General features: G+C 36.2%; 2 protein-coding genes and 2 long non-coding RNA genes across 8 annotated transcripts; all 4 read right to left on the bottom strand.

Moving 5' to 3' along the window:
* Positions 1 to 68,510: 68,510 nt before the first annotated feature.
* Positions 68,511 to 71,216, bottom strand: LOC130956855 (probably inactive leucine-rich repeat receptor-like protein kinase IMK2). The gene is made up of 2 exons (XM_057883813.1): positions 69,242 to 71,216; positions 68,511 to 69,124 (listed from the first exon to the last, which is right to left on the bottom strand). The coding sequence occupies exons 1-2, from the start codon at positions 71,214 to 71,216 to the stop codon at positions 68,511 to 68,513; spliced, it is 2,589 nt and encodes an 862-aa protein (XP_057739796.1).
* Positions 71,217 to 90,367: 19,151 nt separating this feature from the next.
* LOC130954259 (PRA1 family protein B3-like) lies at positions 90,368 to 91,088 on the bottom strand. Its single transcript, XM_057880996.1, has one exon. The coding sequence runs from the start codon at positions 91,086 to 91,088 to the stop codon at positions 90,471 to 90,473; it is 618 nt and encodes a 205-aa protein (XP_057736979.1). The 3' UTR covers positions 90,368 to 90,470.
* A 4,270-nt stretch (positions 91,089 to 95,358) lies between these two features.
* LOC130954116 (uncharacterized) lies at positions 95,359 to 100,305 on the bottom strand. 4 transcript variants are annotated; one of them, XR_009076187.1, is made up of 19 exons: positions 100,269 to 100,305; positions 99,927 to 100,182; positions 99,330 to 99,818; positions 99,053 to 99,257; positions 98,700 to 98,914; positions 98,555 to 98,623; positions 98,405 to 98,473; positions 98,266 to 98,335; positions 98,091 to 98,177; positions 97,796 to 97,861; positions 97,593 to 97,710; positions 97,396 to 97,461; positions 96,816 to 97,305; positions 96,670 to 96,729; positions 96,310 to 96,438; positions 96,085 to 96,219; positions 95,825 to 95,937; positions 95,661 to 95,754; positions 95,359 to 95,575 (listed from the first exon to the last, which is right to left on the bottom strand). It is a non-coding gene; the product is annotated as an uncharacterized LOC130954116 (long non-coding RNA). The 4 variants fall into 4 exon arrangements; XR_009076189.1 differs by having other exon boundaries at positions 96,643 to 96,729; positions 99,330 to 100,182; XR_009076186.1 differs by having other exon boundaries at positions 99,330 to 100,182.
* A 6,502-nt stretch (positions 100,306 to 106,807) lies between these two features.
* Positions 106,808 to 111,675, bottom strand: LOC130954115 (uncharacterized). Of its 2 annotated transcripts, none has more exons than XR_009076184.1 (3): positions 111,438 to 111,675; positions 110,997 to 111,350; positions 106,808 to 110,905 (listed from the first exon to the last, which is right to left on the bottom strand). It is a non-coding gene; the product is annotated as an uncharacterized LOC130954115 (long non-coding RNA). The 2 variants fall into 2 exon arrangements; XR_009076185.1 differs by having other exon boundaries at positions 106,808 to 110,882.
* Between the last annotated feature and the right edge of the window lie 32,504 nt (positions 111,676 to 144,179).

The following is a 144,179-nucleotide window of genomic DNA, read 5'->3' as shown; positions in this document are numbered from 1 at the left end:
AGGTGGACCCATTCTTTAATTTCCTTGTTCTTTATTTTCTTGTTTTTCGAATTTTCATGCTTATGTTTATCTATGTTTGTGTCTTATGATCATTAGTGTCTTAGTGTCTATGCCTTAAAGTTATGAATGTCCTATGAATCCATCACCTTTCTTAAATAAAAAAATGTTCTTAATTGAAAAAAGAGAAGAATTGCATGAATTCTGAATTTTATAACAGATTAATTATTTTGATGTGGTGGCAATACTTTTGATTTCTAAATGTATGCTTGAACAGTGCATATGTCTTTTGAATTTGTTGTTCATGAATGTTAGCTCTTGAAAGAATGATGAAAAAGGAGACATGTTACTGAGGATCTGAAAAATCATAAAAATGATTCTTGAAGCAAGAAAAAGCAGTGAATACAAAAAAAAGAGAGAAAAGAGAAAACAAAAAAAAAATTGAAGTTGTGATCCAAGGCAAAAAGAGTGTGCTTAAGAACCCTGGACAGCTCTAATTGGGGACTCTAGCAAAGCTGAGTCGCAATCTGAAAAGGTTCACCCAATTATGTGTCTGTGGCATGTATGTATCTGGTGGTAATACTGGAAGACAGAGTGCTTTGGGCCACGGCCAAGACTCATAAAGAAGCTGTGTTCAAGAATCATCATACTTAACTAGGAGAATCAATAATACTATCTGGATTCTGAGTTCCTATAGAAGCCAATCATTCTGAATTTCAAAGGATAGAGTGAGATGCCAAAACTATTCAGAGGCGAAAAGCTAAAAGCCCTGCTCATCTAATTGATACTGATATTCATAGATGTTTTTGGAATTCATTGCATATTTTCTTCTTTTTATCTTATTTGATTTTTAGTTGCTTGGGGACAAGCAACAATTTAAGTTTGGTGTTGTGATGAGCGGATAATTTATATGCTTTTTGGCATTGTTTTTAGTATGTTTTTAGTTTGTTTTAGTTAGTTTTTATTATATTTTTATTAGTTTTTAGTTAAAATTCACTTTTCTGGACTTTACTATGAGTTTGTGTGTTTTTCTGTGATTTCAGGTATTTTCTGGCTGAAATTGAGGGACCTGAGCAAAAATCTGATTCAGAGGCTGAAAAGGACTGTAGATGCTGTTGGATTATGACCTCCCTGCACTCGAAGTAGATTTTATGGAGCTATAGAAGCCCAATTGCCGCGCTCTTAATTGTGTTGGAAAGTAGACATCCTGGGCTTTCCAGCAATGTATAATAGTCCATACTTTGCCCGAGATTTGATGGCCCAAACCGGCGTTCCAAATCAGCTCAAAACTGCCCGGCGTTAAACGCCGGAACTGGCACAAAAATGGGAGTTAAACGCCCAAACTGGCACGAAAGCTGGCGTTTAACTCCGAGAAAAGTCTCTACACATAGAAGCTTCAATGCTCAGCCCAAACACACACCAAGTGGGTCCGGAAGTGGATATTTATGTCATTTACTCATTTCTGTAAACCCTAGGCTACTAGTTCTCTACATATAGGACCTTTTTCTATTGTATTATCATCTGGGTAGCTATCTTTGAGTAGTCTTATGCTATCTTAGATCATTGGGAGGCTTGCCATTCGGCCATGCCTAGACCTTGTTCTTATGTATTTTCAACGGTGGAGTTTCTACACACCATAGATTAAGGTGTGGAGATCTGCTGTACCTCGAGTATTAATGCAATTACTATTGTTCTTCTATTCAATTCAGCTTATTTTTTATTCTAAGATATCACTTGTTCCTCAACTTGATTAATGTGATGATCCGTGACACTCATCATCATTCTCACCTATGAACGCGTGCCTGACAACCACCTCCGTTCTACCTTAGATTGAGTGGATATCTCTTGGATCCCTTAATCGGAATCTTCGTGGTATAAGCTAGAATTGATGGCGGCATTCAAGAGAATCCGGAAGGTCTAAACCTTGTCTGTGGTATTCTGAGTAGGATTCAATGATTGAATGACTGTGACGAGCTTCAAACTCCTGAAGACTGGGCGTTAGTGACAGACGCAAAAGAATCACTGGATTCTATTCCAACCTGATTGAGAACCAACAGATGATTAGCCGTACCGTGACAGGGCGCGTTGAACATTTTCACTGAGAGGACGTGACTGTAGCCACTGACAACGATGATGCCCAACATACAGCTTGCCATGGAAAGGAGTAAGAAGGATTGGATGAAGACAGTAGGAAAGCAGAGAGACGGAGGGGACAAAGCATCTCCATATGCTTATCTGAAATTCTCACCAATGAATTACATAAGTATCTCTATCTTTATTTTATGCTTTATTCATATATCATCCATAACCATTTGAATCTGCCTGACTGAGATTTACAAGATGATCATAGCTTGCTTCATACCAACAATCTCCGTGGGATCGACCCTTACTCGCGTAAGGTTTATTACTTGGACGACCTAGTGCACTTGTTGGTTAGTTGTGCGAAGTTGTGATAAAGAGTTGAGATTGCAATTGAGCATACCATGTTGATGGCGCCATTGATGATCACAATTTCGTGCACCAGATACCTTGCCACCAATGCGACGCTTCACCGGTGAGCATATAGGTAGCAAACTCGACACGCTGTCCTTCAGGTACCACTTGTGCTTGCAGTGCTCGCTCTATAGCCTGAAACCATCTATCAGCCTCAGTTGGGCTAGCAGTTCCATTGAACTTAGGTGGATTAACCTTCAAAAAGTTTGCCAGTGTCATCGGGCCCTGAACTCCACCTCCATCATTACCATGGTTGTTCATCTGTTGACCAAGAGCCTCTGCAGTGGCTTGCATAGCTGCAGCCATATTCTCCAACGCCGTCATAAAGTTCACCGGGTCATTAGGGTTAGTTTCCGGCGCACGAGCATGAGTACGACCCCTTCCACAGCCTCTACCGCGTCCACGAGGCACCATCTGGTCCCTATACACACCAAACAATCGATATTAAGTTGATCAGTCTCAATATAGGAAGTCTAGTGCTTCAAAGTCCCAAATGCATGCTCATGAACGTTTATGCCAATTATATCAAGCAGATATACTAGTAGCACATAACACACATACAGAGAATGCACATGAGCATAGTCAGTCCGTCCCTCAGGCTCTACAGGAATGAACTGCTCTGATACCATAATGTAACACCTTACCATACAGAGTCTTATGCTTATGTCATAATTCAGAGATGGCAAGGTATTACGACCTCTAAAATAAAAAAATTTAGTAAGTATAGTAGTATGAATGATTGATTATAACTAGGAGCCTTTGTAGAAAAAGGGTAAACAAAAATCGCAACTCGAAAGCGCAACACTCCGATCGATAACGTAACGAACAAGGATAACCAACGCGAGATTATATATATACAAAGGAGTGTCAAAAACAGGAATATCGAGACTCAAAATACGACTGCGAAGATAACCGGTTCGAGCATAACAATATATACATATGATAAAATAAGGAAACCCAAAGGGACACAAATACAGAAACCTATTCTCTAAAATCTCCTATAGGAGGAGTCATCACAGTTTGTATTATTTAATGGAGATAAAAGTATCTAAGCAAAACATATAAACCAAAACATAGTCTCGAGAACAAAGGATCTTCACAAATCTAGAAGTCTCCAGCATGCCTCAGCGGGAAACCTCACGTCCTGCATCTGAAAACCAAAAAATCTGCATGGGTGAGAACCAGAGGTCCCCAGCATGGTAACAGCTTCCACATATATAATACATAATGATTGAGGAAAGTCGAAGGCAATCCTAGAACTTCCTCCAGATAATTCAAAGCTTATAAACAAGCTAAACTATAAAGGGCATCTGACTAAAGATTCTTCAGTCTAACTAATACTTCCCTTTCCAATTGCTTCAGACCTCCCAACCACCAGCAGGAGTATAATATAGCAAACATAGTTATTTCAAACAAGAGATATACAAATAGGTACAGATAAGGCATTTAGACAACTAGCAAGTAATATACAGTCAAATAATCAGTCTCAAACAATTCACATAATATGCATATGATGAATGCCTGTCCCTAATAGCTGATGATATCATCTGTCGGTTATAGAGCCAACCCGACAAGTCCTGGTAGCTAACCATTGGACTGTCCCTCTGTCGAGCATCCCCAACTCGAGTTATACTCATCATAATCATGATCTATATCCATCATCTTCACTGGTGAATATTTACGGGGGCGAGCTCATCCGGGCTTTCACAGTGCCCGGCCACCCTTACGACATAGGATCAAAAGAGCTTCGAGTCTCAACCTGGAGCACGTGGTGGCTAGCCACTGCTTCCTTCCAGGGAAACTCTCATCTCCAACAGTGGAAGTGCAACATTCACAATTCATTCAACAGCATATATGTATTTATACATAGCCATAATCATGGCTCCGCTGTAACACGGCAATAATCTAGCCATCCGGCTCACGGTTAAATCCATAACCAGCCAATTCATCAAAAATTACGGCCCTTCGGCCCATGGCTTAACAAGCACTTCCACCGCCATCCTCCGCATCTCGCATAATCATCTTTGATCCTTATTGATCATTCATTTTTCCCTTGCTTCACTCGTAAGTTACCACATTCACTAGCTCCTTTTCTCATAGCTAGGCATATCATAATGATTTAAGACATAAGTGGTGAGATCAGAGGTTTAGAAGTATGAAATTTGGCTTTTAAAACTCAAAAATCAACTTTGGGATGAAAACAGGGTCCCGCGTACACGCACTCCACGCGCACGCGTGGATGGTCACAAAACTCATCGACGCGTATGCGTCATGCACGCTAACACGTGGATTGAAAAATACCCAAGCAACGCGCACGCGTCAGCCACGTATACGCGTGGGTGCTCTCGTGCCCCAGGTACAAAACTGGCACAGTTCAGGCACAACTCTCTGGAAAATGGCTGGGCATTGGGTGCAGCACATCGGCGCGCCCGCGCACACCACGCGCACGTGTGGATGGCGTTTTTTGAAAGAACGGCGCGTACGCGCCAAGTGCGCCTACGCGTGAGGGGTCATTCTGCTAAAAATTTTCTAAGTTAAAAGCTGCAGAATTCACAGATTCAACCCCCAATCTTCCAACGGACATAACTTTCTCATTTTAAATCGTTTTTCACTCGTTCTTCGAACGACATGGACATCCCGTATCCAATTTCATTTCTAAATAGATTTGGCACAAAACAGAGATCCGTAGTCCAAGTTATGTCCCATAAAAATATGCCCAAAAACCATATTTTCATACAAAACCACAAGTGCCATTTTCAAAACAGGTCATTTTCAACTCTTTTCAAAATCAATCAAAACATGCCAATTTCATCCCTTTTCTTTGAAATCAATCAAAATATATCAAATTCAATATCAAGCCTCCTCAACTCACACATTGACACTTTACCACAATTCACCAAAGTCACTATCCCATCATTTTAACCCACTTCACCCAAGTGGCTCAAACTCAAACACATTGACACATCATATACTCTTCCTCATGCCAATTTCCAACAACACCAATTCCAATAAATCATCATTGTACACAATCAATATCATACTCACCATCAACATGGTTTCATGCACAATTCAACCATAATCAATCATCAAGCATATATCACAACATGCATACTTCTCATACATCATACCATTAAGGCATCAATAATCATCATCATATATATGACCACCTCATATATATCAACCATTCAACAACATCAACAATTCAATGCCTATTTTAGGGCCTCTAGCCTAAGTATTTCCTACCACATTACATATTAGATACGAGAAACCGAAACCATACCTTAGCCGATTTCCCAAGCTCAACCAGAGCACTTCCAAACCACTTTTTCTCAAGCTCTCAAGGCCTCAACACCTCCAAGAATAGATTTTTTACCACCAAATCTCTTTTCAAGCTTTTCAATATCACTAATCAAGCTCCAAGATTCACACATACACAATCTAAGCCACAATCATCATACCCATACACAATATCTCAATACCCAAACATCATAGAACAATAAATTACACTAGGATTGAGAATCTTACCACACCCAAGGTCCAAGGAAACAAGATTAACCTTCTCCTTCAAGGGAATTGGGTCCTATAATATCAAAGAGCCCAAAATCTCAATATTTTTGCTCATAAAACTTGAAAACAAGGCTAGAAATTCGAAGAGAAAAACGTGGCTTACCTCAAGATTGATTATATGGGTTTTGTATAGCTCTCTGCGGTGAACGCGTGACTACAAATGGTGCGGCAATCGGAGCTCTAGATCAAAAGTTATGGTGGTTTGAAGATCAACCAAGGGAGAGAACTTGAGAGAGTGTTCTTCCCCCCTCCCTCTCAATTTTCAGCGTGTGTGAGTGTATAGTGAGGAGAGAGAGTGCTGAAAACTAGGGTTTTAGTTTAGTTTAGTTGGGCCAAGGGCCCACTCTGGGTCCGGTTGGTCCGGTTTGGCCCGTTCGGTCCAATCTTGGTCCGAATTCTATAAAATTGGTACCGAAATTCTCGTCTCAATCTCCTCTATCACATTTAGCCACAAAAATCACATTTTGGGCTTTCTAGAATAAATTCTCATTTATGGGTTAATTAACCGTTAATTAACCGGGTCTTACAATTGTATCCATGGTACCTCTTTGAAAATTATTTTTCAATAAGAAAGAGCTAAGTTTTTCATACCAAACTCTAGGAGTTTGTCTCAAATCATAAAGCACTTTTGAAAGTTTAAAAATATGGTTTAAAAATTTTTGTTTGCAAACTCGGGAGGTTGTGCCACGTATACTTCTTTATCTATAATAGCATTTAAGAAGGCACACTTGACATCCATTTGAAAAAGTTTGAACCTTTTGTGTGCATCATAAGCAAGCAACAATCTTATTGCTTCTATTTTTGCAACCAGAGCAAATCACTTATCGATGTCAATTTTCTCTTTTTGATCATATTCTTGTGTCACTAGTCTTGCTTTGTTTTTTGTAATGCTACTATCGTCACCTAATTTGTTCTGAAAGATCCATTTGGTTCTCATCACCCTTTGCCCATTTGAACTTAGCACCAATTGCCAAACTTCATTTTTCTCAAATTGGATGAGCTCTTCTTCCATAGTTTTGAGTCATGATGGATCTTCAAGGAATTTTTTTTTATATTTTGAGGTTCAATTTGAGATATAAAGGCAAGGTCATTTTGTTCTATCCTCTTTCTACTTGAAGATCTTATGGTGATTCCTTGTGATGGATCTCCGATTATAAATTTTTATGGATATTTTTTCAAGAACTTCTATTCTCTGAGTTTAGGTGATGCGAGAGCAGATCCGATCTAATTTGATTCAAGATTGTTGAGATTTATAGAGTTTTCTACTACAGTAGGAGACAAAACAGATTTGTCTCCTACAATTTGGTCTACAAAATCATAATCAAGGGCTTCTTGTAAGGATGATGATTTGTCTTGAACTTGGGTTCTACTACAGATTGTTCAATTTGTCTTGTATGGTCTCTTTAATGATCTTATATTCTTTAAGGTATACTCTATAAGCCCTGCTATTTGTTGATGAGTAGCCTACAAATGTATATTCATATGATTTTAGATCAATTTTTTTTAAATTGTCTTTTGTGTTCAAAATAAAATATTTACATCAAAAAACATAAAAGTATTTGAGATTTGGAAGAGTTCCTTTCCATAGCTCATAGGAAATTTTCTTTAAAAATTTTTGAATGATGGTTTTATTCAAAATATAGTACGCTGTGTTCACAGCTTTAGCCCATAGGAATTTGGATACATCACTTTCACAAAGCATGACTCGAGCAATTTCTTGTAGGCTTCTATTTCTTCTTTCAATAACTCTATTTTGTTGAGGTATTATAGGACAAGAGAAATTATGTGATATACCAAATTCATCACAAAAAGCTTCAAAATCTTAGTATTTAAATTCTTTTTTGTGATAACTTCTTATAGAAATAATTTTCAATTTTTTTTATTTTGAATATTCTTGCCTAAAATAGTGAAAGCTGAAAAAGCAACATTCTTATGAGTAAGGAATAGAATCCAACCGAATCAAGTATAATCATCAACCACAACTAAGCCATAGTACTTACCTCCTAGATTTTGAATTCTAGTAGGACCAAACAGATCAACATGTAGCACTTCCAATGGTCTTTTAGTTAAAACATCTTCCTTAGGTTTAAAAGAGATTTTAGTTTGTTTACCCATTTGATAAGTATCACAAGTGATATCTTTGTCGAATTGTATTTTAGGAAGACATTTAACTAAGTCCTTTTTGACTAGTTTAGAAATTTGAAACATACTAGCATGTCCTAACCTTTTGTGCCATAACCACTTTTCGGAATCCATGGATCTAAATAAAATATGCCACATTTTATTCTTTAAGTTCCTTAAAAATAAGACCATACACCTTATTATATTTTTTGGCAACAAACAAATGATCACCATATTTTTCATCAACAACTAAGCATTCTAACCTTTTAAAAATAACCCAATATCCCAAATTACAAAGTTGACTAATGTTTAGAAAGTTGTGCTTCAAACCATCAACTAAGAATACATTATAAATGAATATTTTTTACTAACTTTACCTACGACTATGATTTTTCCTTTTCTATCATTACCAAAAGTCACAAAACCTCTATCATACTTATTAAGTTTGACGAAAAAAGTAGACTTTTTGATCATGTGTCTTAAACATCTACTATCCAAGTACTAGATGTCTTTTTTCTTCTTAGATGCAAGACAAATTTGCACAACACTTTAGGTGTCCTTAGATATCCAAATCGATTTGGATCCTTTGAAGTTAAACCATCTTGGTTGCCCAAGAGAATCGAAATCTTTAACAATCTTGTACATTTTATTTCTTATTTTTCTTTCAAAATTGAAGCATTGATGAGATGAATGTTTATGTTTCTTGCATGTTTGATAATGATTCTTTTTTGCTGATTTTTTAAAATAATATGAGACTTGAAATCTTTCATTTTTGAAAGTTGAGACTTCATTTTAACACTTGATTTCACAAAAACAGTTTCATGTTTATCAAAAATATCCCAATCTAGATTTTTCGAACAATTATCTTTGACTAATTAGTAAGATGTCTAAGTTACTGGAACTTTAAGCAAATTTAGCTATATCTTGATTTAGACCTCTAATAACTTTGTGCAACCTTTCATTTTCCTCAATTCTGTCCATTAAGAAATAACCGAGTGATTTTCTTTATGTTTTTTATTTTCAGATTTAAGCCATTTATTTTCTTTCACTTAATCAACTGTATTTTTGGTTTCACTCAATTTTTTTAAGGTATCCATTTTCAGTTTTTAAAGAATCATTTTCAGCCTCACGTTCATGGCATTTTTTCAAAAATTTTTTAACATGACCAGTTAAATCATCAATCATTTGAAGTTCATCATTAGTTAGTGTTGAGTTTAGAGAACTAAACTATGATTAAGATGATGACTAAATATTATTGGGTTATTTATTTGTATAATTTTATTGTGTTTGTGTGCAAAAAATTAATTAATTCCTATTGGCCCAAGAAGCATGAAAAACAAGCCCACACTAATACTCCAAATCTTGATCCAAGATGGAAAACGGCTAAACTAAAGAAAAGGAAACAAGCCACATGTTATGAGTAGAAAAGCGAATTAATTACGGCCCAAGGAATAAATGTTTAAAGTCCATAACAAATTCAGCCTTGAACAAAATTGATTGAAAATAAGTGGCTAAAGAAAGAAAAACAAAAAGGGACCAAATAAAAGAAACCAAGCCCAAGAGGTATAGTAGCCCAAGAACTAAGTGTAATGAATTAAAGAAAACCAAGAGGCCACAAGCTCCATACGATGATCACAAAAAGCATTCACTTTCTCTCATGCATTGGTAACTAAAACTTGGAATTCAATTTGATTTAATTTCATTGAAAGCTTTCATCGAAAGCTTTTCTCTTCTCTCTCCTCTTTCTCTTGCTTCAGTCAAATCAATCTTTCAAAGAAGAAGAAAGAAGAAAAATGGAAGGCACATATGAAAGGTCTATGAAGAAAGACAAAAAGATTTTTGCTAAGAAAAAAAAAAGGCTTTGGTCCAGAAGCAAATCTATCCTGGTAAAAGCACAACAAAAAGTTTATTTTCTCTTTTATGCTACAAAGAAGAAGAAAGCTTCAAAATCTCAAGTATGGAAGAAGCAAAAATAGAAAACGTGAAGCCATCTTGGGTCAGAAGCTCATCAACGATCAGAATAAAAACTTGGAACCAAAGTAAGAACGCACGGCTCAGATTCAATATTATTGAAGAAAAAGGTTGAAAGAGAAGATTGAAGGTATAGGTTGCATGTTTGATTCGGTCACTGCTTTTACCCTCTCTCTCCTCTGTCACGTCGCTGTTGCATGTTTGGGACTTCCTTATGTTGTTTTTCCTTTTGTTTCTCTCTTTCATTTTTTCATGGATTTGATAACTATTTGCTAGCTCTAACATCTTAGTTCGACAATCATTTTATGGGCATAGGAGCATTTGCATGATGATATTCTTTCTTAATCTGTGGCAATTCTTCTGTTATTCAAGTTAAACTATACATACCAAACTAATTTCATCAACTAAGATAATAATAATCAAACTTCAGCAACTATAATAATCAAACAAATTCAGCAACCAAATTCAGCAAGCAAAATCTAATGAAATTCACCAAACAATGCACATATTTTAGAAAGAAACTTACATTAGTCCATTGTGGCATGTCTTTAGATGGTTCTCACAATTTCATCCATTTCATTACAAACAAACCACAATCATGCATGTTTGATTATTTGGGTACATCCATATATTCAATTGTTGGAGTTGAGGGAGTTTAAACATATCCAAGATCCGCAATTGCTATTATGTTGTCAAGATAACTTGCCTAAAAAAAAGTCATGAAATTGCAAACTTATATGATAATCCAATATGAAGACTTAAATAAAAGTTGTTATAACAAAACAAACTTACAATATATTGATCTATTTTTTTCCGTTCAGCAGTCTTAGATGTGAACAAGTGGTCGAGAGCATAAAACTTATTATTACAAATATCTAATGCATATAACCACCAATGACGGTTATAGCAAAAAGGTAAGAAAACAAGTTTTGTTTCTCGCATCCTAATTTTGTCAAAATTTGGGATCCTAGACACACATTCTATATCAATTGATGTATAACTCTTTCTATCCTGCCCATCTTTATAAAAACTCAACAATTGTAATTAGAATCAAATTGATCATAAATTAGAATAGAACAAAATATGTCAAATAAAAAAAAACAAGAATAGATACATAGTAAAATTTCTTACCACCGGGTCTAAATTTATGCAATATATATCATTCTTGAATCTTGTTTGTTGTAACTCATTAAGCATGCATGAATAATAGTTGACCACCTTAATACAAGCAAAGCAAAAAATTAGTAGCCAAATAGTCAAATTCAAGAATAAAATAAATACTTTATACTAAACAAAATATTTTGTTTTACTAACCCAATTATCTATTTCATTTGGTGGCTTTATTGTTTGCGCATTAGTCTTTTTAAGGAAGACCCTGCGCTGGCCACTAAATGTTGTCACAATTTTTTCTCCATCTTTCTGTTCATCCATCACCCTGTCGTATAATTTCTTAGTCATATTAGAATCCAACACTAATTCCTCAATAATTGGTTCTGACACCTCTATTGGCATATCTGTTATTTGATTTAGAGATGGTGTCTTTGAATCCAACACTTGTTAGATTGGAACATCAATAAATTCATATTTTATGATTATTTTTTGCTTGAAAAGAGTGGATGTTTTATCAACTTATCTTGAATTTATTCTTTGAAATTGCATGTTTTTGTGAATCTCTTTCTAATTGTGCTTAATTGTGAAAACATGCTTTTTATGCTTAAAATTGACAATTTTAATTCACTTTTCTTCCATTCGATGCCTTGATATGTTTATTTGAGTGATTTAAGATTTTGAAGGTAAGAATGGCTTGAAAAAATTAGAGAAAAAGCATGCAAAAGTGGAGAAATAATGAAGAAATGAAGTTTTAAAAATCTGCTAGTTGTGCGTACGCATGTCTCATTCGTACGTATCTTTTAGAAAATTGCCTAAAGCATTTGAAGTATGAAACAAAGAAGGATTAACCAAGTAGTGTAGAAGTAGTGTTAGAATAGGTTTTTATCATGTTTTAGGGTAGATTTTTAGAGATAAAAATTTCAACTTCTCTCTAGAATTTTAGGATTTTAGCTTAGTTTTTTCTTTAATTTTAAGTTTTGATCTTATTATAGTTTAGTTTTCTTTATACTTGTTTGTTCTAGTATCTTAATTTTTCTAATTTCTCTTGTTAGTTTCTCTATTTTTCTATTTATTAGTGTATGAATAATTATTAAATTTTAATTTTTCTTTAATACAATTTGATGTTTTCATATTTATTGATGCTTGTTTGATTTGTTGCTATTGCTTTCTTGCATTAGTTAGTCATAGATTTATTATTTCATGCAATTTATGATTTTTTTTATGCGCACAAAGTGTTTGATAAATTGCTTCTTTTAGTTTTATAGTAGAATTTTGCATTCTTGGCTTGGGTTGGTAACTTGGGTGACCTTGAGTTACTAATGTCTAAGTTAATTGATAATTTAAAGATTTTAATTAATCTTATTTCCATTGATGCTAATCTTTTTCTAATTCAATCAGTAAGTTGATTAGGACTTTGGAATTGGGATTAATTAAGCCCGGTTGACTTTTCTCACCAATTAGAGGTTGATGAATTGGGTTAGTTCTTTTGTAATTATCATGTTGTGGTTAGTGATAAAGATAGTGATCAACCATCAACCCATGCCAAGACTTTTCGTAGTTAATTTCTTTAATTGTCTTAGTTTAATTGCCTTGATATTTAGTTATTGTTTGCTCATTTAGTTTTTTTTTTCTATTTACATTTCTTGTTTATTGCTATCAAACTCCGAATTTTTTATAGCCAATGGTATGCATACCCGATTGCAATTCTGTAGGAGAACGACTCGGGATTTAAAGCTTCCGGTTATTTGATTTGAATTATGACAATATTTTCTAAACTTTGATAGGACTATTTGCCGGTTTAGGATTATGCTTGCCGGTATTTGGCTCTCATCAAACATCAATTGAATTCAAGGTCATAGTTGTTGGAGGTGTTGGAGAAAATTCAACTCCAAGGTCGAAGTTAGTTACTGATGGTGAGCATGTTTTCTTTTCATTCCTGCTGTGGATAATGCAAAAAAAAAAATCAAGGATGTAATCAAACTGAAAACATATTTGCTATTTATATTTCATCAAGATTTAAATTGTACTATGGGAAGGATAATCAAATTCAATAGTCATGTATAATCAAACTCAGTAAACATGTATAATCAAACCCAATAGTCAAATATAGCACTAAACTTGAGTATGATCAAACTCATTAAACAAATTACTATTATTTGCTACTTCAAACACAAAGAATGTCAATAAACAAAGCATGTATTATTACCAAACTAACTTAGTTTTTATTGGAATTTGTGTTTGCTTCTTGCTTCTTTTATCTCTTTGATTTTATAGCTCTTTTTTGTCCTTGTTAGGATTGTCTACTACTTTTCTCTTTCCACTTTGCTTACAGCCTCTTTCACAACCTTTTTCTTTGGTCGAACTGGCCGTTAGGCACAGTTTGCTCATTCTTTGACGTAACCAGCCCCTATAATATGTGCATAATTAGTGAAATTCATTTATTATAGATAAAAAATAAAATTTTAGAAAATTAACAATGTAAGTACCAATGGACTTTTTCTTTCTAATGTTAATTAGTCAGAAATGAGATCCTTTGTCCATTAGAAAAGCTAAGGCGATTGTAGTTCTTTCTCAAAATCAAAGGTCCATATTTTTACTTATATAAGTATAAAATTTGAATTCAATTAATTAAACTTAGATTATAATCAAACATACTTTAGATAATAATCAAACACAAAATTAGTTTAAATAAAAAAATATCTGAAGCACATATATGCACCATTCAAACTTGACACCACTCCTTGTTTGAAGTTAACTCCATCAATAAGGTCATCAACTATGCGTCTAACCCAATTGTACTTCATTGGATTATCAACATCAATTACAAATGAGAAAATTTTATCCCGAGTCATTATTGTATTTATTGGCAACAAAAATGTTACCAATACATACAACAAGAATGCTCTTCTAAAACTGGAACTTCCTCTTGGATATTTCAATTGATTTGTCTCAAAGAGTTTAGAGTTTTTTACCTAAATTCTGAAAGTATGGGATCATGTTTTTTAGTTACCTTTTTAAATACGTCACCTATTTTGAAGAAAATAATGAGAGAAACATGATTATAATCAAATACGCTACAATAAAACCTGAGGATAATCATACTTAACATAGCACGATATTTTTAAGATCAATCACTTCAATATATAAAAAGTTCAGTAAACAAATCATCAGTAATGCAAGATTTAGATTCAATATATAGTTATACTCTTATTCCAATCAAGTGATATTAAAAAAATTTTACAGTCAATCCTAATTAATAAAACCAAAAGATCTTAAAGAAATTTTAATTATTACTATATGAACACAATCCCAAAGCAGCTGCAACTGATTCCCAAGTAATATCTACTTTTTCTATTGGAGTGAAAAGATGAAACTTGGAGGGATTATATTGCAAGGGCCAAAATTAAATCATGATTTAAATTTTCCTTGGAAATACCCAAGAGGGATTCAAAATCTATTGCTCGGATCTGGTTGCGGTGCGCATCTCGTGTCAACATAACACTACATTAATAAAAATGAACTTTGTTAACATAGAAAACAAGATAGTCAAAATATATATGCCAAATAAAAAATAAAAAAACTAAAGACATGATACCTTTCTCCACTCTTTCTCCTTCAAAATTTTTTTGGATACATTTTTTTCTTTAATGTCCCTATTTTCTGGTTCTCTTTCTACTCGTTTTGGTGCAGTCTTCTTTCAAATTTTTTGAAACTAGCAAATTAAACAACCAAAATCCAATCAAATTTAAAAAAGTAAAAAAAAAAAAGTTAAAACTCAATAATCAAATATCAGATATGCTATAATTAAATATACTGTAATTTCATGTTTTAAAATTTGAACATAATCAAACAGACTCCAAATCATATAACAAAAATTCAATTATAATCAAACATGTTGTAGATATCAACTATGTTATAATATCATGTTTTAAAAATTGAGCATAATCAAATTCATTCAATATAATAATCAAACATATTCCAACTCATATAACAAAAATCCAATTATAATCAATTAATAGTCTACTAATAATCAACAACTCTTCAATATTTTCTTTTATTGACTATTGAAAAGAAAAAATGCATATAACTGGCCTCCTATATTATCAGATTCCCAATAAATCAAGCTACTCAATAAAATTATAAACAAAACAACTATACTATCAATCAATTGTTAAAATTAGCATACTAAGACTTCAGTTCAAAACTCTAACCTAAAAAATTTTAGTATAAATTTTTTTGAGAGTACAAAATATGCACAACACAAATTGATTTATAGAAGCTCAAAATGAAGAAATAAAATGTAGTCAAAAATGCAGTCGAAGAAGCTGATAGAAGCTTAAAACGAACACGAAAAATATCGTTGAAGAAGATGATAGAAGTATAAGGAATAGAAACTTACCTTGTAGAATCAAATAAGAAAAACGCAGTTAAAGAAGTTCGCACTTGAGACAGAGGGCGCTGCGCCTGAGACAGAGAACACAACGCCTAAAACAGAGGAAGGAGAATCGCAACCGCGCCTGAAAGAAAGCGAAGGAGAATCGTGCTGCTGGAGAGAGGGGGAAGGAGAATCCTACTACTGGATAAAGAGGAAAGGAGAATCGCGCTTGAGAGTGAGAATAAAGATGGAGTTGCGTGAGAGAGTGAGAGTGAGAGTGAGGGAAGGAGAAAAAGGAAGGGTGGTTTCAGCGCGTGTAAAGAGTGAGAGTGAGGTTGAGAGTGGGGCTTTGATTTTTAATTTTTGAATTTTGTACTGTATACATATACAAATACGATAGCTAAAAATAATGGCTAAAAATGGTGTACATATAATATAGCTGATCTTATATATATTCACATATTTTTTAAAGTGCTTTATAATCTTCCAAAATATTTTAGGATTTTCCAAAACTTTATAGAACAATCTAAAACTTTTTAGATTCTTTTTAAATTCTATAAAATCACTATCAAAATTAACATTCTCAAAATTTACCAGACATTATGCACCTACAGCCAATCAAGCATCTAGTGGTACTTGGTAGGACTATAAAAGGACTTACTTTATAAAGCAATGGGAAAGATGTAATTTGCTTTCTTCCACATATCATTTAGGGATCAATACAGTCACTATATGGCTAAGATTTTAACCAAATCAAACTTAGAGAGTAATTCTATGTATATATCTTCATTAGTCATTACTATTATATTATATCCAAGTAAGAAGTAGCTAACATCTCAAATTATCACCATTGTAAATATGGAAGAAATTGCAGCAAGTGTCATAAACTCATAATCACCACTCTACAATAACTATATATTATATAAACTCTTCAGAATTCAGATAGTGTTTGATTCATCATTTTCCACAACAATTTTGGAGCGTGTATCGATTATAATTCATGTGATAAAATTTAAAGCTGAAATAATGTAATAACTTATAATTAGTAGTAAATTTTGAACCATTTCTTTAACAATGAATAAATTATGTGAAACATTAGTTTAAATTTACATAGCCCTTTCTAATAAATCGATCATTGTCAAAGAGAGACTTAATGACCTAATGTGCTTGTTTTGTAGCATTATTGTTAGAGTAATGTTAGGTAAATATAAGTGCATGTTATGATGAAGAGATAAATATTTATTTTTATAGATAATTAAATATTTTTTTAAAAAACATGTCATTTTATTTTTATTAATTTTTTAAGATAGATTATATACATTATTTTTCATTCTCTTCACATAAATACATCTTTTTCATAGAATTATTCTTTAATATCAGTCAAATTTTTAAAAATATTTTTTTTATTTTAAATTATAAATCTTAAATCATAAAATTTTAACTAAATTCTAAATTCTAAATTCTAAATTATAAATCTAAAACGTTAAAATTGGCTAATCCTGTAACAATCCTTGAAAACAAGGTTTCTTTGGTAGTGGACTCTGCTACGTGGCATCTACCCAGGTCTTCTATTCTTTCAATCAACGCGTGTTTTATCATATCACTCATTAACAATTGATTGATGGTATATCATATCATATATCATATATCATATCATATCATGTATTCATGTATCATATGATCATATCATATCATATATATCATACATCATCATATATCATCATGTATATCCATATATAAAGGATGTACAACTACATAAAGGCATACTATTCTCACCAGTATGTGATATATTGAGTAGGTTATTATCCGAGTCTTCAAGCCAGATTAAATGTATTTCCTTTATGAGTCGGTTTGTATTGGGACTAACAAATCCTCTGACATCATCATCGTAGTGTTGGTGTTGTCTTTTCAAATTTGAAATCAGATAATCTAATTATTATATAAATGCATTCTTTGTTAAAACTATATCGGTCATATAATTTTATTGAGACTTATATAAATGCATTATGTAATTTAATGTAATTGTGATGATATCTATCTTATGACAACAACTATAACTATTAAATTATATTAAAAGTGTGTCCGTACCATAATCATGATCAGAGGTAGCTATAAGATATGCTCAGCTGTGTGCATATACCCTCATATCCAACTATCTTTCCAACCCTTCATTTCTAAGGCCACTGTTCATATTCTAGGTCGAGCTGTTCGACCCGGGATGTTCGACAGACAAAACGACCGACCTCTTTAGGTCAGGACAACCCGATCTCTCCTCAAAGAGCTCGGCCAAGTTACAGGAAAGCCCAAACGAAGGGCCCAAATAGAGGAAGGCGGTTCCCTTAAAGATGACCTCACTTAAAGATAAGATAAAGATAAGATAAGATAACTAACTTATCTTATCCGCAGGAGGCCACATCTCACCATTATAAATACACTGGAGCACCCAGGTATAACTCATACTCTGATTCTACTCAATACCTGCTTAATACCCTTGCTAACTTAAGCATCGGAGTCTCTTGCAGGTACCCCCCACCCTCCGGGGACGAAGGATCAGCACCACCACCAAGTCCAACAAGTCGGACACACCAGCTCCGGCCGCTACACACCTGCCGGACACGGCGGCTCCGACCAGCACAGAAGATCTCATCCGAGATCGACCTACAGTTTCAGGTAACCCTAGGAACATTGGCGCCGTTGCCGGGGAACCTGGAAGTCATCCCATTAACATGGCAGATGACCATGACAACGACCACGATTCAGGTTTGGAAGACAGAACGCCGCATAAAAACGCGGACACAATACTCAAAGATACTCCAGAAACATACGGAGACAAAAATTCATCAAATCCAGGAGTAATAGAAGCACTTCAAAATCGATTGGAGCAACTTGAGAAAGAAGCCCAACATCGACGTGAAAAAGAAGAAGATCTACGCTGGGAGATAAGGCGGCGCCGAGAATTAGAAGATAAGCTTATAAAACTCGAAGTTGATCTCAAAACTAAAGCTACTCGACCATCCACAGAGGATAGCTCTCAGAAAGATCAAGATCCATTCACCAGAGAAATTATGAAGACCAAAATTTCAAAAGATTTCAAGCTTCCGGATATGACTCTATATGACGGCACCTCGGACTCCAACCATCATCTCAGCAACTTCAGAAGTAGAATGTACCTCACTGATGCCTCAGATGCAGTTCGCTGCAAAGCCTTTCCAACAACTCTCACCAAGACAGCCATTAAATGGTTCGACAACCTACCTCCAAAATCCATCTCGAGTTTCGACGACTTGGCCAAGAAGTTTCTGGCCCGATTCTCCATACAAAAGGACAAAGCCAAACACGCACCTAGTCTACTAGGGATCAAGCAAGGAGATAGGGAGAGCCTTCGCAACTACATGGAAAGAATTCAACAAAACATGCATGGACATACAAAGTCTACCAACAGAAGCTACCATTATGGGCCTCATAAATGGCATACGAGAAGGACCATTTAGCCAATCTATATCAAAGAGATACCCGACATCCTTAGACGAAGTACAAGAACGGGCACAGAAATACATCAACATGGAGGAAAATTCTCGACTTGGCAAAGCCTCAAGGTTCGGTTCTGCCTACCGAGATAAAGAATCCAAGAAAAAGGAGGATCGCTCCGGAGAGAAAATAAAAAATATCATAACTATACTCCTCTTAGGGTATTCTTGGTAGATGTTTACAAAGAAGTCTGCCATACAGAGAAAATCCCTCCAGCTCGGCCACTTAAAGGCAAAAGAGGAGGAGGAAATCGGAATGAATACTGTGAATATCACCGACTTCGAGGGCATTCCACCAACGAATGCTTCGACTTGAAAAATATCATAGAAAAACTAGTAAGAGAAGGAAAACTAGATCGGTTTTTGGCTAATCGGGATGACGAACCAAGAAAAAGAAGAAGGGATGAGGATGTTGGACGAAAGGAGATGATCATTGGTGGAAACATGTAATTGAGCATCAAACCCTCACCAGATGTATTTGCACTCTATTCGCTCAAGTGTTTAGGGTTGATTCACTCAATTCTCTCCTAATCATGCTTTCTAAGATTTGTTTTTCTTTTAACAATCGACATATATTTCATGCATGCATACAAGTATCATGAGGTCTTTTCTTTAGGTTGTAATGGGGCTAGGGTCAAGGTAGGATGCATATTTGGTTAAGTGAGTTTGAAATTTGAATCTTTGATAAGTTTAAACTTCCCACCTAACCTATGACATCCTATACAATTAAATTCCAACCTAACTACCCATTTTTCACTCTTTCACATACTCATGTATTCCTTTTTAATTTCACAACACCTATGCATTGATTTTATTGGACTATACTTTGATTTGGGGGCATTTTGTCCCCTTTTTATTCCTTTCTTTTTTTTTCTTCTTTTTCTTTCTTTTTCTATATATTTTTTTCTTTTTCATATTATTTTTTTTCTTTTTCTTTTGTTTTTCTCATTTTTTTTCTATATACAAGAATCTCAATGCATAAGGTTTTACATTTGATCAATACATGAGTATGTACCCAATTCCCAATATTTTCAACAACAATTCAAAATTACCCTTTTATTCACCCAATGTCCCAAGGTTCGCACACTTGAATGATACTCACACACTCTAGCCTAAGCTAATCAAAGATCCAAATAAGGACATTTATTGTTTTTCACTTTAAGGCTTGTAATGTGCTAAAATTAAGAACAAGTGGGTTAATCGTAGGCTCAAATTGGCTAACAAAGAAATATAAAAGGGTTGGCTATTTGGATAAGTGAGCTAATGAAATGATGGCCTCAATCATATAAATGCATGTATACACAAAATAATGGACATAAAGAATCAAACAAATCAAAGATTACATTCATAGAAAGAGAATAATGCACACAAGAAGGAAAATAAGTGGTTATAGGATGTAACCACACCATTAGGCTCAAATCTCACTTGCTTGTGTTCTTAGCTCAAAAACATGATCCACAATATATATATATTTCAAACAAGTTCTATGAAAAGTTTTCACTCAAATCAATTAAGGTGCCCTATAGATAGAAATCTTGAAAATTTTCATTATTTTGACTAAGCTTATTGTGTATACATATGCAAAAATTAAGAGAATGCAAGTAAAAATCCTAAAATCCTAGAATGAAATGCAAAAGTGTTGGGATTAGAAACTTGTCACCCAAAATCGTCGAACGGTCGGACGACCTCCCCACACTTAAAAGTTTGCACCGTCCTCGGTGCATTCAAAGAAGAGCAGAGTGGATGGGTTGCTACAATTGATGAGCTCCTCAAATGGTAGTGCGGATGACTTGTTTGTTGCCCCATTTAAAGGTATTCATTTCTCCCTTCTTGGTGGCCAACCTAAAAGGGGAGGAAAGAAGAATGACAATTAGGCCTACAACAAAGATATCAAAACAAGTATAACGTAGGCCTGGGGTAATGCCAAATAAGAGTAAGGTTCTCACTACATGTTAGCTACGCATGTAGGTGAGAAAACAATATTAGCTAATGGCATATTAACTAATACTTTATGCAAGAGTAAAATCGAAGCATGAAGAGCATATGACACATCAAGTTCACATAAGAAGAAGTGGGTCATGAAAGACAATATGAGGTCATATCAATGCACAAAGACATAAGAGTCATACAAGATGAAGCATTGATTTAAAAGTTTCATCACCCAACAATATCAAACAAGTCAAGAAGCACCAAAATAATGCAAGAATTTCTCAACAATTGAGTGTAAGAATCCAACACCATTATTGAAACGACACTTAGAAAAAAAAAACTGAAAACATGCTATAGAAACAAAATGAAAATGGAAAGAGTAGAAGTATGCGAATGCAGTGAACAAAAGAAAATGGAAGATGAGAAAAAAAACTTTTTTTTCTTTTTTTACCGACGCGTGCGCGTCATGCACGTTTATGCGTCGATGGGTATATTGGTCGAAGGACGCGTACGCGCCAGGTGCACGCACGCGTGCGTCGAGTTAGGCCGGAGGCATAGTGTCGGCCCAAGTCTGGCACAACTCTCGGGTAAAAGTACCGAGGGTGCAGATTGTGCAATCGATGCGTGCGCACACAGTGTGCGTGCGCGTGCATTGCGAATTTAAGATGATGTGCGCGTACGCGCCAAGTGCGCGCACGCGTGCACAGACTTGTGCCTTAGGCCCAATGTTCGCACAGTGCAGGCCTGACTCTCGGGTTTTTGGCTGGGGTCGAATTTTTTTGCATCCACGCGTACGCGTACAGTGCGCGTGCGCGTGGATGGTCGAAAAATGCTCCGGTGCGCGCGCGCGTCAAGTGCGCGCATGCGTGGATGGTGTTCTGTTTCAAAATTTTTTTTTTTTTAAGTTCTTGCACCAATCCAAGCCCTTTCAATACCAAAACACCCTAAAACCTTATGTATCATATTATACTTCTAACTAAACTTAACAAACCAATAAAAACATGAAATTAAACTAATTCTACCAATATTTACAAAGAAAAAAAATGAAAAAAATGTTACCATGGTGGGGTGTCTCCCACCTAGCACTTTTATTTATTGTCCTTAAGTTGGACTTATGGGGAGCTCCTCTCAAGGTGGCTTATGCTTGAATTCATCTTGGAACTCCCACCAATGCTTGGTTCTCCATTGTGCCCCAAGATTCTTCATGGATTGAACCAAGTCTTGATGGAGTTCTTCACAAGTTTGGGACTCCCAAAGTTGATCCTCTTCTTGTGATCCGGGATCCCACAATTTATTTTCACACCCGTCTTGAAGTTAACCATCATTATTGGTCCATCCGGGTGGTGAACAAGATGAATTCTCTATGAAGTGCCCAACAAACCTCCTATACCCATCTATTTGAGTACTACTCCAACCTTTATATCTCATGTTTGATGCATCTACCATAATGAGCCTTGATTTGCAACGCCCACCACAAAACCTTTTCCGCTTACGCTTCATCCCACAAACTTCTCTAAGTTGGCCATCCGTTTCAAGCAAACCATATTCAAGTGGGATAATAAAGCTAATAGAAATGAATTTCACCCACTCAAATGAAGGTGTAAATGGTAACCTAGGCAAAGATGTTTCCAAAGATCTTGACAAAGCATAACCAACCCTCGTTCTTCTATTTCTAGGGACTTCCACCTCTTCACAAGATCCCTTAATCTCAATCCTTTGTTCAACAATTTTATCAAAACCTTTTCCCTTACTCAAATCATAATAGGGAGGGTGAGAAAAATTTACCTCCTCAACGTTTTCAAATCCAACGGGAGAAGATTCTTCATGCTCAAAGGATTCTTCACCATTAAGACTTGATGCTTGATCTTCATCACCAAGAGAACTCACTTCTTTCTCTATCCCATCCAAGTCTTCATATGGAATATGCCTTGGAAGGTGTGCACTTTCCTCCCTAGCATCAATTTCAATCATCTTGGAGGGGTTTTCTTCAACTCCATGTTCCCATGGAGGCTCCGCATCTCCTAAGTCTTCTACCACTTCTTCCTTGTCTTCAACAATTAAAGCTTCCTCCAATTGTTCCAATACAAAGCAACTTCCTTCATTTCCCACCGGAGTTTCCAATCTCTCCTTCATGCTATGTTCTTCATTTGATTCTCCATATATAGCCGTGGGAGTTCCTTGAGTGTTCAAGCATTGGGAGGCTAATTGATTTGTTACCGCATCCAAGGCGGCCATGAAATTTTGCACATCCCTTTTCATTTCTTCTTGCCCTTGAACAAGAACACCAAGGGTTTCATCCATTAGAGATTGGGGTGGTTGGAAGGATTAATCATTTTGGGGGAAGGGTTCATAATAGGAAGGTGGTTCTTCTTGGTAGAGTTGTGGTAGTTCAATGTTTTCCATTCTTTCCACTTGTTGCACAACACACTCCATGGTTGCTTGAAATTGATCCAATGCTTCCTTGAGATGATCCCTTGACTCTTGTTCCTCTTGGATAATATGATTAGGATCATGTGGCTCTTGGATCAATGGATATGAGTATTCTTCCATGGAAGGTTGTGGTGGAAAGTAGTATTCATCTTGTGGTTGAGAATTTTTGTATATTGGAGGTGGTTCATCTTGGTAATAATGTGGAGGAGGTGGCTCTTGAAAATATTGATGTTGGAATGGTGGTGGCTCTATATGTGGTTCATATGGTTCATATGGTTGTTGGTAGGATAGATGTGGATTAGGGTCATATGAAGGTGGTTGGTGAAAAGAGGCTTGTGAGTGTGGTTGGGGGCCATGTTGAGGAGGGGGTTCATAAGCATATGGTGGTGGTTCTTGAAAATCACAAGGAGATTCACCATAGCCATTGGATTGATATGCATCATAGAATGGCTCTTCTTCATAGTGCATTGGTGGAGGTTGTTGCCATGAAGATTGATTATATGCATATGGCTCCTCCCACCTTTGATTGTCCCATCCTTGATACACATCTTCATTATAGTCCTTATTTCCTACAACATGTTGATAACCAAACTCATAGCCAAGGTGAGAATTCATGATAGCAAGAGGAAAATGAAAACAAAATCAAATAAGAAGCAAGAAAATTAAATCCTAAAACTAGTAAGAGCTAACAAAAGCAAACATATTCACACTATTCATATATATACAATAACCAATAACATAACACCATTGCAATTCCCCGACAACGGTGCTATTTTGATGATTGGCTTTTTGACGGTATAGAATTTCATAAATGAATTCTCGTTGCAAGTATAGTTTCCAAACCAATCAAAAATCCTTTCATACAAAAGATTGTTTGTCACTAGTACAAACCCCTAAAATTAATAACCGAAGTATTTAAACCTCGGGTCGTTCTCCCTAGGAATTACAATAAAGTGTCTTGTTATTGGTTTGAGTTATTTTGGGGTTTTGATAAGAGGCATGAAAGTAAATGGCAATGAAAATAAACTAACAACTATAAAAGGCTCTTGGCAAGGTATGAAAATTAGAAGTCCTATCCTAGTTATCCTTCTCAATTGTGATGAGAATTGTTCATTGCTACCACTTAGTTAACCCTTACTAAATAAAGGAAGGTCAAGTGGATGAATTGACTTGAGCCACAAGTCCTAGCCAACTCCCAAGGAAAGACTAGCTTTAGTGCACTCCAAACCAATTAGCAATCTCTCCAATTACCAATCAACAAAGGAATTAGATAACTCAAGTGTCACTAATTACTCTACCTAGGCCAAGAGGAACAAAATCTAACTAATAGCTATAAGAGACATTTCATCAAACACATAGAGTGCAATACAAGTAAACACATGAATTTGCAAGAATTAAAGAAAGATCTAACTACAAAAGCAAGAGGTCTACAATAGAAAACCAAATCAATCATGAAACAACAAAGAACTTACCAATTGCATTGAAGGAGAAATGTAGATCTACAAAAGAGAAATCACAAACTACAAACAAAGGAATTACATTATAAGAAGAACTCTATAACTACAATAGAGGGGAGGAACGAAAATTGGAAGAGAGAAGAAGAAGAAATAGATCTAGATCTAAGAACTAAGCCTAATCCTAATCCTAATCCTAATCCTAGAGAGAAGTGAGAGCTTCTCTCTCTAGAAACTACTTCCAAAACTAAACTAAAACTAATGGTAACTAACTTGTAAAATTCTGTTGATTCCCCTTCAATCCTTGGTTTAAATAGCATCAGAAATGAGTTGGATTGGGCCCACAAGGCTTGAGAATTCGCTGGCCCACGGATTGCATTAAGTGAACCAGGTGGCACAACGACGCATACGCGTATAGTGCGCGTGCGCGCCACTATACGTGTAGCAACTATGGCAAATCTTATATCGTTTCGAAACCCCGGATGTTAGCTTTCCAACCCAACTGGAACCGCATCATTTGGACCTCTGTAGCTCAAGTTATGGTCATTTAAGTGCGAAGAGGTCGGCTTGACAGCTTTCCGGTTCTTTCATTTCTTCATGAGTTCTCCAACTTTTCATGCTTTCTTTCTTCATTCCCTTGATCCAATCTTTGCCTCCTAAATCTTAAATCACTTAACAAACATATCAAGGCATCTAATGGAATCAAGGTGAATTAAATTTAACTATTTTAAGACCTAAAAAGCATATTTTCACTCTTAAGCACAATTAAAGGAGAATATACAAAACCATGCTATTTCATTGAATAAATGTGGGTAAAAGGTGATAAAATCCCCTAAATTCAATACAAGATAAATCGTCAAATTGGGGTTTGTCAATCCACAGATCCTGAGGTGATCCTGTGGGGTCCACAGATCCTGAGGTGTCAAGGAATTCCATCCCTGCACCCAATAGGCATGTAAAATGCCTTTGCATACCATTCTGGCGTTTAAACGCCAAGTGGTGCACGTTCTGGGCGTTCAACGCCCATGTAAAGAATGTTTCTAGCGTTGAACGCCAGTTTTATGCTTGTTACTGGCGTTCAGCGCCAGCTTTTCTTCTAGGCACATTCCTGGCATTCAGCGCCAGAATGTTGCTTGTTTTTGGCATTCAGCACCAGATTCATGCTTTGTTCTGGCGTTGAACGCCAGCCAGATGCTTCTTACTGGCGTTGAACGCCAGTCTGTGCTTCCTCCAGGGTGTGATTTTCCTTCTGCTGTTTTTTGATTCTGTTTTTAATTTTATATATTTTTCGTGACTCCACATGATCATGTACCTAATAAGACACAAAATAACAATAAAATAAAATAAAATAAAAATTAGATAAATAAAATTGGGTTGCCTCCCAACAAGCGCTTCTTTAATGTCAATAGCTTGACAATGGCTCTCATGGAGCCACAAAGGTGATCAGGTCAATGTTGTATAGTCCCAACACCAAACTTAGAGTTTGGATATGGGGTCTTAACACCAAACTTAGAGTTTGGTTGTGGCCTCCCAACACCAAACTTAGAGTTTGACTGTGGGGGCTCTTCTTGACTCTGAACTGAGAGAAGCTCTTCATGCTTACTCTCTTTTGTCACAGAGGGATGGCCATGTGCCTTAAACACAAGGTAGTCCCCATTCAATTGAAGGACTAATTCACCTCTGTTGACATCTATCACAGCTCCTGCTATGGCTAGGAAAGGTCTTCCAAGGATGATGTATTCATCCTCTTCCTTCCTAGTGTCTAAGATTATGAAATCAGCAGGGATGTAAAGGCCTTCAACCTTTACTAACACGTCCTCTACTATTCCATAAGCTTGTCTCAATGACTTGTCTACCAATTGTAATGAGGACAAGGCAGGTTGTACCTCAATGATCCCCAGCTTCTCCATTACAGAGAGTGGCATAAGATTTATCCCTGACCCCAGGTCACACAGAGCTTTTGCAAAGGTCATGGTGCCTATGGTACAAGGTATTAAGAACTTGCCAGGATCTTGTCTCTTTTGAGGTAAAATTTGCTGAATCCAGGTATCTAGTTCATTAATGAGCAAGGGAGGTTCACTTTCCCAAGTCTCATTACCAAATAACTTGGCATTCAACTTCATGATAGCTCCTAAATATTGAGCAACTTGCTCTCCAGTCACATCTTCATCCTCTTCAGATGAAGAATAGTCTTCAGAGCTCATGAATGGTAGAAGAAGATTTAATAGAATCTCTATGGTCTCTATATGAGCCTCAGATTCCTTTGGATCCTTAATAGGAAACTCCTTCTTGCTTGAGGGACGTCCCAGGAGGTTTTTCTCACTAGGATTTTCGTCCTCTTCCTCCCTTGTGCATTCGGCCATATTGATTATATCAATGGCCTTGCACTCTCCTTTTGGATTCTCTTCTGTATTGCTTGGGAGAATACTGGGAGGAGTTTCAATGACTTTCTTACTCAGCTGGCCCACTTGTGCCTCCAGATTTCTGATGGAGGATCTTGTTTCACTCATGAAACTGAAAGTGGCCTTTGACAGATCAGAGACTAGGTTGGCTAAATTAGAAGTGTTTTGTTCAGAATTCTCTGTCTGTTGCTGAGAAGATGATGGGAAAGGCTTGCTATTGCTTAGCCTATTGCGTCCACCATTGTTGAAGCCTTGTTGAGGCTTTTGTTGATCCTTCCATGAGAAATTTGGATGATTTCTCCATGATGAGTTATAGGTGTTTCCATAAGGTTCACCCATGTAATTAACCTCTGCCATGGCAGGGTTCTCAGGATCATAAGCATCTTTTCAGAAGCTGCCTCTTTAGTACTGTTGGATGCATTTTGCCATCCATTCAGATTTTGAGAGATCATGTTGACCTATTGAGTCAACACTTTGTTCTGAGCCAATATGGCATTCAGAGCATCAATTTCAAGAACTCCTTTCCTCTGAGGTATCCCATTATTCACGGAATTCCTCTCAGAAGTGTACATGAATTGGTTGTTTGCAACCATGTCAATGAGTTCTTGAGCCTCTTCAGGCATTTTCTTTAGGTGAATGGATCCACCTGCAGAATGGTCCAATGACATTTTCGAAAATTCAGATAGACCATAATAGAATATATCTAATATGATCCATTCTGAAAACATGTCAGATGGACATCTTTTGGTCAGCTGCTTGTATCTTTCCCAAGCTTCATAGAGGGATTCACCATCTTTTTGTTTGAAGGTTTGAACATCCACTCTCAGCTTGCTCAGCTTTTGAGGAGGAAAGAATTTATCCAAGAAGGCAGTGACCAGCTTATCCCCGGAGTCCAGGCTATCCTTGGGTTGTGAATCCAACCATATTCTAGCTCTGTCTCTTACAGCAAAAGGGAAAAGCATGAGTCTGTAGACTTCAGGATCAACTCCATTCGTCTTTACAGTCTCACAGATCTACAAGAACTCAGTTAAAAACTGATAAGGATCTTTAGATGGAAGTCCATAAAACTTGCAGTTTTGTTGCATTAAGGCAACTAGCTAAGGTTTCAGCTCAAAGTTATTGGCTCCAATGGTAGGAATGGAGATGCTTCTTCCATCAAATTTGGACGTTGGCTTTGTGAAGTCTCCAAGCATTCTCCTTGCATTATTATTATTTTCGGTTGCCATCTCCTTCTCTTGTTCGAAAATTTCTGAAAGGTTGTTTCTGGATTGTTGTAATTTAGTTTCTCTTAGTTTCCTTTTCAGAGTCCTTTTAGGTTCAGGATCAATTTCAACAAGAGTGCCTTTTTCCCTGTTCCTGCTCATATGAAAGAGAAGAAAACAAGAAAAGAAAGAGGAATCCTCTATGTCACAGTATAGAGATTCCTTTATGTTAGTAGAAAAAGAAAGGGAAGAAGAGTGAAGAAGAATGAATAGTCTGTATAAAGAGTAAGGATAGGGGAGGTGAAGAGAAGTGTTAGTAAATAAATAATTAAATAGAAGAAGAGAAGAAGAAGAGAATTCGAAAATAATTTTAGAAAGGGGTTAGTGATTTTTGAAAATTAGAGATAAAATGTAATTAAAATTAAAACATGAAACAATTAGTTAATTAAAAAGAATTTTTGAAAAAGAGGCGAGATATTTTCGAAAATCAGAGAGGGAAAAGTAGTTAGGTGGTTTTGAAAAAGATAAGAAACAAACAAAAAGTCAAATAGTTAGTTGAAAAAGATATTAAAATCAAATTTTAAAAAGATAAGAAGATAAGAAGTTAGATAAGATATTTTTAAAATCAAATTTTTGAAAAAGATAAAATTTTGAAAAGGATATGATAAAAAGATATGTTTGAAAAAGATTTAATTTTTAAACTTAAAATTAATTACTTAACTAACAAGTAACTACAAGATATGATTCTAAAATTTAAAGATTGAACCTTTCTTAACAAGAAAGTAACAAACTTCAAATTTTTGAATCAATCACATTAATTGTTAGCTAATTTTCGAAAATTTGATATAAAGATAAGAAAAAGATTTTGAAAATATTTTGAAAAAGAATTTTGAAATTTTCGAGAAATAGAAAAAAATGAAAAAGATATCATTTTTGAAAAAGATTTTGAAAAGATAAGATTTTTAAAATTGAAATTTTGACTTGACTTGTAAGAAACAACTAAATTTTTTTTTTTAATTTTTGACCAAGTCAACCCAAAAATTTCGAAAATTTGGAGAGAAAAAAGGAAAAGATATATTTTTTATTTTTGAATTTTTAATGATGAGAGAGAAAAACACAAATATGACCCAAAACATGAAAATTTTGGATCAAAACACAAGATGCATGAAAGAACACTATGAATGTCAAGATGAACACCAAGAACACTTTGAAGATCATGATGAACATCAAGAACATAAATTTGAAAAATTTTTGATGCAAAGAAAATATGCAAGACACTAAACTTAGAAATCTTTAATGCATGGACTTTAACAAACAAAAATTGCATATGAAAAACAACAAACAACACAAAACAAGAAAATATCAAGATCAAACAAGAAGACTTACCAAGAACAACTTGAAGATCATGAAGAACACTATGAATGCATGGAGTTTTCGAAAAATGCAAGAAAAAATTTTTAAAGCATGCAATTGACACCAAACTTAAAACATAATACAAGACCCAAACAAGAAACACAAAATAATTTTGGTTTTTATGATTTTATTATTTTTTTTGGATTTTTATTAATTTTTTTCGAAAATAAAGTTTGTAAAAACGAAAAAGAAAAGAAAAATTTTGAAAAAGATTTTTGAAAAGAAAATTACCTAATCTGAGCAACAAGATGAACCGCCAGTTGTCCATACTCGAACAATCCCCGGCAACGGCGCCAAAAACTTGGTGGACGAAATTGTGATCAACAATATTAGCTCTTTGGTATGTGCACAAAAACATTAACTCAACACTTTCTTTCCACAATCTCGTTCAACTAACCAGCAAGTGTACTGGATCATCCAAGTAATACCTTACGTGAGTAAGGGTCGATCCCACAGAGATTGTTGGTATGAAGCAAGCTATGGTTACCTTGTAAATCTCAGTTAGGCAGATTAAATTGGTTTATGGATTTTCGAATAATTAATAATAAACAGAACATAAAATAAGATAGAAATACGTATGTAAGTCAATAGTGGAAATTTCAGATAGGCGTATGGAGATGCTGTGCTCCTCTTGAGTCTCTACTTTCTCATTGCTTTCATCCAATCCTTCTTACTCTTTTCCATGGCAAGCTGTATGTAGGGCATCACTGTTGTCAATGGCTACATCCCATCATCTCAGTGAAAACGTTCCTATGCTCTGTCACAGCACGGCTAATCATCTGTCGGTTCTCAATCAGGTTGGAATATAATCCCTTGATTCTTTTGCGTTTGTCATCACGGCCAGCCTTCAGGAGTTTGAAGCTCGTCACAGTCATTCAATCCCAGAATCCTACTCAAAATACCATAGACAAGGTTTAGACTTTCCGGATCCTCATGAATGCCGCCATCTATCTAGCTTATACCACGAAGATTATGTTGGGGAATCTAAGAGATATGCGCCCGGCCTAAGGTAGAACGGAAGTGGTTGTCAATCACGCGCGTTCATAGGTGAGAATAATGATGAGTGTCACGGATCATCACATTCATCAAAGTGTTGTGCAACGTATATCTTGGAATAAGAATAAAAGAGAATTGAATAGAAAGTAATAGTAATTGTATTGAAACTTGAGGTACAGCAGAGCTCCACACCCTTAATCTATGGTGTGCAGAAACTCCACCGTTGAAAATACATAAGTGAAAGGTTCAGGCATGGCCGAATGGCCAGCCCCCTGAATGATCAAGAGACCGAATAATCAAAGGCTAAACAGTCAAGAGATTAAACTGTCAAAAGATGTCTAATACAATAGTTAAATGTCCTATATATACTAGACTAGATACTAGGGTTTATATGAGTAAGTAATTGATGCATAAATCCACTTCCGGGGCCCACTTGGTGTATGCTTGGGCTGAGCTTGATCTATCCATGAGCTGAGGCTTTTCTTGGAGTTGAACTCCAAGTTATAACGTGTTTTGGGCGTTCAACTCCGGATCATGACGTTTTTCTGGCGTTTAACTCCAGACAGCAGCATGTACTTGGCGTTCAACGCCAAGTTACGTCGTCAATTTCCGAATAAAGTATGGACTATTATATATTGCTGGAAAGCTCTGGATGTCTACTTTCCAACGCCATTAAGAGCGCGCCATTTGGAGTTCTGTAGCTCCAGAAAATTCATTTTGAGTGCAGGGAGGTCAGATTCCAACAGCATCAGCAGTCCTTTTGTCAGCCTTTTTCAAAGTTTTGCTCAAGTCCCTCAATTTCAGCCAGAAATTACCTGAAATCACAGAAAAACACACAAACTCATAGTAAAGTCCAGAAATGTGAATTTAACATAAAAACTAATGAAAACATCCCTAAAAGTAGCTTGAACTTACTAAAAACTACCTAAAAATAATGCCAAAAAGCGTATAAATTATCCGCTCATCAATTACAGAAATAACTTAAAGGAGACCGACATAACCAAGACGGACTCCTATCACTAAAAAAGTTATACAAGTAATCCCTAAAAGAGATCTGACAAAGATCCAAGAAAGAGGACTACGAAAAATAACTTAAAGGAGACCGACATAACCAAATCGGACTCCTGCCACTAAAAAATTATCAAAGTAATCCCTGGAAGAGACCTGACAAAGATCCAAGAAAGAGGATTACAGAAATAACTTAAAGGGGGACCGACGCAAAAGAACCACCAAGAAACAAGTTGGACCCATAAGTCACAAACCTCAAAGGATCCAAGCTACAAACAATAAAACAAAGCAATCCGAAGAGGTCGAGATACAAGATTTCAAACATCAGTAGAAAACTGAAAAGATACCAAGTCAAAAAACTACTTCTGTTACTCCACAAAAGTTATAAGGCCCGGAAGGCCACCAAAATCTACCGCGAAGGGAAAACGAGCTACCTTTTATTTTTCAAAATAAAAAGTTGCTAAAACAAGAAACTAGGAAATGTCAATGAAAAGTTTTAAATGCCCACAAGCCGGGCCAACTATACATCCAGAAAGAGATCAGCAAACATCTGGAGCCTTCTTGGAAGCGTCAGGACAAGGAGAAGGAGGACGAGTCTGAAGGGGCACGGCATCTACGGTTCCATCATCCCGGTTCAGAATCTGGCAATCCGGATCAGATGTAACGGGAGGAACAGAGGAGGTCGACACCTTAAGAGAAGGCACTGGGAGAGGATCAGCCTCATCATCATCCTGGTCATCAGGGACAATCTTACCATCCCTCACGACATTGTCCAGGCTGATGAAAGTCAAATCGGCATCAGGAGTAACAACCCGTAACTGCTCCATCAGGTTCTCGGAGGAAGCAGTTACGCTACCCACAAGGTGACCTTGAAGCTCACCATAATTAACCCGAGCTGTTTCCAAATCCTCCCGAAGATGCATCAATTCCCTATAAGCCGAGACATAGCTATCCTTATGTTTCAATGCCATGTCTTCGGCCAGCTTTAAAGAAGCAGCAAGGGCAATAGAGCTGGCCTTCTCACCCTCCAGCTCCTTCTCCACCTTCGCCAACTTCACCTCCAACTCCTCCTTCAGACCCTTGATTCGATCAAATTCCGACTTGGCCTCTTCCATAAAGGATTTTGTGGCATGAATCGGAATCCCCTGAATTGTTCGGAATATAGCGGCACCCATATGAGCCATCTTCACACTACTTTTAGTGATAAAATCCAAATGCTGAAGAAGAGAAACATCGTCCATAGAAAGTCCACCATAGGGGATAATTTGCTGGTCGACAAACTCGATAGCATCAAAATCTAGGGCATCCAGGTTAAAGGGCTCGGATGACTTTTGCTTCTTACAAGGAGGGGCACCAGGAGCTGCAGCAGAAGATTGCGGAGGATCGACCAAGCGAACCCGAGGAATAGGAATTGCTTTCCTCGGCCTGGGAGAACTAGGTACAAGAGGTTTAACTGGAACTTGGGAAGATCCCTCTCCGGCCGCCTTGGCCGAAATGTTTAAAGCAGCAGTTGCCTTCTTCGCCTTCTTGAAGGCCTTCATAGAGTCATTATTCTTTGACATCTCTGAAGAACACAAAATTAACCACAAAAGACAAATTACAACATAGAAGAAGAAAAAAGCTCGGAAAGCAAGTATAAAAATAAAGCAGTACCCAAAGCAGCCCGAACCAAAGATAGATCACTCAAAAATCTCTTCGTATCTAGATGGGGAGGCTTCCCCCACAAATCTTCAAGAACAACTACAAAGGCCCGCTCAACCTCACTAAGCATTTCCCATGTGTAACGTGGCACTCTTACATTCTTTTGCCACTCTAGAGGAAAAGCAGGCTCGTCATTTTCATCAAGAAAAAAGGGGCGGGCCCCCTCGACAGCTCAAACTTTAAAGAAGTAGTTCTTGAAGTCCTTAAAGGACTCGTCATACATCACAAACACTTTATGGCCCTGGGCGGACCGAAAAGAAATCCAAGAAGCTTTCTTTTTTGAAGAACCGCCAGGCTTGGCGGAAACAAACAAGTAAAGAAAAAGAGTCTGAGAAGGTGTCACATCTAGTTCACGACAGAGAAGTTGGAAAATTTTAATAAAACCCCAGGAATTTGGGTGAAGCTGGGATGGAGCAATGTTACACGACCACAACAGGTCGGTTTCAAAAGCAGTAAAAGGAAAAGTAACATTCAACTGGCTGAAAAAGTATTCATAGGCATAGAAGAAGGGACGCTCCCTCTCAATGGAAGTCGGAAAGCAAACCCTCTAATCAGAATCAGGAGCAACAAGCTCGAAATTCCCCTCGTGAGCATTTTTACCACAAATCCTATGACGTTTCCTTAGCTCTGTGCAAAATTCAGCATCCACAACGGAAACACACAACAAAACAAGGGAGTCCAGCCAATCGGACATCCCCTCGGGAACTCTGGAAGACATCTCTACAATGTTATTGCGAGAAGACATGAGGCCAACTAAATCCTACAAGTAAGAAAAGAAGATAAGGGTTACGACAAACATCTCGGATAGGAAGAAAACAACTCGGTCAATGCTTCTCAGATGATGAAACCACGAAAAGGAAAAACCCCAAGACTCAAACCAAAAGTCCTGGGGCATCCTTTGGAGGCAATAACAAAGCAAGGATTCAAGAAATTTCTACAGCTTACGCCCCGGCACTCATCAGAAAGAAAATAAAGTCTCAAAGGAAACAAAGGAAGCAAAAAAAAAACACAAAGTCACCAGCTTTCTACAGTCTATCAGCAAAAAGCATTATCAAACATAAAAAATACCAAGCAAAAAATCATCAAAGATGCAAACTTTTTCAGAATCAAGCAAAAATCATCATCAAAGGCGCAACCAGAAGCAGCGACAACATGCAAAAGCCCTAAAGAAAAGATTCAAGCAACAAGAAAAGCAAAAGACTCGCACCAAAAAACGAAGAAAATCCAGAACACACAAACAATCAGGCATGGTAAAAACAGAAAGATCCCAACTTTCTTTGAGCAAAATTTAAACTTTCTACCGACATATAAAAGGAACAAGAGGAAGAAAAATCGAACTTGGAGAAATAGAAGAAAACCCTCGAAGCGAAAGACCGCAAAGGTAGAAGGAGAAAATCTGGTAATCACCCCTCTTCCACAGAAAGCAATGACAGAACAGATGTTGCAGGAAGAAGTTACGAAAGAAACAGAAAATGAGAGAGTAAAGGGAGAAGTTACGAAGAAGAGCGAAGAAGAGAAACCGTTTTTCATTGAGAAAATTCAAAATAAAAGCCAGGAGAAAACGGGGCAATTAATACCAATTAATGAAGGTACTAAACCCTTTCACGTTCCCAAAGCAAAGCGCTGATATAAAAACGCGCGCCTTTAGAGGAAAACGTTCTACATTCAAAAAAATTCTACAAAAAGAAGAAATCGACAAAATGCTTGAGTTCGGCTTCATCATGAAAGGACCGAAGTCAAAAACTCGACCTCAACAGAAAGACCGAGCTCAAGCAGGGGCACTGTTCATACCCTGGGTCGAGCTGTCCGACCCGGGATGTTCGACAGACAAAGCAACCGACCTCTTCAGGTCAGGACAACCCGACCTCTCCTCAAAGAGCTCGGCCAAGTCACAGGAAAGCCCAAACAAATGGCCAAATAGAGGAACGCGCCCCAAATCCAAGGGCAGCCCAAGCCCATAGAGATAAAGGCGGTTCCCTTAAAGATGACCTCACTTAAAGATAAGATAAAGATAAGATAAGATAACTAACTTATCTTATTCGCAGGAAGCCACATCTCACCATTATAAATACACTGGAGCACCCAGGTATAACTCATACTCTGATTCTACTCAATACCTGCTTAATACCCTTGCTAACTTAAGCATCGGAGTCTCTTGCAGGTACCCCCCACCCTCCGGAGACGAAGGATCAGCACCACCACCAAGTCCAACAAGTCGGACACACCAGTTCCGACCGCTACACACCTGCCGGACACGGCGGCTCCGACTAGCACAGAAGATCTCATCCGAGATCGACCTACAGTTTCAAGTAACCTTCGGAACAGCCACCATTTTAAACATTTGCTTCCTTCAAACCCAGTAACCCACTGTCGTTCTTCAAGTTCTCTCCCTCAGGTAAGTCATGCCCTTGGTCTTATTTTTTTAATTACAGTCCACATATATTTTGAAGTTTCATGACCACCATATATGTGTTGTGATCAAATTCATTGGAACTGTTACTGCCTACCATCATTTAACATCAACTTTGTTTTGTCATCAGGCCATATATTGTTGTTCATGTCAAATGGATAGCTTGAACTCTTACTATCAAGGGCGATACTTTTACATGGACATAAACCCATATTTGGTAAGCATTTTATCCAATCCATGTGCTATTTTTTCTAGCAATGTCTGATAATCTCTCTTTATGTCACATGATAGTCTACTATACATTTGACTTATGATGATTTTTATCTTGAAGGGGATGGGTAAACTTCCATACACATTCTTTCGAAGATTCAAAGATGTCATCCCAAATTCCACGACATTTTGTAATTTTGCTCGTAATGAGGTTGATGTGGTTATTGACAAGTGTCACTGAATGGGTATAGTTGTTCATGGCTATAATAATCTTGCTACGCTTTATGGCTTGAAAGAAGGAGGTTGGTTGAGTGTATGTTATGTTGGTCGAGACAAGTTCCTAGTCATTAATGTCAAGGACCATTACTTGTGGTCTAAAGAGCTGTGTTCCCTATCACTGAAGCTCACTGTTGAGGTCAAGCCATCCATTCCTATTGACGAAGTAATCGACATATCTGATGACATATGTGATGAAAATCCCGTCGTTGATCTAGTTGAATTTGTAGCAATTCCTGAAATCCTGCATCAACAAGATAATTCTACTCCCTTTAATCCAAATTCGGCTGACACAATTAACCAGCATCATATTCTTCCACAATCTGTTGTCAACACATTGACTTGCGTTGCTCCCACTGCTTATGCCGGTCTTGAACCTTATTCAAGTAAAGTCATGCCCTCCCCTAACAAGCATGTCGAATAGGAACAATCTATTCCAATACCACAGTTACTATCTTTTTCTAGTGTTCTTTCCTCGCTCAGTCTAACATTTCCACCAACTGGTAACATATCTGCCCCGCTAGAGCAGACTATTCACCATTCAAACACTAGCCCTAATGTTGTTACCAATCATAATACAATGTCTCCCAATAGCTGCAGCCCCACACAACCACCACCACCTCATAATAGCCACGTCGTCCTGCCACCGCACTTTCCTCTATGACTAGAGTATTATTCTGTGGTTAGGATGATATCCAAGTATCAGTCAACTCACTACTCTATGGTATGTTCTTTCAAATTTATATACCATGTTGTGCATGTTTAACTTTATTAAAAACTATTTAGTTGCATTGAATGGTTCAACAACCTGATAAATTCATTTGGTAGCTTTTTCCTTCTGGTTTTTCGTCGCAAGCATTTCCTTCGAGACTTGATTTTGTTCATGTTATGGAGCTCCGCAACCCACCTATGGTAATGAAGCTTCACTGGCGGAGTCTGAGGTCATCAGAAGCCTTCCTTACAAGGGGATGGAGAAGATTTTCTATTGACCATGGACTAAAGTGTGGAAGTGTTGTCAGATTTTCAATGCCCACTAATGATGAAACCACCATCTTTGTCACTATATTACGTCTGTAAAGACCAAATCACTTAATTATGTCTGATGACTAAACAATGGGTCTGACTTTTAATGTATTTTGTTAGCGTTACATGTTAGTGTTATATGTTATGGAATTAATTGTACTGATCCCAAATATAATATTAATGAAGTTGGCTTTTTAATGCTTGAAAGAATGGTTGCAACCTTCGTGGATTACAACTTGGCGTGCATTTTTTTATAACATATTTCATGCATACCATGTACAAATAAGTATATAGCCATATGTGCTAATAGAGAATTAAGTATTCTTATGAGTCCCACATTCATTTGAAGAAGACGTACTCAAATTTTAATGTTCTTGGATTTTTGACCTCTTAAAACAGCCATTATTTCCTTAGGGATTCAATATTAACATAAATTGATGGTTTTGAAGAACGCAAATATTTTAACAAATATTCACAATTAACGTGAGTACATGTTTTTTTATACTAACCGGTTCAATCGGTTCAAGCAATTAAATAAGTGCCAATCACTATATTGAGTGGGTTGAAACAAAAAGGGTGTGAGAAACCCTTGGTAACTTCTTGATCGAGCCCGTCAAAGACTGCAATATGAGTTGAACCGATCGGTCTTCCTTAAAGAATTTTCCCTTTTTTTAATTATTTAATGAAAAAAATGGTCCACCATCCTCTAACCCTAACCCACTCCCCAAATCAGATTTAATGCAAAACCTCATTACCGAGCCCATGTCATCATCAAAACTACCGGCCCCCATCATATACGTAGTTATCTCCTCGGTCTACAGTACCATCGCAGCCGGCAACATAACAGCTACAGGGTATTGTGCCGAACCAAACGTCTCTCCCATTGACGTTCTTCTCCTCGTCGTGAACCACTTGATCGGAGGACTCCTCTTGCCATCGCGAGCTCTGTGCACAGCGTCACCGCCTTCCAGCGCTTTGTACCCCAACACGCTCCTTTCTCTACATTTCTCTCAATTATGTTGTGGAGTATTCACCTCGCCGGCGCCTTACTTCCTCCCTCGCTGTCAGTAAACACGACTTCGTCATTTTATTGCTAATTTTTAAGTTTATTTTATTTATCTTGATTTGTGAGTTGTTGATTGATGTTTTCTCTCATTCTGAATTGTTGATGGTGCTCTGATCTGATTCTAAGTTGTTGAATCTGGATGCTGATTTTTTACTGTAATTTTAATACTCAATTTCTCGCATTCTGATTTTTTTGTGTGCTAAAATTGGGGTAGTTGCTTTTTTTTCCTCCATCATTTAGTCGAACAATAATGTGTAACAAACTACGGGGTACCAGCAACACATCATCTTTGTTGCTCCCAAATAAAATGACAAAAGTTTCATATTTATTTTAATTCTTACATTATTTTGTTTTTCTATGTGTGCTTAATTTTTAACAAATGTACCTAATTCTTCTTTTTCCTGCAGAAGCAATCTTTAACTGTGGAAAAATGTTTCTGAAAATTAATAAGAAATGGAATGTGGGAAATTTTAGCATAAATACATTTTGATTTATTCAACCAGCAACATTTGACTTGGTAGAAACTAAAACAAAACTACTGTTTTAATTTTCTTCGGGATAAATCTAATGATAATGAATCGACCAGAGTCGAGTTTATCTAAATTATATAGTAAATTTTTGAAAAACTTATTTTATATTTGATTAAGTCAGTTAAATCCCGATTGAAACCCGGTTACCTCTGAATCGAATATGCAGTTTTAAGCAATTCAGTTATGCTACCTATCAAAAACAACTCCAATGTTATAGTTTGTTACATCCATAGGTGGTTGTTTCGTTACGGTCGTTAGCGATTCCTCCCGTGCACAACACAAATAATGATTCAGGGTTCTTGGGACAGAGGTTACCCTATTCGTATATTCTCATTCTTTCAAAAGTAAAGATACGCCAAACGTTTTTGGAATTACATGCATGCAGATATAACTATAGATAGATAGATACATAGGTGTAGCCTTTAATGCTCCGTTCGCCTCAAGATGCCATTCAAAATGAACTTATGTTAATTGGTGTCCCATGGTCAAATTTTATTTTCTTGTTATTAATATATATATTTATTTATTAACTATATCAGTTGTTTGTTTTTCTTTGTGTTTTGTTTATTTCTTATTCATAGGCTATGCATATATTTTTATACTACTATCTCTCTTTTTTGTTTTAAGTGATGAATTATTATGAGTCACATGATGCCTCCTAAGAACATCTAATTGTATGTTATGGTATCGCTTGTTATTAAAAGTAAAGATAAGATTAACCTTTTCGGCAATAGAATCATATGAATATAACAAGACATACCTAAACATGTGTAACCATGTATATCCTGTGCGTGTGCACATGCTATTCATGGTGAACCAATCTTATGCTATGTTCTATTGTACAAGTATACACCCTTATTTATTTAGTTATTTATTTAATTATTTTATACTTGATTGATATATATATGTGTGTGTGTGTGTGTGTGTGTGTGTGTGTGTGACCTTTATTCTTTAACTCTTGAATCTTCAATAATACTGAGAAATTATTATAAGTGATATTTGTGTTTTGTTAGCATTTCATTTAATTTAATTGTCGATTGCTTATTGCTCATATATTTTTTTTCATATGTTCTCTTTTTTAATGGTTTCTAGAACTAGAAAGTTATAATTATAAGATACGTAATATAATATATTTTTTGTTATTAAAGGTAAAGATAAGCGTAACCTTTTTTCGCAACTTATGCCTGCCATTCGTGATAACCACATCTTTTTTTATGATCATTCTACAAATCTACATTCTTATATTTATGTGTTTATTTGTAGTTGTTATAGGTCTTTTTATTTTTATATTTTTATTTTTATTTATGTTATATATATATATATATATATATATATATATATTTAATCTTTATTCTTAATTTATTTAATATTCAATAATACTGGGTAATTATTACAAGAAATACGTTCCTTTTGTTGTTATCTCATTTAATTTAATTTTAATTTACTTATTGCTCATATATTTTGTATATCGCGCTCATTTTTTCTTTTATTGGAAATGTTATGCTTGATATCACCAGGTCGTATGAGTCATACTAATTAACATTAACTCGTGTTAATCAATAACAAACAGTTAAGTTATGAAATTATCACATCATGCTACTACGTGTGTACATTCAGAACAGCTCTCTGAAGTGTAGCAACCACTTTTTGGGCACTTGGAGTTTCCAATGTTGTCTCAACCTCATGACAACAACCTCATTCACCCCTTTCATATCCAAGCGCCACAAGTGGTTATAAATACATCACCAAGACCAGGTAGTCCAACATCTCTTGCTTGACACCTAAACTAGAATTTGTTGCAACTAAAACCATATATTGTTTTGAAATGGCAAGTACCTACAACTACCTAAAGGATGTTGATGCATTTAATGACAATTTGATCTATAGGATCAAGCTGAGGGTATTGAAAATCTGGTCATTGTCCGAGCAGAAATACGTATGACCAACTTTGGAGTTTGTGGCAATGGATCAGCTGGTGAGCTAGCTAACATAATGTAGCTTTTTAGTTTTATTTCTTTATGTGTTGGTTTTATCAACAGACCAGGGCTATGTAAAAATCAGCTGACTTAATGAATTACCACGTGAATTGTACGTTCATATGTGTCATGTACCGTTATGATTTGCATAAAGGGAGATCGTATCCAATGTTCCATTAGGAATCCACAGCAGAGGCTGTTTGAGGATGAGTTGGTGGAGGGAAAATATATACCATCTACAACTTTTTAGTTGCCGTTAATGATAAAAAAATACAAGGCCACTAATCATGCTAGCAGGATTTACTTTAAGAGGGATACTCAACTTTGACTGGTTGATGATCAATCATTTCCTGAGAATGTTTTTCGATTTGTTCCCAACGAAGTCATACTCAACCACACCAATGCTCAGTCACATCTTATAGGTAACATGTAATTGCTAAGATATTCTATTTATATATCATTGTTAATGATGTCAAATAATCTGATGGACAAATATAATCGCTTTTACTTTTCAGATGTCATTGGTCTTCTGACGGCCAAGGGTGACATAATTGAATTTACTAAAAATGGAAAGAAGAGCAACTACATCATTTTGGATCTTGATGACATGCAGTTAGGGCTAAAGTTGATCCCATCTAATATTTATTCCAATTTCTATCATAGACTAGCCTCATGTTATTAGGAAGTTCTTTTAAAGGTATACAATTTACACTATTTAAACCAGGGAAAAAGGAAAAATTTGTTATACACTTTGGGAGGAGTTTGCAACTAAGTTGGTCAAACATATTGAAGAGCAGCTGACGTCTGAGTATATCTTAATTGTATAATTCGCTAAGTTCAATCTATTTAAAGGTTTGTCACCTATGTGTTCTTGGAATTGTAAGTCATCGACGTCTCATTGCTCACGTACTGAATTGAGGGAATACCATGTTTGTGGCAGGTACAATGGGGATATCAAATACCGACTGAACCTGTATACTCCATTGAGGAAGATCTCATTAATAACTCAATATATAAATCCATTTCTGAGCTCAAGGAATGAATTGAGGTTAGTCATTAAATAACATAATTGTTTTTTGTTTCTGCAAATTCATGGAACTTATGAGTTATTACTTTTAAGAATGGGAGCTTTGTTATAATTGGAACTGTTGTTGCAATCGATCCTAAGAACGGATGGTGGTACAAAAGCTACAAACATTGTTTCCATTCTCTGAAGGAGGTTGAGAACTCATACTACTGTGCCAAATGCGACACGTATCCCACCATTCACACTCCACAGTATGCATCAAAACCTTTTGTTAAAAATTTTACTAAACAAGCGTGCCTAAAGTTACATTCATCCTTTCTAACGTATTTTTTTAAACAGGTATAGCATTAATATTAAGGTTGTTGATGACATTGATTCGGCTGCATTTCTGCTGTATGACAAAGAAGCTTCCAAATTTCTTGGGATCTCGGCTTCTGATCTCAGACTTGTACAACTGACCAGGGTATTGTATACTATATGCATATACTATAGATACTATAGATGCACATAAGATGATTCATTGCTATCGTTTTATGTTAATATGAACTTCATTACTCAGCACATCATTTCAAATTTTCCATCCTAACTCTAGGGTGGCACCAATGAGGAATACCCGACAGAGCTTAATTCCTTTAGGGAAAAAATATTTCTCTTCAAAGTCTCCGTGAAGATGGAGGATCTTAATTCATTCCAACCGTGCAAGATAATTGTCATGAAGCTTTACGGAGACATGTCTGTCATATCAAAATTTATTCAGAAGTATGATATATATTAGGTGTCAATTGCATTGAATTATTTCATTTCAATGAAGTTAGTTTTCAATTGAACTTATGCAATCTCCATGATTCAGCAAAATCTGGCATTAGAGAACTCAGAACTACTCAGCATGCAACACCTAAGGTTACCGTCATTCTAAACAGCTCACATATTATTTTACCAAATCCAACCAAAATCTATTTTTATAAGTGGCTTCAAATTTCAGGACACATGTTCACCTTCTGTTGAGATTTTGGTCGGCGACACTAATAAGGGTTATTCAACTCTAAAGAGAAACATTGTTGGTGGCGGATGGACAAAATAACTTATTGATCTCTATCCGGATTCTACCAAAGGATCATCCACAAAGTTTAGGAAATTGAAAATGGCCAGGTTGCTGGTGTTGATAAACCCCATCAAAATTAGTGCGTCCAAAGCCTACAAGAGAAATTATGCACAGATTAATGATCAACTTATAGGATCACACTATGTTTCGTACTGTTAATGCTGCTTTCAGTTAAGGCCTTATGTGTTGTCCTAAGCTTAGGAAATTTTATAAGTTCCCCTTTACCTGTGTTTTCCAAAGAATGTATGCCTATATACAGTTAAACCATGCATGTTGTTGTGTTTGTCTGATGCTTACTACCCTGTATGTGCGGCAGGAGCAGTATCCATGATATGCACCTGCTTACTATGATGTTGCTTTTAATGCTATCTTAGTATTTAATGTGGTCACCCCTTCTAAATATCACTTAAATTACTGTTATGTTAATTTCCTTGTGTTAGGACAAAGAATGAGACCATTCTAATGCATGCGTAGTATACTTATGCATCTTTTGGTGGTTTCAAAACCATAAGACATTTATGTTGGAATATTTAATTTATGATGTATTCACAAAGCATGTTTTTCCCGAGACGATCATCTCTTTAAGATGCTAATTAGTTCACCATTCAATGAGGTGCATAAATTACAGGATGAATCCTCATGAATAAAAGCACCCACAACAAAACTAAAATTTATTATTGCGCAACATGCTAGAATGGCATACCCGTGTGTACTTTTTCTCCGTTTTTGATATTCAAATATTAATATTTAAATTTTGATACAGCAAAACACCATCCAACCTGAATGAGTTTTACTCAGCATAATTATTTAATAGTCTACATATTTAAATTTTTTGGTACCCGTATAGCCAAAGCTTTCCTTCTTTACCCTCTCATGCATAGGTGTCATTTTTACCTGTGTTTCCCCTTTCTATAAACCCCACTACAAGTACATTTGTTCTCACCGTTTCACGCCACTGCCCTATCCTCTTTACATGTACTGATATTCCTGTTTTCAATGGTAATATTCATTTTCATTCACTTGTGTTTATCACTTCCCCTGGGTCTATTTTAGCCCTGGCACTGTCTCCTTCAATTTGTTTAACGATTGAATAGCATACTTCTGAACCATACCAATTTTTTTATACATTTATATCCATTCAAGACATCTAAACATGAGGAGAAACAAGCTCATTCCGTCAGATTTTGACGATGATCGCATATTCTATCTTCATGTAGACCCTGTTGCCGTAAGTTGTTTCATTCAGACCCCAAACATAGTTACCCTTCCCAAATTTCATATGTTGTGCTTTGCTTTGGTTTCTTAATTACTATGACACTCATTATTATTATATTATGTATTTGCAGGTTACCCATGAGTTACCATCCTTGTTCTACAGGAAATATAACCATCTCCTTCGTGATAGACTGATTGTTATAGACGCTAACGACAATCAAATTGAGCTATCAATGGGCAGAGGTTTCTCTACTGGGTATATTATTAATGGATTTCATAACTTGGTGTGGTGTTACGGGCTTGCTCATGGTGGTTGGATGAAGTTATTGTATGTTGGGGAAGATATATTTGTTGTGATAAAGGTTAAGGATAGCTGCATGACCACTAAAGAGTTCTCACGTCCCCCAAGCATTTCACTCACCGCAATCAAACCACATGGTCCTCCTAATAAAAACGAACCACTGGTCCTCCTCCTTCCTCTTTTGTTAATTCAACTCGTGACGATATAGTCATTTCCCAATATAACTTGCAATGCACTGTTAGCCAAGAAATTCTTCGTTATCCACTTGCAGTGTTCCCTTCGAGTGTGTCAACTTGCTACACAGCTGAGGTGCAAACTGTTTATATGCAAGATGTTATAAGGGTCAATTTTCAAAGAGATGATGGCTTTATGAGTGCGCCATCTTTGAATGAATCTTATGTTCTTTCTGACCCTAGCCACCCCTGCATTATCAATTCAAATGGTATGTCTAACCAAGGCAATGATTTTATGGAGAATCAACATCAACTTCCTGATCAGACGTTGCTCAATTGCAATACTCATAACAATCATATTTCTTCTGCAAGCCATCCAACCACTCAAACCGAAAAAAAAAACATGCAGGCAACAATATCATGTCTCTGTTAATCAGCTCAGACCCTGGTACGGCCATTCAAGGAGCCCAGCCGTTGACTTGCCTGAAACTTCTCACATCCACCCAAGTCCAAAATAGTGCAGTGGTAACTCTATGGTCATATTTTAACTTTACACAATCATGTATTCATCATAGATTAATTAACATCATTTTCTTTATTTCTTTGTTTGTTACATTCAATCGCAAGGTAATACCGCTTAGATTTGCTGAGAGTGCATTCCCCAACAGGCATAACCATGTTAACGTGATACTGAACAATGGCTCTTGCTACTGAATGGGGTTGAGATGGAGCAAGAAAAAGAAGGTCCAGTTATATCTGACGCATGGATGGAAGACATTTGCTAAGTATAATGGGTTTAGAGCCTGCACCATTCTGGAGTTCTCTATTTTACCATCTAATGAGACCATCCTGCATGTCAAAATTCTGAATATCTGAAGGAGCTCTGACATGGTAGAGGCTCAGCAATTGATAATTGCTCTTTGTTGATGCTCTTTGTTATCTTTTTTTCCACAAGACTAATTTATTTTCCCTTTAAATTATGTAACCAAGTAGTCAGTATTCAAATTTTCCTATGTAAAAGCTGAAAACTTTAATTTCCTAATGTTAGTTGTTTGAAAAAAAATTCTCAAGTACAGAGTCTTTATTCCACTTAATTAGTTGTATCTTTTAACATTAAAATTGTCAAATACTATTACAAAACCCAACTCAACGTGGATGCTCGACAAAGATATTTTTTAGTCACATTTACGCCGAATCTTCAAGAAAAGTGTTCAATGATCATGCTTAAGCTGCATTGTTACAGGTATGTGTGTATAACAATACACAACATTATACTACCTCCATTAAATTGGCATGGCAAAATGGCTTACTTGTGATACCACTCCATTTTTGCACCTCCCATTCTTCAACATGAAAAAAATTGTCAAACACAAATGCATCAGATCCCTTCTAAATCCCAGCAATGGATAACACATTAAGAATACTACCCCTCTTTTCTATTTTTTCCTTCTATGTGATCTGCATAAAAACTGCTCATTTGTATGCGTGTAGTGTGAATCCATTCATGCTTCATTTTCATGCAAATCATGGAAATATATCCAAAAAATCACTCTCATCCATGGAATTTTATTAGTTATATGCTCCATCTGTAAATAAGTCGCTCATTTTATCAGTCAACTTTCATTTTAGTAGTCTTTTGGGAATCAAAATTATTTTAGTTGTTTTGTGCAGTGGGATAGAAACACTAATGCAAATAATGAGATAATTAATTAGTTTCTTCAAAATGTGGGAATTTACTAAGTCTGATAGTGTTGTAAAGGAATGAAATCTACTTAGTTTTCTTTAGTGTGGCACTAAATCAAACATGGATATTTGAGTATATGCATGTTGAATCCTACACAACCTATTATTGAATATTGCAGGCCACCGCATCAATATTTGTAGCAGGTTATCACCCTGTGTTCAGAAGTACTCTCTGACTGCAGCCTTGACCTGCTTTGATCCATTTTGTTGTCGCCTCATTAATACATAGTGTATCATATATATCTTAATAACATTATTTGCACACGCTATTCAAAAGTCAATATACTATGGTTGCTTAGTTACCACCATTTAAACCATGATCATGTCTACACACATTCCAATACTGCTTTTATAGAGTTTTCTAGACTTTACACTTTGGGTTGTGATGTACTGATCAACAGGCTACACCGCTGATGATGAGGTTTATTACTGACTCATCACCGTCAAGAAAAATTCCATGTGAATAAATTGGGCTTTATCAAAAGTTAATAACTAGAATATTTCTTCAACTTATCAATTCTAAATTATATGCCTAATCTATAAATAGTACGACAATAAATAAAAAACATATTTAGTGCTAAACGCACAAACACATCTTCTTTTTCATTCCTCATATAGCCTTTGTAAAAGTGGGGTCTTTCCATTCATTAATGGAGATCCTCTGTTGTATGTTGGAAGATGTTGTCGACTCCATCCACTTAGCGACTTAATTCCCACGGAAGACGTTTTCGGCAAATACTTCAATCACTGCATTAACGCTACCACGTTAATTAACTGACGTCTTTGTCGATCCTAAAATGGAAAGTAGTAAAAAGGCATCTGACATTGATCAACAATGTCATGTATTTTATCTCACTATTGATCCAATGGCATATCATGACTTTTTCTTTTTATATCACAGTTAATAGTTAATGGATTCTTGCTGAAAGTAATACTAGACATAGTTTCATGCATGTGACTATTTTGTATTAATCCATTTTCATTATGCATAGAGGATGCATTCTATTCCTACACTGTTCTTTAGAAAATACAGCCACTCCTTGGATAACGAGATGAAAGTTATGGACACCAATCGAAACCTGATTTCCTTGAAAATTCTTAAGGGCCACAACACTGGTTATATTGTTGAAGGGTTTGATAAGTTGGTGCAACTTTATCGCCTCAAAAACGGGGGTACAATAAAGTTGCGTTACATTTTCAATGATATCTTCTATGTACTAAAGGTGAAGGATGATAAGTTGGCAAGCATCCCAATCGTCTTCCATTATGTCAAGGATCGTTTTGTATCTAATAGCTCGGATAAGGGGAAACAAGTTATGCCAAATGACCCCTTTTTTGACCACATAGAGAGTTTCCACTCTGCATCGTACAAGATCAACAAGAAGAGGAAACAAGGTCAATTGGGTCAAGGCTAGACGAAGAGTAATTATCCTTACCGTGAGCATGCAAGAAGCTTGGATGCAAGGACTACCATCAACAAACATACCATCAAACCGCCACCTGCTCCTACCATTTTAGAGTTCGAGAAGTCTCATCCTATTTCAAAGCCTCTAGATATAGACCTCAACGTTGTGCCTAAAACTGACGAGGAAGACACCACTATACATGAACAATGTATTGTGAAAATGAACGATCAAGATGTCAAGATTACCAAGGAGCAATCTATGGTACCATTTTACAAATTCCCACCAACATATCCTACCAGTCAGCTTTTCAATGGTACTCCGCGTGTTTTTTCCTTTGCTAGATTCAACAATTCGTGCATCATTCCATTCTTCCCTAGCAAATGGTCAGACAATGCACTTTATTACTCATTCATGTGCATCCTTACTAATTAGGAGGTTCGATGCTCCTACATGGTAGCTTACGTTTACATCAATGCGATATATAAAATGCAGTAATTGATACCTTATAAATTTGTTAGTTTCTATGAGTATAACTTTTGCCACTTTATGATGCAGACTATTCCTACTAATTTTGCCATCCATGCCTTTCCGTCTAGATTCAATGATGTTCGTGTTTTCCTATCTAGCAAATTGCAGTACCACATGTATCTCAACTGGAATATTTCCTATAAGTTCGTTGAGGTCGTAATGGATAGAGAATGGAGAACTTTTGTGAGGAATCACTTTCTAAGGGCTGGTAGTGTTTTGAGATTCAGAGCATCACCCTTTAATGAGTATTTCATGTATGTAGAAGTCTTGCATGTTTGATGGACTCACTACGACATTAGTATCTATTAGTTATTTCATGTTTTGGTGGTATATGGGTTAACGTGTAACTTTTTTGTTGAGTAACTCTGTGAACCATTATGCATAGATTTTCTCATGTTGTTCCATTGGCATATTATGAACAATTAGGACACATGAGGACAAGAAAAATAGTTCATCAAGTTACTTTTCCTGCACCGGTGCTTGGACTATGTGATGTAGCTATCAACTCAACACGCTATGTATCTTATTAATCTTACCTGATTAATCTTATTAATCTTATTATTAATTAATTTGAATGAAAACATAGACTTTGTGAATTCTAAGTATGAAATGATCCACTGATTCTCTTTGTAAAATCTCATATTATTATCCTCCTTTCTTGATCATAGATTATATATTTGGTTCCCTTTGAAGACCGTGCTTTCAATTTTATAAAAATTATTGAAAATTATATATATATATATATATATATATATATATATATATATATATATATATTAAAAAGATAACTTTATGTCAAACAAGAGAGAAAGAAGTTACAAATCAGGGGATGCCAATAAATCTTCAGAGATGGCATTTCATGTGTTAAGCATTAAATAACTTACACAGACCAGCACCTCTTACTAGGTTCAGTTCAATTTGTCATCATGTCTTTTGTTTAATATTTAGTCTTAATTATTAAATTATGTGACCGTGGAAATTTATCACTATGATTTAAATTTAGATTACTCAACAAGCTGCATACACACACATACACACATGTCAAATTGGCTGATAATCCATACGTGAATTTGCAAAGTTACGTCCAAAAATATAAGGACAAATGTATACACTTCATAATCTCCCTCCTGAAACTTTCATCTCCATTTACAAAATAAATACACAATGATCAGATATTAGATGTCGTAAGTTTTAGTTTATTTTGTCTATCATGGATTATAATGATTATATACTGAGACCCAAATTAGCCAGATTAAGGAGGAGAATGATACTGCATGAGAAAAGAGGAAGGAGACAACAATCATTACCCCAAATCCATGCCACAACTGGTTAGTTTATTGCTCGGCTATCCTTATTAGCCAATTCATGGTTTAAATATATACATTGCCCCCTGTCCAAAAAAAAAAATACATATATACATTGCCCTACTCCTTCATATACTTCTTCTAACATATTCATTACCCGTCATGGCCTCAAGTGCGGCATCAATTCTTCCTCTTAAGAGGCACTCAAATATGGTATTCAGGGGTTCATCTTCAACACAACCATCAGTGAGCCCAACGGATCCAACCATACAAAGTTATTCATTAAATCCTTCTGAGTTGCATGTGATTGGTCTCAAAGATGTTGCTCGCAAGAAAAATAAGTCTGTGGCCCAACCAGATTGTTTGCGCAGTCCACTTACAGCTTTGATTCCTTCTACAACTGAACTTGTTCTATACATTCATTAGAGTTCTTATCTTAAAATAATGCTTTTCAATTTACCAGAGAAACCAATATGCACATGAATCCATCAATGGAGGAATTAGAATTACCGATCCATGCTCCTCCAGCATTTAATGCATCCAAGACTTTCGACACATGTCTGCAATGAACTGTACCCCCTCCACTTCATAGGATAATTTGGTTAATAACCAAATGCGACGGTGAGCAACTTTAGTGCATTAGATTTAGTTCCAATGACATATTCATTGTCCTTTAATGGTTTCCACTTTTTAAAATTAATAATGGAAAGATTTTACCCGATTCCCAATCATGCGGTTCCATCACCTAAAGCCCAAGTGCAACTAATCAACTTGGAAGCCATGAACATAACACCTCACATGTACCATATTTTTCACTGAATAGGCCCTTTCCGCACAATAATAGGAACAGAGTTGTTGCTCAAGGTCAAGGTTTGTTTTTCAAAAACTGGTAATATTCTAAATTCATTATTTTTTTTAACATATACATAGATGCCAGGGCATTGCCTAACCGGATACTTATTATATGGCAAGTGTTATCACGGTTTATAAGCCATATCATGAATCAAACTAATTAATCATTGTTCAATTCGCAGGGCGGATGCAACATCGCTCAGTTATAGAGCAGTCACAGCATCCTTATGCGGTACAAGCGTCCTTCCTTACCACTAATTCGACCTAAAATACCAATGGTGTCTTCGAGGATGATGAAGGTACGTCTTCGGAAATGATCGTTAAATTTTTGTTTCAACTTAGCATTCGGAATGAAAAATCTTGACTCGCTTATAACCTATGAGAGTAATGGTGTCTAGGTTAATTGTCCCAAGTAATGTAGTACTTTATATATAACAATTTTGAGTTAACATAGTGATAGATGCGTTTGACGATGCCGGCATGGATTCTGACTATGTAGAATATTTTTACACCGATGGACAACAAGGTACACTTATAACCAACACATTATATAGATAGCAAAATTTATATTCAGTATGTTCAGCATGAAATTTATCTTTGTGCTCAATGCCATTTTTTACCGCTCTTCCCTTAATAAAATAGCAAAGAATCAACAAAAAATAAATAAGAATAAAAATAGTAAAAAACCATCACTCAAACTTTTTGTATCACTAATTCATGACATATGGCCAGAAATTCTACTTCTCTTTTGAAGCACATGTTATAATGACATGCAATAACTTGGAACTAGGAACAATAAGTGGCATGGAGTCTCCATATAATCTATACTGACTCTTTTGCATAATGCAAGAGTAAAGAATCATACCAAAAAGGACCAGAACAAAACACAAAGAATTACTTAAAATTCAAGTGGAAAGTGAATAAAAGAGCTTGAATTAAAAAAATTAATTGGTTGAATTTAACAAAAAATTATAACTCAAATTTCACACCATTTAATATTCAAATATAATTTGCAAAAAAAATAGTTGAAATTTAGAGAGACAGCAAAGCAAATTTTTAGAGGACTCTTTTACCTTTGAGGCGTATGGAAAAAATGTAATACCAGTGAAAGAGAATGGAAGAGATCTAGCATTAAGTACGCAATCCATAGAGGACTTATTAGCAATATAGTCAGCGGTTAATAGAGGAGACAAAATTCGTACTTTTAGAACTCAAATTTTAGACAATTTTAAAATTCTAATTTAAAATAATATAGCAAAAATTTTGAACAAAACGAAAAAAGAAAGTTTTAAATATATCCTTTCTCTTTAAACGGTACTGAGAGAATGGAAAAGTTAAGGGAAGACAATACGGGAGAGCTTTCAGAGTTGGAAGAACTACTGGAAGAACCATTGGAAGAGAGTGGAAATAGAGTTGGGGGCATTGGCTTTATATTTTTTATGAACCACACGGTAAAATAAAGTTTTAAAGATATCCTTTGTCTTTAAACGGTACTGAAAAAATGGAAAATTTAGGGTAAGATAATGGAGGAGCTCTTCCAGAGTTGGAAGAGCTATTGGAAGAACATTGGAAGAGAGTGGAAATATAGTTGGTGGCGTTGGTTTTATATTTTTCCTGGTACATCAATATGATTCGGTTCTGCCAGGTCAGAGACAAAGGGATGGGTGAATGATCGAACAGGGTAAGTCATGGAATCTCAACTGAAAAAATCGTGTTTTGACTTGGAAATAATTTTCATCGTTCTAAACTGGAAAACCTAAAAACAAGAAAATATTATGTTCAATTTATGTTCCCTTTTTGATAATATTGTCACTGAAAATAATATTAAAATATTAACCAAAATCATATTTTTATATTCCCATTATTTTTTTTCCAAATTATGATTTTTTTTTCAGTTATCAATTTTTTGGTTCGCTTTCTGGATTTTATTTTCTTTGATTCGATTTTGGACACCCCTATTAATTATATTTTGCAATAACTTTGCCACCAGATTAAGACCATCAGTCATTTGACACGAACATTGAATCAATTATGGAAAAAGATCTGTACATACATTAAGTTTTTATGTGCAATTATAATTAACATATACTATATACAATACGAGATTGATCATCACATTTTTTAAATGAAAGAACAGAGATTCGGGATGTCGGTGATGCGATCCATTGTTGTATATACTGTAATGCATGCATGTGGGAAGGTGAGAGACTATCGAAAAGCAAGAGGAATAGAGTTTCCAGATTTGGCCTTTGTTGCATGGATGGTAAAGTCGAGCTACCACTGCTAAACACGATACTGCAATTTCTACAAGATTTGCACAGTATGAATGATGACAAAGATATTTCAAAAAGAATATAAGAAAATTTAACTCTATGTTTGAATTTACATCCATGGTCGGAAAAGTCAATCCGGTTATTAATAACGGCTCAGCACCACCATGTTTTTCAACAAGTGGTCAAAACTATCATTCAATCAGGAGTTTGCTTGCTACCGTCGATGATAGGCCGAGGTTTGCCCAGTTGTACATATACGACACTGAGAATGAAGTTAACAACAGAATAACTACTGTAAGGTATTTCTTCTAATTTGTTATTCACAGGAATGGATACTCTAATTTTTTTTCCAGAATTGAGGGGGTATAGTGTGATCTGTCACCATTAATTTTATAAGTAGAACCAAGAGAGAGAGTATTGACGCATTAGCGATCATACTATACTCCCTCAATTGTTGAAAAAATTGAGAAGATCCATTCTTGTTATTCAGGACCATTTCAATGTAAGTATTAATTGCACGATTAAAAACTATTTATATTTCCCCATGCAAATGTATAATTTACGGTGTAGTTCATTTGTGTGATTTTAGTTCTGAAACAAAATCCAACACAATTGAGGCACAGATTGTGTATGAACTAAAAGAGATGTTAGATCTTCACAACCATCTTGCAAAGAATATTTGTTTTGCTAGAGATAGGTTCGTTGAGGGTTCTAATCCAGAAATCAAATTGAGGCTAATTAGAAAGCGTAAGAAGGATGGAAGAGTATATAACTTACCAACTGTGTCTGAGGTTGCCATTCTAATTGTAGGTGACATTGATGACTCAATTCTTAAAAGGGATATTATAATAGAATCGACGTCAAACAGATTGCAAAGAATAAATGATTTACACCCGTTATACTTGGCTCTTCAATACCCCTTATTGTTTTCTTATGGAGAAGATGGTTTTAGATTGGACATTGAGACATCTATTCGTTACGGGTTTGACCGTACTAAGAAAAGGAAGACTATCAGCATGAGAGAGTTTTTTGCCTACCAACTACAAATGCGGTTCAACGAGTCACCTATCCTTTTCCAATCAAAGAGATTATTTCAGCAGTTCTTGGTTGATGCATATACCATGATAGAGTCTGAATGACTTAGCTTCATTGGGAACAATCAACCAAAATTGAGGGTAGACAAATATAGTGCACTCCATGAGTCATTCATCAGGGGAGAAGCTAATGCTGTGTCAATTGGACAGAGGATAATCCTTCTAAGTAGCTTCACTGGTGGACCCAGATACATGTTTAACCATTGTAAAGATGCCTTCGCAATATGCAGGTATGCTGGCTACCCAAGTTACTTTATCACCATAACATGCAATCCCAAATGGGATGAGATTAAACGTCTACTGAAAGACACCGGATTAAAAGCAGAGGACAAGCTTGACATAGTTTCACGGATTTTTAACATAAAGCTAAGTGAGTTAATTGCAGACTTCAAGCAAGGAAGGTTCTTCAGGAAAATAACTGGCTGTATGTATATCTTATTTTATGTATATTCATAAATTTATTGAACTCCCTTAATTGTGTATTACCAAGTCCAGATGTCTGCACAATGGAATTCCAAAAATGAGGGTTACCATATGCTCATATATTGTTATTCATGCACCCACTATATAAGCCAAAATCACCCAAGGATATAGACAAGCTTATATCAACCGAAATCCCTGACAAGCGCAAGAGACTTAAGCTCTACGCAACTATTGAGAAGTTTATGGTTCATGGTCCATGCGAGAGATACAACAATACCAGCCCATGCATGTCCAATGGGCGGTGCTAAAAGGTTTTTCCAAAACAATTTAGATCAAGGACTGTAATTGATGAAGTCGATTTCCCCAAATACAAACGGGTAGACAATGGTAGAACAATCATGAAGAAGAACACAGTTCTCGATAGTGCATACATAGTTCCGTACAACCCATCTCTATTACTAAAGTATGCTTGCCACATCAACGTTGAGCATACATGTTAGACATCTGCCATAAAATATATGTTCAAATATGTTCACAAGGTAAATGATAGAGTCACAGCTTCTTTTTCCAAAGCAATGACGAATGACAGCTCGAAAAGGTAATTGATGAGATCAGAAATTACTACGATTGTAGGTACATATTTGCATGTGAAGCTACATAGAGAATATTTGGGTATGAGATACAACTTAAGCAACCATCAGTTGTCAAACTCCCTTTTCACTTACCAAACAAAAATTTCGTGGTTTTTAGAGACTATGAGAACATAGTTGATCTCATCGACAGGGTGGACGGCAAGCCAACGAAGATCCTAGCATGGATGCTTGCAAATAGACTATTTTCATTTGGTCATGTGCTTACCTATAGTCAGTTTCCAAACAAATTTGTTTGGAAAGAAGATATCTCCATGTGGATGCCTAGGAAACAAGGCTTCTCAATTGGCAGATTAACTCATGTCCCACGTGGTAATGGTGAAGACTATTACCTCAGGCTTCTACTTAATATTCAAAAAGGTTGTTTGAGTTTTGTTGACTTGCGAACGGTTGAGGGCATGGTGTATGATGAGCGGATAATTTGTACGCTTTTTGGCATTGTTTTTAGTATGTTTTTAGTATGATTTAGTTAGTTTTTAGTATATTTTTATTAGTTTTTAGCTAAAATTCACTTTTCTGGACTTTACTATGAGTTTGTGTGTTTTTTGGTGATTTCAGGTATTTTCTGGCTGAAATTGAGGACCTGAGCAGAAATCTGATTCAGAGACTGAAAAGGACTGCAGATGCTGTTGGATTCTGACCTCCCTGCACTCAAAGTGGATTTTCTGGAGCTACAGAAGCCCAATTGGCGCGCTCTTAACGGCGTTGGAAAGTAGACATCCTGGGCTTTCCAGCAATATATGATAGTCCATACTTTGCCCAAGATTTGATGGCCCAAACCGGCGTTTAAAGTCACCTTTAGAATTCCCAGCGTTAAACGCCGGAACTGGCACCAAAGTGGGAGTTAAACGCCCAAACTGGCATAAAAGCTGGCGTTTAACTCCAAGGAGAGTCTCTACACGAAAATGCTTCAATGCTCAGCCCAAGCACACACCAAGTGGGCCCGGAAGTGGATTTTTATGTCATTTACTCATCTTTGTAATTCTTAAGCTACTAGTTCCCTATAAATAGGACCTTTTGCTATTGTATTTGATGGCTTGGAATCTTGGTAGCTATCTTTAGTCTTATGCTATCTTAGATCATGGGGCTGGCCTCACGGCCATGCCTAGACCTTGTTCTTATGTATTTTCAACGGTGGAGTTTCTACACACCATAGATTAAGGTGTGGAGCTCTGCTGTACCTCGAGTATTAATGCAATTACTATTGTTCTTCTATTCAATTCCGCTTGTTCTTGTTCCAAGATATCACTTGTTCTTCAACTTGATGAATGTGATGATTCGTGACACTCATCATCATTCTCACCTATGAACGTGTGACTGACAACCACCTCCGTTCTACCTTAGATTGGGTGAATATCTCTTGGATTCCTGATACACGATGCATGGTTGATCGCCTGACAACCGAGCGCTCGCCTGACAACCGAGCCAGCCATTCCGTGAGATCAGAGTCTTTGTGGTATAGGCTAGAACTGATGGCGGTATTCAAGAGAATCCGGAAGGTCTAACCTTGTCTGTGGTATTCTGAGTAGGATTCAATGATTGAATGACTGTGACGTGCTTCAAACTCGCGATTGTGGGGCGTTAGTGACAGACGCAAAAGAATCACTGGATTCTATTCCGACATGATCGAGAACCGACAGCTGGATAGCCGTGCCGTGACAGGGTGCGTTGAACATTTCCACTGAGAGGATGGGAGGTAGCCACTGACAACGGTGAAACCCTTGCATAAGCTTGCCATGGAAAGGAGTAAGAAGGATTGGATGAAGACAGTAGGAAAGCAGAGAGACGGAAGGGACAAAGCATCTCCATTCGTTTATCTGAAGTTCTTACCAATGAATTGCATAAGTATCTCTATCTTTATCTTTTATTCATATTTCATCTATAACCATCTGAGTCTGCCTGACTAAGATTTACAAGGTGACCATAGCTTGCTTCATACCAACAATCTCCGTGGGATCGACCCTTACTCGCGTAAGGTTTATTACTTGGACGACCCAGTGCACTTGCTGGTTAGTTGTGCGGAGTTGTGATAAAGAGTTGAGATTGCAATGAGCGTACCATGTTGATGGCGCCATTGATGATCACAATTTCGTGCACCAAGTTTTTGGCGCCGTTGCCGGGGATTGTTGAGTTTGGACAACTGACGGTTCATCTTGTTGCTTAGATTAGGTATTTTTCAGAATTCTTAAGAGTGAATTCTAGTGTTTCAAGGTGATGATCTTACCATCACCAAAGCTGATTGATTCTTATCAATTTAGCTCTTGAATGCAATGTCCTGCTGAAGCTTGGCTATCCATGTCTAAATCCTTTAGACTAAAAGCTTTAGACTAACATTGCATGATTCCTGGAATTCTCATTAAGAATTTTGATACCTTTATTTTCTTTTCCACTTAATTTTCGAAAAATCCAAAAAAATTACAAAAACACAAAAAAAAAACCAAAAATATTTTATGTTTCTTGTTTGAGTCTATTGTCTTATTTTAAGTTTGGTGTCTTGCATGCATTGTTTATTTGATCTTGGTTCTATTTTCAAGTCAATAATACAGAGAACTGAAGATTCAGTACATGCAGCAAAGGAATTATACAGAAAAAGCTGGGCGTTCAAAACGCCCAGTGAAGAAGGCAGACTGGCGTTTAAACGCCAGCCAGGGTACCTGGTTGGGCGTTTAACGCCCAAAAAGGTAGTGCATTGGGCGTTAAACGCCAGAATGTGCACCATTCTGGGCGTTTAACGCCAGGATGGCACAAGAGGGAGGATTTTGTTTTCAAATCAATTTTTTTTCCAAGTTTTCAAAATTTTTCAAAATCAAATCTTTTTTTTAATCAAATCTTTTTCAAAATCAATTTCTTTCCTTTTTTAAAGATACTTGCTAACAATTAATGATTTGATTCAACATTTCAAGTATGTTACCTTTTCTGTTGAGGAAGGTTTAATGTTTGAATCATATCTTTTCTTGTTAGGCAAGTCATTAATTTTTAAAATCAAATCTTTTTAAAATTATTTTCAAATCATATCATTTCAATCATATCTTTTTAAAAGCATAACTTTTCAATCAAATCTTTTTAATCACATCTTTTTCAAAATAGTTTTCAATCATATCTTTTTAAATTCTAATTTCAAAATCTTTTTCAAAAAATTACTTGACTTCTTTCCCACTCTTGGTTTTCGAAAATCAATTAAAGTTTTTCAAAATGTTTTTAAAATCTTTTTGATTTAATTTTCGAAATTTCTTCCCCTCTTCTCGCATCCTTCTATTTATGGAGTACCACTCCTACTCAATGCACAATTCGAACTCTATCTGACTATGTTCGAATTCTTCTACCTCTTCCTTCTAATTTTCTTTTTCTCTGACACCTCAAGGAATCTCTATATTGTGACATAGAGGATTCCATATTTTCTTGTTCTCTTCTCTTTCATATGAGCAGGAACAAAGACAAAGGCATTCTTGTTGAAGCTGACCCCGAACCTGAAAGGACCTTGAAGCGAAAGCTAAGAGAAGCTAAGGCATAACTCTCTGTAGAGGACCTAACAGAAATCTTCAAAGAAGAAGAACCAATGGCAGCCGAAAATAACAACAATGCCAACAATGCAAGGAAGATGCTGGGTGACTTTACTGCACCTACTCCCGACTTCTATGGGAGAAGCATCTCTATCCCTGCCATTGGAGCAAACAACTTTGAGCTTAAGCCTCAATTAGTTTCTCTAATGCAACAGAATTGCAAGTTCCATGGACTTCCATTGGAAGATTCTCATCAGTTCTTAGCTGAATTCTTGCAAATCTGTGACACTGTCAAGACTAATGGGGTTGACCCTGATGTCTACAGACTTTTGCTATTCTCTTTTGCTGTAAGAGACAGAGCTAGGACATGGTTGGACTCACAACCTAAAGAAAGCCTGAACTCTTGGGAAAAGCTAGTCAATGCCTTCTTGGCAAAGTTCTTTCCACCTCAAAAATTGAGTAAGCTTAGAGTGGAAGTCCAAACCTTCAGACAGAAGGAAGGAGAATCCCTCTATGAAGCTTGGAAAAGATACAAACAATTCATCAGAAAGTGTCCCTCTGACATGCTTTCTGAATGGAGCATCATAGGTATTTTCTATGATGGTCTCTCTGAACTGTCCAAGATGTCTTTGGATAGCTCTGCTGGAGGATCTCTTCATCTGAAGAAGACGCCTACAGAAGCTCAAGAACTAATTGAAATGGTTGCAAATAACCAATTCATGTACACTTCTGAAAGGAATCCTGTGAACAATGGGACAAATCAGAAGAAAGGAGTTCTTGAGATTGATACTCTGAATGCCATATTGGCTCAGAACAAAATACTGATTCAGCAAGTCAATTTGATTTCTCAAAGTCTGTCTGGAATGCAAGCTGCACCAGGCAGTACTAAGGATGCTTCATTTGAAGAAGAAGCTTATGATCCTGAGAACCCTTCAATGGAAGAGGTGAATTACATGGGAGAACCCTATGGAAACACCTATAATTCTTCATGGAGAACTCATCCAAATTTTTCATGGAAGGATCAACAGAGACCTCAACAAGGTTTCAATAACAATAATGGTGGAAGAAACAGGTTTAGCAATGGCAAGCCTTTTCCATCATCTTCTCAGCAACAGACAGAGAATTCTAAGCAGAACAACTTTGACTTAGCAACCATGGTCTCTGATCTAATCAAAACCACTCAAAGTTTCATGACTGAAACAAGGTCCTCCATTAGGAATTTGGAGGCACAAGTGGGACAGATGAGTAAGAAAGTTACTGAACTCCCTCCTAGTACTCTTCCAAGCAATACAGAAGAAAATCCAAAAGGTGAGTGCAAGGCCATCAACATGGCCGAATTTGGAGAGGAGGAAGAGGCAGTGAACGCCACTGAGAAAGACCTCAATGGACGTCCACTAGCCTCCAATGAGTTCCCTAATGAGGAACCATGGGAATCTGAGGCTCAAAATGAGACCATAGAGATTCCATTGGACTTACTTCTGCCATTCATGAGCTCTGATGAGTATTCTTCCTCTGAAGAGGATGAGTATGTCACTGAAGAGCAAGTTGCTAAATACCTTGGAGCAATCATGAAGCTAAATGACAAATTATTTGGTAATGAGACTTGGGAGAACGAACATCCTTTGCTCACTAAAGAACTGGATGACTTGTCTAGGCAGAGATTACCTCAAAAGAGACAAGATCCTGGGAAGTTCTCAATACCTTGTGCCATAGGCACCATGACCTTCAAGAAGGCTCTGCATGACTTAGGGTCAAGTGTAAACCTCATGCCTCTCTCTGTAATGGAGAAGCTAGGGATCTTTGAGGTACAAGCTGCAAGAATCTTACTAGAGATGGCAGACAATTCAAGAAAACAAGCTTATGGACTTGTAGAGGATGTTCTGGTGAAGATTGAAGACCATTACATCCCTGCTAATTTTATAGTCCTAGAGACTGGGAAATGCATGGATGAATCCATCATCCTTGGCAGACCCTTCCTAGCCACAGCTAAGGCTGTGATTGATGTTGATAGAGGTGAATTGATCATTCAAGTGAATGAAGAATCCTTTGTGTTTAAGGCTCAAGGATATTCCTCTGTCACCATGGAGAGGAAGCATGAAGAGCTTCTCTCAAATCAGAGTCAATCAGAGCCCCCACAGTCAAACTCTAAGTTTGGTGTTGGGAGGCCACAACCAAATTCTAAGTTTGGTGTTGAGCCCCCACATTCAAACTCTAAGTTTGGTGTTGGGAGGTTCCAACATTGCTCTGAGCATCTGTGAGGCTCCATGAGAGCCCTCTGTCAAGCTACTAACATTAAAGAAGCGCTTGTTGGGAGGCAACCCAATGTTATATTTTATCTATTTTCCTTTGTTATTTTATGTTTTTTTTTAGGTTGATGATCATGGGAAGTCACAAAATCAATTGAAAAAGCAAAAAAACAGAATGAAAAACAGGAAGAAAAATAGCACACCCTGGAGGAAGGCCTTGCTGGCGTTTAAACGCCAGTAAGGGCAGCAAATGGGCGTTTAACGCCCAGTCTGGCACCATTCTGGGCGTTTAACGCCAGAAAGGGGCACCAGACTGGCGTTAAACACCAGAAAAGGGCAAGCACCTGGCGTTAAACGCCAGAAATGGGCACCAGCCCGGCGTTTAACGCCAGAATTGGCACAAAACGCATTTTTTCTTGCCATTTGGTGCAGGGATGACTTTTCCTTGACACCTCAGGATCTGTTGACCCCACAGGATCCCCACCTACCCCACCACCCTCTCTCTTCTTCTTCACCATTCACCAATCACCTCAACACCTCTTCCCCAAAAACCCTTCACCTATCCAATCCCATCTTTCTCTTCACCACTCACATCCATCCTTCATAAAACCCCACCTACCTCACCATTCAAATTCAAACCACTTTCCCTCCCAAACCCACCCATAATGGCCGAACCCTACCCCTCCTCTCACCCCTATATAAACCCATCTTCACTCCTTCATTTTCACACACCCTAAACACTACTTCTTCCCCCTTTGGCCGAACCACATAGCCTCCTCCATCTCCTCCATTTTCTTCTTCTTCTACTCTTTCTTCTTTTGCTCGAGGACGAGCAAACCTTTTAAGTTTGGTGTGGTAAAAGCATTGCTTTTTATTTTTCCATAACCATTTATGGCATCCAAGGCCGGAGAAACCTCTAGAAAGAGGAAAGGGAAGGCAAAAGCTTCCACCTCCGAGTCATGGGAGATGGAGAGATTCATCTCAAGGGTGCATCAAGACCACTTCTATGAAGTTGTGGCCTTGAAGAAGGTGATCCCCGAGGTCCCTTTCAAACTCAAAAAGAGTGAATATCCGGAGATCCGACATGAGATTCGAAGAAGAGGTTGGGAAGTTCTCACCAACCCCATTCAACAAGTCAGAATCTTAATGGTTCAAGAGTTCTATGCCAATGCATGGATCACCAAGAACCATGATCAAAGTGTGAACCCGGACCCAAAGAATTGGCTTACAATGGTTCGGGGGAAATACTTAGATTTTAATCCGGAAAATGTGAGGTTGGCATTCAACTTGCCCATGATGCAAGGAGATGAACATCCTTACACAAGAAGGGTCAACTTTGATCAAAGGTTGGACCAAGTCCTCACTGACATTTGTGAAGAGGGCGCCCAATGGAAGAGAGATTCAAGAGGGAAGCCGGTTCAATTGATAAGGCATGACCTCAAGCCCGTGGCTAGGGGATGGTTGGAGTTTATCCAACGCTCAATCATTCCCACTAGCAACCGGTCTGAAGTTACTCTAGACCGGGCCATCATGATCCATAGCATCATGATTGGAGAAGAAGTAGAAGTTCATGAGGTTATAGCCTAAGAACTCTATAAGGTGGCGGACAAGTCCTCTACCTTGGCAAGGTTAGCCTTTCCTCATCTCATTTGTCACCTCTGTTATTCAGTTGGAGTTGACATAGAAGGAGACATTCTCATTGATGAGGACAAGCCCATCACTAAGAAAAGGATGGAGCAAACAAGAGACCCCACTCATCATGAAATTCCTGAGAAACCTCAAGGGATGCACTTTCCTCCACAAAACTATTGGGAGCAACTGAACACCTCCCTAGGAGAACTGAGTTCCAACATGGGACAACTAAGGGTGGAGCACCAAGAACACTCCATTCTCCTCTATGAAATTAGAGAAGATCAAAGAATCATGAGGGAGGAGCAACAAAGACAAGGAAGAGACATTGAGGAGCTCAAGCACTCCATAAGACCTTCAAGAGAAAGAACAAGCCGCCATCATTAAGGTGGACCCGTTCTTTAATCTCCTTGTTCTTTATTTTCTTGTTTTTCGAATTTTCATGCTTATGTTTATCCATGTTTGTGTCTTATGGTCATTAGTGTCTTAGTGTCTATGCCTTAAAGTTATGAATGTCCTATGAATCCATCACCTCTCTTAAATAAACAATGTTCTTAATTGAAAAAGAGAAGAATTGCATGAATTTTAAATTTTATAACAGATTAATTATTTTGATGTGGTGGCAATACTTTTGTTTTCTGAATGTATGCCTAAACAGTGCATATGTCTTTTGAATTTGTGGTTCATGAATGTTGGCTCTTGAAAGAATGATGGAAAAGGAGACATGTTACTGAGGATCTGAAAAATCATAAAAATGATTCTTGAAGCAAGAAAAAGCAGTGAATACAAAAAAAAAGAAGAAAAAAAAACGAGAAAAAAAAGGGAGAAAGAGAAAAAGAAAAAAAAAGAAAGAAATAAAGTTGTGATCCAAGGCAAAAAGAGTGTGCTTAAGAACCCTGGACACCTCTAATTGGGGACTCTAGCAAAGCTGAGTCACAATCTGAAAAGGTTCACCCAATTATGTGTCTGTGGCATGTATGTATCCGGTGGTAATACTGGAAGACAGAGTGCTTTGGGCCACGGCCAAGACTCATTAAGTAGCTGTGTTCAAGAATCATCATACTTAACTAGGAGAATCAATAACACTATCTGGATTCTGAGTTCCTAAAGAAGCCAATCATTCTGAATTTCAAAGGATAAAGTGAGATGCCAAAACTGTTCAGAGGCAAAAAGCTAAAAGCCCCGCTCATCTAATTAATACTGATCTTCATAGATGTTTTTGGAGTTCATTGCATATTCTCTTCTTTTTATCTTATTTGATTTTCAGTTTCTTGAGGACAAGCAACAATTTAAGTTTGGTGTTGTGATGAGCGGATAATTTGTACGCTTTTTGGCATTGTTTTTAGTATGATTTAGTTAGTTTTTAGTACATTTTTATTAGTTTTTAGCTAAAATTCACTTTTCTGGACTTTACTATGAGTTTGTGTGTTTTTCGGTGATTTCAGGTATTTTCTGGCTGAAATTGAGGGACCTGAGCAGAAATCTGATTCAGAGACTGAAAAGGACTGCAGATGCTGTTGGATTCTGACCTCCCTGCACTCGAAGTAGATTTTCTGGAGCTACAGAAGCCCAATTGGCGCGCTCTCAATGGCGTTGGAAAGTAGACATCCTGGGCTTTCCAGCAATATATGATAGTCCATACTTTGCCCAAGATTTGATGGCCCAAACCGGCGTTCAAAGTCACCTTTAGAATTCCCAGCGTTAAACGCCGGAACTGGCACCAAAGTGGGAGTTAAACGCCCAAACTGGCATAAAAGCTGGCGTTTAACTCCAAGGAGAGTCTCTACACGAAAATGCTTCAATGCTCAGCCCAAGCACACACCAAGTGGGCCCAGAAGTGGATTTTTATGTCATTTACTCATCTTTGTAATTCTTAAGCTACTAGTTCCCTATAAATAAGACCTTTTGCTATTGTATTTGATGGCTTGGAATCTTGGTAGCTATCTTTAGTCTTATGCTATCTTAGATCATGGGGCTGGCCTCACAACCATGCCTAGACCTTGTTCTTATGTATTTTCAACGGTGGAGTTTCTACACACCATAGATTAAGGTGTGGAGCTCTGCTGTACCTCGAGTATTAATGCAATTACTATTGTTCTTCTATTCAATTCCGCTTGTTCTTGTTCCAAGATATCACTTGTTCTTCAACTTGATGAATGTGATGATCCGTGACACTCATCATCATTCTCACCTATGAACGTGTGATTGACAACCACCTCCGTTCTACCTTAGATTGGGTGAATATCTCTTGGATTCCTGATACACGATGCATGGTTGATTGCCTGACAACCGAGCGCTCGCCTGACAACCGAGCCAGCCATTCCGTGAGATCAGAGTCTTCGTGGTATAGGCTAGAACTAATGGCGGCATTCAAGAGAATTCGGAAGGTCTAACCTTGTCTGTGGTATTCTGAGTAGGATTCAATGATTGAATGACTGTGACGTGCTTCAAACTCGCGATTGTGGGGCGTTAGTGACAGACGCAAAAGAATCACTGGATTCTATTCCGACATGATCGAGAACCGACAGCTGGATAGCCGTGCCGTGACAGGGTGCGTTGAACATTTCCACTGAGAGGATGGGAGGTAGCCACTGACAACGGTGAAACCCTTGCATAAGCTTGCCATGAAAAGGAGTAAGAAGGATTGGATGAAGACAGTAGGAAAGCAGAGAGACGGAAGGGACAAAGCATCTCCATTCGCTTATCTGAAGTTCTTACCAATGAATTGCATAAGTATCTCTATCTTTATCTTTTATTCATATTTCATCTATAACCATCTGAGTCTGCCTGACTAAGATTTACAAGGTGACCATAGCTTGCTTCATACCAACAATCTCCGTGGGATCGACCCTTACTCGCGTAAGGTTTATTACTTGGACGACCCAGTGCACTTGCTGGTTAGTTGTGCGGAGTTGTGATAAAGAGTTGAGATTGCAATGAGCGTACCATGTTGATGGCGCCATTGATGATCACAATTTCGTGCACCAGTGTATACTACGTTCAAGGAAGCATGCTATGCATTGGGGCTTCTGTAAGATGATAAAGAAATTATTGATGCAATCTTAGAAGCGAGTTCTTGGGCATCTGCAGCTTACATCCGCAACCTTTTTGTCATTCTCTTATTGTCAAACAACATTGGTAGACCTGAAATCGTTTGGCAACAGTGTTATGGTGTGCTATCTGAGGACATTTTGTATAATCATAGAAAAAATTGCGTTCTGCAGGTGAGTTTAACACTTATATCTTTGTTGTTTAGTGCCAAATTATGTTTTCGTGAACTTAAATTCACATATCTGATAACTCTATCTTTGTATATGGGTGACAGACTTACAACTTTCCGAGGACCGAATCATGAATCTCACCTTTCAAAGATACAGAAAAAACTCCAGGCTAATGGTAGATCGCTTAAAGAATTCGACCAAATGCCTTTTCCATGTATTACCTCTGTAGATGGGTTAGACGACCGTTTGATCATGGATGAACTGAACTTTGACCGTGGTGTTTTACACAACGAGTTTACTAAAAACTTCACAGAAATGAATGTAGATCAAAGGAAAGCATTCGAAGTGATTATGAAGGCTGTAGATGCGAATGATGGAGGGTTTTCTTTTTTATTTATGGTTATGGAGGTACTGAAAAAGACGTATCTCTATAAGACTCTGTCAGCAGCAATACGAAGTAGCGGTGAAATTGTTCTAAACATGGCATCTAATGGTATTGCTTCTTTATTGCTTCCAAATGGACGAACAACACATTCAAGGTTTAAAATACCCTTTGACTTGAACAAAGACTCAGTTTGTTGCGTTAAACAAGGCACTTCATTGTGCAAGCTGGTTTGCAAGGCAAAGCTTATTATATGGGATGAGGCATCCATGCTAAATAAATTGTGCTATGAGGCTCTTGACAAATGCTTGAGGGACATTCTTAGTTTTGAACCATACTATAACACAAAACTGCCATTTGGAGGAAAGGTGGTTATTTTAGGGGGGACTTTAGGCAGATATTGCATGTAATACCAATAGGTTCTAGGCAAGATATTGTACAAGAATCCATAAACTCATCCTATTTGTGGCAACACTGTACTGTTGAGGCTCACGATTAACATGCGTGTAACTGTTGGCCTAGATAGTACCACACTGAAAGACGTTGATGAATTTGCTACGTGGTTGTTAGGGATAGGTGACGACCTTGTTGGGGATTCGACTGATGGTTAGTCGATTGTGCTTATGCATGATAAAATTGTAATTGATGCATTCGAGAAACTGGTGGACTTTGTTTATCCCAACCTATTGTCTAACATCCAGATAACATCTTTTTTCAAGGACAGATCAATCTTGGCTCCAACATTGGAAGTTGTAAATGAGGTTAATGCTTTCATTATGCAACATGTAAACGTTGATGAGAAAACTTACTTGTGCTCTGACACTTTATGTGTGGAAGAAGGAAACATGGAATATGAATTGGATACATTATCATAGGATATTCTTAATGCCATCGATTGCTCTGATTTACCGCCTCACGAATTGACTCTGAAAGTAGGTGTTCCCGTCATGCTACTGCGTAATATTGATCAGTCGAATGGGTTATGTAACGGAACAATATTGCAAGTCAGAAGATTGGGTAACCGCGTGATCGAATGCATCACATTAACAGGTGACAAGGTAGGTCAAGTGGTTCTAATACCCCGCATGATTATGATTCCCAATAACCAAGCTTTACCTTTCAAGTTCCAGCGTAGACAGTTTCCTATTATTGTCTCTTTTGCTATGACGATTAACAAATCACAGGGACAGACACTAAGTACTGTCGGAATATACTTACTGAGACCAGTATTTACACATGAATAACTATATGTAGCATTATCAAGAGTCAAGTCAAAGACTAGGTTGCGAGTACTTATTCAAAACCGTGGATATATGTTATCAAAGTCAACATAAATATTGTATATAGAGAAGTCTTTCAGAACATATAATTTTTGAGATGTGTTGTATAATATATTTGGTATTTTTCACACTTTAATTCTACAAAGACATACCCGTGCATCGCATGGGGAGCTGCACTAGTGTTAACTAACTAAAAGTTAATTTCCTATACCTTCTCTTATTATCAATAATTTGGTAAATTTCTCTATTTCATTATGTAAAATTTTGATGATCACATAGCAATTTTGGTTCAGAAACGTGACAGTCCTGAATCATGTGGTTGGTGTAAAGATAAAATGGCAATGTAGGTATCAATAGGCCACGCTCAAGAGCAGAGAGAGCATAGAATTAACAAGAGTGTATATATGATAGTGTGAGGAGTGATTGCATTGCTCTGTTTACTCTCAGATGCAAGTTATATATAAATAGTACATAAAGGTTCTAGTATCTCTTAATACACACGTGACAAAAACTAACCTCCCAACAACTCTGGTAAGTTGGCACAGTAACTAACTCAGCTAACTACCTTGCTGACTTGGCCTAACTGTTTCGAAAATCCAGAAAGAGCATAACGGAGATGAGGTTGGTGAAAATATCAACAACTTGAAACTGATGTGCAGGAATGAATGTGCTAAACTAAGATTCTGCCGTTCATAACCAAGTCTGAAACATAATGTAAATCAAGCTCTACATGCTTGGACTTAGAATGCAGCACTGAATTTGTTGCCATCATGATAGTGCTCAAAGTGTCATAATAAACCTTGGGAAGAACTGTAAATTAATGTAAGAATGAAAAAGGAAACACTTACTATATAAAACATAGAAGTATGTACAGACATGAGCACTCAAACATTCAAAATCAACATAAGAATGAAAGAATAATAATCATAACAATAATAGAAATAGACTATATAATTCCATGGAAAAAGATTGGCCTAAACATGATGCCAAGACTCTTCTCCAGGGCTAACTGGTGGTAACTCTGGTCTAATCTCTTCTAGCTGCTGGAGAATTTGGTGAGCTTCCGGCCGTGGCGACGGTGTAGGATCAACGCAGTGCAAAGCAAGCTTCAAGGTGTTAAGCAACTCATCATTAACTGTTGAGGATGATGCCTTGTCCCTCATTAAATCCGAATCGAAAACCTCATTTGTCCACTCTTCTTTGACAATAGAAGCAACCCACTGAGGCAAATCCAAGCCATTCCTAGTTTCACCAGGTGACTTTCCTGTCAAGATTTCCAGCAAGATCACACCATAGCTGTATATATCAGATTTTGTGTTAGCCTTCTTGAGTTTCGAGAGCTCAGGCGCGCGATATCCTAGTGCTGCGGCTGTAGCTATCACATTGGAATTAGCAGCAGCTGTCATCAACCTAGAAAGGCCAAAATCTGCTATCTTAGCATCTGTGTTCTCATCAAGCAGCACATTGCTGGATGTAAGGTTTCCATGTATGATGTTCGCCTTCGAATGAAGGTAAAACAAGCCACGCGCAATTCCCTGCGCAATTTTCATCCTTGTTGGCCAATCAATGTATGTTTCAGGTCTAAGAACTGCATCAAAATGGGAAATACTTAATCTAATTCTATCACCAATCAATAAAGAATGAAACACGAGAAATAACCAACAATTATGAGCATAGCAACTTCTGCAAAATCGAAATAGCTTACCATGTAGGAAAGAAGCAAGGCTTCCTCTAGGCATGTAATCAAAAACAAGGAGCTTTTCCCCTTTTTGTCCCAAGTAATAGGCCCTTAGAGCCAAAAGATTGGGATGTCTAATTCTCCCAAGAACACAAACTTCTGATTCAAATTCTCTCTGACTCTTTGTGATCTTTTCTCTCAATCTCTTCACTGCAACTTGCCTTCCATCCTCCATTGTAGCCTTGTACACAGTTCCATAGGTGCTTTTTCCCATTATTTCCGCCGTTGCGCACAAGAGATCGTCAGCTGTAAACTTGATTGGTCCATCAAAATGGACTAGCTTCCCTCCAGCATCGCCGCCCTCTTCCACTTCACCAGAAGAAACAGGCGGAGCGACTCCTCTTTCTGTCCTAGTCGTACCAGCAGCTCTCCTTGTGGCCTTTCCATTATCCGCCGTAGAATTCGCCCTCTTTCTGATCAAGCAGAAGAGCAGGATGCAGCATAGTGTAATGAGGACTAAGAGCAGTGCCCCTGCTGCTATGAGAATCTTGTCTTTGGTACCTAGTTTCCTATGATGGCGATCTTTCGACTCTTGATGAGGAAACGGTGCTAGAACTTCATCTGATGGAGCAGGTGCAAGACATGGAGATGAAAGGCTATAGCCACATAATTGATTGTTTCCCACAAAGGAACTTGAGTTAAATTTCTTAGCAAGCATAGTTGGAACGGGACCTGAGAGATTGTTGTAAGACACATTGAAGAACTTAAGACTAACTTGTGTCCCAAGAGATAATGGAATTTCTCCGCTGAGATTATTCATTGACAAATCGAGCTGTGAAAGTGGGGAAATCTTTCCAATACTTGCAGGAACATGACCACTAAACTTGTTCCTACTCAGAATCAGAACAGAAAGATTATGCAGTTTCCCTAAAGCTTCAGGTATTTGGTTACCAAGATGGTTGTTATCTAAATTCAATAGTTTTAGTGAGGATAAATTAGAGAGTGTAGCAGGCAAGCTTCCATTAAGTTCATTATTCGAAAAGTCAAACGATTCGAGCCTAGAAAGTGTTCCTAATTCATTTGGTATAGCTCCAATAAACCGATTATGACCAAGGGAAATCTCATTCAGTTCTCTTAGTCTTCCCAAAGAAGAAGGAACAATGCCAGTGAAAAAGTTATGATCAAGAATCAAACTTTGAAGCCTAAAGAAGGGGCCATTATTCATGCTACCATCACCACCCCATGAATTAGGCAAGGATCCAGAGAGGTTATTGTGCTGAAGCGAAAGAAACGTCAGCGAACGCGAGCGAGTCAGGCTAATTGGAATGGAACCATGGAAGGAATTGAAGCTAAGGTTAAGAGAATAAATCTTTGTGGAATTGGCAATGTTATCAGGGATTGTTCCAGTGAGAAAATTGTTGCTTAAGTCAAGAGACTGAAGCAAAGGACAGTAACCAATTGAAAGAGGGATTGAACCTGTTAACATATTGTTAAATAACTGAATACCTCTGAGGCTTGGGAGAATCCCCAAGGATGAAGGGATTGCGCCGCCGATTCGGTTATCGTGAAGACTAAGCTTCCGGAGACCCTGAAGCTGTCCAATCCGTTCCGTTATTTGGCCGCGCAATCCCTTCCATGGAAGCTGGATTACTATAACTTGTCCCTTTGCACACTTTATGCCATTCCAGCTTCCGGAACATGCACCATAGCCGGTGTCGTTCCAACTTCTCAGGAATCCTTTTGGGTCAATGAGCTCTTCCTTGAAGGCTTGAAGTGCTAGGAAATTCGATTCTGTTACGACTACTCCATCCCAGCGATCATCTTCACACAAAACTGGATTCATAACTGTGGAATGAAGCAGCAGCAGCAGCAGAAGAAGAAGAAGAATCCAGAAAGAGTGAACATTGAAGAACACAATAGTCTTCCATCTTTCTTTCTTGTTTTCAGATATGTGGTTGTTCTTTCTCATCACATGTTGCAAAACCTGGTTCTGGTTCTGCATTGCTGTATTGAATGAAAACCAAGAGAATCAGTGTAGGAAAAGATGGGAAAGTTTTTGATTGAGTTGAGAATATTCTAGTGCATGTTCTATGTTGTGTGAGTCAATGAAAAAATGCAGACACTGTGAGAAGAAGACAGTGGTGTAAGTTTCACACAGTGCATGATAGTGGAGAGCAGGAAGGTTTTTTGTGGTGAGTGAACAAAAATCTGGCTTTATGAATTTAAATGAATCTGACACTTCAGGCTAATAAATAGTTTTCTGTTCAAAATATATGCATAAATATCAAATTATCAATCATCATGATCTTAATGAATTGCACAATTGGCCTAAATTTTATATTTTTTAATTTCCGAAATAAATCCATTCTTTAACGTTTGATTAAAGAATGATGGGTTATTTTTACGTGATCATACCAAAAAAAGGAGAAATGTTAGGATAAATATTTTTCATCAATATTTGTCGGTATTTTGTGACAAACTTTATTTTTATATAAGATTTAAAATTTAGAATTTAGTATTGTCTAAAATTTAGAATTTAAAATTTAACTAACACTATATTTTTTAAATATTATGTATAAAAATATATTTGTTGACCAGATATTAATTTTAATAATATATTTTATTTGTTATGTATTATTACTAAAAATAAATAAATAAATAAATAAATAACTCAAGAATCAATAGAATTTATTATTTTTAATTATTATTTTAATTTCTTTAATTTAACAATATATTTTTAGTTTATATTTTAAATATTATTAATTACTAATAAAAAGTTATAAATTTTACTGATTTTTAAATATTTTTCATAAAAATAACTTGGAGCATGGTGAAAGCAGCACGTGATGTTGAGGAGAATGGGGATGGGAAGCAGCACGTGATGATAACCCAAGAGATTGTCTTGATCTAAATGGGGAGCGCGGGTTGGGAGTGAGAGTGGGAGCCAACGCAATAAAATTGTCACATTCTGAGCGAGGCGTGGTTTGATGGCTCCCCATTTTCACAAACACTAACTAACGGCTACTTTAATTTATCAACTTTGAAAATATATATATATATATGTGCATTATCAGCATCAATTTATATATGTAATATTTTATCACCAGAGTATGTAGTGATATTTAACGTGTTTTGAATCTGAACATGAGAGAAGATGAAAGTAGTAAGAAAGGAAGTGCATCTAGGAATTAGAATCTCTAATCATTTTCTGTTGATTGAGTTTCTAAAAATAACATTTAATGATTAAAAATGTGATGTGCAGGTGTCCTTCTTACCTCTTCTTGACTGACCACCCGCGCCCCAAAGCCCCCACTAACGGCTACTTCTGCGCTTCTTAGGTCCATGCATGGTTCTTGGCTTCTTGCTTCAACAATCAGCCGTCAAGACCATTAAAACCTTCTTCTTAACCTCTAAACAAAATTTTATGTCTTAAATTATTAAAAATTGAAAAAAATTGATTTATTATTTAAAATTATTACACTTATTATACAAGTTAACTAAATCCATAAATTTATAATATGCATTAAAAGTGACACAAAAAATTAAAGAAATTATATTATTTGTTTTTATTATATAGTTTTTATGTTTATTTTAAATTCCTAATAATAATAATAATAATAATAATAATAATAATAATAATAATAATAATAATAATAATAATCTATCGTAAATATTAAAAAGTTAATATTTAATTGATAATGAATAAGTAATAACTAATAAATTGATTAAATTCTTTTGAATGACTAAAACTAAACTACCGCAATCACTCGTGGCTGATATAACTCGGATGAATCATTACCATCATCAATTCATCATCATTCACGTTTGACTGAATTGTCACATGGTCAGGCGGAGGAGACTTGCCAACGTGCTATTTATAAGCAAGCTGATTGATGTATTAAACATACGATTCATTCCATACATTTTTGTCAATATTATTCAACTATGATATAGCTCCTTATATTAACACACTAATTTTAGTTTGGGTATATATATATGTTGAACTTTTAGAAAGTGTTAAAAATGCCATTTACGTTTAATTTGATTAATTTTTGTGTTTAATGTTTTAAATATATTTCTCCTATAACATTTTTCGTTAATACTATTAACGAAGATATTCACGTGATAATTATATACTATCGTATCTAATATTCTCTGTGTATCTGTATTTTAATTTTACTATTTATTTTTCTGAGATAGTTTATTATGCTTTTTTATTTGCATAACAATCTTTTTACAAAGTTACTTTTGCAATTTATTTATCTCGACAACTCGTTTGCATCCTAATTGTTTAAAGACTTGTTAATTCGTGAAGGTAACTATTATACAATAATTCGGACGTCGCTTTATTATACCAATCATAAGAAGTTGGTTCATAATTTTTGTGTTTTGTTGAGCATGAGTTGGTACAAATAAAGAAGTAAGAAAAATGGACTTTTATTAATTGGATTACAAATTTGCTAGTTATTACAAATAGTTTTATTTTTTACTCCTAATCTTTATTATGGTATCTTGTTAAAACCCCTTTTTAAAAAAATTCATTAAAAAAAATAATGAAGTCAGAAAAAAGAGTATACCAGGACAAAAAATTCGCTTTCTAACTATAATATTCTTCATATTAAAAATGTGCTAAGACTTGGGTAATTCGTCACCCTTTAAGTCGAAACTTTGTATTAACCTTTTTCTAAGATTTCAATAATCTTGTAAGATTTCTTCTAGTTCGTTATTAGCTTTTCTTCGCTCGACCTCTGCATCCTATGTCATTCCTAATCAGGATGAGGTCGTTCGTGGTGAAGTTCCTTCCTATGACTTTTGTGTTGTGCCTTATAGTCATTATTTGCTTCAACGTTTCCTCTCATATCCGAGCTTGTTCTCGGATTTTTGGGAGGAGATCAAGTTCTTTTTTTTTTTGTACTTGAACATTGCTAACATAATTGTCGAATCTCATTCTTGGACTCTCTTCATTTATTTCAATGAGAATTATAGCCTCTACTTCATAGGCAAGTCGAAAGGGAGATTCTCCAATTATTGACTGTGAAGTGGTTCGTATGCCCATAGTACTTGTGAAAGTTCTTTAGCCCTTGCCCTTTTTACTTCTTGTAATCTCCTTTTGAGTCTGGACAGTAAGACTTTGTTTGTAGTTTCTGCTTGTCCGTTGGCATGGAGATGCTCTACCGATGTAAACTGATGCTTGATTTTCAACCTTACAACTAAGTTTTTCGAAATGTTGAATGAGTGAATTGGTCCTATTGTCGGTGGTGATTGAGAATGGCACTCCAAATCTTGTAAAAATATTTTTGTAGAGGAACTTCTAACTTCTCTGAGTTGTGAATGTTGTCAAAGGTTCTACTTCAATTCACTTGGTAAAGTAATCGATGTTATAAGGCATTTTACTTGTTCGGACGCTTGGAGAAACGGTCCAAGCAAGTCTAATCCCCCTTATTTTGTAAAGGGCCATGATGAGGTGATACTGGTGAGCTCCTCTAGAACTGCCATGTGAAAGTTTGTATCCAGCTAGTAGGGCGGACATTTTTTGACGAAGTTGACCGCATTCTTTTGCAAAGTCGGCCAATAGAAGCCAACTCGTAGTAGTTTCTTTGCCAATGATATTGCTCCAAGATGATTTCCACAGATGCCACTGTAGATTTTATCTAAGACTTCTTCCATCTTTGAGGTTAGAACATATTTCAGCAAAGTGGTAGATATCCCTCTTCTATAGAGGACATTGTAAACTATTGTATAGTTTTGGGCTTCTCTTACCAATTTCTTTGCTTATCTTTCTTCATGATAAAGGATGTCAAACTTGAGGTATTCTATGATAGGAATCATCCAACCCAAATTTATGTTAGAGAATGTTAGTATGTCTGTCCTGTCAACTTTTTTTGCCACTGATGGTGATTGTAGCATTTCTTGAATCAGGCTTTTATTATTACCACATGGCTTTATACTGACCAACTTGGAAAGTGCATTAACTCGACTATTTAACTCCCGCATTATATGACAAACCTCAACTTCTTGGAACTCGATTAACTGGGCTAGCGTCTTCTCTATGTACCTCTTCATGTTGAGATCTTTGACTTGATACTCAACATTTACTTATGAAGTTATAACTTGAGAGTCGCTGAAGACTATTACTTTCAAGGCTCCGACCTCTGTAGCCATTCGCAGGCCAGCAAACACTGCTTCGTATTCAGCTTGGTTGTTAGAGGTCGAGAAGTCGAACTTGAGGGAGAGATCTAGCCAAGTTCCTTCTTGATTTTCAAGAATAAATCCCACTCCACTGCCTTCCTTGTATGATGAACAATCTACATATAAGTTCCACGTCGTGGAGCTTCTTTTTGGCTCTTCCGTGGACTCCACCAAGAACTCGGCTAGGTATTGTGACTTGATGACAGTCTGAGTTTCATATCTCAAGTCAAACTTGAATAGCTCAATAACCTATTATAGCATTCATCTTATAATGTATGTCTTTTATAAGATATGCTTCATGGGTTGATTAGTTTGAACCTTGATGGTATGAGCTTGAAAGTAGGGTCACAATATCTTGAAAGCCAAAACAAAGGTATAGACAATTTTTTCAATCTTCTGGTAGTTCAGATTGGCTCCTTGCAATGCCTTTATTGTAAAATAAAAAGGTCGCTATCCGTCTTCATCTTTTTGGATGAGGGTGGAGGCTATGGCTTTGTCAGTGACTGATAAACCCCATTTGTAGGGTTTATCTTATGCTTTATTTAAGGTATTTTATGACCTTTTACCCACATTTATTCAATAAAATAGCATGATTTCATGATTGTCTCCCAATTTGTGCTTAAGTGTGAAAACATGCTTTCTAGACCTTAAATTAGTAAAATTTAATTCACCTTTGATTCTACTAGATGCCTTGATATCTTTGTAAAGTGATTTCAGGTTGAAAAGACTAGGGAAGGATCAAAGGAGTGAAAAAAAAGCATACAAAGTGGAGAAGATCATGAAAAGCCAAAGAATTGAACTCGCCCATGGACGCGCGCGCGCACGAGGCGCTTACACGCACCTTGTGAATTACTCAATGGACGCGTACGCGTACGCGTCGGTGCATGTATATGATTTTTAATGAAAACATGGCAAGCGAATTCAGAAGGGTTGTGGGGCCCAATCCCAACCAACTTTGGCGCCAAAAATCCTATTTAAAGCCAAGGATTGAAGAGCAAAGGGGGATTCCATCATTCACACACATTAGGATTAGTTTAGAGTTAGTTTTAGAGAGAGAAGCTCTCACTTCTCTCTATAATTAGGATTAGGATTAGGTTTAGTTCTTAGATCTAGATTTAGATTCATGCTTTCTTCTACTTTTGATTCTCCATTCTTGTTGTTATATTCATCTTCCTATATTCTTTTGTTGTAATTTCTTTTATGTTGCTTTTATATTTTGTTGTAGATCTACTCTTGTTCCTTCTCTGTTCTTTCAATTCAATTTGAGGTAATTCATAATAATTATGTTTCTTTGATTTGTTGTTGTTTAATTCCTTGCAATTGAGTAGTGTAGATTTACTTTCCTTGCAATTTTACTATGCTTTCCTTATATTGCCTTCCAAGTGTTTGATGAAATGCTTGGTTGGATTCTAGTATAGATTTTATTCCTCTTGGCCTAGGTAGAGCAATTAGTGATGCTTGAGTTATCTAATTCCTTTGTTGATTGATAATTAGAAGTTGCTAATTGATTTGGATACCACTAAAGCTAGTCTTTCCCTTGGGAATTGGCTAGGACTTATGGAATCAAGTTAATTCATCCACTTGACTTTCCTCCATGGTTAGAGGTTAACTAAGTGGTAGCAATGAACAATTTGTGGTCACAATTGAGGAGGATAACTAGGATATGACTTCTAGTTCTCATATCTTGCCAAGAGCTTTGTTAGTTGTTAGTTTATTCTCTTTGCCATTTATATTTCTCATCTAAAATCTCAAAAACCCCAAAACATACCTCAACCAATAACAAAAGCACTTCATTGTAATTCCTAGGGAGAATGATCCGAGGTTTGAATACTTCGATTTATAGATTTTAGGGGTTTGTTACTTGTGACAAACAAATTTTGGTATGAAAGGATTAGTGTTAGTTTAGAAACTATACTTGCAACGAGATTTCATTTGTGAAATTCTAAACTGTCAAAAATTCAATCATCAAAATGGCGCCGTTGCTGGGGAATTGCAATGGTGTTATGTTATTGGTTATTGTATATATGTGAATAGTGTGAATATCTTACTTTTTGCTTTATTTGCTAGTTGTAGAATTTTATTTCTCTTGTTTTCTATTATCTTTTGATTTTTGTTTTCTCTTTCCGTTATGAATTCTCATTTTGGCTATGAGTGTGATTACAACTATGTTGTAGGTGATGAGAACTTCAATGAGAATGTGTATCAAGGATTGGACACTCAAAGGTGGGAGGAGCCATATGCATATGATCAATCTTCATGGCAACAACCTCCACCAATGCACTATGAGCAAGAGCCATTCTATTATGCATATCAATCCAATGACTATGGTGAATCCCCTTGTGACTTTCAAGAACCACCACCGTATGCCTATGAGCTATATCCTCAACATAGCCCTCAACCATACTCACAAACCTCTTTTCACCAAATACCTCCATATGACCCTAATCCTTATCCACCGTACCAACCACCTTTTGAGCCATATGAGCCACACATAGAACCGCCACCATTCCAACCTCAATACTTCCAAGAACCACCTTCAATAACCAAAAATTTTCAACCACAAGATGAATTCTACCTTTCACCACAACCTCACATGGAAGAATATTCATGTCTATTGATCCAAGAGCCATATGATCCTAATCATGATATCCAAGCGGAACAAGAGTCAAGGGATCGTCTCAAGGAAGCATTGGATCACATTCAAGCAACCATGGAGCATGTTGTGCAACAAGTGAAAAAAGTGGAGAATGTTGAACCACCACACCCTAATTATGATGAACCACCCTCTTATTATGAACCCTTCCATCCACCCCAACCTCCAATGGATGACATCCTTGATGTTCTTGTGTAAGGACAAGAGGAGATGACAAGGGATGTGCAACAATTCATGACTGCCTTGGACGAGGTGGTAAACCGATTAGCCTCTCAATGCTTGAACAACCAAAGAACTCCCATGGTCACATGTGGAGAATCAATTGAAAAGCATAGCATGAAGGAGAGATTGGAAATTCCAGTGGAGAATGAGGAATGTTATTTTGTATTAGAGCAATTGGAGGAGCCTATGATCATCGAAGAAGAGGAAGAAGTGGCTGAAGATTTAGGAGATGCGGAACCCCTTGGGAACTTAGATTTGAACGAAATCCCTCCAAGAAGATTGAAATTGATGTTGAGGAGGAGAGTGCACAACCTCTAAAATAATTTTTGAATGAAGACTTGGAAGGAGTGAAGCAAGAATTGAGTTCCCTTGGTGATGAAGATCATGCATCCAATTTTCTTGGTGAAGAATCCTTTGAATTTGAAGAACATTCTCCCAATGAATTTGAAAGTGATGTGGAGGTAGATTTCTCTCAACCTCCCATTTATGACTTGAGTGATGGAGAAGAGTTAGATGAAGTTGATGAACAAAGGATTGAGAATGAAGAAGTTTATGAAGAGGTGGAAATTGACAAGGAAGAAAGCAAGGGAGTAGAGCTTGCTAGCACATTGGAGATACCTCTCCCCAAGTCATCACCATCCATTCTTTCATTCAAGTGGGTAAATTCCTTATACTCAAGCTTTATTATTCCCCTTGAATATGGTTTGATTGAAATGGATGGTCAACTTAGACATATTTGTGGCTTTAAGAGTAAAAAGGAGATGGTTAGTGGTTGGAAATGCCATTCTAGGTTCACCGTGATTACATGTTCAAAGCTCAATAGCAAGAGTTGGTGTAGAACTAGATTGCTTGGGTCTAGGATGATGTTTAGTCATTTCTTTGAGAATTCACTTTGCTCATCACCCACATGGACTAATGATAATCAACTTGGAGATAGGTGTGAAAACAAAATATGGGATCCGGAAACACATGAGGATCAACTTTGGGAGCCCATGGTTTGTGAAGAATTCCATCAAAGCTTGGAGTTATTAATTTTGAAGAATGAGGCACAATGGAGAACCAAGTATTGGTGGGAGTTCCAAGATGAGTACAAGCACAAGCCAACTTGATGAGGAGCTCCCCATAAGTCCAACTTAAGGACAATAAACAAAAGTGCTAGGTGGGAGGCACCCACCATAGTAAATTCTTTTCATTTTTCTCTTTTGTACATATTAGTAATTAGGTTAATTTCATATTTAGTTTAGTTTGCTAAGTTTATTTGGTAGTTTAGTATGTTAAATAAGGTTTTATAGTGTTTTGGTAGCTGTTTGGAGGTTTGGAATGCTTGAATTGGTGCAAAAACATAGAAAATTTTTTGAAAAACAGAGTACCATCCACGCGTACGCGTACGGTGTGCGTACGCGTGCCCAAGCTTTTCGGCCATTCCACGCGCACACGTACATGACGCCCCCGCGTGCATGCAGAAGTTCCCCCCCAGCCAATGACCCGAGAGTTGCGCATGCACTGTGCAAACTTTGTGCCTGAGGCACAAACATCAACCCGTGCGTAAGCACAATGGACGCGTGCGCGCCTTATCTCTGGTTCACCAGGCACGCGTACGCGTGCCTTACGTGTACGCGTCGCGCCCATTCCACTACCATCCGCGCGCGCGGCATGCGCGTGTACGCGCGGATGTCCTTCCTTCACTACATTTCTTTTCTTCTCCTCTTTCCATTTCTTTCCCCCTCCCTTCTTCTTCCCTTCTTGTACCCCTCATCCAACACTTCCAAACACCATTGATAACCATTTATTTTAGTTAACTAATTAGTTAATTAGTTAGTTGATTAGTTAGTCTTAGTTAGTTTTCATTTCATTTTCTCTTTTTCATTGTAAGTGTTGGATTGTTATTCTTGTTTACCATTAATTGATGCTGAATATTAAAAAAAAGGATGTTATCTTAACATCATTATGTTTATAAACTTTGCTGGACTCTATTGTTGAGGTTATACTTTGCTACTTAGTTTTGAGTTTTTCATGCTTACCTTTTAAGAATACTAAGTGATGAGAAATGCCTTCAAGCATGTTTAATCTTTTTGAATTGCATGATTTGGCCACCATGTGATTTGAATCCTTTTCTTTGCCTAGGCAATCTCTTGATGGATGATGTTGTGCAATTACTTCAATGCATTGTGCTTCTTGTTCATATGCATCCATATGCTTATAGCTTGAATGCTCTCATGCTTCTTTAATGATTGTTTTACCTTACAAGTTTACTTAAGGCATCTCAAGCACACTAGGATAAGTGAAATGCATGCTTCTTTTGTGAAAAAGCTTTTTATGCTAATGTGTGTTCTAAATCGTGCAATTTAGAATTCACACACCTCTTTGTCATTGATGTCACACTACTTCGCTCACCCAATTCTAGTGATTTACCTCATTCCAACAATGTATGCTTCCTTGCTTTTATATCTTCTCATCTTATGGTGTTATATTTTTGTTTTTCATGATAGATGCACCACAAGCAATAACGGAAGCAAGACTAAGAACACGCAGCAACCAGGTTGACCTACCAGCTGAAGGTAGCAATCCGGAGATTCACCGTACCCCCTTGCTCATCTTTGAGTGCACCAAGGATGGTGCAAACTTTTAAGTGTGGGGAGGCCGTCCGACCAATCGACGATTTTGGGTGACAAATTTCTAACTCCAACACTTTAACACTTTTGCATTTCATTTTTTTGGTCTTTTAGGATTTTTAGTTGTATTTTCTTAATTTTGCATATATATACACAATAAGCTTAGTCAAAACAATGAAATTTTTCGAGAAAATCATCTATAGGGCACCTCAATTGAATTGAGTAGAAAACTTTTTCATAGAACTTGCTTGAATTATATATATTGTGGATCATGTTTTTGAGCTAAGAACACAAGCAAGTGAGTTTTGAGCCAAATGGTGTGGTTACATCTTATAACCACTTGTTTTCCTTCTTGTGTGCATTATTCTCTTTCTATGATTGTAATATTTGATTTGTTTAATTCTTTGTCCATTACTTTGTGTATTCATGCATTTATATGATTGAGGCCATCATTTCATTTAGCTCACTTACCCAAATTGCCTTACCTCTTATCATCCATTGTTAGCCAATTTGAGCCTACGATTAATCCATTTGTTCTTAATTTAGCACATTACAAGCCTTGAAGCAGAAAATAATAAATGTCCTTATTTGGATCTTTGATTAGCTTAGGCTAGAGTGTGAGTATCATTCAAGTGTGAAATCTTGGAACATTGGGGGAATAAAAAGGTAGTTTTGTATTTTTATTGAAATTATGGAAAATTGGGTACATACTCATGTATTGATCAAATGTAAAACCTTATGCATTGAGGTTCTTGTATATAGAAAGAAAAAAAATTGAGAAAAAGAAAAGAAAAGAAAAGAAAAAGAAAAATAATATGGAAAAGAAAGAAAAAAGAAGAAAAAGAAAGAAATAAAAAGGGGACAAAATGCCCCAAAGTAAAGTCCAATAAAGACCAATGCATAAGTGTTGTGAAATGAAAAGGGATACATGAGTATGTGAAAAAGTGAGAAGAATGGGTGGTTATGTTAGCTTTGAAATTGTATAGGATATCATAGGTTAGGTGAAAAGTTTAAGCTTATCAAAGATTCAAATTCCAAGCTCACTTAACCATATATGCATCCTACTTTGACCCTAGCCCCATTACAACCAATGAAAATACCTCATGATACTTGTATGCATGCATGAAATATATGTCGATTGTTAGAAGAAAAACAAATCTTAGAAAGCATGATTAGGAGAGAATTGAGAGAATCAACCCTAAACACTTGAGCGAATGGAGTGAAAATACATCCGGTGAAGGTTTGATGCTCAATTACATGTTTCCACCTATGATCATCTCCTTTCATGCAAGTTTGTAAAAATATTTAATAGCTCAATTCAATTGTGGTTTAGCATGGTTGTTAATACCTTTGGCCCTTGTGCTTATATATGTATTCTTGAGGAATTGATTTATTTCGACCGAGCAATTGCATTCATATAGATAGTTGCATATAGGTAGATTGCATTTAGTTAGTTTCCATTGAATAAATGCCATACCCTTACTTCATTCTTGGTTTAAGCATGAGGACATGCTTGGTTTAAGTGTGGGAAGGTTGATAAACTCCATTTGTAGGGTTTATCTTATACTTCATTTAAAGTATTTTATGACCTTTTTTACCCATATTTATTCATTGAAATAGCATGATTTCATGATTGTCTCCCAATTTGTGCTTAAGTGTGAAAACATGCTTTCTAGACCTTAAATTAGTTAAATTTAATTCACCTTTGATTCCACTAGATGCCTTGATGTATTTGTAAAGTGATTTCAGGTTGAAAAGGCTAGGGAAGGATCAAAGGAGTGAAAGAAAAGCATACAAAGTGGAGAAGATCATGAAAAGCCAAAGAATTGAACTCGCCCATGGACGTGTGCGCGCACCAGGCGATTACGCGTACCTTGCGAATTACCCCATGGACGCGTACGCGTGCTGTGCGCGTACGCGTCGGTGCTATATGATTTTTTAATGAAAACATGGCCAGCAAATTTAGAAGGGTTGTGGGGCCCAATCCCAACCAACTTTGGCGCCAAAAATGCTATTTAAAACTCCAAGGATTGAAGAGCAAAGGGGGATTCCATCATTCACACACATTAGGATTAGTTTAGAGTTAGTTTTAGAGAGAGAAACTCTCACTTCTCTCTAGAATCAGGATTAGGATTAGGTTTAGTTCTTAGATCTAGATTTAGATTCATGCTTTCTTCTACTTTTGATTCTCCATTCTTGTTATTACATTCATCTTCCTATATTCTTTTGTTGTAATTTCCTTTATGTTGCTTCTATATTTTGTTATAGATCTACTCTTGTTCCTTCTCTTTTCTTTCAATTTAATTTGAGGTAATTCATAATAATTGTGTTTCTTTGATTTGTTGTTGTTTAATTCCTTGCAATTGAGTAGTGTAGATTTACTTTCCTTGCAATTTTACTATGCTTTCCTTTTATTGCCTTCCAAGTGTTTGATGAAATGCTTGGTTGGATTCTAGTATAGATTTTATTCCTCTTGGCCTAGGTAGAGCAATTAGTGATGCTTGAGTTATCTAATTCCTTTGTTGATTGATAATTAGAAGTTGCTAATTGATTTGAATACCACTAAAGCTAGTCTTTCCCTTGGGAGTTGGCTAGGACTTGTAGAATCAAGTTAATTTATCCACTTGACTTTCCTCTATAGTTATAGGTTAACTAAGTGGTAGCAATGAACAATTTGTGGTCACAATTGAGGAGGATAACTAGGATAGGACTTCTAGTTCTCATATCTATCCAAGAGCTTTGTTAGTTGTTAGTTTATTCTCTTTGCCATTTATATTTCTCATCTAAAATCTCAAAAACCCCAAAACATACCTCAACCAATAACAAGAGCACTTCATTGTAATTCCTAGGGAGAATGACCCGAGGTTTGAATACTTCAGTTTATAGATTTTAGGGGTTTGTTACTTGTGACAAACAAATTTTTGTATGAAAGGATTAGTGTTGGTTTAGAAACTATACTTGCAACGAGATTTTATTTGTAACATTCTAAACTGTCAAAAATTCAATCATCAGTGACAGCTAGATATAACATCAGATCTTCTCTACCATCAGGTCGGGTCAATATTGGGAGTTGACTTAAAGAATTTCTTAAACTCTTGAAAAGCTTGTACACATTCTTGGGTCCATTCGAAATTATGCCCTTTTCTATGGATTGCAAATAGTGGTAGCAACTTCAAAGTTAAGCCAGCTAAGAATCTGGATAAAGCAATTAGTCTGTCATTCAATTGTTGGACTTCTTTCAAACAAGTTGGGCTCTTCATCTCCAAGATCACTTTGTATTTGTCCGGATTAGCCTCAATGCCCCTTTGGGTAAGCATGAACCCAAGAAACTCTTTTGTTTCTACTCAAAAGTGCACTTAGTAGGATTTAACCTCATCTCATATTTTCTTATAATGTTGAGTACTTTAGACAAGTCGGTCAGTAGACTAACTTCAATTTTGGTTTTGACAAGCATATCATCAACGTAGACTTCCATTAGCTTTCTCATGTGAGGTGAGAACACTTTGTTCATCAATCGCTAGTATGTTGTCTTTGTATTTTTCAATCTAAAGGGCATAATCACATAGCAATAGTTGGCCCTAGGAGTGATGAAAGACATATTCTCTTGATCGGGCATGTACATTGAGATTTGGTTATATCCTGAGTAAGTATCCATGAAAGAGAGAAACTTGTACCTTGATGTTGAATCTACCAAGGCGTCAATATTGGAGAGAGGATAAGGATCTTTAGGACAAGCTTTGTTGAGGTCGGTATAATCTACACACATCTTTCACTTTCCATTTTGCTTTTTTACTAGGACAATATTTGCTAGTCATAGAGGGCATTTCACTTCCTTTATGAATCCAACCTCCAAAAGCGCATGTATTTTCTCTTTGACAACCTGTGATCTTTCTGGACTGAGCTTTCGTTGTCACTTTTGTACAAGCGGGACCCTGGGTACATAACTAGCTTGTGGCATATGAGGTCGGGATGGATGCTTGGCATGTTAGAAGATTTCCATGCGAAGGGGTCAAAGTTTTTTTTGTAAGAGCTTGATGATATATTCATTCAATTTCTGGTCTAAATTGGCTCCCACATTAGTGGTTTTCTGACTTCGATGCCTATCTATCCTTCTTCCATTTTTTTCTCAGGCTGAGGACTCAAATCTTCTCGAACTCATACACCATCAAGCTCTATTGAATTAACTTTTTTCCCTTTAGAGAAGTCCCATAGATTTAAGCTTTTATTGTAGCATCTTCTGGCAGATTTCTGATCTCCTTTTATAGTAGTTATTCCTTCTAGAGACAAAAATTTCACACAGAGATAAGAAATTGATACTACAGCAGTAAGTCAATTTAGAGTTGTCTGACCTATCAATGCGTTATATGCTAACGCCATGTCTACCACAATGTAGTCGATGTTTATAGTTCGTGCTTTTAACTCTTTACTAAAAGTATTATACGATGTGATGTACCTCAGAGGTCAGACAGGTGAATCTCATAAACCAAATAGACAGTCTGGGTACGCTTTCAAACTTTTTTTCTCCAAGCCTGGTTTATCAAAGGCTGATTTAAATAGGGTGTTAGCTGAACTCCCTTAATCTACTAAGGTCCTGTGAAGATTAGCATTGGCTAAGATCATGGTTATAACCACTAGATCTTCATATCCGGACACAATACTCTTAGCATCTTCTTTAGAGGTTATTATAGGCAGGTCAAGTATCTCCTCATCCTCTCCGACTTGGTAGACCTCCTTCAAGTATCTTTTGTGGGATGACTTAGTTATTCTTCCTCTTGCAAAGCCACCAGCAATCATGTGAATGTACCTTTCAGGTGTTCTTGATGTTCTTTCTCGCCATTTCCTGTCTTCACTATCTTTTTTCCTTTTACCTGTTCCGTTTGTCCTCCCAGCCAAGTATTTATTCAATCGCCTTTCTCTAGCTAATTTTTTAAATCATGTTCTTCAAGTTGTAGTAGTCATTAGTTGAATGGCCATAAATTTTGTGGTACTCACAATATTTAGTATGATTATCCGCATTCTTATTTCGAATTGGCCTTGGAGGTGGTATCTTTTCAGTGTGGCATATCTCTCTGTAGATTTTGATCAGAAAAACTCACAACAAAGTGTAAGAATAGTACTTTCGAGATCTTTTTGAATTGTGTGCTTTTTTCTTCTTGGGCTCTTTTTCTTTATCTCGGGGTTGGTATTAACTGTTTTGTCAAGCTCTAGACTTTCTCAATTAAGATGTTTCTTCCATGTTAATATACTTTTTTTCCCGTTCTTGAACTTTGTACAGAGAAGTTGAGTGCCTTTTTTATATAGACTGTGAGAAGAGGCCTTCTTTGAGACCATTAACAAGCCCCACGATAGGTACTTCAATGGGCAAGTTTTGAATCTCCAAATATACTTTGTTGAACCTTTTTATGTAGATACTGATGGATTATCCAACCTCTTGTTTGACACCCAAAATGCCTGGAGCATGCTTGGCTTTGCCTTTTTGAATGCAGAATCAGTTGAGGAAGCTTTTGGCTAGGTCATTGAAACAAGTGACTGACCTCGGAGGAAGACTATCGAACTACTTCATCGTTGCGTTAGTTATTATAGTCGGGAACACTTTGCACCGAGTTGCATCTAAGGCGTTGGCCAAATATATTCGACTTTTGAAATTACTTAGGTGATGTCGGGGTTTGGTCATGCCACATAAAGGCCCATGCGTGAGCTCTTAAAATTCCTAGGGATTTTTGCTCGCATGATTTTCTCTGAGAATGGGTCTTCACTTTCCAAGGGTATGGTTTCTCGATCAATTCAAGGTCTCCTACCCTTAAGATCAGACTCTAATCTTTCAAGTTTTTTCACTAACTCCCTACGTCTGCGCATTTCTTCGTAGGGCCCACTTGAATACGTGTTGTTGCTCCAACTCAATCTCAGGCTGTTCTATCCAACCTTAATATCCATAGAGTAACCCCATTAATCATGTTACGTCTATATCTCTTGACCGTTTAAGTATATGAATTTCATATCATATTCTTCATCCTTCTAGGTCATTTCTGTTCCTTTCTTTGTCAGTCCCCACACCTCTTTGTGAGTGTGGAGGGATAACAATTGCTCAATCGTCATTAGGTTTTTCTCTTCTTGAGGTTTAGAATTGGATGCGCCATGTATCTATCTTTTGGGTGATCGTCCACTATGGTTGGGTGTCGAACAACAGGTCCTCAGCAACGCCGCCAATCTTCTGAGGGTTACCTGAAATTGATGAGGTTTGGGCCTGAACATGAGGTTTACACACCTTTTAATGAGAATTTCAATGTCTTCCCCAACAAGGTAAAATCATCCAAGGACTTTGAGTGAAGATGGGGTGGTACCTGCAAGACACTCTGATGCTCAAGTTAACAAAGATTTTAGACAGGTTTTAATATATTAGGATTCAGTTTTACCTTGTGTATGATAGGGTACTTATATATATAATAGAAAAGATGGCCTTATTATCTTTCTGTAACTTATCCTCCTATAATATTGGGTGGTTACTTTCTCTTTTATTAGGAATTGTTGAGATTCCATATTTAAAATAGAGGCCAAGTTATTAAGATACACTTTAATGCAGTTGAGATTTCTTTGGCTATGCAAATCAGGTTGGCAAATAAATCAATGGATCTGTTTTTTGAGACCCTTTTGTTTATAGATTGGGTCTGTTCACCTTACATTTGGCTTTACTATTAGGTCAAGTATGAACAAATATATAAATTATATGTATTTTTTGTCTATGTTAACGTACATTATTTACCAATAACATAGACTTTATCCAATTGATTATTTTATTTTTTTTATCTTTCAAAAAATAATATAATTTGATAGAAATAAAAAACTAATTAAATACATAAGTACTTATCAAATCATTAGTATATAATAAATTATTTTTAGTGGTAATAATAACGTGAAAAATTAAAAAGAGTTCTGATCAAGATTCTGAAAATCGGATCGAATTGTTTAATTCAATCGAGAATCAGTATCTAATATAGTTTAATCTGTAAATAATACCGTTTTTTTTAAGAACTGTCAAAAAATCAGAAAATCATCTGGAAATAAAATCAAATTGAATCAGAACTTGAACGGTTCTTAAAAGAAGAATTGAAAAAGAGTAGAAAATAGTGATGGAAAAAAAATAAGACAGCAAACCAAAAAAAAGAAAAAAAATGGCGGTGGACGCTAGAGCAGACGCAGATAATGAAAATGGCAGAACAATGATTGAGAGGGAAAGCAAAAATAAAAAAAATGGGAAAGGAGAACAGTATAACACAATATACAATATAGCATAAGACAAATCAAAACAAGAATTAAAGAGAGTAAATTTCAATAACAAGCATTTATAAAATTTTAAACATCCAAGAAAAGATTAAAGCAACAAAGACCTCAAGCCTCGCAAAGAAAAATGGAAAATACTCTTAGCGGCCACTGCAAATGTTATGAGAAACAAGCAACACATAAATTTTACTCAGGCAATTGTAATATTGGGGTTAGTAATTGAATGAGTTCTAGGCTCTTTTTTTTTTTTGTCTTTGAACTCTGTCAACAAGAATTTTTTTTCTTTATTTAAACAAGATTTGTCTTATTCTTTCTTTTTTTTTCTTTTTAAACTTTTCTTATTATTGTATAAACATATATTCTTTTTTATAGAAGTATATTTTTTATTTTTTTAATATAATAAATTATATTTATTTTATAGATAATAATATAGTACATCTAATTTAAACTAAATATATATATATAGAAAATTTAAAAAATATAGAAGAATGCACTTATTTATTAAATAAATAAAATAAAAATTAAGACATAATTAAATTAATATTTTTTATGTGTTGTTATTCTTTGTTATTCTATTACATAAAATATATAATATCATGAATTATATATATATAAATTTTACTATCCCAATTTAATGATAACTAAATTCTTTTTTTTTTCGGTCTAAAAAACTTGATTCTTGCTGGTTGAGGTCCTCCATGACAGTTTGAGCCCCATCCCAAGATTCGCATCGTTTTCGGTAAAAGAATAGTGTTCGGTTGTCGGGTTGGCTTTGCCCATTATACGTCAAGAATTACAATTAAACAACACTAGTACAGGTGAAGTGTTTTCACTCTCATTTTATTCGGACTTATTTAAATTATCAAATTATCATACCAGGACTATTAATCAACATGATTAATGCTGAGTTATTGGATCACAATCACTAAATTATTAGTAGAATTATTTAAATAAACTTAATTAATACAATATTTTAAAATAATTTGATATTGGTTATGTAATATAATTATTACAATATTATATATATATTTATTTATCAAATTTATCAAGTTTAACTGATTTAGCTGCATGAATGGTTAAAACATCAAATTAGACTGATTAAAAATTCAGTTTTCTGGCCAAATTAGTCAATCCAGTTCAGATTTCATAACTATGACATTTTAGATAAAATTGATATTAAAACTTAATTGAGACACTTCATTTACTAATAGGTTATTATATGTATAAAATAAGAAAAAAACTAACACAAGTTCTTTTAATATAATAATATTATGAATTTTTTAATTTATTTATATTTTAAATTAGGATGTTGAAAGAAAATTATTAAAGATCTCTCACATAATGAGTAGAGATGTCAATAGAGTGAGTAGAGATGTCAATAGAGCGAGGCAGGGAAAAGTTGTCCCATGCCGGAACTCCAAACTTCTTTCCGTCTTCGTCCCTATTCTTCCCGTTCAGGAAGATTGTACTGAATCTCCATTTTTTACTTTTCCACAGTTTTCATGACATTTTCTTTTGATTTACACTTTGCAAACCATAATTTGTTCTAATAACAAAACAAGAAACAACTTCCTTTGTTCACTACTTCTGTCCAAACCATGGTTTGATAAACAATAAAAGAAAAATCATGATTAATGTTACTCAAATATGCTAAAATAAGTTTAGAAATACTCAATTATATTTTTACCCTTTAAACCATAGTATGTGCTTTCTCAACATCAAACCAGACACAAGATGAAGCCACCACCAACCTAAGTATACTCAAATTATCACCCTACCCTAATCTCCCACAACATGAACTAATAATAGTGCTTACAGCATCTACTAATACAATAATCTCCCACAACAAGAACTCATCGATTTCCCAAAACAAGAAGCTCTGCCTCAGCAATTTATCTGCTCAACCCTTGCAAGATAAGTAAATTAATAAAAAGTAGTACATTTTCTGTCTTGCATAAAGAGCACTCCAACAAGGATCCAACCAAAACTAGCCCCAATGTCAATGTCAGAATACAAAATACACATGAAAATAAGTTAAATAATAGTAACTAATTTGGCGCATTGTATTTTTGCACTGTATAACTGCTACTCTAGAAGACAACAATACTGCCATTAAAAAATAAAGAAAAAATGATATCAAAACTTCATTAATTGAGATCATAAAACTTGTCAAGTTGCAATAATTGCCATCTACATATATGTGGTATAAGAAGAAAATTACCAATTACCTAAAATGAATAGAAGCTACAAGTTCAACTAATTAATCAGAACAAAACCTCCGAGACAATCCAGAACCCTATGCTCACAAGCGCGAACCGGCCGGACCGCCGGCGAGGAACGAGAGCAATCCGGCATTGCGAGGCTCCAGGTCATCAAGGAAAAGATCCTCCGGTACACGGAACGCGCCGTGCAAGCACACGACGGCTAAACCAACGGTGAGGGAGGAGATCAAGAGAGCACCGACACTGGTGACGAAGACGACGAAGACGGTGAGGACGACGAGGGCGGTGACGGTCTCCCGGTCGGAGAAGGTACGGCCGAAGAGGAAGAGTGGCTGGTCGGAGGGGCGGAATAGGTAGAGGATGGACCACGCGGCGAGGAGAGAGAGAAGCACGAGGAGAGAGAAAGGGTGAGTGACGAGTGAGAGAGCAAGTGCGAGTGCGATTAGGGTTACGTAGTTGACGCGGAAGTAGGAAGCGTTCTTGCGGATCCGGGAGTATGCGTCGGAGAGGGATTCGGGTCGGGAAATTGAGCTCCGATCGAGGAGCTCCGACCAGGGGCGGCGGTCGGAAAAGCCTTGGCGGAGGGAGGAGCTGAGGCTGGAGATGAAGGCGCGGAATGCGAATGTGGCGATCGGGGGAGTGGCTGGGGCAGTGTGGGCGTGTGGAGTGGAGATTGGGAGAGGAGGCGATTCGGCCATTGGAGGCGCGTGAATCTCCGAATGGCGCGAGTAGTTTGGCACAGTGTTGAAGAAATGGGGAGGGCAGTGGAGAGTGAAGAACGACGAATTATTATTGATGTTGTGAAGAAGGGCGTGTTCCGTGGTGTCCAGGGACGATGATTCGGGAAAGTTGCATGGTATTGTCAAGAGGGTTATTCATGAAGAACTACTTTTGGTTATTACTATACCATTTTAATATTTAAAATAAAATATACATAATTTAAGATGATAGATTAAAAATATTCTATATTTTATGACATGAATAATTATTTAAAAGAACGAATCTAATTAGATAAATATGTGAGTAAGAGTAGATCTAAGAAAATAGAAAAGTTCTGTATATAAGTCATTAGCTTTACAAGTTAATTAACGAATAAAAATCTAAAATGCGTTACAAGGGTTACGTCCCATACACGCGCTATATAAAGATTTCGCGTATATATAACTTCCAAATTTAAAAGATTTGTTTTCTTCTTCGTTTTCCTTATTTCTAGATTTGCTCGTTCTCCTTATTTCCTTCTTCGTTCTTCTTCTTCTCGTTCTTCTTTCTCTGTAACTCCAGCTTCATTTTCTATTCGATTTTTTGTTTTCTGAAATCAAAGTTTGAACTCGTTTTGAAGATAATGGATTATTCAACCTCAGATTGTCAGCTGAATCAGGGCGAAGTGGATTATGAATTTGTATCTAACGAAGTTCCTGATGTTTGATTTACATACGATTACTCTGAATTTTGTTGCAGTAATTTGTATAACATTGTGTAGCTGAATAATTCGTGAACATTGATTGTGAAACTAACGCGTGAACATAAATCTGTGGATTGAATCTAATGTATTAGTTTTGATTGATTATCTGGAATTTATAGCAGATGCTTGGGTGTACATCAGAACTTTTTTGGTGTATTTTTACGGGAAGTGTGGGTGTATTTACAGTTTATGACTTTTTCTGTTATTTTAGATGAGTTGTTGTCGTTCGGGTGTATTATATCAAACATGATTGGGTGTGTTTTTAGTTTTTGACATGGTGTATTCTGCAGCATGTGTATTTACAGTTTATTATTTTTTTTGTTATTTTAGCTGAGTTGTTGTCGTTCGGGTGTATTATATCAGACATGATTAGGTGTATTTTTATTTTTTGTCATGGTGTATTCTGCAGTCTGTGTATTTACAGTTTATGGCTTTTATTGTCATTTTAGTTGAGTTGTTGCCATTCGGGTGTATTATATCAGCAATGATTGGGTGTATTTTTAGTTTTTGACATGGTGTATTCTGCAGCATCTCTCTGTTGTTCATGACCAGTTTGTTCCGAAGGTTGGAATGACATTTACCACCCTTGAAGATGTTGGAAAATTTTACAGGAACTACGCCAATGCTGCAGGTTTTTCTACAAGAGTTCGGAGCACAAATAGGAAGAAAAACGATATTAAGAATCAATTAATTACATGTAGCAGAGAGGAAAAATAGAAATCTAAAATATCTCCGACCGAGAAGACGAATCCGACAGCCGGTTTAAACTGTCCTGTAAGAATTTATATACACTCATTGAAGGAGGTTGGTGCTTGGATCATTTCAAAGGTTGTGTTGGATCATTCACACCCCTGCTATCCAAGTAAAGCAGAGATGCTCAAACAGCACAGGGAACTAAGCATGTCCATTTGTCGTACAATAGAGAATAACGAGGAGGCTGTTATTAGACCAAATAAAACTTACCAATCATTTGTTGCGGCTGCCGGGGGTCACCGCGAGTTAAATTTTATTGAAAAGGATGTGAGGAATTACGTTACGAGAGAAGTGCGTAATGTTTCTGAACAAGAAGATGCAAAAGAATTTGGAAAATATTTGTTACGAATGAAAGAGAAGAATCAGAATTTCTTTTTTGAGCTTGAACTCGAGGAGGATCAATCGATTAAGCTGGCATTTTGGGCCGATGCAAGAAGTAGAGCTGTCTTTGAGTATTTCAGAGACGTTATTTTATTTCACACAACCTACAATACAAACAGGTAACAAATTGTTCCTGTTTATGATGCTAAATTAATGTAATTTTATGAATCCATAGTAGAGGTGTATATTGGTTGTTTTTTGGGTGTATAAAAAGCATTTGTTGGGTGTACCTAATGATTTTCTATTCTGCACTATGGTAATTTGTTTCAAGTATAATTTGGTTTGTGGTTCTTTTGTCGGGGTGAATCACCACGGTCAGTCAACACTTCTTGGATGCTCTTTGATGAAAAACAAAGAAATTGAATCATTCAAATGGTTATTTCAATGTTGGCTTCGTTGCATGGGAGGAAATGCTCCGAAAGTGTTCCTCACCGATCAATGTGCATCAATGAAAAGGGATTTAGAGGCCTGTATGCCAACAACAATTCATCGTTGGTGTATTTGGCACATCATGAAGAAGATTCCAAGCAAATTAAACGGGTACAAGGGACATACAGAAATTGAACAAGAAATGAGCCAAGTTGTTTAGAACTCTCATAGTAAAGACTCATTTGATAGGAACTGGAATGATTTTCTGTTGAATTTTGGTCTTGTGGACAAGTGGCTTTCAGGTAATGTTTGTTTAAAATCTGCAGCAGAGGTGTAATTTAAATTTACGTCGGGTGTATTTATAGTCTGTTTATGGGTGTATTCTGCAGATCTCTATGAAGACCGTCATATATGGGTTTCAATATATTTGGATCACCATTTCTGGGTAGGGATGAGAAGGACACAAAGGAGCGAGAGCATGCATTCATTTTTTAACTAGTTTATTACCCGGAATAGCTCGCTTATTCAATTTGTCAAACAATACGATAATTGCCTCGGAAGCAGGGTGCAAACAGAGAGAGAATCAGATGCTGCAGATTTTCATACGGTCATACCGTGTGCAACCAAATTCTCCATTGAAGCTCAGTTTCAAGATTTGTGCACTCATCAAAAGTTTAGGGAAGTCCAAGCACAATTAAGAGGAAAGGAGAATTGCAAAACTAGATTAACGAATTCCGCTCTAGACTATTCAGTATACGAAGTTGGAGAACAAGTTTCCAACTCAATATTCAATAAGTTTGTGGTTACTTACGACTCAGTAGCAACCGAGGTAAAATGTCAATGCTTATTATTCGAGTCAAAAGGGATACTGCGCCGTCACGTACTAAGCGTGTTAAGCTTTGAACAAGTAAGCCAAGTGTCACCTAAATATATACTGGAACGATGGAGCAAGAAGGTAAAGAGGCGACACACACACATCAAGAGCAGCCACGACGAGCCATTGTTGGAGCCAAGAAGCAAGAGGTTTGACGAATTGATTTTTCTTTCGCAAAATATTTGCGAATTTGCATCAGAATCGGAGGAACTGACTGCAATTCTGCACCGTGCGTACGATACCGTCATGGTTGAGATGGAAGAATTGAAAGCCAAAAGGAATGGGACATCTTCTTTATCTCACGAAGACGCCAACTTGGAATCCGTTAACGAGCTTCAGAGTCCTCCAAGGATTTGAACAAGAGGACGTCCAAAAAATAGGCAAGTTTCAAAGTTGGACAAACAGATTAAAAATGCCTCAAAGAAGAAGAAAATGAAAGCTTTAAACGAGGTAAAAGTGATGTTTTTAAATATGTGGTAATTGAGTTTAATTTTGTCGTTAATAGTTTAGCTAATATGTGAGTTTGTTATATTCAGTTAAACCTTTTTGATGCTGGATCAGTGGTGCATTCAAATTCCAACCAATATCAAATACGTGTGATGAATTATCAATTAAGGGTATTAGCAACAGTGAATAACTCTTTGGGTGTATAGTTACAAAATGTGGGTGTAAAAGCAGTATTATTTTGGGTGTATTTATGAATTTTCTTGTATTTCAGATTTTACTTATATATAGATATATATACTTCACAATATGCTATTTATGTTAAAAAATTACTGATTTGGGTGTATAGTAGTTTCATTGGTTTAGGGTTTAGGTGTTAGGATTTTAGGATGTTAGGGTTTAGGGTTTATGGTTTAGGGTTTATGGTTTTAGGGTTTAGGGTTTTGGGTTTAGGGTTTAGGGGGATAGAAGTTTGGGTGTATATTAAGCAATCTTGGGTGTATATTAAACTTTCCTTGGGTGTAAAATTTTATAATTTGTGTTTATACCTGGCTTGATGTTTTTCTTCATATTTTACCACCTGTAATACAGAGCTTTTGAATACAGCACAAACAGTTTAACAGCACAGACATTTTAACTATGGAAAAAAATTTCATTGAATAGAAGTTGTTTATAATTGGCAAATTTTTACACCATGTGTTCAATTTACAAACTAACTAGCAGTTACATTACTCAGTTTCTATATCATTAGAGTCTATGTGACAAAATGGACTCAATAATACTGAGGATGGCTTGGACAGTCTTATTGCATTACTCCCTCTAATTGCTTCAGCTCTGTCTTTATTCATTTCACTGAATAGTACCCGGGAAGCATATTCTACTCTATAGTGGTCCACCTCGTCCTACAATTAAAAAGTATATTCTGTTTAAATAACAATATTAATTCAGTAAAGTAATACAGAGTTATATAGTTTTAAAGACAGTTACCTGTGTCCAATTATCCCACTCATACTTTGCCCTTTTAATGTTTTCGGGCTCAATTAACTCAAGCCACTTCATAATGTAAATAGCACAGTTATAACTGAAAACGAAGAAAATAAATTACAAATCTCATTTAGGAAAGTTTAATGTTCAGAGTCACAAATTTATACCTTGCCTTTTGGCCTGAGATGTTAACGTATGGTGCTCTAATTTTCTTCTCATTCTCCTTTCTCTTCAGAGGTGCCCCGCCAGCATATACTCTCATTCTTGAAATTACATATCCCTTAAAAAACAAAACAAAGCAGTAATACACCCAAAGGAAATACACTCAAAGGAGAACATACTTACACCCAAAGCAAAACATACATACACCTTATATTGAATTGAAATACACCTAACTATTAAAATAAAGAACATAGAGCCAACTTACAATGAATTTATTAAGTTCCTTTCTGTCATCGGCTGGACATTTCGTGTGTACCGGGTCAAGTATATAAAATCTCCACTTTCTTGTGTCAATCAGCCATAACCACCAATGGTTTGAGTGGCAAATAGATGCAAAAATCTAAAACATGGCGACATTTCAACAGTGTTTTATTTTATTTGGCATATAAGTAAAGAATAGTACTAACAAATTTTACAAATGGAAACTTACATATCGATGTGATGTTAATTTTTTTGCATTTATGAAGGGAATAAACATTGGGTATTCTTCCACCCTAAATTATTTATTGGTTTTAGGTGATATGAATTCCCCCTTTGGATGCTTCGCAATGACCATGTTCTGCAACAATTGTGAAACAACAAATGAAATACTGAAAATACATCCAACTAAATACTTTAAATAAATCCAAATGAATACACAACTTACACACAATTGAACGTAAAAAATACACCCAAATAAATACAAAACAGTCCTAGTTGATCAGAGAAAATACACCTTAAGAAATACAGAAAATACACTCAAAATTAGTAGAAGTAAAATTACCACAATATCAGGGGGGAGACAGTATACCTCTTCTTGAAACCTTTTATCATTTTTCTGGTTGAGGATGAGGCACATGGCAGTTACAATCTAGAAAAATATGCCGAAATCAATTTACATTAATAAACATTACAGTTAACTTTGGTGTAAAAACATTAATGTTATTCTAATATTACCTCAGGTTCTATATAACTTTCTGATTTGAGTGATGCAAGGTGCATTCTTGTCAAAATGTATTTATCTTGGACAATCAGAGTGCACACGTTGTCAAACTCATTAGTTCTGCCATCTGCGTATTTCTTCAATCGCGTCCCCCAGATGTAGCACTTCTCTTTCATCTCAGCCGTATTTTGATTTATTCTCGCAGGAGTTTCAAACTTTCCATAACTTTCTCCGCCACTCTCCTTTTGAATTTGTAGACTTTTACTTTCTGCTTTCACCCACTGTTTGCTATTTTTTCCACCAAATTCCCTAATTGTTCTAGCAGCTTTGGGGTTTCTGGAGTTTTTTCCATCCCTCCTTCTTGCGTTGATGCCCCCTCATGCGTTGCTGCTTTTTCTTGGCTTGAATCAGTCAAGCCAAGGCTGAATGATGGCAACGGATCTGCTTTAGGAACATACGATGCTGTCCGTGCCATCATCATCAGTGCAGCAGCATCTTCTGGGACTGAATTATTGCGTGATCATGTATAACGTATTATAAGAATAAGAATATAAGGATGATAACCAAACATTGATTTTACTTTGATGAACTTACATTTTAGATAGAGTTGGGGGAAGCGTGTGTGTGCTTTCTTCAAGTTGTTGGGGGAGTTCAGGAGTGCTGCACGGTACATAAATTTAATCATGATGTAAAAAAACTAGTCATGGATCAATCGTCAAAATATACACCCCAACAGGAGCAATATACACCCAAACTATAACCAAATATATACACCCAATATTATTTATTACCTTTTTTTAGTTCCTTCAATTTGTAGTAGAGGGGTTGGTTCATTTTCTATTTCGGGTGTTTTTTCATTTTTCAGTATAGATGTTGTTTGGGACAGTGGTAGACAAACTTGAATCGGAACTTTAAACAAGAAGAAAAATAAAAGGTTAAGAATGACTTTGAAAATAAAAATGTTATAAGGTTGAAATATTTTTGAAAAACTCACATTGCAAGCCATTCAGATTGTGTCTCTTCCCTCACAACCATCATATTCTCTTCAAACAGACTCAACCTAAAATACACCCCAAGAAAGTCAAAAATACATCCGAATAATTCAAAAGAAAGACAGCCTTTATTTTTTGAGAACTTACATACTTGCAGTTTTTGCTTTTTTTTTCCTGTCTTTTTTTTTCTCGAATAAAACAATAAAGGGCTTTTTTTCTAAAAAAAAAATATATATAGAATTAGAAGTAGAAGGTAATAAAAAAATAAAAGCAATGATTATTTGAAAGAGAAATTACATGCTCTCTGCCGGTTTGTTTACACTACTTTGTTCTGTGTGTCGTTGAGAGGAAGGATCATCACTTCCCAAGTTTACGTCCGATATTCTAAACATAATAGAGTACATGTTATTCACAAAAAAATACCATACTGTTAAATCATTATAAAAAGATTTAATCAAATAAAGATTCTTACGTTTCAGATGAGACATAATGACCTTCGGTCGATCGCAGGTCAGCTTGTTTCTTCCTGCGAAACAAGAAACCTGCAAAACAAGAAACAATTATTAGCAAATACCCCTAAAATCTAAAATATACACCCCAACAAGACATACCCCTATGCAGCAGATTTTTCATTGTTTTCCCTTAAGAATGCATCTAATTCTTGAGTTCCAATTTCAGATCTGACAGTACATGTATAAAAGAACATGTTAACAAATATAATTTTGATGATAGACGGTAATATAGCTTAGAAAGTACTATACCCATGATAGGATTGAGCTTGCTCAGGAGATGAATCCTGCACAATGGTCTTTTCCTTTTTGGATTGTGTCCTGGAAAAAAAAACAAGTATGAATCAGAAATACAAAATTAATATGATCACAGAACACTATCCAAAGAAGTGCTTACTTTTTTGGTATTCTCTGAGTCTTTTTTTGTTTTTTGCTTCTCCACTTGTGATGATTCTTCACTTCTATAAGTTAATCAGAGACACTCTGTTAATACATGAAATCTTGATAATAAACCTAAAGGAAAGGAGTAATAATTTCAAAATATCACTCATCAGTTGATTCAGATTCTGAATTAGAATCCTCCTGAATCTTCTTTCTTTTTTTGACTCCATTCTAAAAGGCAAACAATCATTATTTAAAAACATAATAAAAGGGATAAAATACACCCAAATGAATGAACACAGTACACCTAATTTGATAAACAAAATAACCCAACTTGATAAACAAAAAACACCCAAGTGTGTTACTTACTTTTTGGCTTTCTGTTTTGGTTGTTTTCTTGTTGAATCCTCTGAGTCTTCCTTAGTCTCAGACTCAGAGGTAGAATGGTCACTTTCAGTTGTTTCAGTCTCAGATGATGATGTTGAACTTGCCTTCCTTTTTTTGGTTTCTTTTTTTTTTCTTTTTTCTTTATTTCTTTCATTTTTTCCTTTGGGTCGGCCATCTTTACAATCCCCTGAAACATTAGAAATTTTAGTTAGCAGCATTCAGGTAAATAAAATACACCCAAGATATTTTGTTCACTTACCATATGATCCTCCATTTCTGCCCTCATTCTTTCAACCAACTGCTCCTTACTCCAGTTGGCAATCCAGGGTTCTTGAGGTCTTTCTGCCCTATTCTTGTCTTTATTTTTTGATAAATGAAAGTAAATTATCATCAGGGCAAAGAGGCAGTCATCAATTGCCTTTTTCTTTTTCACCTTCTAATTTGTTATGCCCTTGATGATAAAATTCAAAACATGTCCTCCCCAGTTTCACTCTGTTATTGTGTCCATCTTGAAAATTAGGGCCAGGTGCACATGTGAGATTTTGTTTATTGTTGTTGGTAACAGGAATGTCATCTGTATATAGAGGATGAAAATCCTCTTAAACATGAGGCGCCCCTGTTCATTATCAACGGCAATAGCCATCATCTCATCTGTAAGATTTTTGAGCGTTACCCTGGAATCTTCTAAAAATTTGTTTGTCATCTTCAGAAAGATCCTTATAATTGACTTTCTGAGAAAATAGATCTCCTACAAAAAGGAAAACAACATGGTATGAAAATCAGTTCAAATACACCCAAAATCAATTGAAACACACCTGAATATGGCTCATATACACTTATGTTTGTAGCGAGTTACCTGATGCATTGATGCCAAGTGCAGCCCCTATTGTTTTTGGTCTTATTTTAAATGAACCGTAGCCAGTTTCCAGTCTGTTTTTCCCTAGTTTGAAGAAGTTAGCCAACTCCCTTAATATTTGGTGATGCATCATCAGCGGCGGGATGTGCATCAGGCTGCCAAATCCCAAATCCCTAACTATTGTTTTCTTCTCCTCACTCATGTTTCTGAATTTCTCACTTAACAAATGTGTTGCACACTTAAGGTCCTTGGTTTGCTGTAAACAAAGCAAAGCAAAATTATAGTCAGTTATATTTCTATTATATAAAACTGATTTCTCCTAAGACATATATTTGTTCTTACATTTTTTTCAACTTGGTTTCTGCCTGCCATTGTTTCTGAAATAAAAAATACACCCATAGATATCAGTAAGATACACACATAGATATGAGTCAGATATACCCATAGATATGAGTTAGATACACCCATAGATATCAGTCAGATACACACATAGATATCAGTCAGATATTACTCAAACATGCATTAACATACAAGGTCAAGCAACATTACAAGGTCAAGCAACATTACAAGGTCAAGCAGTATACACCCATGGACAAGCAAATATTAGAACAGTTGCAACTGATCATTATATTACAATATATCAGTTCAGAAATATACATCCAACAAAATACTCCATATACACCCACCAAATCAAGCAATATACTTCCAAAAATCAGTTACCAGAAGAACCAGAACAACAAGAACAGTAACACTAAAACTAGAAGAACAGTATAACCTAGAATCAAGAATAACACTAAAACTAAAACAAGTAAAACATTAAAAATTGTAAAAACCAAGAAGAACGTAGAAGAATAGTAAAACCTACAACAACAGTAAAACCTAGTTCTTCGATTTCGAAATGTGAAAAATATACAGGATGAGTAAAATAGTAACATAACGTACCTTGAGTATTATAACTTTGTTTTTTCTGGAGATTCTTGATCGAGAGTTCTATGTTATGTTGATGGATAGTTTGAATATTCGCGACGATTGCTATCTCTGCCGTTTGCAATGTTACTCGAAAATGGAACGGTTTTGTTTTCTCCGAATAGCTTGGAGAAGTGGAAGAGTCCGCCATTAAGAAGTGATTTTCGCGAAGAAGTGGAAGAGTGCGCCATTAAGTGAGTGTTGAGTGGAGCGCGTGAATGTTACGCTCCATTCAAAGTAATTCAGTGCGCGTGTGCAAGGAGTGTGGTCTAGGAGCTTGTATGACTTGTAGGGCCTGCTACACATACAAGCAAAAAGGCCCTACAAGTCATACAAGCTCCTAGACCACCCTCCTTGCACACGCGCACTGAATTACTTTGAATGGAGCGTAACATTCAAGCGCTCCACTCAACACTCGCGCTTCGCGAAAATCGCTTCTTAATGGCGCACTCTTCCACTTCTCCAAGCCATTCGAAGAAAACAAAACCGTTTTATTTTCGAGCAACATTGCAAACGACAGAGATAGCAATCGTCGCGAAGATTCAAACTCTCCATCAACACAACATAGAACTCTCGATCAAGAATCTCCAAAAAAAAAATAAAGTTATAATACTCAAGGTACGTTACGTTACTATTTTACTCATCCTGTATATTTTTCACATTTCAAAATCGAAGAACTAGATTTTACTGTTCTTCTACGTTGTTGTAGATTTTACTGCTCCTCTACGTTCTTCTAGATTTTACAGTTTTTAATGTTCTACTTGTTCTAGTTTTAGTGTTATTCTTAGTTCTAGGTTATACTGTTCTTCTTAGTTGTTCTAGGTGTTACTGTTCTTGTTGTTCTAGTTCTTCTAATAACTGATTTTTGGAAATATATTACTTGATTTGGTGGGTGTATATGGAGTATTTTGTTGGATGTATATTTCTGAACTGATATACTGTAATATAGTGATCAGTTGCAACTGTTCTAATATTTGCTTGTCCATGGGTGTATATTACTTGACCTTGTAATGTTGCTTGACCTTGTATGTTAATGCATGTTTGAGTAATATCAGACTGATATCTATGGGTGTATCTGAATCATATGTATGTGTGTATCTAACTCATATCTATGGGTGTATCTTACTTATATCTATGGGTGTATTTTTCATTTCAGAAACAATGGCAGGCAGAAACCAAGCTGAAAAAAATGTAAGAACAAATATATGTCTTAGGCGAAATCAGTTTTATATAATAGAAATATAACTGACTATAATTTTACTTTGCTTTGTTTACAGCAAACCAAAGACCTTAAGTGTGCAACACATTTGTTAAGTGAGAAATTCAGAAACATGAGTGAGGAGAAGAAAACAATAGTTAGGAATTTGGGATTTGACGGCCTAATACGCATCCTGCCGCTGAGGGTGCATCACCAAATATTAAGGGAGTTGGCTAACTCCTTTAAACTAGGGAAAAACAGACTAAAAACTGGCTACGGTTCATTTAAAATAAAACCAAAAATAATAGGGGTTGTGCTTGGCATCAATGCATCAGGTAACTCGCTACAAACATAGGTGTATATGAGCCATATTCAGGTGTGTTTCAATTGATTCTTGGGTGTATTTAAACTGATTTTCATACTATGTTGTTTTTCTTTTTGTAGAAGATCTATTTCCTCAGAAAGTCAATTATAAGGATCTTTCTGAAAATGACAAACAAATTTTTAGAAGATTCCAAGGTAAGACGCTCAAAAATTTGACAGATGAGATGATGGCTATTGCCGTTGATAATGAACAGGGGCGCCTCATGTTCAAGAGGATTTTCATCCTCTATATACAGATGGCGTTCCTGTTACCAACGACAATAAACAAAAACTCACATGTGCACCTGGCCCCAATTTTCAAGATGGACACAATAACAGAGCGGAACTGGGGAGGACATGTTTTGAATTTTATCATCAAGGGCATAACAAATTACAAGGTGAAAAAGAAAAAGGCAATTGATGGCTGCCTTTTTACCCTGATGATAATTTACTTTCATTTATCAAAAAATAAAGACAAGAATAGGGCAGAAAGACCTCCAGAACCCTGGATTGCTAACTAGAGTAAGGAGTAGTTGGTTGAAAGAATGAGGACAGAAATAGAAGATCATATGATAAGTGAACAAAATATCTTAGGTGTATTTTATTTACCTGAATGCTGCTAACTAAAATTTTTAATGTTTCAGGGGATTGTAAAGATGGCCGACACAAAGAAAAAAAAATAAAAGAAATAAAGAAAAAAGAAACAAAAGAAGAAACAAAAAAAATAAAAAAAAAAGGCAAGTTCAACATCATCATCTGAGATTGAAACAACAAAAAGTGACCATTCTACCTATGAGTCTAAAACTGAGGAAGACTCAGAGTATTCAACAAGAAAACAACCCAACCAGAAAGCCAAAAAGTAAGTAACACACTTGAGTGTATTTTGTTTATCAAGTTGGGTTTATTTTGTTTATCAAGTTGGGTGTATTTTGTTTATCAAATTGGGTGTACTGTGTTCATTCTTTTGGGTGTATCTTGTGCATTCATTTGGATGTATTTTATCCCTTTTATTATGTTTTTAAATAATGATTGTTTGCCTTCAAGAATGGAGTCCAAAAAAAGAAAGAAGATTCAGGAGGATTCTGATTCAGAATCTGAATCAACTGATGAGTAATGTTCTGAAATTATTACTCATTTCCTTTGGGTTTATTATCAAGATTTCATGTATTAACAGAGTGTCTTTGATTAACTTATAGAAGTGAAGAATCATCATCAGTGGAGAAGCAAAAAACAAAGAAAAAGACTCAGAGAACACCAAAAAAGTAAGCACTTCTTTGGATAGTGTTCTGTGATCAGATTAATTTTGTATTTCAGATTCATACTTATTTTTTTCCTAGGACACAATCCAAAAAGAAAAATGTCATTGTGCAGGATTCATCTCCTGAGCAAGCTCAATCCTATCATGGGTACAGTACTTTCTAAGCTATATTACCGTCTATCATCCAAATTATATTTGTTAACATGTTCTTTTATGCATGTACTGTCAGATCTGAACTCAAGAATTATATGAATTCTTAAGGGAAAACAATGAAAAATCTGCTGCACAAGAATTATATGTACTGTCTTATTTGCTAATAATTGTTTCTTGTTTCGCAGGAAGAAACAAGCTGACCTGCGATCGACCGAAGGTCATTATGTCTCATCTAAAACGTAAGAATCTTTATTTGATTAAATCTTGTTATCATGATTTAATAGTATAGTATTTTTGTGAATAACATGTACTCTATTATGTTTAGAATACCGGACATAAACTTGGGAAGTGATGATCCTTCCTCTCAAGGACACACAGAATAAAGTAGCGTAAACAAATCGGCAGAGAGCATGTAATTTCTCTTTCAAATAACAGTTACTTTTATTCTTTTATTACCTTCTACTTCTAATTCTATATATATATTTTTTAGAAAAAAAACCCTTTATTGTTTTATTCGAGAAAAAAAAAGTAGAAAAAAAGCAAAAATTGCAAGTATGTAAGTTCTCAAAAAACAAAGCATGTCTTTCTTTTGAATTATTCGGGTGTATTTTTTACTTTCTTGGGGTGTATTTTAGGTTGAGTCTGTTTGAAGAGAATATAATAGTTGTGAGGGAAGAGACACAATCTGAAGGGCTTGCAATGTGAGTTTTTCAAAAATATTTCAACCTTATAACATTTTTATTTTCAAAGTCAATTTTAACCTTTTATTTTTCTTCTTGTTTAGAGTTCCGATTCAACTTTGTCTATCACTGTCCCAAACAACCTCTATGACGAAAAATGAAAAAACACCTGAGACAGTAAATGAATCAACCCCTCTGCTACAAATTGAAGGAATTAAAAAAAAGTAATAAATAATGTTCGGTGTATATTTGGTTATAGTTTGGGTGTATATTGCCACTGTTGGGGTGTATATTTTGACGATTGATCTAGGACTAGTTTTTTTACATCATGATTAAATTTATGTACCGTGCAGCACTCCTGAACCCCCCCCAAACAACTTGAAGAAAGCACACCCACGCTTCCCCCAACTCCATCTAAAATGTAAGTTCATAAATGTTTGGTTATCATCCGTATATTCTTATTTTTATAATACATTATACATGATCACGTAATAATGCAGTTCCAGAAGATGCTGTTGCGCTGATGATGATGGCACAGACAGCATCGTATGTTCCTAAAGCAGATCCGTTGTCATCATTCAGCCTTGCCTTGACTGATTCAAGCCAAGAAGAAGCAGCAACGCAGGAGGAGATGTCAACACAAGAAGGAGGGATGGAAAAAACTCCAAAAACCCCAAAGTTGCTAGAACAATTAGGGGATTTGGAGAAAAAAAATATCAAAAAGTGGGGTGAAAGCAGAAAGTAAAAGTCCACAAATTCAAAAGGAGAGTAGCGAAAAAATTTCTGGAAAGTTTGAAACTCCTGCGAGAATAAATCAGAATACGGCTGAGATGAAAGAGAAGTGCTACATCTGAAGGACGCAATTGAAGAAATACGCAGATGGGAGAACTAATGAGTTTGACAACGTGTGCACTCTGATTGCCCAAGATAAATACATTTTGACAAGAATGCACCTTGCATCACTCAAAGCAGAAAGTTATATAAAAATTGAGGTAATATTAGAATAACATTAATGTTTTTACACCAAAATTAACTGCAATGTTTATTTATGTAAATTGATTTCGGCATATTTTTCTAGATTGTATCTGCCATGTGCCTCATCCTCAACCAGAAAAATGATAAAAATGTTTTAAGAAGAAGTATACTATCTCCCCATGATATTGTGGTAATTTTACTTCTACTAATTTTGGGTGTATTTTCTGTATTCCTTAGAATGTATTTTCTCTGATCAATTGGGTCTATTTTGTATTCATTTGGGTGTATTTTTACGTTAAATTGAGTGAAAATTGTGTATTCATTTGGGTTTATTTAAAGTATTCAATTGATTGTATTTTCAGTATTTCATTTATTATTTCAGTATTATCACATATTTTATTATATAAAAATAAAAATTTTGTTCTAAAAAATATAAATAAATAAATACAAAAAATATAAATTTTTTATTCATTAAGATTAATTATTATACAAAATTTTTTATAATATTAAAATAATTTTTTAAACTACAACATAAAAATATAAAATAAATAAAATTTATTTTATATTACTTAACAAATAATTAATTTAATATATTTAAAATTTATTAACTAATTACTTTGTTAAATATATTATTATATAATATATTCTTTATCAAAATATTTGTAAAAATAAAATTTATTTAAAAAATTATATATAATACATGAAAATATTAACTTAAAATTATATTATTTATTATGTTTTTCTAAAAAAATTAAAAAAAATAAAAAATTAATATTTTCATGTATTATATATAATATTTTAAATAAATTATATTTTTAAAATATTTTTATAAAAAATTATATTATATAATAATATCTTTAATAAATGCAGTTAGTTAATAAATTTTAAGTATAATAATCTAATTATTTGTCAAATAATATAAAATAAAATTTTAATTATTTTTTATTTTTATGTTAATTATAATTTAAAATATTATTTTAATATAATTTTTTAATATTATAAAAAAATTTTGCATAATAATTAATTTTAATAAATAAAAAATACTCATATTTTATATTTAATTATTTAAGAATAAAAAATTCTGTTGCCGTTTAAAGTATTGTGTATTAAAGTATTGTCATTCAAAGTATTTATTTATGTATTAAGATATTCTATATTTATTAGAGTCCATCAATACTCTTCTTTTATATTAACCTTTGATTTTCATGTAATAAAATCTAATGACTTATATAAGTGTGGCTTATTCAATAAGCACATAATTATTGAATTCGTTTTAGACATACTCACATACCCTAAGAAAATTACTCGAGAATCAAAATTATACATAATATAAAGTATTATACAAATAAATTATATATACAATGCAATGTTATCGTTTTGTAAAGACGTGCTCTGCTAGGATTTTGTGTGCATGAGAGTGAGTGTGCCCTACTAAAATTTTGTGTACATGAGAGTGAGTGCGAATCCCATTGCATGAAAATTCAGTTTCGTAAACTAGGAAGTTAAAAAACAGAGTGAGTAACATACAATATCAAATTGTAAAAAGAGAGAATCTAAGATACCCGAATCCATATAAGATATGGAAGAGAAATTGGTGTTTCTGGAGGAAGAAGATATAAAGGAAGGTATGGAGGACTGTTCACGGAGCTTAATCGGGCATAGAATGACGGACAAGAGTTTGACATGGGTACATTGAAGGGAGTGTTTACTGCAATCTGAAATCACCCCTAAGGGTTTCAAATCAAAACACATGGAGAAAATGTATACTCATTTTTCTTTGCAAAGGAGGTTGATTTGATCAGGGTGAAAATTGGCTCTCCCTGGCTCTTTAAACAATTTCTGATTCACCTCAGAAGGTGAAGGACAGATATAAAGATTAATTAGGAAGATTTTTCAAGGACACCGATGTGAATCCAAATATGGGGTTTACCGAAATTCTATAAAACTAAAGAAGCAGCCAAGAAAATTGGAAAAAGACTTGGGGAGGTGATAGAGGTTGATACCTTTATCATGAGGAACCGAAAGAAAATCATAAAGGTGCGAGTGTCTTTGAATGTTATTCTCCCATTGCGTCAATCAATTAAGGTGGTAAGCCCTGATAAAATTGTTTCTGAAATTCTACTTAAATATGAACGATTGGGTGTTTATTGCAACTTTTTGTGGTTTTCTTGGTCATGAGACACGAAATTGCAATAGATATCTTGATAATTTTGGACAGAATCAGAAACTAGAGATGAAATGAAGGAGTGATCTGAAAGCTATAAGCGTGCGGTGGAGGCTAGAAAACTCAAAAGAAAACAACAACCCAAACCTTAAAAGGAGGAATGGAAGTTCAGAATAGTTTGGTAAAAGACCTACCCAAGTGAATCTATTAAATAGTTTTGCAAACCTTTCAATCACTGGTAAAAATAAGGCCTAGGGATTAGATGCAGTAGCAGAGGATGACGCAACTCTAAATGCTATGGGAGGGTCTACAGAAATAGAAAGGAACCAAGACAATAATAAAAAGGTGAATGAAATAGAATTCAGGAGTTTTCAGGTGGGTGCTTCACATGTTATTGCTGGAAACAAAAGAAAAAACAGAAACTCAAACATCTAGAAAGGAACTCATATATTGGAGTAGGCAGTAGTAGCATTATTAGAGTTAAAAGGAAGACTGAGAAGAGGAGAGGGAGGTGCTGTTGGGTAATTAAGGTGATGCAGAAGTGGTAAATGTTGACTGGAAAAAGGGTGCCAACCCAAAAAGGCACCCACGGTCTCATGAGAACTCTAATGTCAACTGCCGAGGTTAGGAAAAACCCCTAGGGGTTCAAACATAAAAGGGATCTAGAGATCCTATTTCCCTTAGGTGATGTTTCTATGTAAAACCAAACATCAAACCTTGTTTGTGGAGGAAAGGTTGAGGAATTGTAGTTTCAAGGATTGTGTCTGTGTCAATCCTATGGGATTAGCAGGAGGATTAGCGTTGGCTTGGAAGGAAGGGATTAAGGTGGAAGTAAAAGGTAAAGCAGAATTTTACATCTACTTTACCGTAGAAGAATTCGGAGAAGCAAGCAATTTGGGCTGTACTGAGTATTCATTCACAGTTTCGACCAGGTTCAATCTCATCAATATGAGGAGATACTTTAGATGATTTCAAAGCTGGGAGATAGGTACATGATTATCAGAGACTACAACGCTATCATGGTTAATCATAAAACAGAGGAAGGAAGAGTAAAAGCACCGCAATCAATTAAGAATTTTGTCAATTTTTGCAATGAATGTAACTTGATTGATATGAATTTCACTGGTGAAAAATTCACACAGTGGAATAGATACTGTCAAGAGAGATTAATTAGAAAAAAGTTCAACGGTGTTCTTATTTTTCCTTTCTACTAAATCTGCACATGCAAATTAAGAAAAGATTCAGATTCTAAGAAAGGTGGTGCGGAGAGGGAGTAATAGACAGAATTATCAAAGATACTCAGAGAATGGTAACCGAAGAAGGTACAACTATGTTCTAATTATTTCAGAAATTAAAAAAACAAAAGATATGAGATATTCTTTTGGCAAGCGTCAGGTACTGAAAATGCTCAAAAGGCCATGGAAAGAATTGAAAACATGTTGGAAGTTCTGAAAAGCACACCGGGGACAGCGAACAAAGAAGAGATACTAATGCTGGAGGAAGAGTTAACAAATGCCTACCTTCAAGAGGAATGCTATTGGAAGGAAAAATTTCGAATACAGTGGTTAAATGGGGTGACCAAAATACTTGGTTCTTCCACTCCAAAAATCAGCAGCAAAATAGAAAGAACAAAATCTGGCAGCTTGAAGATGAAGATGGGCATTGGTGTACAACATCTGAAGCTATTGGAGAGAGGACTAGAATGTAATTGAGGAATTATTCACCACTGTTCAACCCCAAGACCCCTCTATAATGTTGGAAGGCCTCAAAAGGAAAATTTCAGCCTCTACAAACCGAAACCTAACTCGACCGGTTAGTGAGGAGGAAATCAAACTCGCAGTATTTTCAGTTACCCAGAGGCAGCCCTGGGGAGGATGAATTTACAGGTAGATTTTTTTAGAATTATTGGAACATAGTTAAGCAGGATGTCTGCTGTGTGGTTAAGAATTTTTTTGGGGGCAGTAAAATCCTCAAAGGCTTCAACCACACCCAGATATACCTAATTCCAAAAATTTCTAATGCTATGACAATGAACCAGATCAGACCCATATTCCTGAGCACAGTTTTCTATAAATCATTTCTAAAGTTCTTGTTCACCGCCTTCAACCTCTTATGAATCAAATCATCAGCGACAGTCAAGAGTGCGTTTATTATTAGAGAAAGATTGATTAGTGATAATATTATGGTAGCCCACAAATGCATGCATTTTATGAAAAATAAATCTTATGGTGATTGTGATATGGCTCTCAAGCTTGATATGAGCAAGGCATACGACAGGGTGGAATGGAATTTTGTATGGTTTATGATGGAGAAACTGGGTTTCTGTGCTAAGTGGATTTGTTAGATGAAAGAATGTGTTTCTACTAGCTCTTATTCTGTTATTTTGGACGACTGTCCCTTTGGCTTCTTTAAGCCGACTAGAGGGCTTCGTCAAGGCGATCATCTATCTCCCTATCGTTTTTCTAATTTGTGTAGAAGGTCTTTCCTTCTTACTCCACAAGAGTGAATAGAATAACCTATTTCATGGGCTTTGACTGAACAGCAGATGTCCTACCATCAACCACCTACCTTTTACGGATGACTCTCTTTTATTTAGCAAGGCCAACTAGAACAAATGTGTTAATCTAATCAGTTTACTACATGATTATAGCAGCTTAAGTGGGCAGGTAATTAATTATAATAAGTCTGCTATTTTCTTTGATAAGAATATGCTCCAAAATCTAAATTGTGACTTTCCTGCTTTTCTTACATTAAAGACAAAGTCTCTAAGAAGTTAAACCAATGAAAGAGGAACCTACTATCAACTAGTGGGAGAGAGGTGCTGATCAAGGCTATAGGTACTGCTATTCCGATTTATTCATTAAGCTATTTTAAGGTCCTTGATTCTCTACTTGAAGAGTTGCATAAAATGATGATGATATTTTGGTGGGGGCAAAAATAACATGAACGCAGGATGCAATGGGTTAATTGGGACACCATGAGCAGAGAGAAATGTTCAAGAGGAATGGGTTTCAAAGACTTCTTGCCTTATTCTTGAAAGCAGGTTCGGGTATTCGGTAATCCTGTGCTTGGCAGAGTCTGTTGGAGGAGCGGAAGGTGTTGGAAAAAGGTGTGAAACGCAAGGTCTCTAAATCAGCCTCTACGAGAATTTTAAAGGATCCCTGGCTTGGTACCACTCCTCTATTCCGTATAGCTGCTACTGCATGCCAGAACAACAAGGAACTAGAGCACAAGATTGATTCAGGAAAGCTTCAACCCAGAAACAGCACAACTCATTTTGCAGACAAAAATAGAAGAAGACATAGATGATTACCCATTTGGATTCACAGTAGATCAGGGGAATACTCAGTCAAAACTGAGTATGCAGTAGCTTACATTTTTTTATCACCCTCCTTTGGACTAATTACATGTCCGTTTTGCTAAAAAACAGATTTGGACTCCATATGGAACCTAAAGTGTCAACCGAAGATTTGAAGTTTTATTTGGAAGATCCATGATGCCTTGCCGGTTAAAGTGAAGCTTCACCAGAGAATTCCTCAAATTGATGAAGCTTGTATTCGTTGTGGAAGACCATAATATACTCTTCATGCACTACTTTTTTTGTTCCGAAATTGTAGGAATTTGGAACCAATCTCCACTGGCAAGTTGCATCCCAAAGAATCCAAACCTGCAACCATGGTTTTGGTGTAAGAAATTAGTGGAAGAAGTCAAGAAGCACTCAGATTGAAAGTTTCACTTGAGCCAAGCTACTTACCTACTATGGGAAGTATGGAACTCGAGAAATAAATTAATTTTTGACGGCATAAGGATGGAGGCTGGGAAAATTCTGTCCTAATCTCTGAAATTTGATGAGAAATATACGAGGCATGGACTTTATTTGAGGCTACTAAATCACTGAAGTTCTCGTTTTCTACTTCTCTTCTTCTTACCCAATAACTTTACTCTTTTCAATTTTTTATTACTTTCTCTTTCTACTTCTTCAGAAACTTTAGTATTCTTTCTTTGGGAATTTTCTTTTGGCTCGTAATGCTTTATTGCTTTATGGCCTTAATGGTCATTTTGTACTTAAAGTTCTTTTCTTAGTACAATAAAATAACTATCTTAAAAAAATATAAATAAGTTATATAATCTAAAATCCACTACGAAAATATACCGATAAAAAAATATATTTTAAAATAAAAATATATGTATTTTTTATTGGTAAATTTTGGTACGATTAAGTGACACAATAATTTTTTATATTATAAACTTATTTATAATAAAATTTATGTCAAATTTTTTAATAATTTTTTTTAATGTAAATCAAAAGACAATTAATAAAAATTCATCTTTTATTTGATTTTTGAGTTTATTTTTCATAGTATTTATTCTTGCCTGAATAGATCGGCCTTTGGTGACAAGCGTCCTTGCCGAGCTATGACTTCAGTGGCTGAATTGTCCAATCTTCGGATTCGAGCTCTCTCCTTAATGCGGTGTTTACAGTATGAGCAAATGAGTGGGAAGTGTACCTGCAAAGGCACTCCAAAACTTAAGTCAGTATTTTTGTAATGTGTCCTCGAAAAATACTTTACCTTGTTTTATATGGCAAGTTGCTTGTCCGTTACATTTTTGGCATTATGATCGGTTATGAGGAGGTGGGTAACGTATCTTAATGGAGTACCGTTTTGTCGTCGGTTATGATGGGAGCATTTATCTAACCGAGTTATGGCTTATGAATGGAAGAGTTATAACGGATTATGCCGAATTATAGCTCGTTAATGACAGTCATATCAGTATTCATAACTGAAAAAAATCTCTTATCAATTGTAGCAGTTAATATTAAACGAATCAGATGGTCAACTATAAAACACGTTAAAGATTTTTCTGTCTTTATTAACTCTTGTATAATTCAGAGATTGCATACAAGTTACTAGAAGAACATCAAATTCATAATGTTAAGCTTGCATTCTAGTATAAAAGTTTTCTTGGTAATTAAAGTTAGATAAAATCGTTCTACTAATTTACATACTTTGTCAATATTAAAAAATTATAATTATTTTGGATATAAGGTTGAATGTAAAATAAACAATCCTGCCATATTATCATTAAATCTTCGGTTAATCTTTTGTAACTGCTGTATGTCAATTATAACAAAAATTAAATCAATATAAAAATGATGTTTTACAATTTTACGAATTCGACTTAAGAATATCTATTGTATTCATATCAAGAACTTTAACTTCATGTTTTGTAAAAATATAAATGTAATTTTTTTTATAAAGTTTTTCAATTCAATTCTCTTATTTTTTGGATTTAAATTTTGATAGTAAAAACTAAAATTAAAATATTTAATATATATGTCTAAATTTTTTTTTATTATAAAGTTTAGCAAAAATTATGATTTTTTTTTTAAATATTTCTCGTCAAATAGAAAAGAAAGGCAAATTTAAAGTAACGAAAAGAGGTTCATAAGTTTGAAAATTTGAAAATTTTATCCAATTAAAAAGTAATAATTGGCAGTAAATATTTTTTATATTTATTTTTAGGCATTGTCATTTGCCTTTTTAGTTATAAGAAAGAGATAATATTTAAGTTAGGCATTAAATATGTTTAACTTAATTATTAGTATAAGACATTTTATTCGTCCTTATTTTTAAATACAATATATACTTGTTATCATTAATTTTGTTTTAAGAAGACGGGACCAAGCTATGCTCTTCCTCCTCCCTTTGATTGGTCTTGTGTAAAATAATTTACTCTATTAGTAATAATGTATTAGAATTAAACTTGTGTGTACATATAACCTTTTTAATTTTATGTTAAATATGATCTTTTATTTTTTTATAATAATTTTTATTAAAATTAAATTTATTATAATGTTAAATATAATTTTTTATCATATATATTTGTTTACATATTTTTAGTTCTACTTAAAGAATAAGAGTATATGATGTAAAATTATACTCTACAATATCAAATAGGAGAAAAAACAATTGAGAGAATATATCAATTTCTGTGATATAAAAGTCATGTAGAGAATTTACCAAAGAACATTATTGCATGGCCTATTAATATCAAGACAATTATTTATGATGTTTAAAAAATGGGGTTTAATTTATTTTAAAAATTAAAAATTAATATTTAATTTAAAAATATAAAAATAAATAATTTTTAAATATTTAAAATTTATTTACTAAATAATAAATACCATAAAATCAATCTATCTATTTATACATAATAGGAGAATAATAGAAAGTTCAATATTTGACAAGTGTATAGATTAATTGATTAACAAATAGTACATTCTGAAATAGACAAGTGTTTTATTTAAATGGTAGACAAGAGTCTTGTTAATTCAAAATTTAAACATAAAATAAAATATAATAAATAATAGATATAGACAAAAAGCAAGCAGCGCAGAAATTTTTCTGCACAAGCATTAGAAGTAAATCTGTAAATACAAATCAGTTGCATGTTGAGTACATTTTTTCCTTTTTAAGATAAGAATTTGAACTTGCATTGAAATTAAAGCAAGAGTGACCAAATTTCAAATTAGAATTTTAAAAATCAAACGTTTCCTTGATTTTCTCTCTCTCTCTCTCTCTCTCTCTATTCTTTCTCGCGCTCTCTCTTAGATTTATTTTCTCTATCATCTTCTTCGTCCGTATCGAGGAAGCTAGCGAGCAGTGGTAGAAAGTATTGATCAAGTGAAAGTGTCGAAACAAGGGAAGAAGAGAAGAGCAATATCTAAGAGAAGATAAGGCAAATCTATATATAATAGGAGAGTAGTAGTAGGTTCAATGCTTGACAAGTGTGTAGACTAATTGATTAATAAATAGTACATTCTGTAGTAGATAAGTATTTTATTAAATGGTTGACAAGTGTCTTGTTAATTCAAAATTCAAACATAAAAAATAAAATATAATAAACAATAGATATAGACAAAAAGCAAGTAAGGCAGAAACTTTTTCGCACAACTCTCACCTGCACAAGCAATAGAAGTAAAAATGTAAATATAAATCAGTTGCATGTTGGGCACATTTTTTCCTTTTCAGTATCAAGATTTGAACTTACATTGAAACTAGAGCAAGGGTGAACAAATTTTAAATCAGAATTTTAAAAATCAAATCTTTCCTTGATTTTCTCTCTCTCTCTTTTCTTTTTCGCGCTCTCTCTCGAATTTATTTTCTCTATCAGCTTCTTCGTCCGTATCGAGAAAACTAGCGAGCAGTAGTAGAAAGTGTTGAACAAGTGAGAGTGTCGAAACAAGGAAAGAAGGGAAGAGCAAGATTTGAGAGAAGATGAGGCAAATCTATATATAATAAGAGAGTAGTAGTAGGTTCAATGCTTGACAAGTGTATTGACTAATTGATCAACAAATAGTACATTCTGTAGTAAACAAGTGTTTTATTTAAATAGTTGACAAGTGTCTTGTTAATTCAAAATTTAAACATAAAATAAAATATAGTAAATAATATATATAGACAAAAAGCAAGGAGGGCAGAAACTCTCCTGCACAACTCTCACCTACACAAGCATTAAAAGTAAATCTGTAAATACAAATCAGTTGAATGTTGGGCGTATTTTTTTCTTTTTAGGATCAGGATTTGAACTTGCATTGAAACTAGAATAAGAGTGAACAAATTTCAAATTAGGGTTTTAAAAATCAAATCCTTCCTTGATTTTTTTCTCTCTCTCTCTTCTTTCTCGTGGCCTCTCTCGGATTTATTTTCTCTATCATCTTCTTCGTTCGTATCGAGAAAGCTAGTGAGCAGTGGTAGAAAGTATTGATCAAGTGAGAGTGTCGAAACAAGGGAAGAAGAGAAGAGCAAGATCTGAGAGAAGATGATGCAAATCTATATATAATAGGAGAGTAGTACTAGGTTCAATGCTTGACAAGTGTATAGACTAATTGATCAACAAATAGCACATTCTGTAGTAGACAAGTGTTTTATTAAATGGTTGACAAGTGTCTTGTTAATTCAAAATCCAAACGTAAAATAAAATAAGATATAGTAAACAAAAGATATAGATAAAAAGTAAGCACGGCAGAAACTTTTCCGTACAACTCTCAACTACACAAGCAATAGAAATAAAAATATAAATACAAATCAGTTGCATGTTGGGCATTTTTTTCTTTTTAGGACAAGATTTAACTTATATTGAAACTAGAGTAAGGGTGAACAAATTTTAAATCAGGATTTTAAAAATCAAATCTTTCCTTGATTTTCTCTCACTCTTTTATTTCTCGCGCTCTCTCTTGGATTTATTTTCTCTATCATCTTCTTCGTCTATATCGAGAAAACTAGCGAGTAGTAGAAGAAAGTATTGATCAAGTGAGAGTGTCGAAACAAGGGAAGAAGAGAATAGCAAGATTTGAGAGAAGATGAGGCAAATCTATATATAATAGGAGAGTAGTAGTAGGTTCAATACTTGACAAGTGTGTAGATTAATTAATCAATAAATAGTACATTCTGTAGTGGACAAGTGTTTTATTAAATGGTTGACAAGTGTCTTGTTAATTCAAAATTCAAACATAAAATAAAATAAAATATAGTAAACAATAGATATAGACAAAAAACAAGTAGGGCATAAACTTTTTCGCACAACTCTCACCTGCACAAGTAATGAAAGTAAAAATGAAAATACAAATCAGTTGTATGTTGGGCGCATTTTTTTCTTTTTAGGATCAGGATTAGAACTTATATTGAAACTAGAGCAAGGGTGAATAAATTTCAAATAAGGATTTTAAAAATCTAATCTTTCCTTGATTTTCTCTCTATCTTTTCTTTGTCGCGCTCTCTCTCAAATTTATTTTCTCTATCAACTTCTTCGTCCATATTGAGAAAACTAGCGAGCAGTAGTAGAAAGTGTTGATCAAGTGAGAGTGTCGAAACAAAGAAAGAAGGGAAGAGCAAGATCTGAGAGAAGATGAGACAAATATATATATAATAGGAGAGTAGTAGTAGGTTCAATGTTTGGCAAGTGTATTGACTAATTGATCAACAAATAGTATATTCTGTAGTAAACAAGTGTTTTATTTAAATAGTTGACAAGTGACTTGTTAATTCAAAATTCAAACATAAAATAAAATATAGTAAACAATATATATAGACAAAAAGCAAGGAGGGCAGAAACTCTCCCGCACAACTCTCACCTGCACAAGCATTAGAAGTAAATCTGTAAATACAAAGCAGTTGCATGTTGGGTGCGTTTTTTCCTTTTTAGGATCAGAATTTGAACTTGCATTGAAACTAGAATAAGAGTGAACAAATTTCAAATTAGGGTTTTAAAAATCAAATCTTTTCTTAATTTTCTCTCTTTCTCTTCTTTCTCGCTCTCTCTCAGATTTATTTTCTCTATCATTTTCTTCGTCCATATCGAGAAAGCTAGCAGGCAGTGGTAGAAAGTATTTATCAAGTGAGAGTGTCGAAACAAGGAAAGAAGAGAAGAGCAAGATCTGAGAGAAGATGAAGCAAATCTATATATAATAGGGGAGTAGTAGTAGGTTAAATGCTTGACAAGTGTATAACCTAATTGATTAATAAATAGTACATTCTGTATTAGACAAGTGTTTTATTAAATGGTTGACAAGTGTCTTGTTAATTCAAATTTCAAACATAACAGTAAAATAAAATATAGTAAACAATAAATATAGACAAAAAGCAAGCAGGAAAAAAACTTTTCCGCACAACTCTCACCTGCACAAGCATTAGAAGTAAATATGCAAATACAAATCAGTTGCATGTTGGGCACATTTTTTCCTTTTTAGGATTAGGATTTGAACTTGCATTGAAACTAGAGCATGAGTGAACAAATTTTAAATCAGAATTTTAAAAATTAAATCTTTCCTTGATTTTCTCTCTCTCTCTCTCTCTCTCTCTCTTTTCTTTCTCGCGCTCTCTCTCGGATTTATTTTCTCTATCATCTTCTTCATTCGTATCGAGGAAGCTAGCGAGCAGTGGTAGAAAGTATTGATCAAGTGAGAGTGTCGAAACAAAGGAAGAAGAGGAGAGCAAGATCTGAGAGAAGATGAGGCAAACATAGAGAAACGAGCTTCAGGAGCAGAGGTGGACAGAGCTTTCACAGTGGAGAAGAAGCTCTCATGCCAATTCTAAATATTTATGAGGTTAGTTTGAAATATCCTTATAAATACCATGACTCTTTGTGATGTAAACAAAAACTTTAATACATATTTTCTATTTTCTTATCTCTATTTTCTTGTTATGGTATCAGAGCTCTAAAAGAGCTCTGTCGGTACCCATGGTGAAAACTTCAAAACCAAATAATCAGTTTTTATTGTCTTCTTCTCCTTTAATGGCAGAATCATCTTCTAACGTAGCACAAGATCCCACTAGCCCTTTCTATATTCATCCTAGTAAAAATCAAACCTCTATCCTTGTCACTCCTGTCCTTACTAGCAGTAACTATCACTCTTGGTGTCGATCCTTTTAAAAACAAATATGGCTTTCTCATAGGTTCTATTCCTTCTCCTCTAATTGATGATCCTCTGTTTTCAAATGGGAGCGTTGCAATAATCTGGTATTGTGTAACACCCTAACTACCAAAGTTCACGCTTCCGGCTGCGCTACTCTGATAGCTCGGACATTACGACGACTCTTATACTATTTATTACTAAAATATGAGCCTGTTTGAAACTTTAAACCGCAAATACCGTTCCCAAAAATACTTTCGTTCGATAGCGTACATCCAAAGAAACCATACAACTTACGAAAACTCATTAAAGAGTACATCCATATATATACATACATATATATAAATAATATTACAGACATTAACCAATACAGTCCCTATCCCTCTTATAGAATATATCAAGGTAAAGGCGAGGGTACAATAATTAATAATCCAAAGCAATACAGAACATCACAACAATAACTAAATAAATTCTTCGTAACCTCTGCGCCCATATCCTGAAAGGGGAAAAATGTAAGGGGTGAGAACATCATCCTCGAAAGGGTTCTCAGTAGAGGGTTTTTGGGAATTACTGTAATAGGATACATGAAGATAAACCGTACCAGTGATTAATAACCATCTTATGCCTCTTTTCAAAAACAACAGTTTACAAATAAAGTAAAGTCAAAAATCTTTTCTGAAAGAGGAACCGTTCAATTTTCAAAACATCAAAAGCCTTTCAAAAAGGTTTATCTAAACTGAACCAAAATAGCCTTTCATATTTTACTCCAAACCAGAAACACAAAACCGAAATCAACCATCGGTTTATCTCATTCCAACCACGGCCCTAGGCCCAAACAATCCAACCACAACCAATCCACCACAATCCAACAGAGTACCAGATGCAAACACAAGTAGGAAGATGCAAACACAAACAAACAGGTATCGCAAGTAGAACAATTAGCAGTTAATCACATAGGCAAACCAAGTACAATATGCATACCCAAACAATGTCACATAGATGCATATGATGCATGCCTGTCCCTAGTGGCTGATGATATCATCTGTCGGTTATATAGCCAACCCGACACGTCCTGGTAGCTAACCATGGACAGAAACACCCATCGCGGAGCAAGTAAGTTTGAGCTACAACCCCCTTGCTACTACCCGCTCAACCCAGAGCCAGTGGAATAACCACTACTGCGGCTACTACCCAGGCGGGTGTTTAACAGCTCAACCTGGAGCGAGTGGAATCACCACTACTACCGCTACTACCCAGGCGTCACAGTCTCTAACCTGGAGCAAGTGGGACGAACCACAACCCTTGCTACTACCCAGGTATCACAGTCTCTGACCCGGAGCAAGTGGGACAAACCACAACCCTTGCTACTACCCAGGTATCTCAAGCATATATTCATTCAGTTCCAACCATGGATCAACATCCATCTCAGCCATCCGGCTTAATTTCAAAATTCATAGTTAGCCATACGGCCCTCAACTCATTCGGCAATCAGCCATAAAACAATATCATACACAACTATTCCGGCTCACGGTTCAATCCAGAACCAGCCAATATTCATAATCATACACAGCCTTTCCGGCCCATAACAAAACATCACTTCCATATTCAACATCATCAAATTCATAAAACCGGCATTTAAGCCATAAATCACTTTTCTCAAGCCATTTCACTTTGAAATCAAATTTCAACTCTTTTCAGCCTTGGCTTTTAAAGATCTCATTTCTCAAATCATCTCAGGCTCATAAGCCAAATTTACTCAAAGTGAGTTTCCTTTTTAAAACAAAGCCACTCTCGGCATTCTCTTTCCAAAACTTCCGAAACCATGGCAAGTTAAGGATTTATTTCAAAGTATTCAAAACCACCCATCCAACAATGGGATTTTTATAACAAAAGCTTCTCGGCAAAGTCCCAAGTCTTTAGGGAAGGTCAAATTATATAAATTCCTTAAAATTCTTTGAAACTCTTAAAATCATAGATTCTCGGTTCAAGTAAACAAAACTGAATTTACTATAAAACCGGCCATAAAGAATCACAGGTTCCAACCCGGTCCAAAAATCAACTCATTTGAAACGGAACCGGTTCATTTGAATTAAACCACTTTCAGGTTTCTTGTTGGAAATCCATTTTTCTAACTCTTCCAAAATACTTCAAATTTAATTACTCAATTAAAAGTCTAGATTCCTTTAAGATCACTAAAAAAACCCCTTTTTGTATTGAAATCAACCTTAGAGCATCAATCTTTCCCTTAGTGGTTCAAACGGTGCAAATAGTTCATTTCCAAATAAGCCGAACTCACGCATAAAGTTCATTAAATAAGTTAAGCTTGAAAATATAAATATTCTCTTAATAAATCAAATAATACAATTTCTCAAATCCAACCCTTTTTAAATAACTTTACAAACAAGTGTAGGATTTTGTAGAAATTTCGACAGCACCTCCCCTAAAACTTGGACTTTTGCCACCCGGTTCGGGTCCCAACTAAACCATTTCTCATTCCTTTTCAACAGCTCAAAACCAGAAATCAATTTAAAGCAAGCTAAATCCAACAATCGCCTCAGTGGCGTATCTCAAGGATACCATTTAAAAATCAACTCAATATCAATCGATATAACTCATTTCCAAGGCTTTAAAGAAACGGTTCAACAACAAATCATTTGTCCAAAACCCAATCAATTAAAATAAATCAGGCTGAATTCAAAAGTGCATTCGACTTCTCACATCATTGAAATAATTGACTCAATTCAAACCAATCATCAACGGTTTAATCTCAGATTTCAAATCTTTAAAGAATCAACTTCAAAACATTATATTTCACAAAGCCGCACAACAACTCAGCCAAACCAACATCCATAATCATTCAAGTCGATCAGATAATACATAAGGCAGATACAATCACCAAATACACAATATCTCACATCAGTATCCATATGTAATAATTCCAATACATAAAGCATAGTTTTTGGAAAGCGCCCCTACCTCAAAATGCAATTCCATAACCCAAATGCCTCATCAAGTCCTTTCCGCCTCAAACCGAACTGAAGGCGACCAAAACCTCAGCTCCCAGCCACTTTCGCAATAACCATAGCATACTAATCGCAACATGTAATAATCAGGACTCGACCCCAAGTTACCAAAGCTCATTTATTAACCAAACACAACAGAATACTAACGCGAGATTATTCGAAACATAATTTCTTACCGAAATAATACAATGAGGCAGCTGCGATTCCGAACCGGCCCCGGTAACAGCTCCGGCGGCGGCCAGAAGCTCCGGTGGATCAACTATAAAAACCGCGCAGCATTAAAACCTTCTCAAGATCCAAAATGACCAAAACCGCAAATTAAAACCCTTACCGGCATACTTCTCCGGTGACGGCGGCAGGAGCGGCGGCTTGAATGGCATCCAGGAGCTGGCAGCAGCGGCAATAGCTCCCTACCTGCTCTTTCGATCGCATCTCCTCCCCCTCAGATCGGACCGGTGGCAGACCCCTCAACAGTGGCGGTGCTGCAACTACGAAAGGTGAGCAACGGCAGCGGCGCTGCGGCAAGGAGCACAGCAGCGGCGTGTCTGGGCGCGGCAGTTCCAATGGAGGCGACGCCGGCGACGTGAACAGCGGCTGGGCGCGGTGGTCGGACTCCCAGCTCGCCTCAGCTCTCTCTACGCCTCTCCTGTTTGGTGTGACTGGCGGCCTTCCTCCTCCTTCGAATTCGACGATAATGGAACAACGGCGGCGCTGCACTCCTCCATCAATCGGTGTCGGCGAGCGGCAGGACATGGCGGAAGCCCCGACGACTGCGACCCACGACCACCCTCTTCCTCATGTAGCTCTCCGTTTCGATCTCTCTCTCTCCTCTGTTCGCAGTTCATGGTATCGGCGGGGGAGGCTTCTGCGGCGACGGCGATAGCACGGATGGCCGAGGCGGCGCGACGAAGCTGGCTCCATGGTGTTGTGGCTCAGGGGCGGTGACTCGAAATGATGACAGGCAACAACCTTCCTAGTGCCACCGGCGCAGATTCCTTCTCTTCCTCCCTTTCTGCTCCTGTGACTTTCTTTCATGGAAAAGGAAATGGAGAAAACCGTGTATTGCTACTGTTTTGGGGGAAGGGGACTTCGGCTGCTGCTAATTGTGGAGGGAAAAGGAACCGGGTCGGGTAACGGGTCGCTGGGTTAGGGTTTCATTATTTTGAAAATTAGGGCTAAGGGCATTTAGTAATTTCACATAAAATTAGGAATAATATAGTAATTGAAACCCAAATTAAATCCAACACTAATTGTATATAGAAAATACTATTTGCTCATCAATTTTACAAATTATTTTCAATAAAAATGCCCAAATCAAATAATTAGAAATAATATACTTAATTTCTTCATTTTCTAAAATAGCAGTAATAATATTTAAAATATTACTTATCTAATCCAAATCATATAAAATCCTTATTATTTCACAACTATCAACTTTATACTTTAAATATAGGAAATAATCCAATAATTATAAAATTGGATAATAATCATAACTCGTCTCAAATTCAATAAATCAAAACTTGCTTTAATTATCTATAATAAAATAATCTCTGAAATTAAGGCTATAAATAACTGTAGGATTTGAGACTTGATCATAATAAGACTTTTTCAAAGATTTTGGGTCTTACATTCTACCCACCTTATAAAAATTTTCGCCCTCGAAAATTGATACAAAATGAAAGAAATTCCATAACAGTTCACCCTTAAATACATTTAAGGAAAAAGCAAAAATATCTTAACATATAAACATATATATGGTTTTCAAATACTTGGATGGTCGTATGCATAAAGATACAAAGGTAGGAGTGTGATTGCCAAGCAAATGTTACAAGATAGGCTCAATGCACAAGTTCATATGATCTCAAGGCTTTACAAACACTTGAGGTGTCAAAATAGGGTGCAAATCAAGATGGGCGTCCACAAAGCAAAGTGGTAATTAGTGTGGTAAAAGGCTGCAAAGCATGTTGGTATTTAAATAGCGGCATAATGTTCGCTGACAAATCTCATTCCCACTTCAGAACTTCAATTTCCCCAACTCCACCAATCATTTTACAACCTCATGACCAATCATAAGCCTAACAACCGCAAACCCGTTCGCAAGGAACAAAACACCCACAACTCCTACGTTGCACACCTACCGCTTCAACTTCCGTATACACATCACATCTTAAAGAACTAACGTATCGCGTTACTATGTCTACAAATCGCACGTGATATCAAAACAATTCTCGAGTCTACTCAGAAGGATACAAGATTTAAAAAGGAGAGTCAAATGTCAAGGATAGTACTCAAAGATTTGAGAGAATGTATCCAATTCCAAATAAACAGGGACACTCAAGCAATGAAGTTTGCTAGACTCAATTCAATTGGCAACTTCAAAGATAACCCTTGGATCAAAGAAGTTCAATAGGATCAACAAGAAAACCAGCGCATCAGTTTGAAACAAACTCAAACTGAGTCGATGAAGTATGAGGTTTACAGAAGAGAATATTTTAAACCCAAGACAAAGCTCACAGAACTCAAGAGCGTGATTAAAATACTTCCGAATACATTGTTCATAAAAGAATTGAAAACTTGCAGAAAAATCACTTCGCAGTTTAGAAGAAAATCAAGTAATAAACATTCTTCAAGAGAGTAACAAGAGCATAAATGTGGCTTTGCTCTAAATCAATTTCACGTTGAAGTAGATTATGTAGAGTTTTAAAACAAAATGCACACAAGTTTGGCTAAGAGCCAGAATATTTCCGCAAATATTTTAGAAAGATAGTTAGGTGCACAACTCGACTAAAAGGAATTCATAAAACTCAAAAGAAATCAAATGCTTGTTCAAAAATTTCCAAAGCTCATATTTAAACAAGCGTGTATAACATTCATAGCAAGACTGAAAGAGGAAGTTAAACTCTTTTTAGAAAGGAAACTCCGAGACACCAGTTTGCTTACAATTTGATAAAAGAGATAAGTGGTGCGTTACAAACGAACCGGTTTTCAATAAGCAAGGAAACTTTTCAGAACTTCATTTAAAATAGCGCATGCCAACTTTAAATTAATTTCGTCAAAATTGAACAATGGTTTCAATCTTAATCGAGCAACAGATAACAAATTCCGTTTAGAAATTCTTCAAAGAGAATTCAAAACTTCTTTAAAAGGTTCAAAACAAGACTCCAAAAGTATACTTGAAATCACCATCTCAGAAGGGTATTCAAGAAAATTATGATGTACTTAAAAAGAGTCAAGCCATAAAAGAAATAATCTTAAATCAAAATAGTTAAAACAAGATCCACTAGGCTTGAGACATCAAACAAGCTTTCAATTGATTCTAAAGAACACAAAAGTCGTAGGAAAGGACAACTCAATCATTAGTAATTTTTCAAGGATAAATCTTTGACTAAAAACTCTTATAGAGATAATGAGAGGATAAACGATGTATTAATTTTGAAATGAATCAAACTGTCTCATATAAGAATGAGATTCACAAGATTGGAAAAACCAAGATCAATGGTAATGTTCACAAGATGTAAAAGTTTAGTTAAAAACAAAGTCAAGTATGACGTTCATGGAGATAGAAAGCTATGAGTCCAACATTCTCAAAAGAACAACAAGGACATAAACCATATAGCATGCTAAATCAAACTCCATTCAAAATAAGTTAAGTAGAGCTTATCAAACGAAACTCAACCGAGACAAAAGTGGTAAATCTTTTCTTTTCAAAATTTTGAAAAATATTCAAATACATAATCAAATGAACATGTGCATTGGAACTATAGTAAAATTACTAGAAAGTCAAATTGTAATTTAAGGTAAATGCAGTTCCATAAACCAGTAAAAACACAAGCGATGTATTGGAAATAGATAGTTGCTAAGCGGTATGAGTAATCTTCAAAGTTTCATATATAGAAAGGTATATATCTAATCAACAGCAATTTATAAAATCTCAAAATTGGCTGTGATCACTGTCAAGTAAGAGAAAAACTGAATCAACAATTTCTCAAAGAATGAAATCAGAACCCGGAGTTAAAAGTCACAGCACGTCAAGACAAGTTCAAAGCTATGTCAAGGAATATTGGAATCAAGAAGGACTCAAACAGAGAAAGACAGATGCAACAAGGATCTCAAACAAGCATATGCACTTAGGATCAAACAAGAATGCATATGAATAAGGGAATAGAGTAGAAATATCAAACTACTTTTCAAAAGGAGTAGCAAACAAGAATTTCAAGTTAGGACATGAAAGAACAGGTCGACTCGAACAAAATCCAAAACACACAACTGAATAGCCTCGAGAAATAGTTTCCAACGTTCCCAAAACCCGCGATTCGCTTTGCTCAAAACTCGTATATCGCCTATAATAACCCATTAGTGCTTTCATAGACATAATTCACTAGTATTAAGCCGGCCAAACTTAATACCAAGAATTATGCAATGCAAGACTAACGGCGTTAATCAATAGACCGTCATGTGCATAAAGCTCTAATTCTCATCATTCGACAAGACCTAATACATGACAAACGCTCAGAGCATGCAACTGAAGCATAGTCAGTCCATTCCTCAGGCTCTACAGGAAGAACTGCTCTGATACCATAATGTAACACCCTAACTACCAAAGTTCACGCTTCCGGCTGCGCTACTCTGATAGCTCGGACATTACGACGACTCTTATACTATTTATTACTAAAATATGAGCCTGTTTGAAACTTTAAACCGCAAATACCGTTCCCAAAAATACTTTCGTTCGATAGCGTACATCCAAAGAAACCATACAACTTACGAAAACTCATTAAAGAGTACATCCATATATATACATACATATATATAAATAATATTACAGACATTAACCAATACAATCCCTATCCCTCTTATAGAATATATCAAGGTAAAGGCGAGGGTACAATAATTAATAATCCAAAGCAATACAGAACATCACAACAATAACTAAATAAATTCTTCGTAACCTCTGCGCCCATATCCTGAAAGGGGAAAAATGTAAGGGGTGAGAACATCATCCTCGAAAGGGTTCTCAGTAGAGGGTTTTTGGGAATTACTGTAATAGGATACATGAAGATAAACCGTACCAGTGATTAATAACCATCTTATGCCTCTTTTCAAAAACAACAGTTTACAAATAAAGTAAAGTCAAAAATCTTTTCTGAAAGAGGAACCGTTCAATTTTCAAAACATCAAAAGCCTTTCAAAAGGTTTATCTAAACTGAACCAAAATAGCCTTTCATATTTTACTCCAAACCAGAAACACAAAACCGAAATCAACCATCGGTTTATCTCATTCCAACCACGGCCCTAGGCCCAAACAATCCAACCACAACCAATCCACCACAATCCAACAGAGTACCAGATGCAAACACAAGTAGGAAGATGCAAACACAAACAAACAGGTATCGCAAGTAGAACAATTAGCAGTTAATCACATAGGCAAACCAAGTACAATATGCATACCCAAACAATGTCACATAGATGCATATGATGCATGCCTGTCCCTAGTGGCTGATGATATCATCTGTCGGTTATATAGCCAACCCGACACGTCCTGGTAGCTAACCATGGACAGAAACACCCATCGCGGAGCAAGTAAGTTTGAGCTACAACCCCCTTGCTACTACCCGCTCAACCCAGAGCCAGTGGAATAACCACTACTGCGGCTACTACCCAGGCGGGTGTTTAACAGCTCAACCTGGAGCGAGTGGAATCACCACTACTACCGCTACTACCCAGGCGTCACAGTCTCTAACCTGGAGCAAGTGGGACGAACCACAACCCTTGCTACTACCCAGGTATCACAGTCTCTGACCCGGAGCAAGTGGGACAAACCACAACCCTTGCTACTACCCAGGTATCTCAAGCATATATTCATTCAGTTCCAACCATGGATCAACATCCATCTCAGCCATCCGGCTTAATTTCAAAATTCATAGTTAGCCATACGGCCCTCAACTCATTCGGCAATCAGCCATAAAACAATATCATACACAACTATTCCGGCTCACGGTTCAATCCAGAACCAGCCAATATTCATAATCATACACAGCCTTTCCGGCCCATAACAAAACATCACTTCCATATTCAACATCATCAAATTCATAAAACCGGCATTTAAGCCATAAATCACTTTTCTCAAGCCATTTCACTTTGAAATCAAATTTCAACTCTTTTCAGCCTTGGCTTTTAAAGATCTCATTTCTCAAATCATCTCAGGCTCATAAGCCAAATTTACTCAAAGTGAGTTTCCTTTTTAAAACAAAGCCACTCTCGGCATTCTCTTTCCAAAACTTCCGAAACCATGGCAAGTTAAGGATTTATTTCAAAGTATTCAAAACCACCCATCCAACAATGGGATTTTTACAACAAAAGCTTCTCGGCAAAGTCCCAAGTCTTTAGGGAAGGTCAAATTATATAAATTCCTTAAAATTCTTTGAAACTCTTAAAATCATAGATTCTCGGTTCAAGTAAACAAAACTGAATTTACTATAAAACCGGCCATAAAGAATCACAGGTTCCAACCCGGTCCAAAAATCAACTCATTTGAAACGGAACCGGTTCATTTGAATTAAACCACTTTCAGGTTTCTTGTTGGAAATCCATTTTTCTAACTCTTCCAAAATACTTCAAATTTAATTACTCAATTAAAAGTCTAGATTCCTTTAAGATCACTAAAAAAACCCCTTTTTGTATTGAAATCAACCTTAGAGCATCAATCTTTCCCTTAGTGGTTCAAACGGTGCAAATAGTTCATTTCCAAATAAGCCGAACTCACGCATAAAGTTCATTAAATAAGTTAAGCTTGAAAATATAAATATTCTCTTAATAAATCAAATAATACAATTTCTCAAATCCAACCCTTTTTAAATAACTTTACAAACAAGTGTAGGATTTTGTAGAAATTTCGACAGCACCTCCCCTAAAACTTGGACTTTTGCCACCCGGTTCGGGTCCCAACTAAACCATTTCTCATTCCTTTTCAACAGCTCAAAACCAGAAATCAATTTAAAGCAAGCTAAATCCAACAATCGCCTCAGTGGCGTATCTCAAGGATACCATTTAAAAATCAACTCAATATCAATCGATATAACTCATTTCCAAGGCTTTAAAGAAACGGTTCAACAACAAATCATTTGTCCAAAACCCAATCAATTAAAATAAATCAGGCTGAATTCAAAAGTGCATTCGACTTCTCACATCATTGAAATAATTGACTCAATTCAAACCAATCATCAACGGTTTAATCTCAGATTTCAAATCTTTAAAGAATCAACTTCAAAACACTATATTTCACAAAGCCGCACAACAACTCAGCCAAACCAACATCCATAATCATTCAAGTCGATCAGATAATACATAAGGCAGATACAATCACCAAATACACAATATCTCACATCAGTATCCATATGTAATAATTCCAATACATAAAGCATAGTTTTTGGAAAGCGCCCCTACCTCAAAATGCAATTCCATAACCCAAATGCCTCATCAAGTCCTTTCCGCCTCAAACCGAACTGACGGCGACCAAAACCTCAGCTCCCAGCCACTTTCGCAATAACCATAGCATACTAATCGCAACATGTAATAATCAGGACTCGACCCCAAGTTACCAAAGCTCATTTATTAACCAAACACAACAGAATACTAACGCGAGATTATTCGAAACATAATTTCTTACCGAAATAATACAGTGAGGCAGCTGCGATTCCGAACCGGCCCCGGTAACAGCTCCGGCGGCGGCCAGAAGCTCCGGTGGATCAACTATAAAAACCGCGCAGCATTAAAACCTTCTCAAGATCCAAAATGACCAAAACCGCAAATTAAAACCCTTACCGGCATACTTCTCCGGTGACGGCGGCAGGAGCGGCGGCTTGAATGGCATCCAGGAGCTGGCAGCAGCGGCAATAGCTCCCTGCCTGCTCTTCCGATCGCATCTCCTCCCCCTCAGATCGGACCGGTGGCAGACCCCTCAACAGTGGCGGTGCTGCAACTACGAAAGGTGAGCAACGGCAGCGGCGCTGCGGCAAGGAGCACAGCAGCGGCGTGTCTGGGCGCGGCAGTTCCAATGGAGGCGACGCCGGCGACGTGAACAGCGGCTGGGCGCGGTGGTCGGACTCCCAGCTCGCCTCAGCTCTCTCTACGCCTCTCCTGTTTGGTGTGACTGGCGGCCTTCCTCCTCCTTCGAATTCGACGATAATGGAACAACGGCGGCGCTGCACTCCTCCATCAATCGGTGTCGGCGAGCGGCAGGACATGGCGGAAGCCCCGACGACTGCGACCCACGACCACCCTCTTCCTCATGTAGCTCTCCGTTTCGATCTCTCTCTCTCCTCTGTTCGCAGTTCATGGTATCGGCGGGGGAGGCTTCTGCGGCGACGGCGATAGCACGGATGGCCGAGGCGGCGCGACGAAGCTGGCTCCATGGTGTTGTGGCTCAGGGGCGGTGACTCGAAATGATGACAGGCAACAACCTTCCTAGTGCCACCGGCGCAGATTCCTTCTCTTCCTCCCTTTCTGCTCCTGTGACTTTCTTTCATGGAAAAGGAAATGGAGAAAACCGTGTATTGCTACTGTTTTGGGGGAAGGGGACTTCGGCTGCTGCTAATTGTGGAGGGAAAAGGAACCGGGTCGGGTAACGGGTCGCTGGGTTAGGGTTTCATTATTTTGAAAATTAGGGCTAAGGGCATTTTAGTAATTTCACATAAAATTAGGAATAATATAGTAATTGAAACCCAAATTAAATCCAACACTAATTGTATATAGAAAATACTATTTGCTCATCAATTTTACAAATTATTTTCAATAAAAATGCCCAAATCAAATAATTAGAAATAATATACTTAATTTCTTCATTTTCTAAAATAGCAGTAATAATATTTAAAATATTACTTATCTAATCCAAATCATATAAAATCCTTATTATTTCACAACTATCAACTTTATACTTTAAATATAGGAAATAATCCAATAATTATAAAATTGGATAATAATCATAACTCGTCTCAAATTCAATAAATCAAAACTTGCTTTAATTATCTATAATAAAATAATCTCTGAAATTAAGGCTATAAATAACTGTAGGATTTGAGACTTGATCATAATAAGACTTTTTCAAAGATTTTGGGTCTTACATATTGTCTTGGCTATTTCATTCCGTCTCTTCCATTATTACCTAAAGTGTTGTTTATTTTTCTGCTGCCTCTTCTGTATGGACTGACATTAAAGAGCATTTTTTCCAAAGTGATCTTCTTCGTATTACAGAATTACAAGAAGAAATCATGCTCTTAGACAAGGAAATCAGTTAGTAACAGAGTTTTATACCTTTTTGAAGACATTGTGGGAAGAGTTTGATAACTCACGTCTTCTCCCCATTTGTAATTGCCCAGCCAAAACACATCGCTCACAAGATTTTATTATTCGATTCCTTAAAGGTCTTGATGATCATTTTTCTATAGTTTAATCACAAGTTCTTCTTCTTGATCCTCTTCCGCCTGTCACCAGAGTCTTCGCTCTTATCGTTCAACACGAACGTCAACATCAAAACGCATCTGGGACTTTGGACGATCAACGAACCATTGCTGTTGTCATAGAAGCTCGTCATCCTCCTCTTGGCCGTGGTCGTGGGTATGACAATAAATGAGATCACTATTATATAAGTCATTTAATATGAAATGGCATCATTTGTGATTATAACTACAAGAAAAACACTGAATACCGTTGGATTTAGCATCGCACATTAATGTCAGCTTTACTGACAGATTTATTAACAGTTTTAGTGTCGAATTCGTTAGGTCAAATAATTACCTGCTGATTTACACTTCTGATGGTAAATTTGCTGGTAATAATTGGAGAAAAAATGGGAAAATAGGTGAGAAATATAGCGTGGGATTTACCAGCAAATTTTTTGCCGGTAAACCCAATTAGTGAAACGTTGCGTTTTGGTGACCCACAATGCATTACCATCCGATTTATGTGCCAGTAAATCAGACGGTAACAAGCCCTAAAATTCGAAGAGCGAACCCTCTCCCTCTTCATTCTAAAATCCCTTATCTCTCTCTAACCTCTCTTCTCCCACTGTCTCTCTAACCCTCTCCTTTCCGTGCCTCTTCGTTAGCCCCGCCGCTACTAGCACCTCATTTTGCCGCCTCTTCTCCCTCTCACCGAAACTAGCCCCTTCCTCCTCTCCCCTTCATCAGTCACGACTCTTTCTCTCCATCTCTATTCGTGTCTTGCCGTCTAGCACCCCCGTGGCACTCCACTAGCAGTGGTTGTTACTACCACTGCATCTTTCTCCCCTGAATTCTTTTTCCTCTGTTCAGAGGCCAAGTTCCATGATCACTCTTTTTCTTTGTTTAAGTTAATTTAGGATTTAGTTATATGTTAATTTATAGTTAGTAAGTGGAATTGGTTATCATTGGTTATCGTATGCTAATTGCATGCCTTAGAAGAATTGAATGTTAATGAGTATGGAGACTTCATATTTAGCATTGAGAAAATATGACAAACAACTTTTCATCGTGGGTTCAGGCCATTGAAGATAAATTCTGTTGTTATAGCCTAAATAATTAATAATTAGTATTTTCTATGTGATTATATCAAACATTATTTTAGTTATTAAGTTTAATTTACTTGTTTAAGATATTTGAAGATATAAAATTAATATTATAGAAATTGTATTAATTATACATTATACCTAAATCATCATATTTTGTCTGTGCTAGTACTTGTATCTTGCAATTTATTCAATGTAATAACTTCTATGAATTAATGAGAACGTAAAGGATTAGTTCTAATTGAGTATTTATTATGTTAATCTATATGAATGTATAAAAAATATGAAACTATTATAGATAAATATGAAGTAATATATTATGAAGTCATTATTACAAAATAAACCTCATGATGATTGGATGTACATGTATAACAATTATTTGCTGAAATTTCTGAGCATAACTCAAACAAAAATGTTGCTTTTTAATTTAATGTTTCCATTAAACAATTTTATTAGACAATATAACTTGTGAAGTAGGAATGGAAATTTGTTAAGACGAAAAATTTTTACTTCCAACTTAGGTCTATTGCTCATTATAGATTTTATTTTAGAAACAAGTATAGTATCTCCACCATTAAGATTGGGTCTACCAAAAGGTAGTTTGAAGAAATTAAACATTATAGATTCAGGTTTTCTAAACTTACATATGTGTATAAACAATTTAAGAGTTTTTTTATAAATGTTATTATATGATGCCCCTTATAAATATATACAATAGTATAAACAAGTTAATAGATACTATTGGAAATATTATGAATTTATTTGAGTTTTTACTGATGTTGTGGATTGAGGTTGGTTGAATTTGTAAGAACGGTAAAGGTGGATATATATCTAATTTTAGGGGAGATCATGTCAAATTTTTTTACAATAATATAAAAGTTGAACGATTTGTATTGTATATATGTTAATTAGTGTTAATTGGTATTCTTTCTGCAATCATGACGACGGGTAGCAGAGGTGTCACGAGTGAGTCTCGTTGTCGTGGTAGAAGGAGGGTTTTCATCGGTACTCGAAGGACTTCTCAGTCATCAGTACCCCTGTTGTAACACCCTTACTATCAGAATGTACGCTTCCGATTACGCCACTCTAATAATAAGAAGTATTACGACTACTTTATATACTTAATAATAAAATAGGAACCTTTGACTCGAAACAGTATCGCTGATTTCTTTGAAAATTGGAATACTACTTTATCTTGAAAACAAACAAACAAACATATATTTATATACAAGATTTCTTACATAAGTAGCTAATAAATATAATATACATATAAAACATACAACACATATCCCTCTTACAATATTTTAATAATAAGGGCAAGGAATAAATCTATAACATGTGTAAACAAACAGAAATAACATATCTAAGTACTTAACTAAAAATCCAGAAGCTTTTTCATCCGTCTTGAAAATATAAAGCTGTAGGGAGATGAGAACATCGTCCTCGTTGGTTCTCAGTAGGGGATTTTGAAGAATTGTTATAAGAAAACTATTTTCAAACTCAGTGATTATTGTTGCCTTGTGAATCTTTTGAAAATCGACGGTATAACCATCCAAAAATTCAAAACCTTTTTTAAAAGAAATCAGTTAATTATCCAGGAATGCAAAACTCACTTTTCTTATAAAAGAATCTTAAAAGTTTCCTACAGTATGAATGACCAACTCGTTCCAAACATAGATTCATTAAGTCTATGCTGAACCAGCTTGATATTTCATAATTTACTAAATCTTAAATCAGGAACCAATCACGGCCTTCGGCCCAAGCAATTCAATCAACACTGTCATTAATTCAGCATCAAAATGCAATCTCAAAAGTACCATACCAGAACAAACAAAGGCAAAACAGACAAAAAAAATATAGGTGTACATAGCAATTACAGCAAGTAGCTCAGATAGCAGTTAATAACAGTTAAACAATTAGGCAAACCAAAACAAATTCAAACGCAAACAAAGCATGCAAATGCCTAAGATGCATGTCTTCCCTATGGCTAATGAGCTCATTTGTCAGTTATATAGCCAAACCCGGCATGTTTGGTAGCTAATTCAGACACTTTCTCTTTGTTGCACATTAATATCATTAGAGGAAATACATGTCCTGTCACCATTAGAGGGATTATGTGTCTTGTCACTATTAGAGAGAATAGGTGTCCTGTCACCCTTACAACCAGAGAGAAAACACAGACATACTCATCATCAATCAATCACAATCATGCCTCGTTTATCATATTCAATTTCATAATCAAACTCGATTTTCTTCATTCTTCTTCATCTCTTTCCTGGAACAAGTGGACAACAACATTGCCTCTTACCCGGGGTCTCAACTCTTAATCAAATTCAATTTTATTTTCAAATATATTTCTCAATATTATTCAATTCATTAAAAAATCATACTTTTAAAATCAAATCTCATTATTTTTCATTCAATTTCAATCATCATCATTCCTCCCATTCCATTCATTAATAATTCAAACTCAAACATAACATCTTTCTTAATAACTCAGAAACAAGTCATATAATCGTTAAATCCAAATCTTTCTAAATAATCAATTTAAACAAAAACTCTAATTTTTATAAAAATTTTGACAGTATTTCCTTTAAAACTCGGACTTTTGCCACCCTTCTCGGGTCCAAACCAAATAATTTCCAAATCTCAATCATTTTTCAAAATCCAACCAATTCTAATACCAAATCATTTTCAAAATCAAACCGATTCCAATAATAAATCTTTTTCAAAATCAAACCAACTCCAATATCAAATTATTTATAAAATCAAATCAATTTAAAATTAAGCCGCTTTCAAAATCAAATCATTTTCATATCTCAAATCATTTCCAATGCCAATCCATTTTCATTATCAAATTAATTCCAAAACCCAAAAAAACACTTCTCATAATATTCAACTAAATAACTTTATAAATCAATTTCTTATCTACAACTCCACACCCCTCAAGTAATCAGTAATTCAATTCAGCAAACAACCACATCCATAAGACAACATAATCACGGAAACATGTTTTTCACATCAATATCTATTTATAACAATTATGTAATATAAAATAAATTTTAAGAAAAACCCTACCTCAACTCGTTGAAATCTGAAAACTATAGAGCGCGTCAACATCCCTTCTTCTTGGCCTGTAACCTCGGCAGTCACAACCACAACCCATTCCACTCTCACAGCAACGGTGGTAACCCCAAACGTGGCATGCAACAACCAGGAATCAATCCAAGACAAGGGCCCTAGCGATAGTTTTCGACGGCCAGAACGGCGGCGTGGAAACTCTGGAGAGACTTTTTGATCAAGCTGTTGAAGAAAAAAATGTCAAAAATCATGTGTGCCTCTAAGAACTCCAATTGACTAAACTCAAGGAAAAGGAGAGCTACGTCACCGTCAACTTTTACCGAACAAAAGTGACGCCAACATGTAGAAGAGAAGGATACAAACACTTTTATCAAATTAGATTTTTTGTTGAAGTTACGGATCTCAAAAAATCGAACGCCGAAGGTTATAGCTTCCATGGCTTCTCATTCTCTCTCATTTGTCTTGGTTCCGTTCAAACTCCATCCCCCCCATTTGAAACAAGGTTTAGTAGGTTGAACGGTGCCACAAGAACAAAAACATTATGACATCTCATGCAATGGAGAAGTAAAGCACGCTGATGTAGTTGATCTTGTAAATAAACTAAAATCTATAAACAAAAGCAACAGAATGAGCTCTAGCATGAAAGATTTAATAAAGAATGAGTATTCTTCCAAGCAAAAGCAAACACCAAATCATATCATGTTGGAAATGATAGGCAAATGTGAAAAAACTGAAAGTAAAAAAAGGAGGAAGAGGATTATATGATGGGATTAATAAAAGGGCAAGTGTCATTAAGGCCACATGTCATTTGTTTAAGCTGCTGAGTCAACGGTTCAAGTTATAAATATTTTAAACAGATAATTATGAAAATTGGATATATTAAACATAAGTAATAATATATATGAGTTACTAATATAAATAACATCAGTAACATAATGATAAAAGATACACGATGAAATATTAGCAAAACTAAGTTCACTGAAGAGTATCTGTTTCGATGGTTACCTGAAACTGAAGGTTGATCTCGGAAGAGATCTTTTGATGGGGTCGGAGCTGTTGTGTTCGACTTGTTGGATTTAGTGGTGCTGCTGATCCTGGATCACTGGAGGGTGGTGGTACCTGCAAGAGATTCTGATACTTAAGTTATCACGTGCTTCCAAGTCCAAAAAAAAAAGTTAGCACGTGCTTTAGGCAAGTTTTTATGTAGAATCAGAGTATGAGTTATACTTGGAGGCTCTAGTGTATTTATAGTAGTGTGGAGTGACCCATCTTGAGATAAGTTAGTTATCTTATCTTATCTTAGGTGAGGTCACCTATCTTTTAGGCCAGCCGCCTTTAGAGTGGGCCGCGTCCTTCTGTTTGGGCCTGCTTAGGCCTCTATGGCAATTTGGCCAAGCTCTTTGAGAAGAGGTCGGTGATGACCAACCTAGCAAGAGGTCAGTCGCTTTGTCTCCGTCCAACCCGGACCATATAGCTTGGTCCAGGGTATGAACAGTGCCCCTACTTGAGCTTTGATCTTCCTTTGAGGTCGTGTTTTCTGAACTTCAACCCCTTTGAGGAAGTCGTGCTCGAGCATCTTGACTTGGTTGATCTTGAGTAGTTTCTCCTCATGCGAGTCTGGTATCGCCTTTTTTAATGGAAGGCGTTTTCAACTTCTTTTAATTGTGGCGTGCCTTTGGTGTGCATTTTAATTTTTCTTGGGAATGCGCGATTATTTTTAAAGCTCATTGATTAGGTTTTTAACCCTTTACCGTTTCATTTTCCCTCTTTGCTTCGAAAAAAAGAATTTGAACTTAGCTATTTTCTTCTACTTCGATGGAATTATTGCTTCCATTCCTTAAGCAAGTCGGAAGGGTGATACCCCAGTAGTGGAGTGGGGTGTTGTCCGATATGCCCATAGGATTTATGGAAGCTCTTCAGCCCAAGCTCCCTTCGCGTCCTGTATCCTTCGTTTCAACCCGGCCAATATGACTTTGTTGGCTGCTTCTGCCTGTCCATTAGCCTGTGAGTGTTCTACAGAGGTGAATTGGTGCTTTATTTTTAGGTCAGCCATAAAGTTTCTGAAGCCTGTGTCAGTGAACTGAGTGCCATTATCTGTGGTGATGGAGTAAGGAACCCTAAACCTCGTGATAAAGTTTCTATATAAAAATTTCTTACTTCTTTGGGTACTGGCTGTAGCCAATGGCTCTGCTTCAATCCACTTCGTGAAGTAGTCTATGCCTACAATGAGGAATTTGGCTTGCCCTGATCCCTGCGGGAAGGGTCCGAGGAGGTCAAGTCCCCACTTTGCAAATGACTAGGGTGAAGTAACACAGATGAGCTCTTCGGGTGGAGCTACATGAGAGTTGGCGTGTTCTGACACGGTGTGCACTTCTTGACAAATTCTATCGCTTTCTTTTGTAAGGTTGGCCAGTAAAAACCAGCTCGGAGTACCTTTTTGGAGAGAGCTCGTGCCCCAAGTAGTTGCCACAAACGCCGCTGTGGACTTCTTCCAGGATTTCCCTGGTAGCGGAGGTCGGGACACATTTTAGAAGAGGTGTTGTAATCCCTCTCCTATATAGGATGTTGTCTATTATGGTGTAGTAATGTGCTTCTCGTACTAACCTTTTTGCCTCCTTTTTATCTGTAGGGAGTGTTTCAGACTTGAGGTAATTGATTATGGGAGTCATCCATCCTTGATCCTGTCCTGATATGGTTAGGACCTTCTCTCCCTTTGAAATTGATAGATTTTGTAGTGTTTCTTAGATGAAGCTTCTATTATTGCCCCCTGGTTTGGTGCTGGCTAGTTTCGAGAGTGCATCAGCTCGGACATTTTGTTTCCGAGGTATATGAAGGACTTTATATCAGCTAAAATGTCCGAGTTGTTCTCTGGTTATGTCTAGTTATTTTTTCATGGTGGGATCCTTAACTTGATAGTTTCCTTCAATTTGTGAGGTGATTACTTGTGAGTCACTGATGCGGCGGAAATTGGTGAATTAAAAATTATTAAAATGTGTACGTTGCAAGTATAGTTCTTAACTCACCAGAAATCCACTTATCAATTTAGAAAAGTGTCACAGAAATTTAAATTTTAAAATACTGGGAGTATGAATCCCAGGTCGTCTCCCAATGAGTTGCAGAAAAGTGTGCTATTTTATTAATCAGATATTTTCAAAAAGGGTTGAGTTGAGTAAACAGGAAATAAAATTGGAGAATTTGAATAATGTAAATAAAAGCCTTGATTGGGAGTTGATTAGTTGGAAGTTCCGCTATTTTTGGATTACTCTCTAGATTAATTGATAATTAAAGGTTATCCTATTTAGTTATCCCTTACTAGGTAAGGGAAAGTTAAACAAGTTGGGATGCTATGCCCATTCACAAGTTGCAATCCACTTAATTAAAAGGGATTGGTGTTAGTGACAAGAGGACAAGCCAACAATAATCCAATTACAATTTTTCTTTCAAGCTTTCCAACTCAATTGGTTCCTTTCAATCAACTCCCCATCAAGTTGGGGAACTACTCGCTCATTGTGAATGTAAAATTCATAACATATGAAAAGGAATTAAAGAAAGACATTGTAAATAAAATCAAAATAATCAAATAAAAATAGAAGTAATCCTTGTATTAAATAAATCATAATAATATTCCAATGGTAAAATTAACAAAGCAAAGGACATGGAAGAGTAAAGCCAAGTAAAGAAAACGAACTAGAATGACGAAGTCTTGATGAGGTAATAACTCTTCTCAATATCCTAATGCTAAAAGTGGTAGAAAAATAAAATCCTAAGATTATCAATGTGTAGAGAAAAACCTAGAGGAAGAGTAAAAACTAGATCTAAAAACTAAAACTGTGTAGAATGAATGTTGTCTCTGGTTTCTGCATGTTTTCTGATTCTAGTCTGCTGTTCTGGGCCGAGAACTGGGTCAAAATAGGGCCCAAAATCACCCCAACGGAATCTGCAGATTCTGCAGATCGCGCACGTCACGCGATCGCGTCGTCCATGCGGATGCGTCGTTCGTATTTTTCCATGCCACGCGTTCGCGTCGTCCACGCCTCCGCGTCACTTGCGCTTTTCCGTTCCGCGCGGTCGCGTGAGCCATGCGGCCGCGTCACTGCAATTTCTCCTCTTTCGCGCGAACGCGTGAGCCATGTGGCCGCGTCACTTCTCGCTGGTTATCTCCTCACTTTCTTGTGTTCCTTCCATTTTTGCTAGCTTCCTTTCCAATCTCCAACTCATCCATGCCCTATAAAGCCTGAAACACTTAACACACAGATCACGGCATCGAATGGGATAAAGGAGAACTAGAATGCATAATAAAAAAGTCTCTAGGAAGCAGTTTTCAACCATGTAATAATTTCAGGAAGGAAATATAGATGCATGCTAAATTAATGAATAAATGGGTAAGGATCATGATAAAACCACATAATTAAACACAATATAAACCATAAAATAGTGGTTTATCAACCTTCCCACACTTAAACATTAGCATGTCCTCATGCTTAATTGAAGGAGATAAGATAAATAAGTATGAACATGTAGAAACTCATGCAATGCAATGCAACATATATATATATATATATATATATATATATATATGAATGCAACTATATGATTTCTGCCCACTTAATCAAAAGTAAATAAGCTCTTCAAACAATTACAAATCAAATTCCACTAATTCTATCACTATACAGTAAGACCGATAAAAGTGCAAGAAGATAGCTCATGAAAGCAGGGAACATGGAAATTCAAGCATAGAACCCTCACTAATGATATATATATGCTCTAATCTCTCCAGTGTATAGGGTAATCACTCTATCCTTCTCTAATCATGCTCTCTAACTTTTGTTTTTCTCCTAACCAATAAACAACAGTTAATATGCCAATGCAAACATCATGAGGTCTTTTTAAGGTTGTAATGGGGCCAAGGTAAGGATTGGGATATATATATGGTTAAGTGAGCTTATAAATTGAATCTTTAATTAACCCAGCTTTAACCCAACCTATATATTTTATATAACTTTAGAATTCATACCTAGCTACCCAGAATTCCCTTTTTACATTCCATACTCATGTATCAATTTTATTATATGTGCATTGATCTTTGAATTTTTAATCCAGCTTTGGGGTGATTTTGTCCTCTTATTTATTTATTGAAATTTTTTTTATATAAAAATAAACATAACTTATCAATGCACATAGATTTTTAATTCTTATAGCTTCACATGAGTAGGTATCCAAATTCCCATTGTATTATCATGACATATTCCCTTAATAACTTTTGTTCCCACAAATTCCTATACTTAACTAGCATACACAATTCTATCTTAAGCTAACCAAAGATTCAATTTGGGATATACAATTGTTTTTCCGCTTAAAGCTAGTAATGTGGTAAAATATAAAACAAATGAGATTTTAAGGCTCAAAGTGGTTAACAAAAGTAATTAAAAAGGGTAGGCTTAATTTGGATAAGTGAGTTTAAACAAATAATGGCCTCAATCACATGCAAGCATATAAACATAATAAATATTGGACATATAGGATGAAACAAAATATAGATTACAATTATAGAGAAGTAAACACACAAGAATAAAATAATTATGGTTAAATAATGTAACCATGCATAAAGGCTCAAATTTTCACAGGTTGTATGTTCTTTAGCTCAAAAATCATGTTTCAAATACAGCTTCAAGCAAATTTATCATAAAAGTTTTGATTAAAATTAGTGAAATTTTGTTCCAAAAATATATTTTTAGAAGAAACTTATTGTCTTTTCAATCAAGTAGAACATGCATGCAACTAACCTATTCTAAAAAAAAAGAAAATCTAACTAAAATATCCTAATTTATTGGTGCTAGGGAAGAGAATTTACCTCCGGAAGTCAGGTACTGACCGACCTCCCCACACTTAAGGCTTTGTACCGTCCTCGGTGCCATCTGTCAGGAACAATGGTAGGCTGGTGGCAGTCTCTCCACAGTCGGGGCCGTCATGGCTCCCTGTGCTGGAGAAGGAAGTGGATTCCAGGGTGTCTGAGTCTCTGCAGTCTCCTCTAAGCAGCTCCCTGAGGTGTTTGAATTGGCGTTGATTGCGGTGCTCTCGGAGCTTTGCTTTCTTCTCATGTTGGTCCAACCGCTTCAGTATTTGATGCAGCAGTTGACTAGTAGATGGTGGAGGAGCTGCAGCATCCTCTGTGGATTGACTGGTAGTGGCAAGTTGTGGCCTGAGATATCTCCCGTTAGGGACATACTGATCATCCCGTGGAAGAATGGCTTTGGTGTCTCCAGCTCTGTAGGATACTCCGGCTGCTGAAATGAGATCAGAGACCAATGCAGGGAAGGGTAGGTTGCCCGCGATCTGCACATGTTCCATAGCATTCCGGATATGTCGTGGTAAGTTGAGAGGCTGGTCTGTGAGGATGCACCATAGTAGAACGGCCATGTCTGCGGTGAAAGAGGACTCATGAGTACTCGGGAAGACGTAATAGGACATAATCTGTGCCCATACGTGAGCCTCTAAGGTAAGTGCGGAAGCCGAGATTCCCTTAGGACGGGAACGATGGTATCCGAAGATCCATTTGCTGCCAGGGCGAGCAATAACTCTGAGAACAGCGTCCCAGTCAAAAGTGTATGCCTGGCGTTTGGTTGCGGCTTTCTGAAAAGCGTCCAATCCTTCTGGAGCAGGTGGGAGATCTAAGGCTCACTGTATGGCTTCTTCTGTAATGGGGACTTGCTTCTGGCGTAAATAGACGGGCTGCAGAGTCGGCAGGTGGAAGTTGGAGTAGAACTCAACAACCCAAGAAAGGTTAACCTATTGTGGCTATCTCTGTAAAAATCCCCAATGGCTCTGTGCAATTTGTGGCTCAACAAATTCAGCAATATGAGGCGGAAGGATAAGAAGGTGTTCATTGTTGTAATTTTGAGCTGCCAGAATAGGAAATATCTGCTCACAGTAGCAATTTGGGAATCGTGCAGTGTCCTTGGCTGGGAAGGCTCGTTCCTTTTCATCAACCTTGATAATCCTTTTAATTATCTTTGTTGAGGGCTTGACTGCAGTTGAAGAAGGTTCTGCCACTAATGCTCTCTTCGTTCCTTTCCTTGCTGTGGGTTTAGGGGTAGCTTTCTCTTTGTCTTTCTTGGTGGCCATTCTGAAAAATGGAAGAGAAAGTAAGTTAGATCCAAAGAATCAAAGCAAGAAAGGAGATGGAGTGAGTAATAAACAGTGCACGGTGAAGATGAATGAAATAAACACATGGTCATGACAACATGTGAAAAGATCATTAAAGGAAATAGGATAGGTGCATAAAAAGGTAAGTAGATGCAAGATGATTATTGGCATGCCGGCAAGGGCATGAGTAGCATAGATCAAGCCTCACTTCGTAACAAACTAACATGTTTGTATTGGCAATTAAATTGAATTAATAAAATAGTAAAGGAAATTTGTGAAAAACATGCATTGAGTAGTAGAATAGGATAATGTATAAAAGTGCATGATGCCATATGGGCTTTTTCACAAACACATAGCATGCATGGTAAATAAGTCATAGAAAGTATTAAAGTAAACATGCAAGCAATCCTTTTATTAAAGGTTATCCTTTTATGAAAAGAAAAAGAAAAGAAAAGAAAATAACATAGAAAATAAGAAGAATGATAGAAAGGAAGAAGGGAAGAAGAAAATAAAACCTTGTTAATGGAGGTGAGAGAAAGAGAGAGTGAAAAGTGAGATAGAAGGGAGAAAGGAGAAGGAAGAAATAAGGAGGGAAAAGAAAAATTAGGATTTGGAAGAGAGAAAGATAAGATATTTTGGCAGTTTTGGTGGAGCTGTGCGGCGCAATCGACGCGGCCGCGCGGGGCACGCGTTCGCGTGATTGCGCTTTAGTTCAGTTGACGCGGTCGCGTCGGCCACGTGATCGCGTGACCCATATTGTGCTGCCCTCGTGCCTGCACAACTCTCTGTTCAAATTGATATATTTGCCAAAATTGGGGTGACGCGATCGCGTGGGGCATGTGCTCGCGTGAGTGGGATTCAGAAGGGAGAACGCAGACGCGTCAGCGACGCGGTCACGTGATAGGGATGGTGCGTCTAGCACCAATCCAGCACCACTCTCGCACAATATTTCGTTGTGCACCCCTTTTACGTCAAAAATCAGGGCACGCGGCCGCGTGGGGCACGCGGTCGCGTGGGAGGCCAGGAATCCCATGTGACGCGGACGCGTCAGCGACGTGGTTGCGTGGGACAATTTGTGCCATTGGCACGCTTCCAGCCACGCACCAGCGAAACTCTCTGTTCGTTTTTTATTTTCTCACCTCTTCTTGCAACGCGGACGCATCGCTGATGCGGTCGCGTCGCGTGGTTTTTTTTTAAATAACAGTATGCAAATGCAGATGCATGAAGGTACTGATAAAGAGAAGAGTTATTGACTAGGAAAAACTAAAGATAGGAAGAAAAGAACGATCATACCATGGTGGGTTGTCTCCCACCTAGCACTTTGCTTTAACGTCCGTAAGTTGGACGCTCCACTAGCTCAAACTTCTGCTATGTAGGGATCTTCCAAGAGGAAGATCTCAAGCTCTTTGTTTTTCTGCATCTTCTCTCCATGGTACAGCTTCAGACGTTGTCCATTAACTTTGATAAGTTCAGAGCTTGAAGGGTGGCTTAGGTGATAAACTCCGTATGGTTCGGCCTTCTCTACTCTGTATGGACCTTCCCATCTTGATCGCAACTTACCTAGCATGAGCCTTAGTCAAGATTTGTAAAGGAGGACTAAATCCCCAGGTTGGAACTCTTTTCTCTTGATGTGCTGATCATGTACAGCCTTCATCTTCTCCTTGTATATTCTTGAGTTCTCATAAGCTTCTAGGCGAAGGCTCTCCAGTTCTTGCAGTTGCAACTTCCTTTCAGCTCCAGCTTGCTCAATTCCCATGTTGCACTCCTTGACTGCTGGTGGACGAAATTGTGATTCATTCTTTTCACTTCAACAATCCCAGGTAATGGCTCCAAAAACTTGGTGTCAATGCCATGGTTCACAACTTCGCACAACTAACCAGCAAGTGCACTGGGTCGTCCAAGTAATACCTTACGTGAGTAAGGGTCGATCCCACAGAGATTGTTGGTATGAAGCAAGCTATGGTCACCTTATAAATCCCAGTCAGGTTAAATAACTAAATTAAGAGATTATAGGATTAAATTAAATAAACTGAAAATAAAGATAAAGTTACTCATGTAATCCAATGGTGGGAATTTCAGATAGGCATATGGAGATGCTGTGTTCCTTCTGAATCTCTACTTTCCTGCTGCTTTCATCCAATTCTTCTTTCTTCTTTCCATGGCAAGCTGTTTGTAGGGCATCACCATTGTCAATGGCTACATCCCATCCTCTCAGTGAAAAAGGTCCAAATGCTCTGTCACGGCACGGCTAATCATCTGTCGGTTCTCAATCAGGTTGGAATAGAATCCCTTGAT

Source organism: Arachis stenosperma, chromosome 10 (genome assembly GCF_014773155.1).
Source record: "Arachis stenosperma cultivar V10309 chromosome 10, arast.V10309.gnm1.PFL2, whole genome shotgun sequence".
In the NCBI taxonomy this organism is placed as follows: Eukaryota; Viridiplantae; Streptophyta; class Magnoliopsida; order Fabales; family Fabaceae; genus Arachis; species Arachis stenosperma.
This window is presented reverse-complemented; position numbering and strand designations above follow the sequence as displayed.

Bases quoted from the DNA above. Each gene is read 5' to 3' on its own strand.
- LOC130956855 (XM_057883813.1), bottom strand. From the start codon at position 71,216: ATGCAGAACCAGAACCAGGTTTTGCAACATGTGATGAGAAAGAACAAC. The intron at 69,125-69,241 runs GTAAGCTATTTC...ATTTTGATGCAG, and splicing joins CCTTGCTTCTTTCCTACATG to TTCTTAGACCTGAAACATAC.
- LOC130954259 (XM_057880996.1), bottom strand. From the start codon at position 91,088: ATGGCCGAATCGCCTCCTCTCCCAATCTCCACTCCACACGCCCACACT.